The following is a 144,179-nucleotide window of genomic DNA, read 5'->3' as shown; positions in this document are numbered from 1 at the left end:
TTAGGGAGATAAAACATCTAATGCTTGATGTACTTGGTCTAGTACTGAGACTATGGCTGAGAAATCCACTACAACCTGGAGGACAGAGAATTTTATCAAGTGCAAGCGAAATTGGAGCTGTTGCCTAAAGCAACCAATCATATTGCAGCTCATCTTTCATAAGCCTTATGAAAAATGAGAGAAGACATCTAATTGGCTGTGTATGGTAACTGGCGTTTTCGCTTTAGTAAATATGTTATTATTGCGAAGCAGTAAAAACAACAACCCAGCAGATGTAGCATAAGCTCCACACACTGCTCTGACGGGGTCCGGTTTACCGCAATGAACCCTGTGTCTAGATATCATGGTCGTTAGTACATGTCTATACATGGCCTCTAAACGGCCGTTTTCATGCACCGATTACCTGCCCCATATAGATGAAGCCAAACTTCCTGGCTATCCTCTCCGCCTCCTCGGGGCCTCCAGGTACTTGCACTGCCCAGCTGTTCGTATATACCCGCAGCGCCACCACGCAAGGCAGCCAGAAAAACAGGGCCAGAGCGGCGCCCCCTCCGGTACTCCGCATGTTTTACACCGCAACTTGCTCCCCGAGACTTGTCAACTATGACAAGCCCGCGCGCCTTGTGCTGTGAGGTCAGAGGTCAGGACGCCCACAAAGGATTCTGGGTATTCCTACTTGGCCTCAGATGAACCAACCAATGGAAGTGACGAGCGAAGCAACTGGTATATAGAAGAAGAAAGACCTGGACGTGAGAAAACGTTCCACTGTATATAATATTATACTAGAGTCAGGTTTCCACAATGCTGCCTAAATTATAAGTGACAGTTTTATAATCCTACAATGACACAACTTTTTCCTTACTTTTCATTGGAAAAATGAGTGGATGATAAAGGGGAACATCTCATTTGTTGTGCAGTTGACCACAATATATTTTCCCCTGATATCAGACTTTAGGATCTCAACAAACACTGTGACTTTAACATGACCGATCCTGTGTTTCCTTAGGTGACATGGCTTTCATAGAAATGTCTGACTGCAACTTTTTCCCCCCTCCCCATTAAAGTAAACGTGCACGCTCGGCTGATCCACATTTGTGTGTGCAGTGGCGTAGCTATAAGGGTATGTTCACACGCCCTATTTACGGACGTAATTCAGGCGTTTTACGCCTCGAATTACGGCCGAAAATATGGCTCCAAACCGTCTGCAAACATCTGCCCATTGAATTCAATGGGTCTTACGGTGTACGGTGCAGACGGGCTTTTTTTTTACGCGCCGCTGTCAAAAGACGGCCACCTCAAAGAAGTGCATGTCACTTCTTGGGACGTAATTGGAGCAGTTTTTCATTGACTCCATTGAAAAACAGCTCCAATTACGTCCGTAATGGACGCTGCGAAAAACATGTGCACTTGTCAAAACGGCTGAAATTCAGGAGCTGTTTTCGCCTGAAAACAGCTTCGTAATTTCAGACGTATTTTACGTTTGCGTGTGAACATACCCTAAAGGTCGCAATTGCGACGGAGATCTGAAGCCTGAGGGGCCCGCGGCCCCCCACACCACGTCTATTAAAAGTTACTATAGTAGCTGGGTCCTATGTAATAATATACACAGGCACCTGTTACTACAGTAACAGCATACTTACCCTCCTCGTTCCCGAGTGCAGCGTAGGTCCTGACCTTAGGATAGATGGTGCCCCGTGCGAAATGATCTTTCGGCGCCCCACCCCATCAAAAAAAAATGCCCCATAAAAAAATGATAATGGCCCTTTAGTGCATTTGGTGACAGTCAACATCTATCTATGCATGGCTTAACAAGATATCCCCTTCCTACAAGGGGATCCAACTTTTTAAAGGCTATGTACACCTTTGAAATCTTATATGTATATACATATATATATATATATATATATATATATATATATATATATATATATATATATATATATATATATATAAAATGTCTATCAGTGTGATTGGTGCAACTTTCAAAATACTTTTTATTAAAAATAATTTTTACTTTTTGAGATACAGCTGCTTTGTTTTCTGTATACAGATCAACTCTATCTGTCACTGAAACCTGTACCCGTCAGGTCAGCTGACACGCAGGACAGAGCTGTTAGAGATCACAACTAAGTTCATAACTTAGATGTGATCGATTAGAGGTTGATCCGACCTGCTTTCACTGTTCCCGTCAGTCTGGCTGACCTGACAGATACAAGTTTCAGCACTAGATACAGCTGCTCTGTATACAGGATACAAAGCAGCTGTATCTAAGCATATCTTAGAAAAATAAGTTTAATCAACACCTGCGCCATATGCAAATTACTCTCAGTGTCTGCTGGGTGTTTCTACTGCAGGCAATTGTCCCGTGATCTTGGTGCCAACCCCTTCCATCTAGGCTTGATTGACATCTCTTTGCAGGGTACAGTGGATGACATTGTCAGAGATGTCAATGAAGCCTAGATGGATGGGGTTGGCACCAAGATCACGGGACAATTGCCTGCATACGGCACAGGAGTTGTTAACATTCATTTTTACTGCAGCTACACATGAATATGTTCTGAAATGTTTCTTTAGCCCTCAATAGTAGTTATAACAGTTTAGGTTCGTCCAAACTGATGACGGGTTTCCTTTAAAATCCTACAGATCACCTATGATCATTGGAAGCACCAGCCGACCAAATATTTAAAATGTAGTATTACATGGCATCCATTCAATTTAATGTATATGTAATACATTGCCAGGAAGGGGAGCTGCTCATATGCACAGACAGATTGTCAGATACAGAAATACGTGTGCGTGCCCTTTAAGGATCTACATTATAATTAATTGTATAATAAGAGAAGTCCAATAACAACCTACGACCATTAGCTACTCTTCATAGCTGGCCATACATATATATCTATCTATATAGTGCACAGTATACAGGTCACATGGCCGGCAGGCACCTGTACGCTGCGGACACGCCCCCTTCATAGATTGGCTGCCGGTCACGTGATACCCGTAGCTCGCGGCCAGGCATGAGTTAGAGGCGATCTGTGAGCTGCGGTCTGTACGGTGGAGTCGCCATGCCGTCTCTCCAGGAGCGTTTCGCAAACTACCTGAATGGGGATAACATAGTGTCCAGGCTGCTGGGGAAGGCAGAGGAGAAAACCGGTATCAAAAAGTATTATCTAGCCACCGGTAAGCACTCCTGCGGTTCTTAAGGGGGGAGCAGGGCACCATTAGTAGGGACGCACCTGTCATGTCTGCGTGCCTTAGGATTCTTTTAGGGTACATACAGAAACTTACACATCAATATGGGGGTCTCAAATATATTAACTCGTAAACATTTAGTCAATATACATATGTAGATTTATATTGTGTGTGTATATATATATTATTGTGGGTGCTTATGGCATGTAGAAGTGTGTGCGGTGACATGTAGTGCAGGACTCCTGTGCAGAGTACAAGTCCTCAGGCGATGATTATTACAGATAAGGGGGGAGGGGTGGCTACTTGTCTGGTGACACTGAGCATGTGAACCTGTGCCTGGTACGGGATTACTAGGTCTTAAACACACAGCGCTGTCTTAATTGTTATACCGCCATAGAAAACACCAGCTTTCTTCAAGTTTGGTTATCTTTATGGGGTTAAATATTCCAGTGTGTCCTCCATAAAATGTGTAGTGTGATGTGCCGCTAACTGCACCTTCTGTGTCCTCAGGCTCCATCTGCTCCCTGGGCTTGTACCTGGTGTTTGGCTATGGGGCTTCTTTGGTCTGTAACTTAATCGGCTTCGTGTACCCTGCTTACAGATCGTAAGTATTGGGATTTACTGTATTGTTATCCAGGAGAGCTGGTGATCACCCTTCTCAGTTGTAGGCTGGCCACACACGTTATCTCCCACGCTCAACTGATCTGAGATGCGAGTTTATTTCAATGGGAAGAGTGGAATAAGCCGCTGCCAGACAACGTCTTCCGCAAAAACAAGGGATCAGATTGGTGAAATCCAACATGCCTGATCCTTCATTCTCCCCACATCTACTATTGTCAGCCAACAATCTGTATAGGGGCGGCTAGATTGTTTCCCCAGGAGATAAGCGCTGCCAGTGGCTTTTCCCTTTCTTCCTATTGAAATAAACCGATTCAGTATTACCTGTAGTTCATTTAACCTCTTCCCACCCCACGGCATATGGGTACAGCATAGGAGGGAAGTGTTTAGAGTGATTTGCTGTATAGGTGCCGCATTGCTTTAAAATGTTGTTGTGCCCTGTAGAGGGTAGTGATGGCTGCAGTCATCGACATCCTTCCTCGGCAATCGCTGTGATTGGTCAGTCAATGCTGACTGACCAATCACAATGGCAGATACCTCCCATGCTCTTACCGTCGCAATTAACTCCGTGCAGCAGTTAGAGAAGAAGCTGTTTTCTGAAGAAAACCAGATTTTCAGGTAAAAAAATAAATACTAATATTACCCCCATCATCTTTCTAATCACCCCCATAAAAACCACCCTGCGATCACTCTCAATTCCTTCACGCCATTACCCCCATCGTCTCCCTGGGATCGCCTCCGTGATGCCATTACCCCCATCGTCTCCCTGGGATCGCCTCTGTCATTTTTGTACAACAGTAGTACGCCAATCGTTTTATTTGTAAAGTTTTCGGTAAGCTCCAGAAAATGTTGTGCCCCAGATTCCTGAGTTCACTGGACAGATTTATTTTTTTCTCTTCTTCACGTGAATTTATTACTCTAATTGTAGCCCAGACAAATTTGTCTCCCCAATGTTTATCGCCTGCTCCATACTACCTCTTGGCAGCTGTGATGTACAGTTCTGTCATATGTTGCCAAGGGGTTAAGCAACCTCCCAACCATGCTTAGAAGTGGGGATATTATCTTTATTCGGGCCAGTCTTATTGTTTCTCCCAAATCTACGGTCTCTCCTCCTTCCATGGGAACTATATATTCATGTGTGTAGCCAATTCAAAGGGATATTCCCATCATAAACATTTATGGCATACCCACAGAATATGGCATAAATGTTTTGATAGGTGCGGGTCCCACCTCGTCACAAGACCCCCTTTCTACCAATAGCTGAGGTTCACATTTGGGACCTGCAACTGTTAGGCTTTTATGATGGGAATTCCCATTTTTAGGGCTTTCTTTTTTTGTTTTCCAAAAAGCTTTGTAGTTTTATCGCTAGAATTTATAAACATCCCAGTTTTTTTTATCTTTCCCAGGATTAAAGCAATTGAAAGCGCAGATAAAAAAGATGACACAATATGGCTGACATACTGGGTGGTCTATGGCGTGTTTAGTGTAGTGGAGTTCTTCTCGGATCTCTTTCTCTTCTGGTTTCCTTTTTACTATCTGGGAAAGGTAAGAAGAGAACTGCATAATATGTTGATTAGGGATTTTCAACTTTCAGATGAGCACATTGCACTAGTATTTTTAAATCCATATTTTGGATGTAACACCCAGACCAACCGTAGATTTACTGAACTGAAAGGTAAGCAGTTCATACGGAGAATTTCTGCAGCAGGTTCAGGGAAACTGCAGGCAAATCCGCACTATAATGCATATTTTGGTGTGGGTTTTCCACTGCTGATCGGCTGAAATAATAAAGAAAAATCTGTATACTCTTCTTTCCAATATTCTGCTGCTCCCATGCGAACGCCAGCCTGGTGTCATGATGGTCTCTGTATCCTGGCCACCAGCTATGGCATGTCAAGACATATGAGGACTGGCTGCCCAAGTCAAGTATCTACACGCCACTCCATTGCTGGAGGCCAGGATACAGAGACGGCAGAGGACGAGGCTAGGGTTACCTAGAGTGGCAGCAGATTGGGAAGGTAAATATAGCTTTGATATATATATATTTTATTTTTACTTTTCTTTCCATTGTCTGCAGGTTTCTTTAGTGGATTTGTGGTTAATCCGCAACAATTGGGTTTTGTTGCAGCTTTTGACTCTCCCCGTAACCCCCCCCCCCCCCTTCATTAAACTCAAATCCCACATCAGATTTTTTTAAATTTGCACCACAGGTCCGTTATCGCATTGAAAATTTTTGCAACCTGTGGATGAGATTTGTTGTAATCGCATTCACTTTGCTGGTACTTTAATCCACAGCGGATTTTCCACCTATAAATCCGGACGGGAAATCTGCAGCAATTCAGTCACATGTGAATAAGCCCTTAAACACAAGTACAATATGTCCGTCTGAATGAGGTCTTACGCAGGTTATGGTCGAGTTGTGTTTTGTTTTTGGTTTTTTTCTATGTCAACATTATCAGGTTGACAGAGACTGCCCATGAGCCCTTAACATTTTGTGATCAAGGGGAATTTCCATCACAGCCTAGTGATATGCCATCACTTTCTATCAGGATTGGTGGGGGTCCTGGACACCCACAGATCAGAAAGTCCTAGCGATGTGCCATCACATACAGTGTGAATTTAACCTTTGTCCCCTGTATATGTGGTGCTAGAGATAATTTGGCACGTCTATGGCCAGCTGATATTTGACAGATCTGATCCATCCATAATTGTTTGGATTTTTTTTGTGGTGTGTGTGTATGTTTACAATGATCTTCAATAGGAAGACCTATGCAACTTGCATATTTTTTTGATACAGGTGGCTGACCATCTGTCAGGAATGCTGCTTTTCCTTTTTTCCTAAGTGGAACCAGTCGTGCTTAAATTCACTTGCTGTAAGCCATTATTCTTCTAGTTGTAGTAGTTACAGCTCTGTTGAGGTTTGGGCTGATCTATTTCTTTAATGTTTTAACGGATCCCATGAATTCTGTGTAGAATTTCATGGAAGACTGTTTGTTTTTGAAGGGTGGAAAAAAAAAAAATGGAATGCTCACTACTGTGGCTATTTGAAGATAACTATTTATGATAAAAACCCAATTGAAATCCATGGGGCCGGTTGTGTTTCTGTAAAAATAACAATTGTATAGAGATAAGCACTATAATGAGCTGAAAGGGGGGGGGGGTGAGAAAATGGTTCCATTTGTAGCAGATTATCTTGTATTTATGTTGTAATGTTTCAGAACAATTTCTACAAAACCATGTAACCTTAGGCGGGATTCACACGGCAGGGTGCCGCCCGAGTGTCGGCCGGTAAAATCGGCCGGTTTGCATAAAGTTTTGCATCTGTGCCCGGCAGATCTGGACAGTGACATCAGCGGCAACTCCTGAAGGGGAATCCCCATGTGTTTGGGGATTCCGTTTCAGGAGTTTCCCCTGAGGTCACTGCCCAGATATGGACCGAGACATCAAGCGCTCTGCCCAGGAGCGGAATCCCCGAAAACACGGGGATTCCGCTCCTTCAAGGAGCTAAAGTGGGGCTAGCACATAGCAGAGCGGGGAGATACCTCCCTGCTCTGCTATAGTGGCGTCGCTACAGTAGTAGTAGCTAGCGGCGCCATGGAAGGTGTCGCCGGGCCATGGCGCTTTTAAAACAAGCAGGGGAAGGGAGCCAGCGCAGCGCTCCCTTTCACCTGCTGTACATCCCGGCCCTGCCACACAGTCTCCAGCGTAGCCATTCGTCCGAATGGCAGCAACTCCTCCTCCTCATATGCACTCTGCGCTGTGAGGAGGAGGAGATAGAGCGCAAGCGACGGAAAACCCGGCCATCACTCGGGACACATTCCGGTGATGGCCGTGTATTACCCGGCCCCATAGACTTCTATGGGAGCCGGGCGGCCGGGTACCCGGCCGAAAATAGAGCATGTCCTATTTTTTGACGGCCGGTTTTCCCTGCCGTCAAAAAATCGGTCGTGTGAATAGCCCCATTAGGGGTCTATTATTCCTAATGCAGCCGGGTGCCGGCCGATTTATGAACGGCCGGCACCCGGCCGGGAAACCCTGTCGTGTGAATCCCGCCTTAGACTGTTTTTGTGTTGCTGCTGCGCTGCGATTCCAGACACACTCCATAGACAAGATCAGCAATCTATTACGTATCCCAGCTTATTGTTTTATACCAAATTCTTTTCTTCCAGTGTGCTTTTCTGCTGTGGTGTATGGCTCCTTTTACATGGAATGGCTCCCAGATAATCTACAGCCGCTTCGTCCGACCATTTTTCCTAAAGCATCATCAAACTGTAGATAGTGTAGTAAGTGACCTTGGCGGTCAGGCTCTGAACACAGCAGAAAATGTCACTAGACAAGGTATGTTTGATCAATGGGGCTAGAAATGTTCTCCCATGTTCTGGGTCTCTTGTTTATAAAAAAAAACAAAAAAAAAAAAACCTTTCTTTCTCTAACGCCACAGTCCTGCAGACTCTAACCAGCGGCAGATCTCTTCTGGCTCCGGAGGGAGGGCAGCAGGCCCTTCCCAGCACCTCTGTATGTACCGAACACCAGGCAGAGAGCTCAGTTTGATACTACTTCTTTTTATAATCGCTTATGTGCCACCAATTTAATGGGGCATTCATGAGATTGTAAAAGTCCATCTCTGCCCACAGCTTTGCCCAGGTGCCCAGCAAGGCCATACTGCAGCTTGAAAATGAAGATTAAAAAGCTAGCACTCCAAATCCCAACCAATTCTTGGCACAACATATACAGCTACCGTACAGAGCTGTCTTTTCTATTAACTAGACTACAGCCATTTAAACTTAGATCTAATTTTGCTAAGAGAAAATGTCGCTCCAACACTTGCACCCACGCCAATTCCAGAAATGTCTTTACTGTCTGCAGGAGGCCACGCAGCCTAGGACTACAAGAGAAGACCGGTTGAGGTGTCCTCTTGTAGTCTGTATAAGCAGCGGTGTGGTCTCCATTAGATAGTGGAAGGCATGGATCAGTCGGAATCATACAAATGCTCTTCTTTCTCCCTACTGCTATCATCACGCTTACAGCAGTGATGTCATGATAAATTGTCACTTTTATTTCTAAATTTAGTTACGGCTGAATAATGACATTGAAAAATGCCCGTTCCAAGCTGCGCTCTCTCATGTAGTTTATAGACGTTCCTAGTACTGTGCACACACCATGCGTTTACTGTCATCACTGGTTGGTAAGCTTTCCTCCAGCAGACCAAAGTACTAAAATGTGTTGAAGTCCTTTTGTTTATTAGGGTTATCGGTCATCATTCCTTGGCAGCATGTGGCAGCACTGAGAACCATGGCCTAGTGATCTAGCCATATTGATATGGAGGAACTTTGATCGCATTATTGGGCTGCACCCTCGTTTCTAAAATGATATTGCTCAATTTTAGTGTTTTGCATTCTGGACACGGAGTAGGTTATTGATCTAACAGAAGTATAACTTTTGCAATAACTGGTTATTAGTTATGTTGTATTAAAGGGTGGCTAAACATTCAACAAGCTTCTGACATGTCCTAGTGACGAGTCCGAAGTTTTGATCGGTGAGGGTCCGAGCACTGAGACCCCCACAGATCGCTAAAACTAAGCGGTAGAGGCTCTCGGGTGAGTGCTGAGCCGCTTGGATTTGGATCTGCTTTTATCAGGAAGCCGGTGTATGGACTCAATAGAAAGTCCACAGGCTGATACATCGGCTTTCCGAAAAAAGTCTATCAGAGACTAAGTGGCTCAGCGCTCACCCGAATGCTTCGTTCTAGTGATCGGTGGGGATCTCAGTGCTTGGACCCTTACCGGTCAAAACTTCTGACTAGTCACTATGACGTGTTGGAAGTTTGAAGGTTTAGTTACACTTTAAAGGGGTTGTCCCATTAGCCAGAGCGGAGAACTGCTAGCAAAGAGCGACTCCACCTCAGGATAAAATGTGGTGCCGCCTTCAGCTTTCCTTGACAATACCTGCTGATCACAGAGGGTTTCAGAGGCCAGATCCTGATTTAGAGAAGTTGTCCAGATGCGAGAACCTCTTTATACTACGGACTTCCACCAAAATAAAGGCTCTACCCAACAGTACAGTGGTCTGCTATGTCTTTGACATCATAGAATTTTGTAGAATATATTTAAAGTCTATCCTCTTTCATTCCTCAAGAGCCCTTGCAGCTTATGCCCTTTGCCCTTGGCATATAACTTGGAAGGACACGTACATATACAACAGGTGTCGTTTATATAGTATCATACCACAGGTATTCAACTTCGGGAAAGATGATAACCAAGCCACCATGTGGAAAACTTCTTGAAGGACAGGTTTTATCATCTAGGCAAATTGTAGGTGTAATGGGAGTATTTTTTGCATCCAAATTATCTAAAGTGTATACGTTTTATTTACTCTTATTGAAAGTATTTTTTATTAATACTCACACATGGGCATTGTGCATGAGCTGCTTTGTATCTGTTAAAGGTGCCAATAGACAAGCTAATAATTTGGTTGATATGATCATCTAGTTGTCTGTGGCTAGCTCAACATGTAGATCGCGCTCTTTCTGTCTCCAGGGCCACCTTACAGAAATGGTTACTATATATTGAGCAATACTTTCCATACTAGGCACTCCGGCTGTAGCTTATTCACATTCTACTCTACGTGGGATGTTAGATGGGCTTTCCTGTATTGTGACCTAGTTCCTTCAGCCGCTGTTTGTGTGGTTTTTTTCCTACTGGCTTTGGGCTCCTTGTAGGAATCAGAACACAAGTGATCAGTCTGTCTCCCTGATTGTGATTGTTTTTTTTTTTTTTTTTTTAATGTAGCACTCGAAGGAGCAGTGATTCATTCCCTGCACGCTGATAAAAGCAAGTAATGGATTTTGCCTAGGATGCCGCATTTGGAAGAGAAGATATCCCATGAAAAGGCTACGTCACTGCTCGCCCTGTTTCTCTCACCTTCTATTTCACTCCAGGGTTTATGCACAGTACTCACACTCCCGCAATAGGACTCCATGTGTATTTTATTCTGTTCCGCACAACAGTGTCACTGCACCATACTGTGCACAGATTGAGAGTTTGGTAACTTGTTTTTTATTAGAAAGCGGCAAAGTTTTGTTTTTTTATTTATTCCTGGTTATTTCTCAGGTTTAATTTATGTGTTTGTATGTTATGGACCAGACAATGGAAATATGAAGTGCTCCTACACCAATAAAACGACTGGAAATACAAAAATAAAATCTGAATTACTGGCTGTAAAATGGTCGTCAGTACAACATTTAGGGTATGTGCACACACTAACTGCATTTACGTCTGAAATTACGGAGCTGTTTTCAGCAGATAACAGCTGCGTCATTTCAGACGTAATTGCTCGTCCTCGCATTTTGCGAGGCGTCTTTGGCGGCCGTAATTGTGAGCTGTTCTTCATTGGAATCAATGAAAAACGGCTCAAATTATGTCCAAAGAAGTGTCCTGCACTTCTTTGACGAGGCTGATATTTTACGCAACGTCGTTTGACATCTGTCAAACGACGACGCGTAAATGACAGGTTGTCTGCACAGTACGTCGGCAAACCCATTCAAATGAATGGGCAGATGTTTGCCGACGTATTGGAGCCGTATTTTCAGACGTAAATCGAGGCTTAAAACGCCTAGTTTACGTCTGAAAATAGGTCGTGTGAACCCAGCCTTAGGGTTCTTTCAACAAATATGTGATGTGTGAATCCAGCCTTGGAGAGCACTGGTGCCCACTGGACATACAACCTTCATGAGGGTACCAAAAACGGTCTCCTAACCAATCTTAAAACTTTCTAATGCCAGGATCACACATGCAGTTTTAGGCTTATTTTTTTTTTAGCCAAACACAGGAGTAGGCACAAAAGAAAAGTGTGTTTTCTTTATACCTTTCCTTCCTTTTGGATCCACTTCTGGCTTTGGCTCAAAAAACGTGGGCAAAAACTGCATCAAAAGTACATATGTAATCTTGGCCTTAAATTTTTATTTTATTTTATTTTTTCTTCCTTTTACAGCAGAATTCAAAACATGACAAGCTGTCATTTTATATTTTTAGGGGTTTTGCACTTAAGGGCCTGAAAACACTCACACAGTCACACACACTCTTTGGCTCTGTTTTTTTTTTTTTTTGCCAAACCCAGAAGTGGACACGAAAGATAGGAGATGCATCTCCTACCATTTGGATCCACTTCTGGCTTTGGCTCTAAAAAAAAAAACGGAATCAAAACTGTGTGATCCTGGCCTAAACAAAGCAAAAAACAACAACTGGGTTTGTAAGGAGTTCAGCTCATTCGTGAGGAAGCTGCTTGGATTCAACGTATAGATTCTTGGGCAGGCAGGCTGCTTCATAACCAGAGGTTGTCTTAGCAGGAACTTGATCTCGTGGTCTACTCCAGGCCAAGCAGCTGCTTCCCTGATGACCGGAACACTTTGATTGTTTTAACAAATTATTAAAATCTTGTAACTACAATTCCCTGCTTTCACGGCGTTATTGCCTGTCCTGTTCCAGGACAAATAATTTAATGTTTTTTTTGGGGGCTCCATAAATGTGTTACCTATTGCATTGGCAGGGAAATATCCAAATGTATGTGGGGAACTGAAGGAATGCCTTATCTATCGTATTCCTTGTTCATTTCTACAGTGCTACAACTTTTGCTAAATAGAAACCTGGTTTGAGTACTATTAACCACCACTTCATTGTAAAACATTATGTAAACCATGTTTCTAAAGATGCTCGTATATAATCTGACTGCATTATATGGAAAACCGCTTACAATATTCTGTGCTCTGTATGCAAATTAGGTGAGGAGTTATCTGGGAGTAGCCACAATGCTGGAGTGTCCAGTAGTCCTGTCTACGCCCTAAATACGCCCTTCAAGGCTTAATTGACGTCTGCCATACCGTGCTATGTTATTTCAAGCCCTAGAAAAAACCAGAGGAGATCCAGTGATTTAAATGTCCATAGGAAAAACTAGGTTTCCACTTTATTGAAGTACAAGCTGAGAGCTTGAACAAAACACCAGGAGGAAAAGACAAGGTGGTGATATGCGGCAATAGATAGCCTACGCGTTTCAGGCACTGGCTGTGCCCTTAATCATGGCTAAGTCGAGTGAGCCATGATTAAGGGCACAGCCAGTGCCTGAAACGCGTAGGCTATCTATTGCCGCATATCACCACCTTGTCTTTTCCTCCTGGTGTTTTGTTCAAGCTCTCAGCTTGTACTTCAATAAAGTGGAAACCTAGTTTTTCCTATGGACATTTAAATCGCTGGATCTCCTCCTGGTTTTTTCTACAATTGCTGCCGTGTGCCGTCGCGGCTGATCCGGGCGACTACAAACACAGGAGTGTCAGATTGGTGAGCTGGAGGTTTCCTCCCTTTTCCTCTCCCTTTTTTCCTCCTCTCCCCTTTTTTCCTCCTCTCCCCCCCCCCCCCCCCCCTTTTCCTCCTCTCCCCCTCCTCCCCCCCCCTTTTCCTCCTCTCCCCCTCCTCCCCCCCCCCCTTTTCCTCCTCTCCCCCTCTCCCCCCCTCCTCCTCTCCCCCTCTCCCCCCCTCCTCCTCCCCTCCCCCCCCTTTTCCTCCTCTCCCCCCCTGGCTATTTTGGTCTCTTTATTAATCTCAAAAAAGGAAATGTATAAAGCATGTCTCATATAAATTGCCACAACAATGGCCTTTGTTTTTCAGTATACAAATTTGTTTACCTTTATCAGAATTGGGGTAAATTTCTGTAATGGTCTCCTTCATCTGCATGGGGTTTGCAGAAATCCATGCAAATGCTTCAGAAACAACCCCATGTATGGAATGTATTTTCCATTGCAGAAATTTCTGCAACAAATCTGTGGTGTGTGAACACAGCCTTGCTAATCAGAACTTTTCTCCTAGGCTGAATTTGCACATGATTATCTCTATTAGTCAACCGTTTCTTCAAGCTTATTGGGTGCCTCTTCAAGGTGCCATTTCTCTAGCTGTATCCCCAATGAAAACCTTCATTATTCTCTATCGAGGATAAAAAATAAATAAAAGGCTGCTTTGCACAAAGCCACAGCTTATAGCCCATAAGAAAAGACAGAATGGGGGGAATTTATTAAGACTGGCATTTTATATGCCAGTCTTAATATGAAGAGCACTGGAATGAAATGAGCCTAGTTTATTAAGAGGCGCACCTCCGGGGGCATCTCTGTCCATCAGTGTCAAGGCAAGGTAAAACTATATTTAATTATATTAAATTTGTTGGCCGGTGGAAGGCCACGCCCACTTTTAAGTAAAGTCCTCTGAGCGGCGCAAATGCTGCAAAAAATTCAAACTTTTGCCACAAATTGGGACTTTTGCGACTTTTCTACACCAGAAAACTGGTGTAGAACGATTATTAAAATCTCCCCAATGTTCTTTTGCACCCAAGGTCCAAAGTCAAAATGTGTTGTTTCAGCCTCCGATACACTGGTGTTCAACTACGTTTCTTAAACCTGCATTACGTCGTCTCCATGTAGCTTCCTCAACAACCAGATGGGGTTTGGTCTTCCAGTACAGCACGTATTGGGGCAGATTTACTAATGTATTTGCACCTAGAATGTGTCGAGGAAAAATGACACAATTTGACGCGTTTAATTTGAAACCAAATGTTTTCACATCTAAAGAAAAAAACCATTTCAAGGAGTGGGGTTTAAACGAAAAGGGGGAGATGCACCAAATTTATCATATGGCATGCACCACTGTGATCAATTTGGTACACCACCTGACTGCCTGATCTAAGTTTTCACTGTCAAAGAGTATGAGCACAGTGGACGGACTAGCTGTGGATCTCACTCACCCGCTGCAGAACAAATTAGCTGAAAAAACATGTATAAATTGACCTGCAGTGCCGATTTTTAATCGTTGCAATTTTGTTGTATTTTTTTACCCCTTGAGTTCAATGGGGATGTAAACACCGCAGCAAATAGACAATGTTGCGATTTTTGCGGTGTTAAAAAGCTTCTTGTTAAATTTAATAAAGTCCATATTTACTTCCCTGTTGTCATAGCAATGGCTCCGTGTTTCCCATTCAGCCTGTCCCCTGCGTTTCATCCCATGTGACTGCTGCAGCCAATCAGCTGCACGGAAACCAGAGGGATGCTTTTTTTTTTATGCTCTATTTTTCGCAGTGGCGATTAACCGGACGAAAATCTGCACCACAATTTGGTGCAGTCTTTCGGATGGAATTCCTTGCGGGATCTAGGTCGGAAATGCTGTGTACTTTTATGCAGCATATCCCACCTGTGTGAGCGTACCATTAAACTCATACAGCTTAGTAAATTTGCCCCGTTGTGCTTTTTCTTCCCGTGAGCGTAGTTGTTACCAGATAAATAGTTACTCATAGTACTCGGCAAACTCATATCAATGATTTTATGCAAGATAGAATCATAGGGCAACTCAAGGCTGTTCAAGCTGAGAGGGCAGTGTCCCAGGAGCTGCACATCAAACAGGGTGGAAATGTCAATCAACAGATCAGCAAAGGAAGTTCAAGGGTTACAACATCACAATAAGCGTCCTTTGTCCGTAACTGCCAGATATCTCGACATACAGCAGGAGACCTTGGAGCAGCCACAGGGATGGCTGTTTCCAGGGCATACCATCAATAGAAGATTACTTGAGAAGCGGTTATATGACTGGAGACCTGCAACACACAAAGCTCAGTGAATTACTATTTCTGCACAAAAAAAGTTTTCATGGGAAAAAAAAGTTTTTCTTTTTCTATACTGTGAGGCTTTTTATGTTTTAGTATAATTTCCCTTTACTTTTTTTGTCCCACTGGATATTAAGCCATTGATTATTTGATTAACTTCATATTATAAAACATCTGTATTACAATCAGGGGCGTAACTAGGAAAGACTGGGCCCCGTGGCAAACTCTTGACTGGGCCCCCCCCCCAGCTGCCACAAGCAGCCCCCCTTATAGTGCCCCCCTATAGACAGTACTATACAGCCCCACCTATAGACAGTGTCACACCCCACTTGTAAATAGCGCCCCTCACCTCCCCCTTGTAGGTAGTGCCATACAGCCCCCCTGTAGATATCGTCATAAAGCCCCCACCTGCATATAGCGCTATACAGCTCCCACTGTATATAGTGCTACACAGCCCCACTCCCTTGTATATAGTGCCACACAGCCCCCCCCCCCTTAATAGATAGTGCCGCTCAGCCTCTCCTTAGTAGATAGTGCCACACAGCCCCTGTAGATACAGCCACAGCCCTCCCCCTTGTAAATAGTGCCATAGAGCCCCCCTAGTAGTGCCACACAGCCCCCCTAGTAGATAGTGCCACACAGCTCCCCCTTGTGTATAGTGCCACACAGCCCCCCAAGTAGTACAAGGCAATGGCGCATCCGAGAAAGTTGTATCAGCCAGGGGGATGTCAATCGAACATGGAAAGGTGGGTTTGGAGACAGGACTGTGTGACTCTTCAGGATAGCGGCACCGCCACATGACACTTTAATGAGTAATTAGCATATAGTGTTTGCCGTTTTAAAAGTTGATTTTAAAGATTTTGCTGCATCTGAAAAAAACTTAAATTTGGAGATATTGTCAGGTCATGTATTACCGCATGGTGGCGGTTCAAGGGGTTAAAACTACCAGACCGGTTCCCATGAAATATACAATGAATTGAGAACAATTCCATCTGCCCTGCAATTTTGTTATTATAAATATATCCTATATAATTACAGATCCAGAACCAAGTTCAGCACATAAATACAGCACTAGAACCAAGCTCATCTACATATATACAGCACCAGAACAAAGCTCAGTGCATCTATACGGCACTAGAACAAAGCACAATCATATATACAGCACCAGAACAAAACATACACAGGGCCGCCATCAGGAATTTCAGGGCCCCCTACAGCTAAATTTTCTGGGCCCCCTACCGTGGCACCGCCTGTTAACGGTACTCCGTCCAGCAATATATCATGGTACCCAGGGCCGCCATCAGGGGGTTATTAGGGGTACTGACGTGAGAGGCCCGGCCAAACCTAATTGAAAGGGGGGCCCGGCAAACTGCCGCGACTTGCCTTTGGTAGAAAATGGGGCCCGTTTTTTTCACCAAAAGAATGTCGTGAGCTGCGGGCCCCCCTTTCAATTAGGTTTGGCCGGGCCTCTCACTTCAGTACCCCTAATACCCCCCCTGATGGTGGCCCTGGGTAGCATGGGGGCCGTCAAACACCGCCGCCCGTGCGACCGATCGCGCACACCCGCAAACTCCCGCGCATGCGCACCTGCGACCGCCTGGAGCCGCGCACCGAATTTTGAGGCAGATTTTGACCTGCCCACACTATCTTACCGCGTTTTTTGCCCGCGGCGATTGAGGACAGCAGACAAAAAATGCAGGGAAAAATGCATTTTCTGCCTCCCATTGATTTCGATGGGAGGTCAGAGGCGGAACCGCGGCAAGAAAGGACGTGCTGCTTTTTCTTTTTTCCGCGACTGGCTCCCATTGATTTCAGATTAAATCAATGGGAGGCGGTTTTGGAAGTTTTTTGGTGCTGATTCCTACGCAGTTTCCGAGTCAATATCAAGGCCCAAAAACTCTGTGAACTGGGCCTTATTGTTAGGGCTTATTCAGACGAACGTGTAATACATCCGTGCAACGTGCGTGATTTTCACGCGCCTCGCACAGACTTATGTTACTCTATGGGGCCGTGCAGACTGTCAGTGATTTTCACGCAGCGTGTGTCCGTGTGTCCGCTGCGTAAAACTCACGACATGTCCGATATTTGTGCATTGTTCGAGCATCACGCACCCATTGAAGTCAATGGGTGCGTGAAAATCACGCCCAGCACTTCCGCAGCCGTATAAACTATGAATGAAAACAGAAAAGCCCCACGTGCTACAAACATACAAACAGAGTGTCATAATGATGGCGGCTGCGCGAAAATCACGCAGCCACGCATCATACGCTGCTGACACAGAGCTGTTATGGACCTTTTGCATGGGCAAAACGCCACGTTTTTGCGCGCGCAAAAAGCACACGCTTGTGTAAATCTGGCCTTAGGGTAGGAACACACTAGGCATGAACACTGCGGATTTTATGCAACACATTTTATTGCGGAAAATCCGCAGCGTATTACAGTCGCAGCAGAGTGGATGAGATTTGAACAAATCTCATTCACACGCTGCAAAAAAAATGGACCTGCAGTGTGGCTTTTTAAGCCGCAGCATGTCAATTTATTCTGTGGAATCGCCGCTCCTTTGTTGCGGAAATGCTGCGGTTCTGCCGCAAAAATCACAAATGAGAAAAAAAAAAAGGCACTTTTTAAAATTTATAAAAAAGTTTAGACTTGCCCCGGCCGTAGTCCTGGTGACGCGATCCTCTATTCTTAGTGCAGCCCAGCCTCCTGTCATGACGTTTCATCCCATGTGACCGCTGCAGCAGTCACATGGTCTACAGCGTCATCCCAGGAGGCGGGGCTACGTTCAGAAGAGAGAGATGCGTCACCAGGACTACGGCCGGGGCAAGTCTAAACTTTTATTTCCCTGCAGCTCCGTGTGTCAGCAGCGTATGATGCGCGGCTGCGTGATTTTCGCGCAGCCGCCATCATTATGACACTCTGTTTGTATGTTTGTAGCACGTGGTGCTTTTCTGTTTTCATTCATAGTTTATACGGCTGCGGAAGTGCTGGGCGTGACTTTCACGCACCCATTGACTTCAATGGGTGCGTGATGCTCGAACAATGCACAAATATCGGACATGTCGTGAGTTTTACGCAGCGGACACACGCTGCATGAAACTCACGGACAGTCTGCACGGCCCCGTAGAGTAACATAGGTCCGTGCGAGGTACGTGAAAATCACACGCGTTGCACGGATGTATTACACGTTCGTCTGAATAAGCCCTAACAATAAGGCCCAGTTCACAGAGTTTTTGGGCCTTGATATTGACTCGGACACTGCGTCAGAATCAGCACCAAAAAACTTCCAAAACCGCCTCCCATTGCAGGGGCCCGTTTTTTTCTACCAAAGGCAAGTCACGGCAGTTGCCGGGCCCCCCTTTCAATTAGGTTTGGCCGGGCCCCTCACACCAGTACCCCTAATACCCCCCTGATGGCGGCCCTGCACATACATATATACAGCACTAGAGCCAAGAGCTCAGGACATATATACAATACCAGAAGCAAGATCAGTACATAAATACAGCACCAGAACAAAGCTCAGTACATAAATACAGCACCAGAACAAAGCTCAGTACATATATACATCCCCAGAATCTAGCTCAGTACATATATACATCCCCAGAACCAAGCTCAGTACATATACGCAGTAGCAGAACAAAGCTCAGTACTTAAATACAGCATCAGAACCAAGATCAGTACATATATACAGCCCCAGAACCAAGCTCAGTACATATATACAACACCAGAATAAATACAGCTCAATTTAGTGCAACCCCTGCCATATAGGTTTGTACAGTGTAAAACTACAGCTCCCAGCATGGCCTGAACAATAGTAAGGATATGATGGGAGAGGCTGTTTCACCAAAAATAAATCATACCACCCATCAACTCGCTGCAGATCATACAGTAGTTACAGTACTGATTAGAGGCAGAATAAACGTTTACATTAAGTGACTCACCGGGGACGTCTCAGAATCTAGTTATTTTCTTCTCCCTCTGGTCCAGACCTCTATGATGGATTTCTCCCGGCCACGAACCAAAATTCTCAATACCTCTAAATATAATAAAGCGCCATACACTGCACCACTAACTATAATAGTGCCATACACTGTGTCCCTGATTATAATAGTACCATACACTGTGTCCCACACACACACACCGTGCCCCCTGTTGATAGTGCCCCCATAGCCCCCCTGTAGATAGTGACCCCCATAGAGCTTCTGTAGATAGTGACCTACAAATTTCTCCCCCTATAGATAGTGCTCCACATATAGCCCACCTCTGTAGATAGTACCTCATATCTAGCTCCCCCTGTATAGTGTCCCACATATAGCCCACCCCTGTAGACAGTGCCCTATATATAGCCCCCCTGTAGCTAGTGCCCCACAGGTAACCCACCCCTGTATATAGTGTCCCACATATAGCCCTTCCCTATAGATAGTGCCCTGCAAATAGCTCCCCCTATAGATAGTGCTCTACATATAGCCCACCCCTGTATATAGTGTCCCACATATAGCTCCCCCTGTATATAGTGCCCCACATATAGACCCCCCTGTACATAGTGACCACATCCACACAGGTCTGCTGGAGCTGAACGACGTAAGCGCCGTTGAAAGGCGCTGATTGGCGGGGCAAGTCATTTTGCCCCGCCAATCGGCATCATTGTAAGGCGCGTGCCTCGCTATTCAGCGCTAATGCATGTATTTGTACCTGCGTGCTAGACGCAGGTACAATTACTGCTAGTGACGCCCCCGGGCATGAGAGAGCCTGTGTCGCCCGGCCCATACATGTTAGAGGCTCGGCGACGCGGGCCCCGTAGTAGTGTCACTAACGCTGTAGCAGCAATAATGGCTGCTAGCGGCGCCACCGGGCATATGGGGGTAGGGCGTGTCGGCGGGCGGCATGGGACCCTTCAAGCCGCGTAGCCACTGATTCCAATGCATCATATAGCCTGTCAGTATATAACTGAATGCAAACTATCAGTGCTTGCTTAGAGCTAATCCTAATAGGCATTGACTAATGGCAGACCTGGAGGTCTTTGTTGGGCCCGCAGCTGCCCCAGTAACCATCAGCACCTCCCAATCATACAGCGGAGGTGCCATGGTTGATATTGGCAGCTGACAATTACAGGTGGCACCAACTGGTGATGGTGCGGTCCAACTTCTGTCCCCATGTCATTATCACAACGTAAAATCGGTTCACAAGAATGACCCACTAATCACTATGATTGTCGGCTGGGAAGGGATTGTATGAGATTTCTTACATTGCTTTGCTCCATAAGTGGCAATACTACAGCAAATAAAATAGCTTAAAAAAAATGTTTTATTAGAAATTACACCCTTTAGTATTATAATGCTCCACCTGTATGTGGCCACGTTAGCATTGCAGCCCCGGCTCAACCCATACATGGCTAGTTTTAGCCTATCAATTTGAACACAATGCGCATGCGCGGTATTATGACCACAATGCGCTACGCTGACGTCTCTAGCCCTGCTTGAGCGCTGGGAGGAACACTGGTATTAAATGTTGTCTGAAAACTGTCTTCGATTATGTGCTCTCCAGTAACAAGAAGCACTGTCTTAGCAGCGCCCTCAGTGGACTAACGCGTTAGGACATGTCTTTGCCAAAATGACTCCTAGACGGAAGACAAGTATAGTTGTATAACAGATAGTGCTCTAGTGACTGGAAATTGTACATGGAGACTAGCGCTTCTCTGTGACGTCCGAAAATGAAGAGCGTTTCGGAGTGAGAGGAGGTGGGAATATAATAAATGTGTGTGTGTGTATTACTCCAAAATTCAATGCAATACAATAGGATATACGTGGCCCAGCTAGACTGAAGCCACATGCGTTTATACGACGTTTCTCAATTGTGGTCCGTAAAGGGAATAACTACAATGAGACGTGTACTCCGTGCATCATAACCAGAGACGTATTCCTATATCTCTTCCAGTGGCAAGGCAACAGAACTAAATTGAGACCATAATCCTGAGATCAAAATGGCAATTCAATGACTATTCTGATAATATACTTCTTTACAGTGGAAGACCAGCTAGAAGTGATGTTCTGGTGTCACAGATACATGTCACAAGTTCTGGAAAGTATAACCCCACTTTTTCCTGCTACAAGAAATTTCTGGCACAACAGTCGCAGACTCTTGACTGTATGTATGATTTCCAGCTGATCACTTTTGGGTGGATTTCCCCTTTAACCCCTTAACGACCGGGCCATTTTGCACGTTAATGACCAAGGATTATTTTTTGTTTTTTCACGGTCGCATTCCAAGAATCGTAACTTTTTTTTTATTCAGTCGGCATCGCCGTATAAGGGCTTGTTTTTTGCGGGACGAGTTGTATTTTGTAATTGTACCATTTTTAGATGCTTATAATATATTGATTAACTTTATTTTAGGAGAGAATTGAAAATAAGCAGCTATTCCAGCATTAATTTTCACGTTATAAATTTACGCCGTTTACTATGCGGCGTAAATAACATGTTAACTTTATTCTATGGGTCGGCACGATTACGGGGATACCAAATATGTAAAGGTTTTATATGTTTTCCTACGTTTGCACAATAAAAACCCTTTTAGAAAAAAATTACTTGTTTTTGCATCGCCGCGTTCCAAGAGACGTAACGTTTTTATTTTTCCGTCTATGTGGCCGTATGGGGGCTTGATTTTTGCGGGCCAATGTGTAGTTTTTATTAGTACTATTTTGGGGTACATAGGACTCATAGATTAACTTTTATTTTATTTTTTATGGGGGGAATGGGAGAAAAGAGAGAATTTTGCCGTTGTTTTTTGCGGTTTTTTTTTTTTTGACGCCGTTCATCCGGCAGTTTAATTAATATGTTCATTTTATTGGTCAAGTTGTTATGATCGCGGGGATACCATATATGTGCATGTGTTATTTGTTTTGACACTTTTACTGAATAAAACCAGTTTTATTTGATTTTGACTGTAATTTTATTTTTTTTTTTTCACAAACTTTATTTAACTGATTGACATTTTTTTTTTAGTCCCACCAGGGGACTTCACTATGCGATCTACCGATCGCATATATAATGCTTTGGTATACTTATTATACCAAAGCATTATTGCCTGTCAGTGTAAATCTGACAGGCAATCTCTTAGGTCATTCCTCCGGCATGGCCTCACAGGCATTTGCTGAAGACAGACCTGGGGGTCTTTGTTAGACCCCCGGCTGTCATGGAAACCCGACGGCGACCCACGATTTGTTTGCGGGGGCACCGATCGGGTGACCGAGGGAGCTCCCTCCCTCTGTCAAACACATTAGATGCCGCTATCACTATTGACAGCGGCATTTAATGGGTTAAACTGCTGGAATCGGAGCGCGCTTCGATTCCGTCAGTTGCAGCAGGAGCCAGGCTGTGTATAACAGCCGTTCTCCTGCCGCTGATCGCGTGGGTAAACTGTCAGGACCCGCGCCATCACAGGACGGATATATCCGTCCTCCTGCGCGAACTAGCAGCTGCTGAGGACGGATATATCAGTCCTTCGGCGTTAAGGAGTTAAGATCACTGTGAATGTTTCTTGTACTAAAAGGGGTTGTCCACTTGGGGATACTCCTGGCCTGCCAGCAGGTTCCACAACGTCTAGCGGATCACAGTGGATCCTGCTGCTAGGATCAGCAGTTACCATTGGTGGAACTGCTTGGCAGATATTAATTTCCCCTACTATCGAGTAGCTTAACCCAGTGTCTGAATTTTAGAAAAAAAAAGAAAGTTCTGATATTACAGATTTTTTTATTTGGCTGTACAAGTATGGCACTGTTTTTGGAAGAACGCAGCCATGTTTTTCTAGTTCTGTACAACCCCTTTGGCCTCCATTGGACGTCGGTGTACCTTGCTTAGACTACACTATTCCATACAACAGGAAAAATGGTATACCACGCGGTATATGTTTTTTTCACGACATATACGTTAAGCGGATACCATAATAGTCTATGGGAGATGAATTCCTAACAGTGGCTTCTGTCATTCATAGGATATTATGGCAGTCATTTAAGGTATACGTCATGATGATGTATGCGTTAAATGTATCCCATAATAAACCATGATGATGTGAATGGGGTCTTAGAGGCACTTTAACATTGTTATCTATTATCCAGTGAAATCTCTCCAGAAAACCACCTCTTTGAGAAGACCACGCCTCATCTAAAATAGACTTTTCAATTCTCTTATACCCTATGTATTTTGGCCTCTTCTTTTAAGAGGACCACCCCTCCCCTCTAGAAGACCATTTTTCCCTGCAATTTTATGGAGTATCGTCTCAAAAAGTTTTCTGTATATTCTGTATAGTAATAGCACTTTTGCCTAAGCTCTTGAGTCCATGAGCATTATACAGGTCCATACGTTGTATTTTTAAACCTAAAACACGAATAAATCCCCACAGAGAACAAGTATTTTCCATTTGAAAAAAAAATTCCCTTGTTCATTCTACGGAAATTCTTGAAAACCCAAAAAAACAAAACATACGGAAGAGAAAATTGATCTGCATTGGGCTTGCATAAGCGCAGCCTATCCATAATTTGCTCCTCTCATTGTAAAATATTGTATGACTTCCGCCATCCTAGTGAAAAGATTACTAATAAAATGTGAATTTCTTTCTTTCAGAAAAGATTTTGTCTATGAACCAATTTCAGGATGACCTCAAGAGCAAAGAAGCGCATAGTCCTTCCCTCTCGTCCTGAGCCTCCCAGTGTAGATGAGATTCTAGAAGATGTTCGTAGTGCGGCGGCTTGTGATCCTGTGTTTTTCTGCGACCTTAGTGACGGTATGGTGTATCCATAGTACACTGAATACTTATACTTACCCTCCTTCCCTCACTTACATTTCTTTACTGTTCGGTCAGATTCCCCGATACCTTCTCAGGAGCCCACCAGCGACGGCCACAGGCAGTACATGCAGACCTGTTCCTACGTGCAATTGAACAACAAGCTGAAAGAAGCCCAGGTTGAGCTGAAGGAAAAATATGAGTCTCTGACCTCTTCGGGAATAAAGCTTGGAAAAGTTATAGAAGAGTTGAGAGAGGCAGCCATGTAACAAACACTTATTCTCTGCTGATATAACTATTGAATATGTAAGTTTGGTTAGTGGGAATATTTATGTTATTATTTCAATACATTGGTAAGAGAATCTGAAGTATGCCAATGATTTGCATAGAATATCTTCAAGAAATGTGTACTGCATGGATATTATGTCACTTCATTAGTTATGTGTGCATCACCATACACCTATGACTTCTCCATGTGGTACAGCGTACAGGATTCCGACCTGGCCACGGACATTGTTGGTACTCTGGAAATGAATGGTTACCGTGGCTATGTTGAGCACCGGGATAAGGTGGCTGGAGCACTTGCTATTTCTTCGGCTACAATGATAATTGAATCTAGTTTGATTTCTTTCCTTGTTCTCTCCACTCATTTTCTGCAGGAGTCTTGGTACAAATCATTGTCTGAATGGTGCCTGACGAATGCTATAGACAAAAAAGCTGCCAGGGTAGTGCCAATATATGTAGATTTGAAAAATAGCCAGAAGCCAGATATTTTATCGTGTTTAACCAGCCTGAAATATAAAAGCAAGTATTTTCAAGGTCAACTTCTACGTACCATGAATGCCACTGTCCGTCGTTGACTGTAATCATACAGTGCTACCCTTTTATGTTTTCTATTTTAAGTAACACACCCCATGACAGCAGTATTTTTGCCAGTCGGCGTACATTGCCGATTCAATAAACGGCTAAAATGGGACATCTTGGTGTGAAGCTTCCCCTGTTACGGGGCCTTCAGAAGTGGATGGATTACAGGTCCTTGAGCGGCTTTACTCAGATGTAGTTGCTGGGGTTGGCCCACCTTGCTTGACATCCCCTTTTCTAAATGTGGACCCACTGATCAGCTTATCCTGGTTACAATCAACCATATTGGAGATGCAGATTTTTAGGCAGTTGTTGTGCTTTTTATATTTTAAAAACAGGTTGGTTTAATTTTATATTTTATGTGTGTGTGGCCGATCAAAGTCTTATTGTCAAATGAGATCATCCCTCCTGGAACAGCATCAATGTATTTTAACATGATGTGCCTTATGTTACCAGCTGGGATTCTGGGTCATGCAGTGCAGCATGAGGTAGTGACAGGGCTGGTGAAGGAGGAGGCCTGGGGGGAACATATTCCACGAGCTTTGTGTCTTACACATATATGCCAAAGCTCGAGGATCAGGTCACTATGCTTTCATTCTTTCCGGGAAACCTTTTTTTCATTTGTTCAAAAAAGAATCTGCCGGGATATTTCTCCATGTTTCTTGTAAACGCCTCTAATGTTCAGTATTAAAATATTAGGTGCGTTTTTTTGCTCCTCCCAAACCCCTTCACTAATATTGTGTTCTGGAGTGATCGGTCCTTTGTCCTGAGACCTGCGACTTCTCCGCAGCAGTGGGATCGGAGTTATCTTGCTGTAGATGGTTTCATTTTCCAGCGGATATTTCATGATATTTAGACATTTTTATTTATCAGCATACATGATCCTTTCATTCAAAACTCCAGCTGTAATACATCTTCCAGTGTTTACTGGCTATACATTGTTTCATACCTGTAAATCAAAGCAGACGAGGTGCGACACATAGCTTTTTGGGTGGTTATTTCCATTGGCATATTTGCCGTTCTTAGTGGGTAGGATCATAGGTGTATGATATTTAGTACCCAGGTCCAATTGGTGGACAATTGTTTTTTGACTGCACCTGCCAGTTTTGTCCCTGATAAGCAAGTATAATTTATATTGGTGAAATGAGAGGTACTTGGTGTGCGTTGATGTTGAATTTTCGGTGATTGCCATTAATGGCAGTGACACATTTAGATCTACCCACACTAGAAGAGTCTCCCATTGCCAAAGAACATCCCATGTACATTCAAGCAAACAGCAGGAGCAAGAAGTAATTCATTAGGAAATCTAAAATTCCCTAAAATTAGACGGGAAAAGAAACTGCTTTCCTATATTACTTTTTTTTTACAATGCACTCTGTCTTCTCTAAAAACTGCAGCAACCCTGCCAGTTATAAGAGCTAATGCCGTACATAGTCTCTATGACTACAAACTGTAGAGCTGTAGGCGGCCTGTGTGTCGCTGTAAATGTGCCTCCTTAGTTACATAGTACGGTTGAAAAAAGACATATGTCCATCAAGTTTAACCAAGGGATGGGAGAAAGAAAGAAAACGTTGTTTTACCCATATTGATCCAGAAGAAGGTTTTAAAACAAATAAATAAAACCTACTGTAAGGCATGAACTAATTTGCCATAAAAAGCAAAAATTTCCCTCCTGATCACGAGCGCCGATCAGACTGGATCAACATACAAACAAGAATTCTCCACATTGACATAGGAGCTGATATTTTTTGTTCTAGGAAATTATCTAAGCCTTTTTTACAGCCATCTACTGTCCCTGCTGTGACCAGCTCCTGCGGTAGACTATTCCATAGATTCACAGTAAAGAGGGCATGTCGTCTCTGCAGATGGAACAGGTTTTCACCATATTTTTTTGTACGGACCATTTATTTATTTACCATTTACTATGAGACAGTGACATGGAAAGTCATTGAGGGAAAATGTTTCCCCTAGAACCATGGCACGTGTCTTAAAGACAACCTTTTACCTCCCCATATATGTGCAGCATGTAATGGGGAGGGCTAAACAAACCCTGGGGCACTTTAAAAAAAAATTCTACCTCCCTCCGTTATTTAGATAACCCCCTGAACAGTCAACGGGGCGTGTACTGGCAAGGGGGCGTGTTACTATGGCTGTGACACTGTCCAATCAGATATGGACAGTGTTACAGCAAGAGCGAGGAGAGAGAGTGTGCGTGCGCGCACACGCTCTCACTCTTCAGCTTTCAAGATTAGTCTGCTGCTGAACTGGCAAGGGGGGTGTCACTGCTACGGACAGTGTAAGAGCTGTGGAGAGGAGAGCGCGCTCTCAGCTCTTGCGAGAGATCAGTCTTGTATTGTCTGCCGAACTGGCGAGGGGGCGTGTCTCTGCTACGGACAATGTAAGCGCTCCCCAGCTCTTACACTGTCCGTAGCAGTGACGCCCCCTTGCCAGTTCGGCAGACAAAGTACAAGACTGATCTCTCACTAGAGCTGAAGAGATGAGAGCGTGCATGCGCGCTCTCCACAACTCTTACACTGTCCGTAGCTGTGACATGCCCCCTTGCCAGTTCGGGTGAAAAGACTGCAATCGCACACTCTCCTCGCTCTTGCTGTGGCACTGTCCATATCTGATTGGACAGTGTCACAGCCATAGTAACGCCCCCTTGCCAGTACACGCCCCGTTGACAGTTCAGGGGGTTATTCAAATATCGGGCGCCAAATATAACGGCACTGATATCTAAATAACAGAGGGAGGTAGGAAAAAAATGTAAAGTGCCCCAGGGTTTGTTCAGCCCGCCCCATTACATGCTGCACTCAGCTGCACACGTATGGGGAGGTGAAAGGTTCTCTTTAAAGAGGCTCTGTCACCAGATTATCAAATCCCTGTCTCCTATCGAATGTAAACGGCGCTGCAATGTAGAGAACAGTAACATTTTGTTTTATTTTTTAAAACCATCATTTTTGGCCAAGTTATGAGCCATTTTATATTTATGCAAATGAGCCTTTCTAATGGACAACTGGGAGTGTGTTTTCTCTTATTTCCAACTGGGCGTGTATTGTGTTTGTTTGTAACATCTGGGCGTGTATTGTGTTTGTAACATCTGGGCGTGCTTACTTGTTTTACTAGCTGGGCGTTGTGAATAGAAGTGTTTGTCAGCATCATATGTCAGCATCATACACTTCTATTCACAACGCCCAGCTAGTAAAACAAGTAAACACGCCCAGATGTTAAAAACACAATACACGCACAGTTGGAAATAAGAGAAAACACTCCCAGTTGTCCATTAGAAAGGCTCATTTGCATATATATAAAATAGCTCATAACTTGGCCAAAAATGATAGTTTTTCAAAAAAACAAAACGTTACTGTTATCTACATTGCAGCGCCGATCACATGCAATAGGAGATAGGGATTTGATAATCTGGTGACAGAGCCTCTTTAAGCTGGGTTCACACGGTGCATGTTTTAAAGTTTTTTTTGTTTGGTAGATAATCTCCCTTGCTTCTCAATGGGAGTTCATGAACCAAAACAAAAAATGCACAGTGTGAACTCAGTCTTAGACCTTATTTACACGAGTGTGGCGCATCTCGGACGTGAAAAAAGGGCGTTTTTCACGTCTAAGGTGCATCCGTGCTCTGCGCTGCAGGACGCGATGTCTCGCATCCCCATAGATGAGTCTATGGAAGGATGCGTGATGCGTGAAAAAATAGGACATGTTCTATTTTCTCACGGACCCTTCACGTGGTCTGTTGAAACAATGGCTGTGTGAACGGCCACATTGAATTACAAAGGTCCGTGGGACGGCCGTTGTTTCAAGGGCCGTCACACGGACGTTTACTACGCTCGTGTAAATAAGGCCTTAGACTTTGATTTGTATTGAAAAGCTCATAATTTCCAAAATTGGCTTTTTAGAAAAGCTGGAAAAGGGCCTGGAGTTGGATTAGGGAAGAGTGGGGTGAGTGTCTTACTCCCTAGTCTATCTCGGTTATTTTTTTGCGTTTTTTAAGGCATTTTTAGTTATGGTTTTGTGGTGCTGTTTTTAGTATGGCATGAAGTCTATAATAATATATACAATCCACTACCCACAACTACGTTTTGGTTTGTAGCGTTTGAGGCAATTTTGTGGTTTGGCATTTTTTTCAGATGTTTTTCCCTTGGGCTGCACTATAGGACTTTAAAAATGCACAAAATGACACCACATAAAAAAATCGCCTTAAGAACGCATGCTACATTTTAATAACGCTAGCGGTTTTAGAAGCGGTTTTTTTTAATGCAGTTTAAAACGCCAGAAATTCTGTGTGGAGGAGTCCTAAAGCAAGGTGCGTTTGCAGTGTTTTGAGGTTTGTGTGTGTCTGATCGCTGCTGGCTTGTCTACTAGAACCTGTGAGTAACAAGTGACACTGCGGTGTCTCTAGTGCCATTTTGGCCAGGGTATAGTTAGGACTGTCTAGTTAGTTACTGTTTAAACTGCTCAGCCGAGAAGGATTTATTTTTGTTTTGCCTAAACTGTAAAGACTGTTTCTTTTTTGCATGCTGGATTAAACACAGGCAAGCCCTGTCTTTGGACTATCCGTTGTGTCACAGTCTCTATCTCTTATGAGCCTGTTTGTGCCTAAAGGGGGTTTTACACAGGACGATTACCGGACAGACGAGCGTTCACTAACCCCTTCCCTCTTTGGCCACTTTTGACCTTCCTGACAGAGCCTCATTTTTCAAATCTGACACTTTATATGGTAATAACTCCGGAATGCTTTTACCTATCCAAGTGATTCTGAGATTGTTTTCTCGTGACACATTGGACTTTGTTGCTGGCAAAATTTGCTCGATACATTCAGTATTTAATTGTGAAAAACACCAACATTTATCGAAAAATTGTAAAAATTTGCATTTTTGTAAATTTAAATGTATCTTCTTGTAAGGCAGGCAGTTATACCACACAAAATAGTCACTAATTAACATCCCCCATATGTCTACTTTAGATTGGCATCGTTTTTTCAAGAAAATTTCAAAGGGCTATTTTTGCAGGGGCCAGTTCAGTTGTGAAGTGGTTTTTAGGGCCTTATATATTAGAAACCCCAAAAAAGTCACCCCATTTTAAAAACTTCACCCCTCAAAGTATTCAAAACAGAATTTAGAAAGTTTCTTAACCCTTTAGATGTTTCACAGGAATTAAACCAAAGTAGAGGTGAAATTTACAAATTTCATTTTTTGTTGTTGCAGAAATCCATTTTTTTTGTAACACAATGTTTTACCAAAGAAACGCAACTAAATATTTATTGCCCAAGCTCTACAGTTTTAGGAAATATCCCACATGTGGCCGTAGCGTTCTACTGGCCTCAGAAGCAAAGGAGCACCTAGAGGATTTTGGGGCCTCCTTTTTATTAGAATATATTTTAGGCACCATGTCCGGTTTGAAGAGCTTTTGGGGTGCCAAAACTGGAAATCCCCCAAAAGTGACCCCATTTTGGGAAACTACACCCCTTAAGGAAATTATCTAGGGGTATAGTGAGCATTTTAACCCTACAGGTTTATTGCAGAAATTATTGGAAGTAGGCCGTGAAAATAGAAATCTACATTCTTTCAAAGAAAATGTAGGTTTAGCTAATTTTTTCTCATTTCCACAAGGACTAAAGGAGAAAAAGCAACATTTGTAAAGCAATTTCTGCCGAGTAAAACAATACCCCACGTGTGGTCATTAAACAGCTGTTTGGACACACGGCAGGACTTAGAAGGGAAAGAGCGCTATTTGGCTTTTGGAGCTCAAATTTAGCAGGAATGGTTTGCGGAGGCCATGTCGCGTCTGCAAAGCCCCTGAGGGGAGAAAACCGTGAAAACACCCAAAAAGTGACTCCATTTAGGAAACTACACCCCTTGAGGAATTCATCTGGGGATGTAGTGAGCATTTTGACCCCACAGGTGTTTCATAGACTTTATTAGAATTGAGCAGTGAAAATAAAAACCTTTTTCTTCAATAAGACGTAGCTTTAGCTCTAAATTTTTCATTTTCTCAACAAATTAACGAAAAAGAGAACCCCAACATTTGTAAAGCAGCTTCTCTGAAGTACGGAAATACCCCATACGTGGTCATAAACTGCTGTTTGGGCACACGGCAAGTATTAGAAGAGAAGGAGCGCTATTTGGCTTTTGGAATACAGATTTTGCTGGACTGGTTTCTTGACACCATGTCGCTTTTGCAAAGCCCCTAAGGTACCAGTACAGTGGAAACTACCCAAAGGGACTCCATTTGGGATACTGTACCCATTGAGGAATTAATCTAGGGGTGTAGTGAGCATTTTGACACCACAGGTGTTTCATAGGTTTTATTTGAATTGGGCAGTGAAAATAAAAATATATTTTTTTTCCAATAAGACGAAGCTTTAGCGCAAAATTTTTCATTTTCTCAAAAAATAAAGGCGAAAAAGAACCCCAACATTTGTAAAGCAATTTCTCCCGAGTACGGCAATACCCCATGTGTTGTCATAAACTAATTTTTGGGTACAAGGCAGGTCTCAGAACGGAAGGCGCGCCATTTGGCTTTCGGAGTACAGATTTTGCTGGATTGGTTTCTGGTCGCTATGTAGCATTTGCAAAACCCCTGTGGGACCAAAACAGTGGAAATCCCCCAAAAGTTACCCCATTTTGGAAGGTATTCACTTAGGGGTGTAGTGAGCATATTAACCCCGCAGGTGTTTTGCAGAAATTAGTGTGCACTCTATATTGCAGAGTGAAAATGAGATTTTTCAATAGATATGTGGTGCCCAGCTTGTGCCACCATAACAAGACAGCTCTCTAATTATTATGCTGTGTTTCCCGGTTTTAGAATCACCCTACATGGAGCACTAATCCTTTGCCTGGACATTCGATAGGGCTCAGGAGTGAAAGAGTACCATGCGAAATTGAGGCCTAATTTGGTGACATATAAAGTATTGGTTCACAATTGCAGAGGCTCTGATGTGAAGTAATAAAAGAAACGCCTGAGAAGTGACCCCATTTTAGAAACTATACCCCTCAAGGCATTTATTAAGGGGTGTAGTGAGCATTTTCACCCCACAGGTCTTTTCCATAAATTAATGCGCTGCGGATGGTGCAAAGTAAAAATACAATTTTTTCCCCAGATATGCCAATTCAGTGGCAAATATGTCGTGCCCGGATTGTGCCACTGGAGAGACCCACCCCAAAAATTGTTAAAAAGGTTCTCCCGGGTATGGCGGTGCCATATATGTGGAAGTAAACTGTTGTTTGGGCACACTGTAGGGCTCAGATGGGTGGGAGTGCCATTTGGTTTTTGAAGCGTAGATTTTGCTTGGTAATAGTTTTGTTTGACTATTACTGGTGTTTCTGTTTATAATGTGGGGACATATGTAAGCTGTGCGGAGTACATCAGGGACATAGGTAGTATAATAATGGGGTAAACAATAAAATAATCCGTAGATGTGTGTTACGCTATGAAGCAATTTTTTCTGCACAGGCCGGCGTCGCACTGATAAATGGTGTCTTTACTTATCCCCCTTTTGGTCCACACTCGGCACCTTTGCAGTTTGGGGAATTTTGCTGGGAAGTGTTGTCCTGGTATAATGCGGGCACCCTCGCTTCTAGCAGATATGTTTGGGCCCTCTCCTTCCAAGTTCCCTAATTTTAGGGCCCCCTATAAATCGCCTCTTGAAACAGAGGAAATGTTCCCCTCTGATCTGCACAACCGCATTTTTTTTTTTCCTGACTTATTGGAGCCTTAACTCATTTTATTTTTTCATAGACGTAGTGGTATGAGAGCTGTTTTTTGCGGGACAAGCTGTTATTATTGGTACCATTTTGGGGTATATGCGACTTTTTGATCACCTGTTATCCTATTTTTTGAGTGGTAAGGTGACCAAAAAACAGCAATTCTAGCATAGTTTTTTAGTGTTTTTTTTAATACAGCGTTCACGATGCGTTATAAATTACATGTTAACTTTATTCTGCGGGTCAGTACGATTCCAACTTTTTTTCACAATAAAATAACTTTTGTAAAAATAATGTATTTTTTCTATCGCTATGTTGTGAGAACCATAACTTTTAAATTTTTTAGTTGACGGAGCTGTATGAAGGCTTGTTTTTTGCGAGACGAGCTATAGTTTTTATAGGCACCATTTTTGGATACATGCGACTTTTTGATCACTTTTCATTTCAATTTTTGTAGGGCAAAGTGACCAAAAACTAGAAATTCTGGCATTATTTTTTACTTTTTTTTTTTTTTACGCCGTTCACCGCGTGGAATAAATAACATAATATTTTTATAGTTACGGTCGCGGCGATACCAAATATGTATGGTTTATTTATTTTTTTCCATAATAAAGGTCTTGATAAGGGAAAAAGGGCGATTGTGTTTTATTTTATTACTTGAAACTTTTATTATATTTTTGAAAACTTTTTTTTCACTTTTTTTCCACTTTTCTTTAGTCCCACTAGGGGACTTGAAGGTCCAACTGTCAGATTTTTTTCTAATACATTGCACTACGTATGTAGTGCAATGAATTGGATCTGTCAGTCATTCACTGACAGCAAGCCAATTAGGCTTCGCCTCCGGGCGGGGCCTAATCCGCTTCCGTAATGGCAGACAGGAGGCCATTGTTAGGCCTCCTGTTGCCATAATAGCAGTCGGCAGTGGTGCAATTGCAGGGCATAGCTGCTAATCTGCTAACAACCACAAAGATGCAGAGATCGCATCCGATCGCTGCATCTGAGAGGTTAATGGCAGGGATCAGAGGTAGCTCCGGTTCCTGCCGTTAGAGGTGGATGTCAGCTGTAACATACAGCGGACACCCACTGCTGATGACGCCGGCTCAGCTTCTGGGCCGGAAGCTGAACCGGCGCCATCTTGCCGATGGTACCAGAAGCCTTTCGGGCCCCGCCGACGACGGGGCATAGGAAGATTCACCCCTCTGGGCGGGGTGTGAAAATTTTCCGTGCAAGGCACACCGGGAGGCCAGTATTAGACATCCGGTTGCCATTGCAGCCACCGACACCCCGCCGATTTCATTGCTGGGGTGTCAATGAGCTGCAAACACCTTGAATGCCGCAATCCCTTTTGAAGGCTGCATTTAAGGGGTTAATGGCGGGGATCGAAGCTAACTTCGGTACCCGCCATTACAGCAGGATGTCGGCTGTAAGATACAGCTGTCATCCGGGGATGATGGTACCGACTCAGGTTCAGAGCCGGTGCCATGCATTTGTCGTAAGTTTTGCGGGAAGCACTGGCTTTCCATGACGTATACTTACGACAAATGTCGGGAAGGGGTTAAACACAGGCAAGCCCTGTTTTTGGACTATCCGTTGTGTCACAGTCTCTATCTCTTATGAGCCTGCTGTGCCTAAAGGGGGTTTTACACAGAACGATTATCGGGCAGACGAGTTTTCATATAACGCTTGTTGCCAATAATTGCCCCGTAAATTCGATCATCTGCTGGCCGTATCGTTTTAAAAAAGTGAAATATTATCGTTGTCGGTAGCACATCTCCCTTTGTAAAGAGGGAGACGCGTTGCCGACATGATAATGTACGGGGACTAGCGATCGGAGTAACGACCGCTCGTCCCCATCCATAGCTCCGTGTGACCGGAGCAATCGAGCGCCGATCAACGATGTCTTATCGGCCGGTGTAAAAGGGCCTTTAGTCTCTTAAAGCTAGTCTCCAACAATACTTATACAAGTTGCTCATGTCCCCCGTAGACATTTTTTTTAAAACTAAAATGTATTCTATTAATCTTTCCTCATAACTTGGATTCTCCATACCCCTTATTAGCTTCGTTGCTCTTCTTTTGCAGTTTTTCTAACTCCAGGGCATCCTTTCTATGAACTGGAGCCCAGAACTGAACTGCGTATTCTAGATATGGCCGCACTAATGCTTTGTAAAGTGGTAATATTCTATCCCTGTCCTGTGAGTCCATGCCTCTTTTTGTAAAATAAAAATGTTTTTATTAAACATTTTCCAAATACATAAAATCAAAACATAGCAACAAACAATTTAAAGTTGTGCTCCTCATCAGGCACATCCCATGACAATTTGATACCATTGTGCAAGAAAATAACTAAATCCGGAGTTACATAGAGAAAAAAAAAACAGGCTGTTCTACATGTGGGATTTTGCCATGAGGGGAAGGAATGGATGGGTAAGTGGACGTGCCCATCGTCCAATGGTAGAGTGCAACACACTAAAAGAAGGAGGACTATATAGTAAATGGTACTACACATATCAATTGACTCTCCAAGTAGTTGAACCAAAGCAATCTATGAATTTTTGTTTCAAATGTGATAGGAGGTATAGAAATATAAGTTTATCCCACAATTTATGGAAGTTTCCAAATGTTCTTTCTTTACAAAGGGAAGTTTGCAGCTGCTGATACATAATATAGTAGTTTTTTTTATGGTGTTTCAGGATATTGATCGTAGAAGAGGGCTAGACGCCAAATATTCCCCAGTGAGAGGACATTGTATAGAAAGTGAACCCGAAACAAATTGTATTCGGAAACCAAAACGAGGTAATAGAGGGGCATGACCAAAATTAATATAACAGATCTGCGTGTGGCGATTTAGATTTTAGGCAAGAATGGTCAGTGGAGTTTCCCATGAGAAATTCCCTGTGAGGGGAGACGTAGGCTCTGTGGGCTATCTTGAATGTCCTCTCCTAGGACATGGCTGACGGAAGGTGTTTAGCCGCAGCCATCATGGATGTTAATATGTCACCATGTGTTACGCTGTCTAAGTGTTCCATTCAATAACATATACCTGAATTGGGAGTAGAATATTTAAGAGGTTTCCGCAAAATATTGTGATATATAATTATCAGTCGTCTCCTACTCTGATGTGACGGAGTCAGATGACATAAGAAAACATCCCAGTCTTTCTCTTTTAATTGTCTAATCACTTTATGTGTAGCTACAAGCCTGCAAGAAATAAAAGGGATTATGTCCAACATACTCGTGTCGTGTGTGAACAAGTAAGGACGACGTTCTGACAAATAAATAATTTGTTCAATACAAGTTACAATCCTTTTAGAAGCCCATGTGCGGAACATAGTATGGGGGCGACCGTCCTGAAAGTCCGGATTGTTGGCCCAAGGAAGGAGTAAAGAAAATCTAGCATTTAGACCTAAGTGTTATCTGACATTAGTCCATGTCTTCCATGCCACCATAATAGGATTAGCCCGTTGTTCGAGTGCTAAACTGAGTAGGGGGCATGTAAAAGGCATGTCAGGGAAGTGGCTAATCAATTGTTGGTATAGAGTCTGGTCAGTAAAACATGAGCTGCCAATCAACCAGTCCCCATTCACCCGTAATTCAGCTGCCATGTTGTAGAATGTATTTGGGGAAAATGTATTCCTCCGTTGTCGTGACGTTGCTGCAAGATACACAGACACTCACCCTAGGTCTCCTATGACTCAAAAAAATAACACGAAACTAGGCATTAATACATTTAGCATCCACTAGTCTCAAGTAAATAGGTAGGGATTGTAACCGGTATAGTAATTTGGGAAAGACTACCATGTTTTAACAGGTTCGCTCTTCCCAGAAAGTACAAAGTAAAATGTTTCCAGGTCAGAAGTTGAGACTCCAGATATGCCACAAAGAGATCCACATTGCGCTTATAAAGACGTAATAAATATATAATGGTAAGAAACGGGAATATACAGGCGCTGCTTGGTTGTAAATGGACACATAGATTTATTAGGTAGATAAAGTACAGATGCTACGCGTTTCAACGCCGGAGTGGAGCCTTCATCAAACAACAACAGGTTATTAGTTAGCGTAATACAAAGTGCAAATGAGCATAATATAACAAAAATGCAAGGGATGCGTTTAAGATCGATATATGAACAATTGAATAAACCAGTGTGTTAAAAAATTGTATCTAACATTATATCAATGGTTGTGGCCAACAGAAATTACGATTCATCTGATTTAGTAGAGGGGAGAGGAAGCAACAAATACTGAGATAAAAACAATAAAATAGATAGTGCAACAGAATGTCTTAAATACATACGTACAGACAGTTGGTATATGACCTGGAGTGTAAACAGAACATCGTTGCCGGAGTCAAGGCGACCACAAACATTACGGTGGCCTCGTAGGATAGAAAAGAAAGGGTGGAACGCATGATGACACGCACAAGCGAAGGATCGCGTGTAGCAGAGCCCAGATGGAAGAGGAACAGTAAGTGAAGAACGATAATGATTATATATTACGAGAAAAGAAAATATACGATAAAAAGGGACTCAATACTGAGGATAATATGCAAGATGACCTGACAACAGACAAAATATTGAAAAAATCGGTAATTGCCAAATATTGAAAAGTTAAAATATTAATAATAGGTGTGAGCCAAAATATATCATAGAGGGTAGTAGAAAGAAAAATTCACACTATAGGGGGGGGGGGGGGATAATACATTGCAGAATGTCGGAATAGAAAAATGTATCACTAATTTTTCTATTCCGACATTCTGCAATGTATTATCCCCCCCCCCCCCTTTAGTGTGAATTTTTCTTTCTACTACCCTCTATGATATATTTTGGCTCACACCTATTATTAATATTTTAACTTTTCAATATTTGGCAATTACCGATTTTTTCAATATTTTGTCTGTTGTCAGGTCATCTTGCATATTATCCTCAGTATTGAGTCCCTTTTTATCGTATATTTTCTTTTCTCGTAATATATAATCATTATCGTTCTTCACTTACTGTTCCTCTTCCATCTGGGCTCTGCTACACGCGATCCTTCGCTTGTGCGTGTCATCATGCGTTCCACCCTTTCTTTTCTATCCTACGAGGCCACCGTAATGTTTGTGGTCGCCTTGACTCCGGCAACGATGTTCTGTTTACACTCCAGGTCATATACCAACTGTCTGTACGTATGTATTTAAGACATTCTGTTGCACTATCTATTTTATTGTTTTTATCTCAGTATTTGTTGCTTCCTCTCCCCTCTACTAAATCAGATGAATCGTAATTTCTGTTGGCCACAACCATTGATATAATGTTAGATACAATTTTTTAACACACTGGTTTATTCAATTGTTCATATATCGATCTTAAACGCATCCCTTGCATTTTTGTTATATTATGCTCATTTGCACTTTGTATTACGCTAACTTTTAACCTGTTGTTTTGAACTTTGACCTGCCTCTGTTTTGGCGGTTTTTTCTCCTGCAGCTCTGTCTGAATTGGTTCAATCAGCTGTATTGTATCTCTGTATATATAAACTCATGTTTTATGTGAGTTTCACTTGCCTGATGAAGACGCCAGTCCGGCATTGAAACGCGTAGCATCTGTACTTTATCTACCTACTAAATCTATGTGTCCATTTACAACCAAGCAGCGCCTGTATATTCCCGTTTTTTACCATTATATATTTATCACTTTGGCAACCCCTCCGGGTGTTTGTGTTTGGGATTGGCAGCAGCTTCTTTTTCATTGCAAATACCTGCCAGTACTTGCAATTACAAGGTGAGCAATTTTCTTGATCAAATTCGCTCTACTACGTTACCATCTGAATTACACTATGTGGCGCCGTGTCCTTTTCATTTTGCTTTAATAAAGACGTAATGGTTGTCTTGTAATGCGAACTCCCAGAAAGGGAGTTTATTCAGAACTCCACTTAAAGGCATATCCTGAGGAGCAAGTCGGTTTCGAAGGGCCTTTGAGAATCAAAGCCTCCGATTTATGCTCTAAAACCCAACAGGGAGCCATAATATGTGATGTCTTGGAGAATATATGGGAGTGAAGTGCATATATATATATATATATATATATATGTGTGTATATATATATGTCTAAAACAATGGAACGAGGCAGTAACTCCGCTCAAATATACAACCAAAATCGAAGCCTAGAGGAGTCATAAAAGCACAACTGTACTGTATATGCTAATAAAAGTATGTTTTTATTACATAATTAAAATAAGAAACATGTTAAAATAAGTAATGGATCACCAAAAAAGAACCAGTATGCCCACAAGGTTATCCACCTAACAGTAGTAACAATAGGATATGAGCTAAAAAGATATAACAAAGTATCAGGGTGAGGGCAAGATAGAAAAATAATTAACATGAATAGGTACTATTCAATTGGCAATAGAAATGCATTATACAGAGTGTGTGAATAATCTATGAAAACACTATAGTGTCTGGAAATAAAGGTAACGGCAGTGTAATCAAAAGGTATATGGAAGAAAGACTGCAAGTGACTCGAGACTGAACAATATGAATGCAATGAAAGATAGGAGCGCTCCCATACTGGAGCCCAAAAATACAAGTGGCTCACCTACACTGAATGTCTGGAGTGTGCCTGGTCGCCTCGACGTGCGTTTCCAATTCATTTTCCTCAGGAGGCGTCTCTCTCTCTCTCTCTCGCTCTCTCACTATCTGCATAATGCATTTCTATTGGCAATTGAATAGTACCTATTCATGTTTTTTGTTTTTTTTTAGCTCATATCCTATTGTTACTACTGTTAGGTGGATAACCTTGTGTGCATACTGTTTCTTTTTTGGTGGTCCGGCACTTATTTTTACATGTTTTATATTTTAAGTGGTCTAATAAAACATACTTTTATTAGAATATACAGTTGTGGTTTTATGACTCATAGGGTCCCATTTTGGTTGTATATGGGCGGGAAGTAGCCTGATTTGATATGTATAAGCGTATATCATCGGCAAACGCTGACAACTTTACCTGACCATTACCAACTTGGATGCCCTGGAAAGGTGTTCTAGACTGTAAGTGGCGATGGAGCGGGTTTATGGAGAGATTGAACAATAGTGGAGAAAGGGGACAACCCTGACGTGTACCTCGAGAGATCGGAGTACGAGACGAGTTATGCCCATTTATAGTAAGGGAGGTGGAGGCACATGCCTAGGATTGTGATAGAAAGGTAAAAAACCTGTCACCAAAGGTCCAGTGTTGTAACACCACTGTAAGGAATGGCCATGATACTGAATTGAACGCTTTTTCTGCGTTGAGACCCAACAGCATCGTCACAGGGGAGGAGGGATCACATGCAGAGTTTGGCTGCCACCATCTGACATGCCTTTAGTGGAGTGTCGATTTCTAAGGAATCCCAACTGAGCTGGGCTAATAAGGGGCCATAGCATACTTTGGAGGCAATCAGCTAGAATTTTAGTATGTCGTTTATAATAATCTTGGTTTAAGAGGGAGATGGGTCGGTAGGAAGAAAGGTAGGATGGGTCCCTGTCCGGCTTGACCAGCAATATAGCCCTGGATTCATGAAAATCAGGGGGGGGGGGTTAATCTCTCCACTATATAAGGCCTGTAGAGTCCTCAGCAATGTGGGGAAAATATCTGGAAGTAGAAGCTTATAGCATTCTATAGAAAGGCCATCAGGGCCCAGAGTTTTATCCATGCCTCTTTTAATACACGACCGTATTCTGCTGGCCTTAGAAGCAGCTGATTGACATTGCATGCTGTTATTTAGTCTATGATCTACAAGTACACCCAGATCCTTCTCAACAAGTGACTCTCCCAGTTTAGCTCCCTCTAGGACAGATGGCGCATGCAGATTGTTGGTACCCAGATGCATATTTTCATTGAACCTCGTTTGCCAAGTGGATGTCAGTGTGTCCAAGTTTGTTTGTAATTTACAAATATCTTCCATAGACTGAACAATACTACATAGCTTGGTGTCATCTGCTAAAATAGAAATAGTACTATTAATCCCATCCTCTATATCATTAATAAATAAGTTGAATAATAGTGGTTCCAGCACTGAACCCTGGGGTACACCACTTATAACCGGGGACCATTCAGAGTAGGAATCATTGACCACAACTCTCTAGATATGGTCCTTGAGCCAATTCTCAATCCAATTACAAACTATACTATCTAAACCTATAGTCCTTAATTTACGCATTAGACGTCTATGAGGGGCAGTGTCAAATGCCTTTGCAAAGTCCAAAAACACTATATCCACAGCGGCCCCTCTGTCTAGGCTTCTGCTCACCTCTTCATAAAAACAGATCAGGTTGGTTTGACAACTTCTGTCCTTGGTAAAACCGAGCTGGCTTTCACTTCTAATACTATTTTTTGTCACATACTCCTGTATATAGTGCCTCAATAGCCCCTCAAACATTTTCCCCACGATGGATGTTAAGATTACTGGTCTATAATTACCTGGGGAAGACCTAGAGCCCTTTTTGAAATTAGGCACCACATTTGTCCTGCAACAGTCCGTTGGCACTATACCAGTCACTAGAGAATGTCTAAATATTATGAACACGGGGACAGAAATACCTGAACTGAGTTCTTTAAGGCTATGTTCACACGGAGTATTTTGGGGGAGGAATATCTGCCTCAAAATTCAGTTTGGAACTTTGAGGCAGATTTTCCTCTCCCTGCACGCCGATTTTTGCGCCGTTTTTCGCCCGCGGCCATTGAGCGCTGCGGGCATAAAACAGCGAGAAATACGCTTTCTCTGCCTCCCATTGAAGTCAATGGGAGGTCAGAGGCGGAAGCGCCCGAAGATAGGGCATGTCGCTTCTTTTTCCCGCGAGGCAGTTTTACTGCTCGCGGGAAAAAGACGCCGACGCCTCCCATTGAAATCAATGGGAGGCGTTCTCGGGCCGTTTTTGCCGAGATTTGCGACGCGGTTTCCGCGTAAAAAACTCTGCAAAATACTCCGTGTGAACATAGCCTAAGAGCTCTGGTCTCAGAGCCTTGTTCACATTTATTTTATTTAACTTAGCCCTGGCACTGTATAACCCTTCACGCACTTGGATATAACTGCATGTTTTGGTGCGGGCAGTGAAGTTCCTGGCCATTTAACCACCTAGATGCCGCGTTCAATAGCGACCGCAGCAACTAAGCCATTAGAAAGACAGGGGCGGCCCCTGTGACAGCTCAATAATAAGCCCTCACACCACTCGATTGATGTAAAATTAAAAAAAGTTATGGCTCTTGGAAAGCAGGGAGTGAAAAACGAAAAAACAAAAAATGGCTTCGTCCTAAAAGGGTTAAAGAACTTATTTAGTAGATTTGCCCTCCCTTGATCCACAGTGACCAACTCCCCATTACCATTACTTAGGGATTTATATGATCTGACCTCGTGTGTTTTTTTGCACTTATATAAAGATTTTTTTTTAGGATTTGTTACTATATATGGCCACCTTTTCTATAACTCACTGTTTTGTTTAAATATCCCCTCCTCAATCCTATCCTAAAAGCACTGATTCTAGAGGAGAATGCCTCCATAACATGGCATTTAATGGCCTGAACTGGATTAAGAAAAAAACTTTAAAACAGCAGAGCGCTGTGTGTAATGTAGTACCTATTAACCCCTTCCCTCTTTAGCCACTTTTGACCTTCCTGACAGAGCCTCATTTTTCAAATCTGACATGTGTCACTTTATGTGGTAATAACTCCGGAATGCTTTCACCTATCCAAGCGATTCTGAGATTGTTTTCTCGTGACACATTGGACTTTATGTTACTGGCAAAATTTGCTCGATATGTTCAGTATTTAATTGTGAAAAACACCAAAATTTAGCGAAAAATTGCAAAAATTAGCATTTTTCTCAATTTAAATGTATCTGCTTGTAAGACAGGCAGTTATAATACACAAAATTGTTGCTAATTAACATCCCCCATATGTCTACTTTAGATTGGCATCGTTTTTTGAACATCCTTTTATTTTTCTATGACCTCACAAGGCTTAGAACTTTAGCAGCAATTTCTCACATTTTCAAGAAAATTTCAAAAGGCTATTTTTACAGGGGCCTGTTCAGTTGTGAAGTGGTTTTGAGGGCCTTATATATTAGAAACCCCAAAAAAGTCACCCCATTTTAAAAACTTCACCCCTCAAAGTATTCAAAACAGCATTTAGAAAATGTCTTAACCCTTTAAACATTTCACAGGAATTAAAGCAAAGTAGAGGTGAAATTTACAAATTTCATATTTTTCTGCAGAAATACATTTTTAATACAATTTTTTTTATAACACAGAAGGTTTTACCAGAGAAATGCAACTCAATATTTGTTGCCCAGTTTTTGCAGTTTTAGGAAATATCCCACATGTGGCCGTAGCGTGCTACTGGACTGAAACACCGGCCTCAGAAGCAAAGGAGCACCTAGTGGATTTTGGGGCCTTATTTTTGTTAGAATATATTTTAGGCACCATGTCAGGTTTGAAGGGCTCTTGCGGTGCCAAAACAGTCAAAATCCCCCAAAAGTGACCCCATCTGGGAAACTAGACACCTCAAGGAAATTATCTAGGGGTGTAGTGAGCATTTTCACCGCACAGGTTTTTTACAGAAATTATTGGAAGTAGGCCGTGAAAATTAAAATCAACATTTCTTCAAAGAAAATGTAGGTTTAGCGATTTTTTTTCTCATTTCCACAAGGACTAAAGGAGAAAAAGCACCGCAAAATTTGTAAAGCAATTTCTCCCGAGTAAAACAATACCTCACATGTGGTAATAAACGGTTGTTTGGAGACACGGCGTGGCTGAGAAGGGAAAGAGCGCCATTTGGCTTTTGGAGTTCACATTTAGCAGGAATGGTTTGCGGAGGCCATGTCACATTTACAAAGCCCCTGAGGGGACAAAACAGTGAAAACCCCAAACAAGTGACCCCATTTTGGAAACTATACCCCTTGAGGAAATTATCTAGGGGTATAGTGAGCATTTTGACCCCACAGGTTTTTTGCAGAAATTTTTGCAAGTAGGCTGTGAAAATGAAAATCTACATTTTTTCAAATAAAATGTAGGTTTAGCTAATTTTTTTTCATTTCCACAAGGACTAAAGGAGAAAAATCACCATAAAATTTGTAAAGAAATTTCTCCCGAGTAAAACAGTACCCCACATGTGGTAATAAACGGCTGTTTGGACACACGGCGAGGCTGAGAAGGGAAAGAGCGCCATTTGGCTTTTGGAACTCAAATTTAGCAGGAATGGTTTGCGGAGGCCATGTTACATTTACAAAGCCCCTGAGGGGACAAAACAGTGGAAACCCCCCACAAGTGACCCCATTTTGGAAACAACACCCATTGAGGAAATTATCTAGGGGTATAGTGAGCGATTTGACACCACAGTTTTTTTGCAGAAATTATTGGAAGTAGGCCCTGAAAATAATAATCTACATTTTTTCAAAGAAAATGTAGGTTTAGCTAATTTTTTCTCATTTCCAGAAGGACTAAAGGAGAAAAAGCACCACAAAATTTGTAAAGCAATTTCTCCCGAGTAAAACAATACCCCACATGTGGTAATAAACGGCTGTTTGGACACACGGCAGGGCTTAGAAGGGAAAGAGCACTATTTGACTTTTTGAGATCACATTTAGCAGGAATGATTTGCGGAGGCCAGGTCACATTTGCAAAGCCCCTGAGGGGACAAAACAATGAAAACGCCCAAAAAGGGACTCCATTTAGGAAACTACACCTCTTGAAGAATGCATCTAGGGGTGTAGTGAGCATTTTGACCCCACAGATGTTTCATAGAATTTATTAGAATTAGGCAGTGAAAATAAAAACAGTCCTTTTTCTTCAATAAGACGTAGCTTTAGCGCAAATTTTTTCATTTTCTCAACAAATAAAGGAAAAAAAGAACCCAACATTTGTAAAGCTATTTCTCCCGAGTACGGCAATACCCCATATGTGGTCATAAACTGCTGTTTGGGCAAACGGCAGGGCTCAGAAGGGAAGGACCGCCATTTGGAGTGCAGATGTTGCTGGATTGGTTTCTGGGCACCTGTGGGCCCAAAACAGTGGAAACCCCCCAGAAGTGACCCCATTTTGTAAACTACACCCCTCAATGCATTTACCAAGGGGTGTAGTAAGCATTTTAACCCTGCAGGTGTTTTGTAGAAATTAGTGTGCGCTCAATGTTGCAGAGTGAAAATGGGATTTTTTTCCATAGATATGCCAATATGTGGTGCCCGGCTTGTGCCACCATAACAAGACAGCTCTCTAATTATTATGCGGTGTTTCCCGGTTTTAGAAACACCCTACATGTGGCCCTAATCTTTTGTCTGGACATATGACAGGGCTCAGAAGTGAAGAGTACCATGCGGAGTGGAGGCCTAATTTGGCGATTTACAAAGTATTGGTTCACAACTGCAGAGGCTCAGATGTGAAATAATAAAAAGAAACCCCTGATAAGTGACCCCATTATGGAACTGCACCCCTCAAGGCATTTATTAAGGGGTGTAGTGAGCATTTTCACCCCACAGGTCTTTTCCATAAATGAATGCGCTGCGGATGGTGCAAATTAAAAATTTATATTTTTCCCTAGATATGCCATTCAGTGGCAAATATGTCATGCCCAGCTTATGACGCTGGAGACACACACCCCAAGAATTGTTAAAAGGGTTCTCACGGGTATGACGGTGCCATATATGTTGAAGGAAACTGCTGTTTGGGCACGCTGTAGGGTTCAGGGCCGAGGGAGCACCATTTGGCTTTTGGAGAGCGGATTTTGCTTGGTACTATATTTGTTTGAGTATTGCTGGTGTTTTATAATGTGGGGGTACATGTAAGCGGGGCGGAGTATATAAGGGGCATAGTCAGGTGGTATAAAAAAATAAAAATAATCCATAGATGTGTGTTACGCTGTGAAGCAATCCTTTCTGCACAGGCCGGTGTCGCACTGATAAATGGTGTCATTTCTTATCCCCCTTTTGGTCCACACTCCGCGCCTTTGTAGTTTGGGGAATTTTGCTGGGAAAGTATTATCCTGGTATAATACGGGCACCGTCGCTTCCATCGGATATGATTGGGCCCTCCCTTCCTGGTTCCCTAATTTTAGGTCCTTGATAAATCGCCTCTTGAAACAGAAGAAATGTTCTCCTCGGGCACAACTGCATATTTTTTTATTTCCTGACTTATTGGAGCCATAACTAATTTTATTTTTCATAGACGTAGCGGTATGAGGGCTGGTTTGTTGCGGGACGAGCTGTAGTTATTATTGGTACCATTTTGGGGTACATGTGACTTTTTGATCACCTTTTATCCTATTTTTTGGGATGCCAGGTAAACCAAAAAACGCAATTCTGGCACAGCTTTTTTTGGTTTTTTTTTATACAGAGTTCACCACGCATTATAAACTACATGTTACCTTTATTCTGCGGGTCAGTACGATTCCGGCGATACCTAATTTATAGAACTTTTTTATGTTTTACAACTTTTTGCACAATAAAATTACTTTTGTAAAAAGAATGTATTTTTTCTGTCGCCAAGTTGTGAGAACCATAACGTTTTAATTTTTTTGTCGACGGAGTTGTATGAGGGCTTGTTTTTTGCGGGACGAGCTATAGTTTTTATAGGTACCATTTTTGGATACGTGCGACTTTTTGATCACTTTTTATTGTAATATTTGTAGGGCAAAGTGACTAAAAAACAGAAACTCTGGTAACGTTTTTTACGGGTTTTTTTTACGCTGTTCACCGCGTGCAATAAATAATATAATATTTTGATACCTCCGGTCGTTACGGTCGTGGCGATACCAAATACATATGGTTTATTATTATTTTTCAATAATAAAGGACTTGATAAGAGTAAAAGGGGGATTGTGTGTTATTTGATTACTTGAAACTTTTATTGTTTTCAAACTTTTATTTTTTGCACTTTTTTTTACACTTTTTTATACTTTTTTTACACTTTTTCTCAAGTCCCACTAGGGGACTTGAAGGTCCAACGGTCAGATTTTTTTTTTTCTAATACATTGCACTACCTATGTAGTGCAATGTATTAGATCTGTCAGTCATTCACTGACAGCAAGCCGTTTAGGCTTCGCCTCCCGGCGGGGCCTAAATCGGCTTCCGTAATGGCAGAGCAGGAGACCATTGTGTCTCCTGTTGCCATAACAGCAGTCGCCAGTCCCGATTGCCTGTCAGGGCTGGCGATCTGCTTGTAACCGCTACGATGCAGCAATCGCTTTCGATTGCTGCATCGAAGGGGTTAATGGCAGGGATCGGAGCTAGCTCCGGTTCCTGCCGTTACAGGTGGATGTCAGCTGTACAGTACAGCTGACTTCCACCGCTGATGACGCCGGATCAGCTCCTGACCCGGCGCCATCTTGCCGGCAGCTACGGAAGCCGATCAGGCTCCGCCGCCGGGCGGATCTTGACCGGCTTCGGTGCTAGGCAGACCGGGAGGCCAGTATTAGGCCTCCGGTTGCCATTGCAGCCACCGGAACCCCGGCAATTTCATTACTGGGGTTCCGATGAGCTGCAAACACCTTAAGTGCAGCGATCGCGTTTGAGCGCTGCACTTAAGGGGTTAATGGCGGGGATCGAAGCTAATTTCGGTCCCCGCCGTTACAGTCGGATGTCAGCTGTAAGATACAGCTGAGATCCGGTGATGATGGGACCGGCTCAGCTTCTGAGCCGGTGCCAAACGTTTGACGTACATGTACGGCAAGATGCGGGAAGTCAGTACTTTCCATGACGTACATGTACGTCAAATGTCGGGAAGGGGTTAAAGAGCAGAATTACTATTTCTGGCATGGTGTATGAGCAATAGGACATAAACATGGCAGGATAAAGAGACCATAGAAACACTACTGCTATGAGGAAACAAAGCTCAGCAGAGAAAGGTTGAGGGCATTTTGTTGCGTTACATGCATTTGAAAATCCACAGCATGCCCTCCAATGCTCGTATATCTTTTCTGCTGCACGTGAATTGGGTTTTGCCTTGTACCACACTGAATATCCGCAAGAAATACGCCACGTGTGAACATGACCTGTTGCACTGAACTTAGACCCATAGACAATTCTACGTATACTATGGTGATCTTCGTGCTGCGCCCGTAATAATGTCGCTAAAATTAGGCCTCAGATGACTGTAATGCCCACATCCATTCAGCAGCCGTATTACAACCACAAGACCCGGACCTCAGTCGTCGTCGTTTCAACTGCACTGATCTTAGATCACTCTAGGGTTCTATGATAATTTAAATGCAGTCTACCTGAGCCACAATCTACTTAATACACAGCAGCCAGCCGTCAATCACTGTAAGGTCGACCGTAATTGCGGATCAAAATACTGATCCATGCATTTCTATGGCGCACAGACACCTTCCCGTATATTTACCGGAAGGTGTCCGGGCCACAGAAAGGATCTGCAAAAAAAAATCAAGTTTTTTTTTATTTACGGACCGTGCTCCTATACTTTATAATGGGAGCACGGCCCGCAAATCACGGACTGTGCAAACGGCTACGGCCATGTGCAAGAGGCATAAGGAGAGAGGCCTTGGGGGAGCACTCCCCATATGAATATACCGGACCCCTATTCATCTGACAGATCCGCTTTAAACAAATCTTCTTTTGCAGTTTTCACACTGGCCACTAAGATTCACAATAGATAACTCACAATACATTAATAATACTATTAACAACAGGTTATAGACACATTAAAAGAATATACAATCATTAAATGAAAACGGATAAAAAAAATAAAATAGAATGCTTCAGTATTTAGTTTTTCATTAGTAAAAACAAATATATAGATGATTCCCTTGAATCTTTATTGAACTGTTCATAGATATGTAGAATGATTAGCACAAGTCTAACCTGGGACAACATCTGTATGGATTTGGCATGTTCTCCCTGTGTTTGTGAGGGTTTCCTCCAGATACTCTATTTTCCTCCAACATTCCAAAAATGCACTGATAGGTTAATTGACCCACCATTAAAGAGGCCCTAGTGTTAGGCCCCATGCACACGACCGTATAAAAAAACTCCGCAATTACGGACCAGCCCAGTTCTATTGCCCGGGGACACCATTCCGTATCACTACAGAAGGGTGTCTGTACTGTAGAACCGTGCCAGGAAATATGGAGAATGTCCTACTTTTCGGATTTTACGGGCCGTGCTCCCATACTTTGTATGGGAGCACAGCACGAAAATGCGGGCGTCGGCGGCCGGCCGTGCCCGCAATCGCGGGCCGTGATTACGTGCACGGCCGTATGCATGAGGACTTAGTGTGTGTGTATCTGAGATAGGAAAATCTGATTGTGAGCCCCATTTGGTACAGGGACTAGTTACATAGTTAGTCCGGTTGATAGAAGATATTTGTCCATCAATTTCAACCGAGGGATGGAAGAAGACATGGATGAAGTGAAGGTGAAAGGTAAAAAACATGTGTGTGATGACTGCAGATTATATTTGTGCTATATAAGCAATACATAATAAAATAGAGTCCTAAAGGGGTTATCCGGCTTCGACAGTCACGTGTCGTATACCTGGTAATTTGGCATGTGACCACTGAGGTCTCTGATTGGGTTCAGCAGTGATGTGCTGGCTGCTTGTAAACAAAGACCGGAAGGATCGATGAAATGCTGGATCACCAGGGGAAAGAAGAGATGAGTACTGTTACTTTTTTTTTTAATAACATTTGCAGCTGTTTTAATAAATGGGACCCCCACAATTGCAGGAATGGGGGTCTGCCTTACCCCCAGCTGCAAGACTTCAGCTAGGAGACGTTTGAATGGAGCCGGGCATGTGCAGTGCAGCTCCATTCAAAGTCTATGGGTCTGACAGAAACAGCAAAACACTGTGTCGCTTCATTCAAAGTCTATGAAGCTGACAAAAATAGCCAAGCGATGTGCTTGGCTGTTTCGCCAGCCTCATTGAGTTTGAATGGAGCAGCAACACGCATTCCCGGTCGCCACTCCATATGAAACTCTTAGCCGCCGTAATGCGACTGGCGGGAACGTGGACCCCCGTTCTGCCAATCGGTGGGGATCCCAGTGGATAAGTTAAACATGCTTTAGGCTGAAATACTCCTTTATAGAAAGACCCAGCTCTGGCTGTATGTGATGTTCTGTGCTCTGATGGAGCCAAGGACTGTATTTAAGAACCGGAGCAGGTTGACCACCACTGCTCTACAAATATCAGGAGAGATATGATACATGGTCACAGCAAATTGAATTTCATAAATTGCAATATTTATTTTTACATTTCTTACATAAACAAAAATGGCATTTTATCTATTTATAAAAGAAAGCTTAAAGGGGTTTTCCAGTCCCTAAAAATTGATGGCCTATTCCAGTCCCGGCAGTTGGACCCCGATCGATCAGCTATTGATGGCCTATCCTGAGGATAGGCCATCAATTTTTAGGGACTGGAAAACCCCTTTAAAATGTAGGTACTGGGATGCAAAGCTCCTGTTTTGTGCTACCATTACAAGTGAAGCCTTTACCACATTCCTTCTGTTTTAAATGCCCATGACAATATTCCGTTGTTTACATGAGTCGTTTTTTGTAACGTTTTTTGCCATAATCACGGCCAAAGATGGCACAAAAAATGACTTACGTAAAAATACCTGTAAGGCAATGGCCCACAGGGAACTATAGATTCTTGATAATATTGGCAGATTTCAAGGAGCTGGCTCATTCACTATAACTTCTCTCCCAGCATGATGATCATGATTTATGTTTCACGACCTTGACTAGTCAAAGATAGAACATAAATGTCTTTACAACTGTTAACACAAATTCTAAAATATTGGCACATGGAAAAACTATCTATGTGACACAAAAGAGCAAAACATTTTGAGATGTACAAAGTTCAGTACACCAGCTTCTCTGCTACTCTTCTTCAGTGTTGTTGACTGTAAATAATTTTAATTTGGCAATATAAAAAAGATTTACTGAAGCATTTACTTCTGCTGTTCTTCGGGGTTAGAGCAAATGGTTTTATTCCAGCCACGGTTTTTGGTGTCCACATTTTTCAAGCTGTTACAACATATAAAGGTTTGGTAGAAACATGCAGCCTGTATTTATATTAAGGCTTTGCTTCAGGCATTTTTCCTATTGAGTGTGATTGTAGATAGCAGGAAAAGGAACACTCAAGGCAAACTTATATTGTATCATGGCTACAGAATTTTGGCTTCTGTGTGTATTTTGTGGTTTCATAAATATATAACTGTCTGTTAAACATTGGAAAACTGAAACGTGGTGGAAGAGCAAAAGCCTTATAATAGGATGGCAGGGGGTTCTTTTATTGCCCTTTAGAACATATGCAGGTTTATCAGTATCCATAAAGTGCCAGATGACATTGCATCAAAAATCTATGATGCAATCACCTCTAGGAACTGGTGGTATATATATATATATATATATATATATATATATATATATATATAAATTTTCAAGGTGCACAGATATTTAGGGTAGGCTGCAGTAAGAAAACAAAGAATCCAGACATCCAAGTCCCGCGAATCCGATTAAAATCAAGTGATCTGTGCAGTTATTTCCCAGAGCGCTGGTACAAATGTGATCATTGCCACCAATCACTCGATGGTCACCTTACCGGCTGCTTCCTCTGTGACTGTCACAATGGGACTTGGCACGTAATTAAATGGAGTAATTCTGGCTGCCCTACTGGGAGAACTGTGCCTACTTGTAGGTAAGTTTACTACACCTAAGGCTACTTTCCCCGATTCAGGCATTGCTGTGGAAGTCATACCAGGTCTGTTTCTGCTTTCTATTGTGGGTGAGGTGCTGGAATTCTTCTTGTTTATTGTAAAGTCTTCTGTCTGGACTACTGCATCACTTGTTTTTCTACGTGGCTCAATAGGCTCCTCTGAAAGTGGTAAAGCACATGCAGGCAAAGTGCTTCTCAAAATGTGAGGGATATCCTCATCTCTTATCCGTCTCCAAGTTGCCCTGCCTGAACCAAGAGAGTCAATCCTTGGAACTCTTGTACTTTCATTTTTTGATGTGCTCTTGCCTGCCCTAGCTTCTACACGTGACCATGGAAGGTTTATGTGAGGAGAGGAAGAGTACCGTTTGAAAGGTTCAGGTGGAGGTGGCATATTTCTGACAGGTAAGCGTGATGGACTTTCAGAACTTGTTCTTCGTGGGGGTCGATTTGTTGATGTGGGAACTTTAAGTTTTTCAGACTTGTGTACTTTTAGCTCCTCACACCGTGAGGAGCAGAGAAACACAGCAGGTAAAGCTGCATTGTTTCGGGGGGCGGCTCGGTGCTGTCGTGATACAGAGAGGTCAGAATGCTGACGTCTTATACTCCCTGTAGATTCTTTTATGAAGGTAACTTGGCGCAAGATTCCAGATTTCTCAGACTCACTGTTTCGCACTTGGTTAAGACGGCTGCCCTGAGCAGTGGGTCTTTTGCTAGGACTCTGTCGAGGGCTTACACTGACAGATTCTATAGCCAAAGGGGAAGGACAGGTCACACCACGAGGACTTGGCTTCTTCATATAAGGAATTCGCACAGGTGACTTTTGTGTTTTATTTCCAGGAACCTGAGGGTTCCTTACTCCCTTTGACTTTGGAGATGGTGGACTCACATGAGATTGTGCTTTCTGTGATGGGGTGGAATTTCGTGAGTATGAAGAAGGTGCAGTATTGATTCGTGCTGGAGGTGTAGCACTTCTTTTTGGTAAAGTCATTTCAACTCCGATATCTGCAGGTTTCCCTAAGCGATGAAGACTCCTGGAACGCATAGTATTAGTGACTTTTGTGTCTTCCTGAGGTGAATTGTTCTGGTATGATTGGTTGGTTGGTGATATTTTTTCTTGTGCTGGCATGTAGATCACTGTCCTTCCGCGGTACACCATAGGGATATTAGAAGTTGATTTTTGGTTTGTATTATCTACTTTTCTTCCTCTATTACTTCTTGATCCCTCACTACTACTAGATATTTGACTTGATCCAGAGATTTTAGAGCGTAGAGATCTTTCTCGGTTTTGTTTATGCTGTCCGTATAAAGGCTGCCGTGCTGATACAGAAGGGCTAGACATAAGGGAGTCTGAAGAACGACCTTCGGAAATAGTTGTGGATTCTCTGGAGATAGAAGATGCAGCTTGATGAATCCAGCTGACTATAGAGTTAGCGCCTTCCTTGATTGCTTCCCAGTCCACGCTGTCTAGATCAGTCATATCTTCTTTTCTTTTCTCTTCAGTGGTATGCTGAGTTACCTCTTTGTTATCATTATTTCTAAGGTTGTGATTCCTTTTGCGAGCTGATAGCCGCCTTCTTCTAGGCATCATTGAACTTGTGCATTTTTCTTCATCTGATGTATGACTTTGTGAGGATTCTCGATTACCAACATGGTTACTGGATTTTCTTACTTGTAACCTTGAAGAATGTTTAATACTTTTATTAATAATTTCTTGGGCATACAGAGGCTCAATGTCACTAAGAGAGCTCATGGAAGAGCTGAGAGAATAGCAAGGCATTGGTTCATCCTCAATCAAATTACTAAATTTTGCAGTAGTTTGACCAATTTTATCAGCACGAATAGAGTCTTTGAGTTGTCGAGTTTCAGGGTGCTGGCATTTCTTTCGGGAAGATTTTGATGCTTCTGGTTTTCTCCTTGGAGAATGTTTTTTTGACTTTGCAATTTCAATGTTATCTTCATAGAAGCAATAAACTGCTTCTTCTGTAGGTGTAGTGTGACAAAATGACTGGAAAGCAAAGTTCCCATGAGTATTTTCTCCTTGTTTTATGTCAAGTCTTGTTGGATGGCTAGAAGAACTAGTACCCCTTTCAATATTCTCAACATAATTAGAAGGAAGTTTGTGAAGTGCATCAAGGCTTCTACCTACATCTGTTTTATGATGTGTTTTCAACATAAAACTTGCATTTGAAGGTCGGTTGGATTTGTTCGTTTGTGATGAACCTACACAGAACACATTTTTATTTTCCTCTGTAAATGCTACATTTTCAAGGGAAAATATTCTTCTTCCATCTGTATAATGATGACTATCTAACATAGGTCCATAGTCCCTAATTTCCATTCGGCTTTGTGGTCTGTCTCTCTGGTCTTGACCTTCTTTAAAAGAGTACTGAAGAGTTTCATCACTAAGAGAAGCAGCACTAGAGAAGTTTACAGGGGTTCCCTCTGCTGAGTCAGTGAAAGAAGAATCATCATTAATTAAGTCTTTTTTAGAATGGAAGGTTTTGTTTACTGCTAGCTGTGTATGAGCTGGAACTAACATGTATACTGGTAACTGGACTGGCTTTTTGGTCTGGGAGTTCACCATGTGTCGAGAAAGAACTGATGTTTTCATTTTATGCAACCTGGGAGGCATTGCTGAGTTGATGCATTCTTTTAAGATGTCTATATCATCATCTGAAACAAGATCCATCTCAGATTTTTTCATAAATCCTAGAAGTCGTTCTTCCCGCGTGTCTCCATGTTTCTCATGTGCTACAAAGTTCAAACTGTTTTTCTCAGGAAATGGTGGAATAAGTTTGAGCTCAACATCTTTTTGAATATAATGTTCATGCAAAGGTAATGCACTTAGACTAGATGCACATGAGAAGTTTTCAGTTGGTTTTTCCACGGTAAAGTAAATCATTGGGTCCAGATCTCTTGGAATCTGGAACCTTTCTTTAAAATCTGTTATCTCCATGAATTTTTTCACATTGTTTTCCCATTGGATGTTAAACTGACTAGCTTCCTTTTCAAGATGATTACTGGGGTCAAAGCTTGGTGTTTTGCTTCTGCTTGGTGGCATGGTCTGTCCAGGGCTGTCCGGCAATTCACTGGGACTAATTGTACCACTGATCATTTCACTACATGGGTCACTTTGAATGGAACTAGCAATAGAGGGGCTTTCAAAACTACCTAAAGAACTTACAGAACTGCAACGACTCATTACTAGTGGTGTCTCCTGAATGTAGTTTTCTGAGGAACTAGATGGAGTCATATCTTCATTCCTAGATGGTGAGATGTCATGCAGGAAATGCTTCTCTGATTTTGTCAGAGGAATAGCAATGGGCTGGGAGGTGCAGAGATTATTTCCATCTCTCTCGACTCCTTTAGACTTTTCTGGTTTACTTTTATCGCCACCAATAAAGCGATCTTCTTCAAGAATTTCCACGGAAGAGTCACTATCTAAGTCATTTTCACTTCGGCTTGGAACATCCAAAAGGTTGTCCCCAGAAGAAAGAGACGAAAGTGAACTACATCGGGAGAAACAGATTGGAGTACCTTCTACCGCATACTTTTGCAGTGATTCCTGCTCTCCAGTTGAGGAGGAGTGGACAGAGGTCTTATCTAAAGCCTTTAAAAGGGTATCCGAATTCTGTGATGGAGGCATCCATGCTTTCTTCTTCACAGTAAGAGAAGGCTGTAAAATGTTGGAAGGGAATCCTGACCCATTCTTTGCTAAATTGTCAATACCTGAAATGTGCTTGTAAGATGGAGATAGCTTTATGGTTTGCACCATTGTCTCTCCTGGAAGTTTATTACAGGAATCATGTACTGTTTGTTCATCCTTTTGTTCAATGCTATCCATATTTTTAAGTCCTGGTAGAAATAGGTTTCTTTTTCTTATATCCTGGAGTTCATTTTGATCTTCTCTGGGCTGCCCCGGTTTCACCTGACTTTCATTGGGGTAATTTCTCTCTGGTTTAATAACCAGTACATTTTTTAGATCAAGACGACTTGGCCGTTTTTGATACCTTTGTAGCTCTTCCTTACAGTCAATTAAAGCAGCTCTGCTACAAGGTCTCATATGTTCTTTTGGGCAGTATCCATCACTTGTGCTACCACTGTTTAGACTGTCATTAGAGAGGCTAGTGTAAGCTGTTTTCAAGCGCAAAAGTGCTTGAGCTCGACTTAAGTTATCTCTTTTCATCATTCCACTGTTGTCAGAAAGTCTGCAAGGAGAACAGGACTGAGCTCTGCCTTCATGTAGCTCATCTGAACCATAGGGCCAGTCAATACAGTGATCCTCGGAACTAAGGCTGAAGCTATCATCAGAGGATGTGTGCATTGTGGAAATGTCTTCCACCAGTCTTTCTATTTTTGCTGCTGTACAAGTTGCCAATTTCTCAGCAAGAATATCATCTTGAGTCTTTTTCACCTCATGTTTATTGCCACCTGATTTTTCAGACTCTAAACCCCTTCTCAATGAAGCAGTTCTTGGCATAGTCTGTCCCTGGGTGATGGAGGAGTTAAAGTACATGGAAAGTACAGATGAATTCCCTGTATCTGCACTGATCGATGTGTTTGGAATCTCATCATCATCAAAGCAGCCAGAATCCGATGCATAATCTTTCACCAGACTTTCTATGTGCCGTAAAGGTCCCTTGACTGGCTGAGATTTTAGCCCTTGTTTATCCATAGAGTCAAAAGTCTCCGCTAAGTGCTTAGCATCAAGCTCAGCTTCTAGTGCTTTCTGTTTTCTCATGTAGAGGGATGGCATGCAGGATCCCGGAGAGATAACAGATGCATCCTTGTACTTTAGTGGTCTGTGTGCCAGCAAGTTTCTTAGGGCAGCTGCACTTCCCATGGCGATCATCTTGTGCTTAGAATGGATCAAATTGCGCAGCATGCTGACACCTCCCAAATCCCAAAGTAGTTCCTGGTCTTGTGGACACCTAGCAGACAGATTCCACAAAGTTCCACACGCATTGCTAACAATGGTCAAGCTGTGGGATTTCAGATGTTGCAGAAGAGTCTGAAGACAGTTGTGATCACGCAGAATATGCCTGAATAAAACAAATAAAAAAAAGCTAATTTGAAATTGTTAACACATTAATTCATTAAACCTAAAAACTCCAATAATGTTGGCAGCGGTTGTGTCTGGCCATCAAGTCTTGCCTGTATTTTCACTGTATATTTATTAGAGTTACAAAGATCTTTGTAATATCTAAAAAAAAGTATTACAATAATAATCTTAAAGGGGTTTTCACATGAAGGACGTTTATGACATCTCAACAGGTTATGTCATAAATGTCAGATACATGCGGGTCCCACCTCTGGGACCCGCACCTATCTCTAGAACGGAGTCCCCTAAACCCCGTTCTAGCTTTTTGTGCTCACGCTGACTCCCGGCCACTTCCTGATTACATGGTCGGGAGTTACGGAAACAGCGTAACTCGCTGAGCTAAGTGGTTTCCGCCACTCCCATAGTAGTGAATGGCAGTTACGGAAGCAACGTAGCATGCGAGCTACGCTGTGTTTCCATAACTTCTATTCAGTTCTATGGGAGTTACAGAAACAGCGTAGCTCAGCGAGTTACGCTGTTTCCGTAACTCCCGACCATGTAATCAGTAAGTGACCAGGAGGCAGCGTGAGCACAAAAAGCTAGAACGGGGTTTAGGGGACCCCGTTCTAGAGATAGGTGACCTGCATATATCTGAAATTTATGACATATCCTGTGGATATGTCATAAATGTCTCTGATGGGAAAACTCCTTTAATTTTCAAGCTCTGATAAAGGAGAACTGTTTTGAGTAATGTATAAAACTCTATAAATATATATAAAACTTTGTATTATCCTCACCATTTTCAAGATCTCTGTTTGCAGTAAATGAATGGACACATATGTTTTTTTAATTTAAAGGCTGTATACAGTAGGAACATGAGCCCTGTAATATTTTAATAAATTTATTTCTTACTATGTAACTTGAGACGATGCACTAGTAGGTATGGAGGACAATGATCTATTTTGTACCACTTTGTGTGTGAACATTTTGTTAATATACTTACTGAATGTATTATGTTTTTTCAAAGATTATGAGCTGGACCTCCTGTGTTTTAGGCCCCATGCACACGAACGTGTTTTTGTGGCCGCAATTCCCCCGAAAATCCACGGGAGAATTGCGGCCCCATTAATTTCTATGGGGCCATGCACACGACCGTAGTTTTTACGGTCCGTGCATGGCCCGGGAGCCCGCACCGCAGAAAGAACGGACCTGTCTTATTACGGCCGTGTTCTGCGATCCGGGCTCATTGAAAATAATGGCCACGGCCATGTGCATGTCCCGCGATTTGCGGGCGGCTCGCGGCTGACAGTCCGCAGCCGGCCGACTTGAAAATCACGGCCGTGCTCACGGCTACGGTCGTGTGCATGAGCCCTTATGCTGCATGCTGTGTATAAACTGTTAGGCTTTGTTCACACGAGCATGTTACGTCCGTAAAGGACGGAACGTATTTCGGCCGCAAGTCCCGGACCGAACACACTGCAGGGAGCCGGGCTCCTAGCATCATAGTTATGTACGATGCTAGGAGTCCCTGCCTCTCCGTGGAACTACTGTCCCGTACTGAAAACATGATTACAGTACGGGACAGTTGTCCCGCAGCGAGGCAGGGACTCCTAGCGTCGTACATAACTATGATGCTAGGAGCCCGGCTCCCTGCAGTGTGTTCGGTCCGGGATTTGCGGCCAAAATACGTTCCGTCCTTTACGGACGTAACATGCTCGTGTGAACCCAGCCTGAGGCTATGTTTACAAATAGTTGATTTGTTGCTGAGAAATCTGTGGATTTTGATGCTGATTTTCACACTTTGTTATGGCAAGGGTCAAATCTGCCACCTTTCCGCAACAGAATAGAGCATGCCGCGTATTTGAAAATCGTCGGCACGCCCTAAAATCTGTGCTGATTTTTTTATACAATGTGTGAATGGGATTTTGAAAACCTCACTCACTTACATTGCACTGTTATCCGGCCAGTGTGAGCATGCCCTTAGGATCTTTACATGGCTCACTCCTTTTGCAAGGCGAATTGCTCTAGTGTACTTATTGATAGTAGTAGTAACTATACTGCAAGGCTCTAACAGTTCAGTTATGCCAGCATGCAACATGGACTACAGGAAATACAGCACAATATCTTTGACACAGTATAATTCATGGGATAGGTGTTGTAATGTTTATTTATGTAATTCCTACCTGATTTTATTTGGTCTACTAAATGGAAGGTGTACTGGTAATCTACACAAAATTACATTTCGTAGGGATCGTTCATGTAGATCAGTTGTGTCCGGTCAGTTCTACCTGACACAAATAATGAAAAAGTTGTGCACTTGCCCACTGTATGCGACATTTCTCTGTTTGGCTCAGGGAAATGTCTGGCAAAAAACCGATGCCATCATTTTTCATTGCGACTTTGAACTAAAATATAAGACGACACAAAGAAGACGAGAGAAATGGAAATATTAGGACAGTCCTTACCTGTAGTCATCACGTGTAGCAATTAGACTTGATACGTTCCTCAGGATACCTCCCCCGCTCTCTATGATGGACAGTGAGTTGCTCTGACACTTGTAAGTCAGGGTGCTCACCAAAAAACCAAGTGATCCCTCAACAGAGCAGACAGATGCCTTGTTCTCAGTGCTATGAGCAGACAAATTCCACAAGGCGCTCAACACACTTTTCAGGGTAGACTCCTAATAGGACAAAAATCAACTGTAAATTATTCTGCCAAATATGATACATAAGGCAATTATCTACTAAACTAGTTTCTTACCTTGTTGGCACGTAATGCACACTGCATTAAACTGACAACACTGCCTATTTCACGCAGGCTCTTTTTACTGTTGATATCTGCTCGCCATGACAAATTCCTTAAGATGCTTGATGCCACCTAGAGTAAATAAAATTTACATGCAAGATCTGTGTAGAACTCTTGAAAATGTATATTGAACAGTGCGTGGCGAGTGTACCTGCTGAAGTTCTTCACTCTCGGAGGCCAAGTAAGCCACAATTGCCTGCATGCAGCCACGTCTGGAGGACAGGGTGGCCTGGATAATAGAAATAGGTTGTGATAGCAGCTATTATCATTAACCACAGACCATTTCACATAGTAGTAATCTATACTCCGGGTATATACACTTATTATTTATCAACTAAGACAGAGGCGTAACTTTAAGCTCCTGGGCTCCAATGCAAAATCTGTAACAGTGCTCCCAAACTATGATGCATAGCTTATAGTACTGGTCTATTTATATGGGACAAAGACCATTTGTTCCCCTTTAGGTTCCAAAGCCCAGGTGCGACCGCAACTGCTGAACCCCCTAGAGTTATGACCCTGAACCAAGATTTTTTTCTTAGGTTTGAAGTTCAGGTGCTTGGAGTGAAGGTGGAGGGTAAATGCCCTTTTACACGGGCCAATGGTCGGGCATACAAGCGTTCCTACGAACGTTCATTCCCAATCACGGCCCTGTTTAAATGCTTGTTTATTGGCTGATCGTCTCATTTATGCGGCTAATAAAACGGTCACTAGTTGGCAGCACATCTCCCTGTATAAACAGGGAGAAGTGCTGCCGACATGATGGAAACGTATGGGGAAGAACGATTGTATGTTTTTCTGGTTACCATGGCTTTGTCCAGGGATATGTATAGATCTCAATTGTAATTGTGATTATTTTATTTTTATTAGGGGAATCTGCCTGCTTACTAAACTTCACAAAAGTCATAGTATATATATATATATATATATATATATATATATATTTATTATAGACTAGTGCAAAATTGTACTTACATATATACGCTAGTGACAATTATGATTGAACGTTTTATATAAAGGACATGTATGAATAACACATTATGACCAAAATGATATATCAGAGATTTGCTATTATGCCAAAGTTAATTATAAATTATTCTTCACTTCTCACCTTGTTAACAACGTCCCCAAAAGTGAGATTAGTAAGAGCCATTCCTGCATAGCGCCTCAGTGCCAAGCTTAGGGGATCATTGGTCATACGGTGCATCTGGTAGTCTACCTCTAGAAGCTCTGCAATTGCTTGCAGACCACCTAAAGAATGCAAGACAAAGAAATAATTTACAATAGGACACAACATAGGCAGTCTCACAATAAACTCTCTGTATGTATATCTCTCCAGCAACAGGAAAAATACTTTTTCTGTGGTTCCCGTTAGAACCCGTCCACAAGTTATAGACCACAACTTATGATCATTGTAAAGCAGCTAGTAGCCTATTGATGGGCTGCAGGAGCTGTGCAGATAGAGCCTACATGCAGGTACAGCAGAATCTGTGTTTGCATGGTATAAAGATGAAATTTATTTATTATTAAATACCGACCTAGCTCATTCATTGCTCTGCGATATTCCTCATCAAATGATAATTTCATGATGGCACAGCTGGCTTGGCAGATCTGGGGTTCCACAGGCACTGGAGCTGAAAGAAAGACCTTATGTGACTTCTGGGTTGTCGTGTGTGTGTGTGTGTGTGTGTGTGTGTGTGTGTGTGTATATATATATATATATATATATATATATATATATAATATATGTTGCTAGAAAGTTAGACAAAACATTGGGTTGTGGCCCCTTTACTTGTTTAGGTGGGGGACCCATTCATGTCCGCATGGTGATGTTTGTTTATATCTTTTTGTCTCATACCATGCACAGTGGTATATGATTTCATTGACTTGTTAGTCTTAATGACAGTGCACAAGAAAACTAATGTGGGCCAAGATGGTGCTATTAGGGTAGAAAGAGAGGGGCTGCAAGTTCATAATTTTTCAGTTGTGATTTTAAACAGGATTGTGACGGCCCCTTCAGTCTCCATGCCAATTGCCTCATTTGCCCCACCTTTAACCTGGCTCTGCCTCCGATTCATATTTATACTCCTTATACCTGTACCTATATACCATGATGAGCCACTACTGGAAAGCAAGTCCCTTTAACTCTAACATCATTTTCTGAAGGACACATACAGTTGTCCATAGTGGTTTGTCTTTGCACTGTAGTGTACCTAATTCAAGCAAAATAACTTTACAAAATTGTAATTATCTAAATGTCACAGGAATAACAATACCACATCATTGTGCATTATTCTCGGTCTGCAATGAGACATGATGGATTGGATCACATTTTAGAAACTATTTTTAATGCCGGAATTATGTGAGCCATCAGTCTAACACCCACCCAGAGGGCTTTTTTTAGTGCATGGATAAACATTTCTCAGTGTATAGAATAAACACTCACTAATAAGACTCGCAGGTAAGACTGGTCATGAATGGACTTCTGTGGGTGCCTTGTTATGTACACCTCCAAGTGCATGAGCCCTAAATGACGTTCCTATGATGTACTCGAGTTGCTGTTTTAAATACCTCATGCGCAGCTATTTAATATATTCAACAACGCCTATGTAATAATTCCCCAGTGTAAACTGCCTTAATTCCAAAATTGCAATTTGTCAGATTTTTCATTAGACTCAAGAGGGCCATGCTTATAGTTGGCCCTAAAGGAAAGGGTCATGCCCAGAGTATAGTTCATGCAGATGGCAGAAGATGGTGGAAGTATGTCATGTCCGTGGCTGCGGGCCGTCAGGCTCAGTCTCCTCCTGACCGCCGCAGCCATGGGTCTGCGAGTGCTGGCCCCAGTCTCCTCCTCAGGAGACGCCAGCGCTCACTTCCACTCACCTTGGCTGGGTCCCGTAGGACTTTTATGTGTAATCAGCCCATGAGTACCCTGGACTGTAAGAAGGGCCCAGCCCCTTGCTTCTATGCCTGAACGTTGTTTGTCGTATCCTAGTTTGTCTAAGCAAATAGTCTCCTAGTGTTTTCCAGTTCCCAGTGTTCCCTGTTCCTGTATCCCATGCTATCCTGGTCAAGTGCTGTGCTGTAGTCGTGCTGTGCCGTATTCCACGCCTGTCCTACTACTCCACACCTGACGTCTACCTGCTGCCTAGTCCCAGCCGAGACTGCCTTGCTACTGTCCGAGCTGCCACAGGTACCCTATACGAACTATAGACTGTGACCTGCGCCCTGTTGGCCAGCTGCCATACCGCCAAGGCAGTACGGCCCAGTGGGTCCACGAACCCTATGTGACAAAGTATACTTATACTTGTACTGTGCTCAGTCATCTCTGTTAATTCCTTGAGCTGCTAGGTCTGTTTATGTTACATTTACATGGGATGATCAGAGCCTTACCAAAAGGAAAATTTGGGTGGAATGTATTAAGGCTAGCGATTCAGATGCCAGTCTTAATCTAAAGAGCGGTGGAGTAAAATGCACCAAATTTATTAAAAGGTGTTTGCCTCTTAATAAATTACGCGCATCTCTGGCTGTCCATGCACCAAAAAGTAAAATCTACTACAGCTATGAGCTGGAGTAGATTTTGCGCTGTAATTGACACCAGTTTCTGCCGTAAATTATAATAAATTTGTTGGATTGCAGAAGGCCACTCCCTTCCACTACAACCCTCCCACTTTTGCGTAAAGTGCCGTGAACGTGGCGTAGAAAGAATACAGTTGTACAATTGCAGACAAGAATAGGGCGTGTTCTATAGTTTGCTGATCATTTCTACGGCCCGGAAACACATCCATAAATATACGGAAAGGTGTTCATGGCCAATAGAAATTAATGGGTCCACAATTTCATCCGTAATTACGAATGAAAATTACGGTGGTGTGCATGGAGCTGGAAAGGGCTGGTTTGCTGGAGTGGAAAGAGAGAAGAGGGGTTTTGGCTGCTTAATGAGCCTCATTAGGTGCCAGCTGAGAAGCCTCTTTTACAAAGGTGTGAGCTACTCATACAGAGCTCCCAATCGGGGGAATTCAGGCATAGCCAGCCTGTGGGAGTCAGGAGTTCTAGTAACAACGAATCTTTGTTGTGAGGTGCTAGGCAGAAGGCCTTTCACCCTGATAGCTAGGGTTTAGTTAGAGGCTGGAAGTCCAAGAGTTTATTTTTTCACTCTGTATTAAAACTGGTTTGCCATGTATGGACAATAAAGCTGGTTGAGGCCAGTTGCTGAAGCCATGTTCTACCACTAAGCAGGATGATGGCCCTGACGCTGCAGTGGAAATGACAACAACCTGGTCTGAAAAAAACAGAGAGGCCTGAACGGTGTCATCGGAAATTGTGCCTGGCCGGCCAATATGAGCATTTAAATGCTGAGACACGTGTGGTTTTAAACTCCAGGATGGAAGGAAGTTAAGCTGCTGAATGTGGTTACGCAACTGTTGATACAGTGTGTATAACCACTTTCACATGGCAGTATTTTGGTCAGAATTTTGCTTCAGTATTTGTAAGCTAGAACCAGGAGTGGTACCTACACCAAGAAAGAGTATAATGGAAAAATTTGTATCTTTTCCATGTTTTGGACCCTCTCCTTGTTTTGACTTACAAATACTAAAGCAAAATACTGCTGTGGGAAAGAGGCCTAAACCACAATGTTATATGTAATGATGCACAGGTTCCAGGGCTCAGTGAGAGTCTGGCATATTGTAGTGAGCCAAGTGACTGCGCATGCTCACCCTTGTCAGCACACAAAGAGTTAACTCTTTAAGACTTATGTGTTAATACTGAAGAGAAAATGGATTATGGTCCTTCCCTAGAGAAAGGTCAACAACCACATGTTATGGAGTTGGTCATAGAAGATGACACAGGTGTGATAGTAGGGAAGTGCTCTATTGTTCTGATCGGTGAATAGCGTGTACTCAGGGTGAGATTGAGATGCTGATGATGATGACCCAGGCCGGGTATGTGAAAAAGTGAAGACAAATATGAAGTATGTAGATGATTCCCATGCAGTCAATATTGAACTAAACAAACGAAGAAAACGTGATTTTGAGGTATGTTGAACAGAAAGGAACAAAGTGAGTCCCACGACCACACTGCGATTACTTCTGAGTTTTATGTTTCAGAGCTTGCTGCAGATCATCATGCTTGCAGTGGACAATATAGTAGTAATGTATATACGCAGGTCTCTGACAACTACATATGATCAAGATTAACTTCAAAGTCCAATATGGATCTGGTGGATCACACTGGGTCACATGACCGTGATTTATGTTCGTCTTTACCACTGCAGAAGGAATTGGTTGAAACCTCTGATAAAATAAAACTTGACATGGTTAAAGATATATTACCTCCAAACATGAAATATGTTTAAGTATTTAACCCCTTCCAGACATTTGCCGTATGGGTACGCCATGGAAAGCCATGACTTCCCGCAAATTGCTGTATCCATACGCCAAATGTTTTGCACCGGCTCAGAAGCTGAGCCGGTGCCATCATCGCCGGATCTCAGCGTTATATTAGAGCTGACATCTGGCTGTAATGGCGGGGACCGAAATTAGCTTCGATCCCCGCCATTAACCCCTTAAGTGCAGCGCTCAAACGCGAGTGCTGCACTTAAGATGTTTGCAGCTCATCGGAACCCAAGCAATGAAATTGCCGGGGTTCCGGTGGCTGCAATGGCAACTGGAGGCCTAATACTAGCCTCCCGGTCTGCCTAGCACGGAAGCTGGTCAAGATCCACCCCCCGGCGGAGCCTGATCGGCTTCCGTAGCCTCCGGCAAGATGGCGCCGGCTCAAGAGCTGATCCGGCGTCATCAGCGGCGGAAGTCAGCTGTATGTTACAGCTGACATCCACCTGTAACGGCAGGAACTGGAGCTAGCTCCAATCCCTGCCATTAACCCCTTCGATGCAGCAATCGAAAGCGATCGCTGCATCTTAGCGGTTACTAGCAGATCGCCAGCCCTGACAGGCAATCAGGACTGGCGACTGCTGCTATGGCAACAGGAGACACAATGACCTCCTGCTGTTTCATTACGGAAGCCGATTAGGCCCCGCCGGGAGGAGAAGCCTAATCAGCTTGCTGTCAGTGAATAACTGACAGATCTAATACATTGCACTACCTGTGCAATGTATTAGAAAAAAAAACATCAGACAGTTGGACCTTCAAGTTCCCTAGTGGGACTTAAAAAAAAGTGTAAAAAAAAAGTGAAAAAAATAAAAGTTTGAAAACAATATAAGTTTCAAGTAATAAAATAAAACACAATCGCCCTTTTTCTCTTATCAAGTCCTTTATTATTGAAAAAAATAAAATCATATGTATTTGATATCGCCGCGACCGTAACGACCTGAAGTATCAAAATCTTATATTATTTATTGCACGCGGTGAACAGCGTAAAAAAAAATGGAAAAAGCTATACCAGAGTTTGTTTTTTGGTCACTTTGCCCTACAAATATTGGAATAAAAAGTGATCAAAAAGTCGCACGTATCCAAAAATGGTACCTATAAAAACTATAGATCGTCTCGCAAAAACAAGCCCTCATATAGCTCCGTCGACAAAAAAATTAAAAAGTTATGGTTCTCACTCACTTGGCGACAGAAAAAATACATTCTTTTTACAAAAGTAATTTTATTGTGCAAAAAGTTGTAAAACATAAAAAGTTCTATAAATTAGGTATCGCCGGAATCGTACTGACCCGCAGAATAAAGTTAACATGTAATTTATAACGCATGGTGAACGCTGTATAAAAAAAACGATGCCAGAATTGGGGTTTTTTGTTTACCTGGCCTCCCAAAAAATAGGATAAAAGGTGATCAAAAAGTCGCATGTACCCCAAAATGGTACCAATAACAACTACAGCTCATCCCGCAAAAAAAAGCCCTCATACCACTAGGTCTATGAAAAAATAAAATTAGTTATGGCTCCAATAAGTCAGGAAATAAAAAATATGCAGTTGTGCCGGCCCGAGGGGAACATTTCTTCGTTTTAAGAGGCGATTTATCAAGGACCTAAAATTAGGGAACCAGGAAGGGGAGGGCCAAAACATATCCGCTGGAAGCGACGGTGCTGTATTATACCAGGACAACACTTTCCCAGCAAAATTCCCCAAACTTCAAAGGTGCGGAGTGTGGACCAAAAGGGGCCTAAGAAAGGACGCCATATATCAGTGCGACACCGGGCTGTGCAGAAAGGATTGCTTCACAGTGTAACACACATCTATGGATCATTTTATTGTTTTTTACCCCATTATTATACCACCTGACTATGCCCCTGATGTACTCTGCCCAGCTTACATGTACCCCCACATTATAAATGGAAACACCAGTAATACTCAAACAAATCCCAAGCAAAATCTGCTCTCCAATAGCCAAATGGCGCTCCCTCCCATCTGAGCCCTACAGTGTGCCCAAACAGCAGTTTCCTTCCACATATATGGCATCGTCATACACGGGAGAACCCTTTTAACAATTTTTGGGGTGTGTGTCTCCAGTAGCATAAGCTGGGCATGACATATTTGCCACTGAAATGGCATATCTAGGGAAAAATATAAATTTTTAATTTGCACCATCTTCAGCGCATTCATTTATAGAAAAGACCAGTTAATAAATGCCTTGAGGGGTGCAGTTTCCAAATGGGGTCACTTCTCATGGGTTTCTTTTTATTATTTCACATCAGAGCCTCTGCAATTGTGAACCAATACTTTGTAAATCGCCAAATTAGGCCTCAATTTTACATGGTACGCTTTCACTCCTGAGCCTGGTCGAATGTCCAGGCAAAAGATTAGGGCCACTTGTAGGGTCTTTCTAAAACTGGGAAACACCGCATAATAATTAGAGAGCTGTCTTGTTATGGTGGCAGAAGCTGGGTACCACATATTGGCATATCTATGGAAAAAATCCAATTTTCACTCTGCAACATCGAGTGCACACTAATTTCTACAAAACACCTGCAGGGTTAACATGCTTACTACACCACTAGGTAAATGCATTGAGGGGGTGTAGTTTCCAAAATAGGGTCACTTCTGGGGGGTTTCCACTGTTTTGGTCCCACAGGCGCCCAGAAACCAATCCAGCAAAATCTGCACTCAAAATGGCGCTCCTTCCCTTCTGAGCCCTGCCGTGTGCCCAAACAGCAGTTTATGACCACATATGGGGTATTGCCGTACTCGGGACAAATTGCTTTACAAATGTTGGGTTCTTTTTTTCCTTTATTTGTTGAGAAAATGAAAAATTTTGCGCTAAAGCTACGTCTTATTGAAGAAAAAGGATTGTTTTTATTTTCACTGCCCAATTCTAATAAATTCTATGAAACATCTATGGGGTCAAAATGCTTACTACACCCCTAGATGAATTCCTCAAGGGGTGTAGGGCATTGCAAATGCGACATGGCCTCCGCAAACCATTCCTGCTAAATGTGAGCTCCAAAAGCCAAATAGCGCTCTTTCCCTTCTAAGCCCTGCCGTGTTTCCAAACAGCCATTTATTACCACATGTGGGCTATTGTTTTACTCGGGAGAAATTGCTTTACAAATTTTGCAGTGCTTTTTCTCCATCAATCCTTGTGGAAATGAGAAAAAATTACCTAAACCTATATTTTCTTTGAAAAAATGTAGATTTTTATTTTTAGGACCTACTTCCAATAATTTCTGCAAAAGACCTGTGGGGTCAAAACGCTAACTATACCCATAGATAATTTCTTCAATGGGTGTAGTTTCCAAAATGGGGTCACTTGTGGGGGGTTTCCACTGTTTTGGCCCCTCAGGGGCTTTGTAAATGTGACATGGCCTCCGCAAACCATTCCTGCTAAATGTGAACTCCAAAAGCCAAATGGTGCTCCATCCCTTTTAAGCCCTGCCATGTGTCCAAACAGCCGTGTATTATCACATGTGGGGTATTGTTTTACTCGGGAGAAATTGCTTTACAAATTTTGTGGTGCTTTTTCTCCTTTAGTCCTTGTGGAAATGAGAAAAAAAATCGCTAAACCTACATTTTCTTTGAAAAAATGTAGATTTTAATTTTCACGGCCTACTTCCAATAATTTCTATAAAAAACCTGTGCGGTCAAAATGCTCACTATACCCCTAGATAATTTCCTTGAGGTGTGTAGTTTCCCAAATGGGGTCACTTTTGGGGGATTTCCACTGTTTTGGCACCGCAAAAGCCCTTCAAACCTGACATGGTGCCTAAAATATATTGTAATAAATATAAGACCCCAAAATCCACTAGGGGATCCTTTGCTTCTGAGGCCGGTTCTTCAGTCCAGTAGCACGCTACTGCCACATGTGGGATATTTCCTAAAACTGCAGAACCTAGGAAATAAATATTGAGTTGCATTTCTCTGGTTAAACTTTCTGTGTTATAAAGAAAATTGGATGAAAAATTTATTTCTGCAAAAAAATCTGAAATTTGTCAATTTCACCTCTACTTTGCTTTAATTCCTGTGAAATGTTTAAAGGGTTAAAAAAAAATCTAAATGCTGTTTTAAATACTTTGAGGGGTGACGTTTTTAAAATGGGGTGACTTTTTGGGGTTTTCTAATATATAAGGCCCTCAAAGCCACTTCACAACTCGCCCCTGTAAAAATTGCCTTTTGAAATTTTCTTGAAAATCTGAGAAATTGCTGCAAAAGTTCAAAGCCTTGTAACGTCCTAGAGAAATAAAAGGATGTTGAAAAAACATAGACATATGGGGGATGTTAGTTAGCAACAATTTTATGTGTTATAACTGCCTGTCTTACAAGCAGATACACTTATGTTGAGAAAAATGCAAATTTTTCGCTAAATTTTGGTGTTTTTCACAATTAAATACTGAACATATCGAGCAAATTTTGCCAGTAACATAAAGTCCAATGTGTCATGAGAAAACAGTCTCAGAATCGCTTGGATAGGTAAAAGCATTCCGAAGTTATTACCACATAAAGTGAAACATGTCAGATTTGAAAATGAGGCTCTGTCAGGAAGGTCAAAAGTGGCTAAAGAGGGAAGGGGTTAATATTGCAAAGAAAGTGTGTTGTGTTGCTCCCATTGATATGGGAATGATGGACATGGGTCAAACGTCTGATGTAAGACAGTGACTCCAATTACTGGTATATCATATGGTTTATGTGAGATGGTACCCCAATGCAGGAACTTTCACCCTGGTGGTAGGATCAAAGTAATCAGACCTGTGGCCCTGATCAGGGGGGAAGATAAGTAGCAGTGCAGCTAAGAAAGAGAAAAGTAGGTTTCAGTCCATCCTTTAGGGTAGTCCAGAGTTTGGGCTGTCTAATGAGCCTCATTAAGTGCCAGCTGAGAAGACTCCCTATCTACTCACACAGGGCTCCCAGCCTGGGGAAGACAGGCATTGCCAGTCTGTGGGAGTCAAGCGTTCTGGTAACAAATGTTTGTTGTGAGGTGCTGGGCAGTAGGTTTTTTTCACCCTGATAGCTGGGGAGGCTCGGTGTTTTGTTAGAGCCTGGATGTCCAAGAGTTTATTTTTGCACTCTACTGTTAAACTGCTTTGCCATGTATGAAAACAATAAAGCTGGTTGAGGCTAGTTGTTAACCTAATCCACTGTGTTGGAGTCAGAATTTTCTAGTTTGCCAACCATCTAATCCCAGATATGGCGATCCCATGAGCTAACTTGCCCCCAAGTTGTCACAATATATAGTGTACACTGTTCAGCCATAAAAGTAAAACCACTGACAGGTGAAGTGAATAACATTGATTATTTGGTTACAATGGCGCCTGTCAAGCTACAGCTGCAGTTCAAATAAATACATTGAGTTGCATGCAATCTTGTGGACCGAAGCTGTCAATCAGTAGTACTAGAAAAACTCTCAGTGTAGCCTTAGGCTGGATTCACACGAGCGCGTGCGTTTGCGCGCGCAAAAAACGCTGCATTTTGTGTGCGCAAAAGGCACTTGACAGCTCCGTGTGTCAGCCCCGTATGATGAGCGGCTGCATGCTTTTCGCGCAGCCGCCATCATTATGACACTCCGTTTGGATGTTTGTAAACAGAAAAGCACGTGGTGCTTTTCTGTTTTCATTCATCCTTTTCACAGCTGTTGCGCGAATCACGCTTGTCCCACGGAAGTGCTTCCGTGTGGCATGCGTGATGCGCGAAAAAAGGCCAAAGAACGGACATGTCGTGACTTTTTCGCTGCGGACTCACGCAGCGTAAAAATCACGCAACTGTCTGCACGGCCCCATAGACTAATATAGGTCCGTGCGACGTGCGTGAAAATCACGCGCATCGCGCATACGTAAATCCCGTTCGTCTGAATAAGCCCTTAGAATAAGGATCTGAGCAACTTTCACAAGGACTAAATAGTGATGACTAGACGACCACAAAATCTCCAAAATGGCAGGTCTTGTCGGGTGTTCCCGGTCTCAGTGGTTAGTACCTACCAAAAGTAGTCCAAGGAAGTACAACCGGTGAACTAGCGGTAGGGTCATGGGCGCCAAAGACTCATTGATTTGCGTGGGGCGCGAAGGCTAGCCTGTCTGTACAATCCCACAAAGAGCTACTGTAGCACAAATTGCAGAAAAAGTTAATCCTGGCTGCGATAGAAAGGTGTCAGAACACACAGCACAGCTTATTGTGTAGCCACGCAGTACACAATATTAGGCAGATGGTTTTAATGTTATAGTTGATCTGTGTGTGTGTGTGTGTGTGTGTTGTGTATATATACACATATAATATATATATATATATATATATATATATATATATATATATAGAAAATGTACACGTCACTTGGCTATACGTAGTATTTGACACTTAAATTATCCCTCTGTTAGCAGATATACAGATACCTGGACTACTGTCATGCACACCATCCTTTTGCTCATGACTTAGCATCCAATCCCAGCAGGTCTCTGTGTATGAACGTATTTGTTCCAGAATGTGGAGTACTCTCATCTCTTTCTTGGCTTGTCCCTCATCTGGTTGGGAAAAGATGACATTGTGGAGAGCAGCATTTGCTCGCATGCGAGCATCTTTGAAATTCTGTGATTCCAGTGCCCTTCCATCCCGTTCTGTTTCATGCAGGATCTGGAGTAGGAGTGGGAGACAGCCAGACCTACGCATCGCCTGACAGCTGTCCTGTGAGCTAGACATGGCCAACAGAGTACGTGACATGTCATCTTTATCACGTGTGGCCAACATGGACAAAAGCCAGAACACAACCTCGACCTGCAAGGAAGTGTAGATATTGCATTACTCACCATAACAGTGTGTGTATTAATATATCATTGTGAATGCAGAAGTTTACTTTTCTTCTCCATTGTCTTGGAATGTAAGGTAAGCCATCATTATTCATGTACCTTGTTTTCTGGTTGAGCAGAGTTGTCCTCAGCTTGGGAGATGCTCTCTGTCAAAATGTTCTCTGTAGGTTCATGACTTGTACTGGGCTGTGAAAGATGTTTATATTATATATTATGTTGTACTTGGATCTTTTTTCCCACACATATGTAATGATATGCATTTTGTCATTAGGTCGACTGCTGTAGTTTCCAATCTGCATGTAAGACCAAACATAAAATAGAGCTAGACCATACGGTTGCTATGAAGCCCACAGAGATGGAGTCTAGCTCCAAATTTTCACAGCTTCCTTCCTCATAGATGGTAAGAATTACAGGGCTCTACCCCTCCTTAGTCAAAGCAACATTAAAGGATTCCAAAAACATGGCTGCTTTCTTCCGGACACTGCGCCACACCTATTCATGAGTTATCTAGTATTGCAGGCAGCTCAGCTTTATTGAAGTGTTAAAGTAATTGGTGCTTAAATGCAATTCCACATACAATCTGTCGGCAAGTGTGATGCTGTTTTTGCAAGAAAGCAACCGTGTTTTTCTAATGCTGTACAACCTCTTTAAGGATATGTTCATATATGTGTTGGAGGCTCCTCAGATTCGATGTACAGACTAACACTGCATGCATGGCAATTTTTACTGTCAAAACAACGGACAGAATTTTACAGATGTGTCCCTCGTTAACTTTTCTCTTGGCTCGACATATTGCGAGATGAGTGGCGTGAGATGAGATAAGCTCCCATGTTAAATATCCTTAGAAATTGGAGTCCTTAACAAAATTCAACCAAAGGTATGGGTGGACAGATCTGTAAGTTCAATGCCATAACACTGGCAGGATGCAAAACAACAGACACCACGACGGAACGCCGACAGACCCCATCAATGCTAAGTCAATACTGGTACCCGACAGATCGGCATTGCATCGTTGATCTGAGGATCATGCAGCCCTTTTTCAACTGGGAATGTGTCCGCGTGTTGGAAAATGGTAGAGTGTGTAGCAATGGCATAAACCAGCAGAAGGAAGGTGGACTATTTAGATTTTTTCTTTAGAGCTCCTCTGCTGTATGTATATTCTTATGTGTTTGCACATATCTAACATATAAGACATAACATAATGCATCACCCTGTAGGAGTGCATTTACCTCTGTAGACTGTTCTCGGTTTTCAATTCTCCGTACTTCTTCCAGCTGCTGCTCAATCTGCTCCAGGTGTGATGCTCGAATCTGTCAGGAAGAAAAAAAAAATTATACCTATTTATAGTCTTCTTTTCTTCCTCTGTTAGTTTTCAGTCAAGTTTTGAAACTGGTGCATGCCTAACTTTGAATACATTTTTGGTAGATAATAGTGCTGAAAATGTACAAATCCATATATCTGCTGTAAGAGTTTTCATGTGTGTTATATAAACGGTCGAGTCACATTATTATGACCACCTCCTACTTTACACGTTTGCAGTCCGTAGTCCATGAAGGAAGTGACGTGTTGTGGGTTGGCTTTGTGGGTATATAAGGTGTGCGATAGGCTGTCTGAACACATATCACTCGTTGTTGCCATGGGTAAAAGGGGGGATTTATCAGTTGCAAAAAGGAATGATTATTGCCTTTCGAGCCAAGGGTGGCAGTATTTCTCAAACAGCGTAAGTTGTGAACTGTTCACGTGCTGCTTTGTTGAAAGTGTATCGTGTGTGGACAAATGGCATCATTGGGAATAACCTATGTGGAAACTGTGGAGCACCACGTACCACTGATGTAAGAGGTGAACGACAGCTATGAGGGTGCACGAGGGCCGAACGACACACTACAGTGGGGCAGCTCACAATGAAAATGAACTAGGGGGTTACTAGTGTCTAAAAGAACAGTTCAGCGAACCCTACTGCTTATGGGGCTCTGAAGCAGATGGATGGTCACTGCTCCTATGCTAACAAAGGTGCATCGGAAAAAAGGGCATGAATTTGCACAGCAGTATCGGAATTGGACCACCGATGATTGGCAAAGGGTTGCCTTCTCTGATGAGTCACGTTTTATGCTTCATCAAAAGGAGGGACGTTGGCGTGTCAGGCGAGAAACATCAGCGAACAAACACCCTACAACCATTGCTGGAAGAACACAAGCCGGTGGTGCCAGCCTTATGATCTGAGGAATTTTTTCATGGCATTCTCTGGGCCCATTCATCCATGTGGAAGGCACTCTGAACCGATTTGGGTATGAATCCATCATTGCATATCACATTATGAAAGTAACCGAAGGGTTAAGTAGTTTATCCTGTATAATTAAGGCTATGAGAATGGGATAGAGAGTTAATGATTGGTAGATTTGTGTACGTGGGCTATAAAACCCCCAGGAAAGTTTCATTCAGTTTAACTTGTTTTTTCCTAAGGTGGGAGCCTAGGGCATTTCCAACAGGCTCCTTCTTTGTCTAACATTTATGTATGTACCCTAAGTGATCTTTAAACCTAATTGGTTAAGCTACCTCTGCAATGAAGCTTTACTTGTAATCATGTGTGTCTCCTATTGACTTTTGTATGTTATCTCTCTTTGGCATCTTGTTCTATATAAATAAACCAAACGGGGTGTGGTTCTACAGAGAATGCCACATGAGATGCTGAAGCACTTGTCTGTGTCTTCTCTCCGATGCATTGATATCCTGATTTGGACTCTGAGGCTGGATTCTTAGAGTACCTTTAGCGCTCCCAAACCCAGGCTACTCTGACAACGTTCACCCATACATGCGGTTTGTCTTCCCTGGGGCAGATGGGATCTTCCAGCAAGACAATGCAACATGTCACACGGCTAGAAATGTCTGACAGTGGTTGGAAGAGCGTGACCAAGACTTCCAAGTACTTCCCTGGCTCTCTAATTCGCCAGATTTGAACCCAATTAAGCAGCTGTGGGACTACCTCGAATGTCTTGTTTGTACTATGGATCCTCCCCCGACGCTCCAGATACCTGAGACAACCTACCAGCACCTTATTGAGTCACTCCCAGCCTGTCTAGCTGCTGTCTGTGCTGCACACGGTGGTTACTCTTTATAATGGCAATGGTCGCGGACCATCTACATTATTTACCCGCCAACGGCCGCAGGCCTGTGAGCTCTTGCCGGCGTCTCCCTCCTCTGAGACGCTGGTACAAAAGACTGTCCTCGGCTGCTGCTGTGCATAGACTCGCTCCCAGCCTTAAAGGGCCAGCGTGCACACCAGAATTTAGCTCCCTATCCAATTCCTACTCACCCTCCGGTATAAAAAGGACACTGCCCTCTTCCTCCTTGCATGAGTGTTGTTATGTCTGCCCATTCTAGTCTTTGCAAATGGTCCCTTAGTTGTATTCTTTATCCAGAGTTCCTGTATCCAATAATTGTGTTTGTACCAGAGTTTAAACTAGTGTTGGAGTCGAGAGTGTCATCTGTGCCAAGTATCATCTGTGCCAAGTGTCTGATACGATACGTGTTGCTACGCCATGTGTCTGCTACGCCTAGTGTCTGTCACGCAGAGTGTTTGCCAAATCATCTATCCGGGTACTCCTGTCCTAGAGACTGTTATTGACTATTATTTGGCCAGCTGCTACTCCGCTGCGGCGGAGCAGCCTAGTGGGTCCACATACCCTCTTAGCCGTGACACTCTGGATATTAGCTGGTGGTCATAATAATGTGACTCGACTGTGTAATTTAAATACATTTAATTGTATGTATTATGTTTGGCTAATAGTGATGAAAATATAGTAAAACAACCTAATTTTGTTCAAACTGTATGCATGATTTGTTTTATGTCAGATTTATCTATTATATAAAAAAAACAGTTTTTTTTCTTTAACTGTATATTTATTGAAAAAGATTTTGTACATTAATACAAAAACAGAAGTACAAACACATCGCCAAAAAAATGACGATCAAATCAGCAATGTAAAGCGTATCAATCGACTATTGCAAACGTTAAATTGTCAAATATTAGGCAATTTTAAAACAAAATATAAAATGGTTCATCAAGTAAGCAATGAATATCCACTTCAAGTATTAATAAACAAAAAAGTATGACCACAAAAGACATTTATGACAGGACATAAAAAACACTAGGAAGAGAGGGGAAAGGGAGTCAGATCCATTACCAGTTCCCAATGTCTGACACTTAGCAAAGCAAAGGATCAGCTAATGTCATTTACAGATTATAAGTATGAGAAAATACATCCCAAGGGTCCCAGACAGCTAAGAAATCCTCTATGCTGTCAAGAACCATCGCAGTAAGATGTTCCAGACATCTAATATCTTTGATTCTTGATTCTAATATTCACCATCTATCACTTCAGGAGAAGCGATATAACCATCCTCGGACACATTGACCAAAAGGACTACCAACTGAAAATAAGGGGTAGGAGGGCAACCGCCCCAGGTCTTTTACTTTAATCTATATATGTGGTCCTTGAAAGAGGAAAAGATATTTGTTTGATTTTGATATAAATCATTGAATACAAATTGGCATGCAGTATTGGCATTTGATATCCTTACTCATTGACACATGTTTGTTATCTATTTTAAACAAGTTCAGTAAAAGTTATATTTTATTACTCCGGATCTATTTTCATTTCTTTCAATATTACGGAGAACGAATTTATCTCTATCCAGGTGGGGGATATACAATACCACGAATATACCTTCTGAAACCATGGCCTAGAGAGGCGTGCAGTCTGACTAAAAAAAAAAAATTTTTTTTTGCGACTTAAAGGGGTTTTCCCATCAGAGACATTTATGACATATCCACAGGATATGTCATAAATATCAGATAGATTGCGGGTCCCACCTATCTCTAGAACGGGGTCCCCTAAACCCCATTCTAGCTTTTTGTGCTCAGCTTGAGAAAGACCCTCTACTTGTCACGGGTCGAAACGTTGGCATTTTTTACTGGATGTTTGTCCAATAAAAGAACATATTGATTGAAATTTGAGAGACGTGTGCTGCTGTTCAACCACGCTTTTTCTGAGGATTACATTATATCAGACTGGGTTTGTCTGATCTTACAGCGTGACACCGCTCATGATATCGGGATTTGTGCTGCTTCAAATATTTAATTTTTTGGATATCCTGAAGATATGTCATAAATGTCCCTCATGGGAAAACCTCTTTCAATGCTATGTATATTATTGAAGCAAATTGTTTTTGTTTTTTTTATGAATCAATGTTTTAAGTGATTTGCAATAACTTTTTTTATTGACTTTTATTAGAAAAAAATGTTTTACTTTTCAAGATACAGCTTCTATGTATCCTGTCAGGGCCGCCATCAGGGGGGTATTAGGGGTAGTGGTGTGAGGGGCCCGGCCAAACCTAATTGAAAGGGGGGCCCGGCCACTGCTGCGACTTGTCTCTGCAAAGGGGCCAGTTTTTTTCACCAAATGAATGTCGTGAGCTGCGGGCCCCCCCTCTCATGGGGGCCGTCAAACACCGCCGACCGATGACGCGCACCCGCAAACTCGCGACCGTCCGAGCACGCACCCGGCAAAAGCGCGCAACCGCGACAGCACGGGCGCTCGCAGAAGCAACAGCACGCACGCTCGCAGCCTCGACAGCACGCGCGCACCCGCGATCGGCCGCGCGCACTTGCGATCGGTCGCGCGCGCACCCGCGGACACACATGGACCCAACATACCTGGAGCCTGGCTGGAGGTGAAGGACTGGACGTCTGGACCGAAGACCTCGCCTGGAAGACCTCGCCTGAAGGACCTCGCCTGAAGAGGACTGGAGTGGGAGCAGCAGCTCTTCTGACACAGTGAGTAAAGTGTGTCAAAGTGCTGTTTATGTATGGCCCTGTTCACACAAAGTATTTTGCAGGCAGAAAAAAAATCTGCCTCAAAATTCCTTAAAGAATTTTGAGGCAGATTTTGACCTGCCCACACTATCTTGCCGCGTTTTTTTGCTGCGTTTTTTGCCCGCTGCGATTGAGGACAGCAGGCAAAAAACGCCGCGAAAAATTCATTTTCTGCCTCCCATTGATTTCGATGGGAGGTCAGAGGCGGAACCGCGGCATGAAAGGACGTGCTGCTTTTTCTTTTTTCCGCGACTGGCTCCCATTGATTTCAGATTAAATCAATGGGAGGCGGTTTTGGAAGTTTTTTGGTGCTGATTCTGACGCAGTGTCCGAGTCAATATCAAGGGCCAAAAACTCTGTGAACTGGGCCTTATTGTTAGGGCTTATTCAGACGAACGTGTAATACATCCGTGCAACGCGCGTGATTTTCACGCGCCTCGCACGGACCTATGTTACTCTATGGGGCCGTGCAGACTGTCAGTGATTTTCACGCAGTGTGTATCCGTGTGTTCGCTGCGTAAAACTCACGACATGTCCTATATTTGTGCATTGTTCGCGCATCACGCACCCATTGAAGTCAATGGGTGCGTGAAAATCACGCCCAGCACTTCCGCAGCCGTATAAACTATGAATGAAAACAGAAAAGCACCACGTGCTACAAACAGAGTGTCATAATGATGGCGGCTGCGCGAAAATCACGCAACCGCGCATCATCATACGCTGCTGACACACGGAGCTGTTATGGACCTTTTGCATGCGCAAAATGCCACGTTTTTTGCGCGCGCAAAAAGCACACGCTCGTGTGAATCCGGCCTTAGGGTAGGAACACACTAGGCATGAACACTGCAGATTTTATGCAACACATTTTATTGTGGAAAATCCGCAGCGTATTACAGACGCAGCAGAGTGGATGAGATTTGAACAAATCTCATCCACACGCTGCAAAAAAAAATGGACCTGCAGTGTGGCTTTTGGTTTTTTAAGCAGCAGCATGTCAATGTATTCTGTGGAATCGCTGCTCCTCTGTTGCGGAAATGCTGCGGTTCTGCCGCAAAAATCACACATGAGAAAAAAAAAGAAGGTACTTTTTTAAATTGACTTACCCCGGCCGTAGTCCTGGTGACGCGATCCTCTATTCTTAGCGCAGCCCCGCCTCCTGTCATGACGTTTCATCCCATGTGACTGCTGCAGCGGTCACATGGTCTACAGCGTCATCCCAGGAGGCGGGGCTACGTGCAAAAGGTCCATAACCGCGCCGTGTGTCAGCAGCGTATGATGCGCGGCTGCGTGATTTTCGCGCAGCCGCCATCATTATGACACTCTGTTTGTATGTTTGTAGCACGTGGTGCATTTCTGTTTTCATTCATAGTTTATACGGCTGCGGAAGTGCTGGGCGTGATTTTCACGCACCCATTGACTTCAATGGGTGCGTGATGCTCGAACAATGCACAAATATAGGACATGTCGTGAGTTTTACGCAGCGGACACACGGACACACGCTGCGTGAAAATCACTGACAGTCTGAACGGCCCCATAGAGTAACATAGGTCCGTGGGAGGCGCGTGAAAATCACGCGCGTTGCACGGATGTATTACACGTTCGTCTGAATAAGCCCTAACAATAAGGCCCAGTTCACAGAGTTTTTGGCCCTTGATATTGACTCGGACACTGCGTCAGAATCAGCACCAAACAACTTCCAAAACCGCCTCCCATTGATTTAATCTGAAATCAATGGGAGCCAGTCGCGGAAAAAAGAAAAAGCAGCACGTCCTTTCTTGCCGCGGTTCTGCCTCTGACCTCCCATCGAAATCAATGGGAGGCAGAAAATGCATTTTTCCCTGCGTTTTTTGTCTGCTGTCCTCAATCGCCGTGGGCAAAAAACGCGGCAAGATAGTGTGGGCAGGTCAAAATCTGCCTCAAAATTCGGTGCGCGGTTCCAGGCGGTCGCGGGTGCGCATGCGCGGGAGTTTGCGGGTGCACGCGATCGGTCGCACGAGCGGCGGTCTTTGATGGCCCCCATGACGACCCCCATGCTACCCAGGGCCGCCATCAGGGGGGGTATTAGGGGTACTGATGTGAGAGGCCCGGCCAAACCTAATTGAAAGGGGGGCCCGCAGCTCACGACATTCTTTTGGTGAAAAAAATGGGCCCCATTGCAGGGGCCTGTTTTTTTTCTACCAAAGGCAAGTCGCGGCAGTTTGCCGGGCCCCCCTTTCAATTAGGTTTGGCCGGGCCTCTCACATCAGTACCCATAATACCCCCCCTGATGGCGGCCCTGGGTAGCATGATATAGTGCTGGACGGAGTACCGTTAACAGGCGGTGCCACGGTAGGGGGGCCCAGAAAATTTAGCTGTAGGGGGCCCTGAAATTCCTGATGGCGGCCCTGTATCCTGTATGCATAGAAGCTGTATCGTTCTATATAAACCGTGGCTGTCAGCTCAGCTTAGATGTGATCGTTATTAACTGGATCCTGTGTGTCAGAGACACGCATGACCAGCTTTCAGCTCAACCGTCAGTTCAGCTGACCTGACGGAATCGACTTTGAAGGCATTATACAGCTTCTATGTATACAGTATACATAGAAGCTGAATTTAAAAAAAGTTAAAATATTTTTTAATAAAAGTCAATTTAAAAGTTGTTGCAAATCACTTAAAACATTTATTTAAAAAAAATAAAAATACTTTAAAAGGTGTACATATCCTGCACCAATAGAAGCCTGTCGGACCATACTGTACCTTTGTTTGCCTCCAATTTCATATGGAAGCATATGGAAAAAAGTTGAGGCGTGTTTCATTGGATACCAAATTATAGAGGTATTCTCCCATCTAGAAGACTTTCTTTCATAGCATGGAGCGACAGTGACTCCGTGTATACCACACAAGCTTCATGTTGATCATTCTGCCATGCTCATGAGGTCTTCTTGTGCATGTGTTGTCAGCACTTGTTAGGCTAGATTCACATTAGCATTCTTTATTTGAATCACTTTATATTATTAGACATTAGCGTGAACATGATCTTTGCAGGAAATGTCCACAATATCTGATTTTTGTATTATGATGTGTATAGTGATATTCCTTCATAACTCAAATGCTTTCCCTCAATTCTGTTTTGACGTTCTTTATAAATTTATTAAAGAAATTCTCATGCAGAGAAATCCTGTCTTTTCTATTGGTGCCCATTTTCCTCCATTAAAAATTGGGGCATATCTATCAAAACTGTCCCAAAGGAAAAGTAAAATAGTCATCCAAAGCAACCAATTAGGTTGCATCTTATATTTAAAAAATTAGAGATGGAATCTATATTGGTTGCAAGTGCAACTGTTCTACTTTATCTTTGCACTAGTTTTCTCCCCCACTGTGTTAAAAAAATAAACAAAACACTTAAAGGGAGTCTGTCACCAGATGTCCATATTGAACATGCTATTATACAGATGTAGATTAGGCTAACCTGATTCTGACGTGTATTATGTCTTTCCACGGAGTGCCTCCTTTGCAGAGAAAAAGCTTTTATTACATTTATGCAAATTAGCATTTTGGAGCAATGAGGGTGTCACCGTTGCTCCAAATTACTCTCTCGTCATTCCCCAGTTTAAACCCCCTCCCTTCCTTGACAAGGGTCAGGCAGCTTACTAGGCAAGTTCACGCCTGGCCCTGTAATGTAGTGAACGCGCGCACGTGTCCCTACATCCTAATTGGCACATGTGCAGCAGTGCCAATTAGAACGGTGACTTAAAGGTTGTACTGCGCATGCGCCATATCCTAATCAGCACATGCGCAGTGTAATCTTTATGCTCATGTTCTAATGGGCACTACTGCACATGCGCCAATTAGGATGTAGGGACACGCACGCGTTCACTACACTATAGGCCAGGCAGTGGCGTAACTCCTGCTGTAGCAGCCATAGCAGCTGAGGGGGCCCGTGCCACCCGCCGACGGGCCCCCCCATGGCCAGAGGCTCCGCTAGCAGCCGCTATGGCTGCTATGGCGCGACGCCACTTAACACTATGGGAGAGCAGGGAGGTATCTCCCCGCTCTGCCATTAAAGGGGTTGTTCCTACAATACCCATGTATCCCCTATCCACAGGGGATTTTGGTACCAATAAAAACTAGACGTCGTCCCACAAAAAACAAGCCCTCATACAGCTGTATCTGCGTAAAAGTAAAACAATTATAGCTCTTAAAACATGGCGACCCAAAAACAAATAATTTTGAAAAAAAAAAAGTTTTTTACTGTGTAAAAGTAGTAAAACATACAAAATCAATATAAATTTGGTATCGTCACAATCATAATGACCAACTGAATGAAGTTATTATGTTATTGATACCACACCGTAAACAGCGTAAATCTAAGACGCAAAAAAGAGTGGTAAAATGTATGGGTTTTTTTCCATTACCCCCCCAAAAAAGTTAATAAAAGTTAAGAAATTATATGTATCCCAAAATGGTGGTATTATTAAAATACATCTTGTCCCGCAAAAAAAGACCTCATACATCTATGTCGACGCAAAAAAAATAAAAATGCTACAATGGAAAAACGCAAAAAATAGCTTAGTCATTAAGGTTTAAAATAGGCCGGCCATTAAGGGGTTAAACAGCAAATCCAGTCTTGTTTTGCCTGCTCTATATTTGTGTCCTTATGATAAATTATCAATCCTAATTTTAGCTGAAATTTCACAAACCCCCACTGAGGGCAGCAGAATAGTAGTATTTGGTGGGACCTAACGATCTATTGGTTTACACTGCTGCTAGTGCTAATACTGTTGTGTACTGGATGACTGGTAGTAACTACTGCAAGTTAATTCTATCAGCTTTATTTATATCTTATTTACAGTATCTATAAAGTATGCAGATATACCATGTATTATTAAAAGGGTTGTCCAGCCCCTAAAAATGTGATGGCCTATCCTCAGAATAGGCCATCAATAGCTGATGGGTCGGGGTCCGACTCCCGGTACCCCCGCTGGTCAGCTGTTTTGAAGGGGGTGCATCACTCGTGCGAGCGCTGCTTCCCCTTCTTTTCCAATTGCTCACTGTGAATCGCTGACACAGATGTAGCGGCGATTCACAGGTATCGTAGCCTTCTTCTCCCATTCACTTCAATACCTGTGAATCGCCGCTACATCTGTGTCGATGATTCACAGTAAGCAAGTGACAGACTCCCTTTAACAAATCCAGTCTTGTTTTGCCTGCTCTATATTTGTGTCCTTATGATCCATCAGCTATTAATCCTGAGGATAGGCCATCAATTTTTAGGGACTGGACAACCCCTTCAACAATATGGTGTCTCCTCGTGTCCTAAGTAAAAAACTGACCTGTAGCCAAATGTGCGACTGCTTTTTGAGAGTATATAGACACCAGGGTAGCTGCAGTGAGCCTCTAAAGTCAGAGGTGGCTCGCAGGTCTCTTTTTCCAGAGCTCTTTTCTTCTCTTCTATGTGGAAAGCACTATTTTATCTGAAATTCTGAGCAGTGGGGCAGAATAGTATGAGCATGGCTGTTATTACTATACTGACACTACTATTTTTCCTACACTACTGTATGAAAACTGTAGTATGGAATATCTGTCAGGTGTCATCACCTCTGCATGGCCTTAGTCTGGTTATTACAATTTGAAACAATTTACTGTGACACATCTTCTTTGTTTTGATATTGAGCCTCCTTAAAGGGGTTTTCCCACAAAAAAACGTTTATCACCTATCCACAGATTAGTGACAAATGTATGATGGCTAGGAACCCCACCAATGTTTAGAATGGGGGTTCTGCCCCCCTTTGTCCTTACTGTACGACTGCAGTGAGGAGGGGTTTGATTGGACCGGCAGTAACGCATTCTCCATGCTGCTCCATTCAATGTTTATGTGGTGAGTACAGTGCTTGGCTCTCCATTCAAACTCCTCCTCACTGCGATCATGTAATTAGGAGGAACAGGGACTCGGGACCCCCGTTCTAGTGATTAGTGAGGGTTCCAGCAGTTCCAGAGGTCCTACATTTATCACCTATCCTGTGGATAGGTGATAAATGTTCTTAGTAGGAAAACCCCTTTAATAGCAGCTAGCCATTTTTAAGAATACCAAAAGACAGTTAGCTGGCCATCCCTGGTATATGGCATTAGGGACATTCAGCTCCTGCACCCCTGTCCAAAACGTTCCTGCAGCTAAGGGGAGTGCTTTATATTTGGGAATTGCAATTTATTCTGTTTCTAATAAGTTCTCTTGAGCTTCACTCTAAATGTAGCGTGTATTCTAGTCCGTGTACACATTATTTATGTTCCTTTATAATTAATACTGCCAAGAGCCATATGAGAATCATCATTTATCTCTTATATCGTATTTACCTTTTATGTTATGCCCTGAGAAGGAGTAGTCGTAATATTTGATTTAATTTTTACCTGATCTGCTGCAGTTTCTTCTCTGCAAAGCCCGAAATAACCTGAGTGCAAAGGCTTCAGCTAAGTGACAGGTTATGAAAATTTAATGTCAGTTTCCATCAAGTAACTATCTAGCTATTAGCAGACGGTACACCATTTCTTTTTAATTCTTCTATCTTAAAAGGGTTATGTATTTTTTAGGATCATCTGTGCTTTCTAGCTCTATTTAGCTGTCTAACTGAGTGGAGCTTTTTAGCTGCGGGGAGGGGGGGGGGGGCGTTTTGCTCCCACATGGGCTACCTAGACAAAATGCAAATTCGATCACTGTCCACCAGTGGTGCACACTTGGTTTAGTGAGTCTTGGGATACCGCCCATTCCACCCAGTATCCATGCAAACAAGCTTATTATGGCTTTGTACAACCTCTGAGTTATACAATTAGGGTATGTTCACACGCAGTAGCAAAATACGTCTGAAATTGCGGAGCTGTTTTCGCCTGAAAACAGCTCCTGATTTTCAGACGTTTTTGTAACTACTCCCGTTTTCGGGGCGTATTTTACGGACGTTATTGGAGCTGTTTTTCAATGGAGTCAATGAAAAACGGCTCCAAAAACGTTGCAAGAAGTGACATGCACTTCTTTGACGCGGGCATATTTTTATGCGCTGTCTTTTGACAGCGATGCGTAAAATGACACCTCGTGGGAACAGAACATCGTAAAACCCATTGCAAGCAATGGGCAGATGTTTGCAGGCGTAATGGAGCCCTCTTTTCAGGCGTAATTCGAGGCGTAAAACGCCCGAATTACGTCTGAAAACAGTGCGTGTGAACATACCCTAAGACATCCATGGCACTCTGTGGGGGGGCGCATATAAACCTCCATATGACTCTGATTTAATATGTTGTATGCGCCAATGAACGGCATGTTGCGGGGGGGGGGGGTATTTGCCCCTAATAGCATTTCTCTGCTATACAGTGCCGTAAGGAGGCACCATATGTGGCACACAAGGCGCCTATGACTTTTTTCTACGCACAGGCTCTAGCCACCCAGCTTCTGGATCCAATCCCAGTAAGAGAGCTAGAGATATTTAATTTATAACAAAAGGTTGATCCAGCGTAAATGTCCTATGTGCATTATTTAAAAACAATTGTCATTATATAGAGGGGGGGACATTTGATGGTGGTGCCGTTCCGAACCACAAAGAAAACAAGCCAAATCAAGACGCTTGATGCTTTTTTGCTGCATTTATGCGAATATAACTACATAAATAAACAGTTCTAAGAAATAGCTCCTAAAGCTGTTCTATAGAAAATAAAACTTCTGGCAACGCATGTAAAGCGGTTTACATGTGCTTTTTTACATTTTGGACTAAGGAGCACATTGGGAGGAATTTTTTAAAAGGCTGTACGCCAGTATCCTTGTGTAAAAAAAAGTAGCAAATTTAGATACACGCTTCTTTTGCACAAAAATTTTAAAGATTTTTAACTTTAAATAGAAATAGGCGTGGCGTAGCAAATGGGGGCAGGGCCATCCACGGCCTGACAAATTTACTATAAGTCGCATGGACAGACTCAGATGCGACAAGTTTACTAAGATGCGTGCAGCTCTTAATAAATTGGACGCATTTCAGTCCTGCGGGCTTCAGACTAATACTGGCATAAGTAACGCCAGCCTTAGTACATCTGGACCTTTTATGTCCTATTGTACTATATAAGGCGTAAAACCTTAAACCCCCCTGCTGCACATTTATTTTCCAGATAGCTGATTAAATGCTCTGAAAATTTTGAGACAAGTCCTATAATTGTTCCAATCAATGGAATACAATTTAATCTATTGAAATCTATACATTTTTTACCTTTTGACACGACAATCATTATTAACGATCGTAATTTCTGATCGGATCATTAATAATTATCATTACGTCTATGACTAGCTTTATACACATTTCATCCTTACAGACAAGCTGCTGGGACGGATGTATCCCTTTCTGCATATGCCCCCAAAATAGGCTCTAGTTATCCTGGTAAACTGAGGTGTAGTCTAAAGAAACCAACCCATAATACATTTTACTCATACAAGAGCAACTTTCAGTCCACAAATCAATTAGCGAGCCAACATGCTACATCTTTTAAAGGCTTCATTGATGTTCCAGCCCTTCATTCTAATAGCCAGAGCTGCTTTTAACACGTACACTAATGGCACAGAAAATTTTCTATTCCATTACAGCCATGATAGCGCTTCATGATACGATGAATGTATTTTCCTTTGTGTCCACTTTCTTTTACTTTGCCTGATTTAACATTTCTATATTCCCTGGTTTGAGGTTTTGAGGTTTGCTCTGTGTGTCAGCATACACATGTTACTTCACAGGCAACTCTCTACTGCTATATAACACGTTTTACAGCGTATTAAGGCAATGGATGAGAGCTGTGACTAATATGACTGTTAGTTTATTAGTACCACCAGGGCCCCTCCAACTGGACAACCCTTTTATCAATATACCAATAATGCAACATATTTCCATAGCTTTGCATAAGTCTTGGTTACTTTAGTCATCAGTATAAATGTGTTTTTTTTTTAATTTCTTTTTGAGACAGTATTTTTACCCAGAGCATATTTATACATTGATACAATCATACTATATTAAAGAGTTTTCCCATCAGAGACATTTTTTGACATTGGACATGCCATAAATGTCTGGTCATCAAGGGTCCAACCGGTTAGATATTTTTGCCATATCCATAAATGATTATGAATGGAAAATCCTTTCAAGGTTGTTATAACATCGCAAAACTTTAAATATCTTTTTTCATGGTCCTGAATTTTGGGACCCTGACTTCTTCTTTACTTGGCAGATGTTCTGTCTATACTAGAAGAACTTAATTTCCTCCCACTGCTGTGTGAATGATGTAAAATGACAGCGTCTCTGATATATTTGGTGCTCAGAATAGTGGTTGTCACATTTTTAGTCACCCCCCTCCATACTTGTTACATCACAGCTCACATTTATTCCACGATTAGTTCGTACCTGAGCTCTTTGCACCATTTCATCTGCTGTTCCAAATCTTTCTTCCAACACGCAACTCAAGTGTTCCGACTCAAACTCCAGCTGCTGCCGGATAAGGTCGATCTGCAGGGAGAACTAGAAGAGAAGAAGTGGTGATTAGGTATCAAAAACAAAAGGTATAACATAATAGAAAAGTAGTAGAGTGTGGAGACAGTATTAACAGAGCATGGAATGAAGACGTGTATAATGTGTGCATATGAATCATGATGCCACTCTTTCTAATTGTCGGGGGAATCTCACCGTCTCAACCTGGGGAAGCTCCTCCAAGCGCTTGGACAGACTTTGAAGCTGGGAGTAATACCATAGCTTCTCTTTTTCCTCCTTGTCAATCTCTGCCAGCAACAGAGCTCTGGCAAAATAAATATTTTATATCAAATTTGATATAACAATTGCCTAGACTTGACAGTAATTAACTAGAATTAAACCAAACTGACCAGTAGTCCTGGATAAAATTGTATATAAAATCTGGTTATGCTAGTGGTCAGTTACCAAAATCTGTGTATAATACAATGGTGGTTTGTACTCATAACCTAGCCATTTCAAATTGCACCCATATGCAAGCTTAATGTAGACATAAAATATGACAACCATGTTTCTGGCTAGGATAACTTGCAAGTTCAGTATATACACAGTTTGTATACCAGCACATAAAGACTGAATTTCTCATCCATTTAGGTTACATGTAAAACATCCAAACATAACAATTCAGTTAGGGATAATCGAATGGACATTTCAAAGGCATTTCTGTTTACGTCAATGGATGAACTTCTTTCCCCATTCTTAATATTACTAGTTAACACCTCTTTATTATTTGTGTGCTCTTGATTTTAGCCTTGCACATTTAATATTAGGTGAAGAGTAGTGCCATATCCATTAAGTCTACCACAATGTTCCATCACCTAATCTTTCTTTGGGAATCAGTTGCTTCTAACACAGATTATGCCCTCACCTTTCCTTGTCCAGTTCTGTCTTCAGTATCCCACTGGCGCGACGTTCTACTCTTCCTTTCTTCTGAGAACTGTCTGTTTGTATTGATGATTTTCCAGAAACCCGACCCAAGACCACAGAGGGATCAGGAGGACCAATACCTGAAGATGCATACTGATTATATAGTCCAGGGATATCACCTTGCACAGCTGAAATGGAATAGAGCCTGGTCAGTATACATTTAAGGCAACTTCTCAGAATATGGTTGGAGAGGGAAGTACTTTTCTTACCCATTGTACCTATCATTATAATTTTGTTTTGCATATGAATTGTAATATAACTGATTTGGGGAACTCCTTCTCAGCCCATAGTTCCCTTTTCCTTTCCTACACTTTCTTTGTAATTGTTCATATACCACCACAGACCCCCCCGAAAAATCTGTCTGATGTAAAACAGTAAACACTAGACAGGGAGGAGGGGGATGAAGCTGCAGATTTCTTATTCAGTGTTTCAGGGAGGGGGATAGGGGAGATGGGGCAACATGGGGGTAAACATCTGATGGGTTCAGTAGAAAAACACAAAAACAAAGTGGGCAAATCACTAGTAATTGCACAACCTCTGGGCTCAAAGCACACTGCACAGCAGTAGAGAGAAGAAAGATGACCCCAGATATGCAGGTTAGACACAATATTGCATTGAGATTGTTTTTGTCTTTTTACGATAGGTTCTCTTTAATAAACTGGTGATTTAGCAACAGTTAGCATTGTATAATTGTTACCTAGATGATCCAGAAATGCCACAAGTTTCAATACAATTAAAAGTAAACCTTAAAGAGGCTCTGTCACCGGATTATAAATGCCCTTTCTCCTACATAATCTGATGAGCGCTGTAACGTAGAAAACAACAGTGGTTTTTATTTTGAAAAGTTATGAACAATTTTAGATTTATGCTAATTAGTTTCTTAATAGACAACTGGGCGTTTTTTACCTTTTTGCCAACTGGGCGTTGTAAAGAGAAGTGTATGACGCTGACCAATCAGCGTCATACACTTCTCTCCATTCATTTTTAACAGTACTCGCAGCACAGCGTGATCTCACGAGATCATGCTGTCACATACACCCACATTAACTTTACTGCAGTGTCTTGAGAGTGAATAGACATTGCCTCCAGGCAGGATGCGATGTCTATTCACACTCCCGACACTTCGGTAAAGTTTCTGTGAGACTTATTCACACAGCACAGCGTGATCTCGCGAGATCACGCTGTGCTGTGATTGAGTCCCACAGAAACTTTACCGAAGTGTCGGGAGTCTGAATAGACATCGCATCCTGCCTGGAGGCAATGTCTATTCACTCTCAAGACACTGCGGTAAAGTTAATGTGGGTGTATGTGACAGCATGATCTCGTGAGATCACGCTGTGCTGCGAGTACTGTTAAAAATGAATGGAGAGAAGTGTATGACGCTGATTGGTCAGCGTCATACACTTCTCTTTACAACGCCCAGTTGGTAAAAAGGTAAAAAACGCCCAGTTGTCTATTAAGAAACTAATTAGCATAAATCTAAAATTGTTCATAACTTGCTCAAAATTGTTCGTTTTTCAAAATAAAAACCACTGTTGTTATCTACATTACAGCACCGATCAGATTATGTAGGAGATAGTATACTTATAATCTGGTGACAGAGCCTCTTTAAGTCCCTTTTACACGGGCTAATGATCGGGCAAATGAGCGTTGCTTGTTCATCGGCTGATCTGCTAGTTTAAGCGGCCAATAAAATGGTAGCTAGTCGGCAGCACATCTCCCTGTGTAAATAGGGAGATGTGCTGGCTGACATAATGGAAGCATATGGGGGCGAACGATCATAGTAACGATCGCTCGTCCCCATACATAACCGATCATAGTTCCTTGGAAGAGCAGCAAACGAGCACCGATCAATGAGCTGTCTCGTAGATCGGTTCTCGTTTTTACTCCCGATATCAGGCCATGTAAAAGTACCGTTACATGCTGTATTTGTTTGTTTAACTTTATTCACCTTTCATCTGGTCCAATACATCAGGCTGCTGTGTAGTTGTTCCTACATCCTGTTCAAGTTTGTCCTGAAGATGTTTCAAAACCTCCTAAGATCAAGTTGTGATAAAATAAATAAAATAGATTTAGATTCAGATATAAGTGTGAAGCTCACTGCCTGGTGAGGCAGGTGGGGTTCCAGTCTGTTCCGGGCACAGGCAGCTCAATATGAGGGGTAAAACAAGTGTATAAGAAGAGATTTTCAAAACTTGTTCTTGTACGTCTTTTAACGTCAGCTAAACTATCAGCGCAGAGCTTCAGTGCAGCTCTAAATGACGTTAGCCAGGAACACATTAAGACAGTAAGCAGCGGCTCCAATATGCGCCTAGCTGAGGTGTACTGAAGCCGCTCAGCATCCCTGCACTGGTGGCTCAGTATGAGGAGGTAGCACTCTCTAGACTTCCAGACAGTAAGCAGGAAAGCGACTGGAAAGGTAAATAAACTGGCTGGCATATATGGGGACAAAGCGGTTGGTATTTACAGGGGCTTTATGGCTGGCGGAACAATTTAGCTGCCATTTATGGGGGCAATGAATCTTGCACGGTAGTATGTTTTAGCTTGTAAGGCCCTGGGATCACCATGGATTGACTGGTGAGGCCCAAGTACAAAAAGTTTGAGAAGCTCTGAGATATACAGATTACTATATTTATGCATTTATTTGAACAAGCCAAAAAGCGCATGGGTGACTTCAGGCCCTTAGGCTTAGTTTGTCTTGCATACATTCCATGTTTATATACTCATTATCCAGATGAATTACAGCGGCCCATCAAGTAAAAGGGCAGATATAGCAAACTATGAGATTAGACACAGATAAAGACATGAATATAATGAAGCGTGTGTCATTTTCACAATTCTCTCATTGCTTCTTCAGGACATAATCTGGGGAATTCATCAATTGCTTTGCACCAGTTTTTTGGCGTCTAAATTTTGAAAATTATGGCACAAGAGGTGACAAAGAACCTTAAATACACCTTATTGTGACACACTTTTACGAAGTTCTGTATCTTGTAAGTGCAATGTCTTTGAATTTGTGCGCGGTGTGTAAAAATACTATACTATTATGCACAGTTCTTTCTCTTTTTTGCTTGTCTCCCCATTAAAGGAAACCTGTCACCAGCATTTCACCTCTTGAACTCTACTAACCCCTCGCTGGCCACTGCTGTCAAAAGTTCATTGCCGTTATCCCCTCTCCTAAACTCCTCCTCCGACCGTAAATAACATCCTGCAAACATTTTGCGTTTTTTATGGTAATAATCCGGCAGTGTCGTTCGTTCCTCTTTTTATGCCCGCCCTCCGCCAAAAACTGGCGGGCCCTGAATGCCGAAATCTCATCTGAGATAGCGCGCATGTGCCTTTCATGTATGGTCCGACACCCTACCCTGCTTTTTCTGGGCCTCAAATCTAGTTACTGTGCATGCGCCACTATGGTGTCCCATTGTGCGCACGCATCAGAACAGGAGATCGATGCGTAAGCGTGGGATTTTGCGTGTGCTGGGGGGAGGGGAAGAGCTGTCAATCAAAAGTAAGGAGGGGGGTTAACTCGAAAAGGCTTCAGGAATGAAGATATGACTCTTTAATGCTCATTAGCATATGGCTCAGGAACACTAAAAAAAACAAATACTAAAGGTACAGAGCCGACTAAGAAGACAATTATAGGTTATATAGAAATGATTTTTCACCCACTACCACCAGGTATTGCTGGTTTAATAGGTGAAATGCTGGTGACAGGTTCCCTTTAAAGATGTACCAACAATCTGGACTTTTGTGCTTTTCCGCTTTCCCGGAAGATTCAAAAATACGAAAACATTTTCCAGCGCTTGTTCCCCTCCATCTGTTCATCATGCAACAGCACTGCTGGGTACCATTGCGCATCAGATGTCATTGTCTAGCTCTGTGATTATGTAAGTGAACTAATATATTTTTAAGCAAAAAGACATTGGTTTTGCTGCTAATGAGCAAATCTGTTTAAGACTGATAATTAACATCAGAGTACGTCTAGCCAAGCAATTATGTAAATTACCATTTGTAAATATGTCATTGCAGTAGGGCTGTTTTCCCTTCACTGGCTGTTACCAGGCAGACCCAGTATACTGATCAATCCCATGCTGTAATTAAAACGCGGACAAAAATAATAGAGATTTATTTACAGATTTTTTTGTCTTCTTGAAACGCTCACACCATTCCAATAAGATTGAAATTATTTTAATTGCACCTTCACTTGACACCTAATTAAGACAGATCATCAGTGGGGGACAGTGAGTTGGGGCCCCTACCAATGCCATCTACTGACATCATGTCAGAAGGACGTAGAGGTACATTGTAGTTCTTCCACCTCTCACCTTCATGTCAGATGTGTCATGCTCGAGGCGGCTCAATTGGCTGCTGTTATCCTGCAGCTCCCTCCTCAGGTGGGAATTCTCCTTCTTTAGGTCTTCTACCTGCCGGACAAGCTGATCATAGGAGGCAGGAGAGCCAACTAGTCCAATTCTTGCACACACCTGCACAGATGACAAAGATCATATACATTGACTGTGAAGAAGAAACATAATTAACTCTATTTTCCAAGTAATTGTCATTAAACATAGTTTATCGCTCATGTGAAACATTTTGATTTTCATTATCCAGGGACTGAGTAGCTCTGTGGACCGGTAACACTGCAGAGACTAAGACGGTCTTTAGCAATGAATGTGTTAATCACTGCAGGTCTGTAGCGGTACATCTGTGATGTCACCGTCTATGGATACAGAACTCAAATCGACCTCGTTTATGTAATTTGTGGATGAAGTCCACCAATCACAGCGCAGGGCTGCAAAGAAAATATCATGGCAACAACCAATCACAATGTCCTGATGAGAGAGGAGATGAATAGAAGCTCCTTATGTTCTGTTTCCTAGTAACACACTTCAACGAATAACATGGCTGCTTCTTGTGCAGGAATTTGAGCTTTCCATGGGCGTTTTAAGCTATGATAGATATTTTTAAAAATGGGAGAAAAATATTTTTGTCTTTACGTTGCAGGAAAGTGCACAGTTTTAAGCGATAAGTGTCTGTCGGCATATCAGCGATGACTCTGGCAGTCTGCAACATTGTATTGGTGCCAGATACATAGCAGATTCAAAGACTCAAGGTTAAAAAGAGACAATCTTTGCAAAACATATACCGCCCATTAACGCAAGTATGGGATGCGTCTTATTCCAGCAGTGAATCTAGTGGAGTGGTTTACATAAATCTAAAAAATACAGATCTGTCATAATCATAGAAAACATCTAAATTCACTACAGTGAAATAACTATATAAATGGTGTAATTATAAAATAATCATATTATAAATAATATTTCTACTAAACAATAATTCTAATAATCAATTTAATCAAACACACAATAATCCAAATTTTCCATTGACATGTCTGTAAATAATATTTCTATAATCACAGTCAGAACTTGACAATTATAGAGTAATGAGTGGCGTTACATAAGCGCTGCTTATCTCCCCCTGTAAAAGAAATCTGTCACAGATCACTTTTGTAGACATTTCTTTCTCTTGTGGTGTTCCCTCTTTCTTTAAGAAGAGGTTCCTCAGCAGCTGCAGTGTGTATTACACTGTAATCGGGGGCATAACTAGGAGAGAGTGAGCCGCATAGCAAACTTTTGTTTGGGTTCCCCCTCCCCCACAATCAACCCTCTCCCGACAATGAACATTTATCAGTCCTGTGTGCAGTGTTATAATACAGCTAGGCTGCCAAATTGTAAATCATCTACTCCCCCCCCCCCCCCAATTTTATGAGATCCCATTAATAATGATCCCACAGTTCTACTGTAGATAGTGCCACACTGCCCTCCTTGTAGATATTGCTACACACTGACCCCTGTAGATAGTGTCACACACACACACCCTTGTAGATAGCTCCACACTGCCATCTGTAGACAGTGCCCCACAGCCCCCTCTTGTAGATAGTGCCACGCAGCCCCCCTTGTAGATAGTGCCACACACAGCCCTCCTTGTAGATAGTGCCACACACAGTCCCCCTTGTAGATAGTGCCGCACACAGCCCCCCTTGTAGATAGTGCCACACCCAGCCCCCCTTGTAGATAGTGCCACACACAGGCCCCCTTGTAGATAGTGCCACACAGCCTCCCTTGTAGATAGTACCAAACACACAGCCCTCCTTTTAGATAGTGCCACATGCAGCCCCCCTTGTAGATAGTACCACACACAGCCCCCCTTGTAGATAGTGCCACACGCAGCCCCCCTTAGCAAATCATCCGTGAAAAACGCACAGCACACGGATGTCTTCCGTGTGCTGTCTGTTTTTTTCACGCACACAGAGATTTTAATGGCCGAGACTGGACTGCAAAAATGGATTAGAATAAGGCATGCTGTGAGTTTCTCACAACGGATATAAGTTTTGTGAAAAAAAATGGATGCGTGAATAGCTCCATTGAATTGCATGGGTCAGTGTGCTGTCTGTTGGTAAAACGGACAGCACGCTGATGAGAAATAGGTTGGTGTGAATAAGGTCTTACACGTAAGTATTACTGTAAGTCTAGCACGATGTAGGGATCTACAGTGCAGTGCTAACAACTTTTTTTTCTGGAGAAGAGTTACTTTCACTACTGTACAATCTGCGGAGTTGCAAAAATAATGATTTGATTGTGGAATTACCAAATTATGCTAAAAAAAATGTGTACACACGGACATGGCATTTTTGTAAGAAATGGAAATCTTGCAGTTGATTTTTACCTACTCTATTGTCATAGGTGAAACACGTGGCAAATTCATGGTGAAATCCGCATATGAATTTGTAATATTTAATGATAATATTTGTGGATTTCACAGCAGCTTTTCTGGGTTCCGAGTGGGTGTGACAAAAATTCACAGTACCAGAAACTGATTACAGCGGTCAAACTTGTCTAGTAATTTGTATTTTTAAACCTCCATCTCCACTTTCCTGTTTCTGAGCATCAGATGACCAAAATGATCAGTCATAAACGTATAGAGGGGACTATCTATGTGATAATCTATAGCTGCATCTCTTTGTACAGCTTAGGCTTTGTTCACATCTGTGTCGGGGTTCAGTTCGTGGGTTCCATCAGACCTTTCAGTCAGGGGAACCCACGAACAGAAACCATAGCTTTCTGTTTGCATTGCCATTGATTTCAATGGTAACGCTTCTGTTGCTAATGGCTTCTGTTCCGTAAGGTTTCAGTTTTTTGGCGGAATCAATATAGTAATCAACTACGCTATTGAGTCCGCCAAAAAAACGGAAACCTTACGGAAACTTTTGATAGTGACATGTCAAAAGTTTTGTTCGGTGAGGGTCTGAGCACTGAGACCCCCACAAACGCTAAAATGAAGCGACAGAAGCACTCGGGTGAGCATTCTGCTGCTTCGTTTCTAACCGGCCTTCCTCGGAAAGCCGAGCGAGCGGTGTACGAGCTTAATAGAAAGTCTACGAGCCTGGAAATACGGTCAAAAACTAAGCAGCACAGAGCTCACCGGAGCGCTTCTGCCACTTAGTTTTAGCGATCGGTGGGTTCTCAGTGATCGGACCCCCACTGATCAAAACTTTTGACATGTCACTATCAAAAGTTTCTGTAAGGTTTCCGTTCAGCTGGTGAACGAGCACATTGACTGATTTGCTTGTTTATGCGGCCCAAAAAAATGGTCGCTAGTCGGTAGCACATCTCCCTGTCTAAACAGGGACATGTGCTGCCGACATGATGAAAATGTGTTGGGATGAACAATCATAGTAACGATCGCTCGTCCCCGTAGCTCTTTGTGAAAGGAGCAAATGAGCGCTGATTGACGAGCTGTCTTGTACAGCGGTCGTTTTCAAGGGCCATATCGGGCCATGTAAAAGGAACTTTAGCTGCTGTGAAAGATTATCTGACACCATGTTTAATAAAGAAAAATTTTGAATGATTCAACAGTCATCAGAATCCTGACATACACCCATAAACACAATAAGAAAATTCTATTTGCTTCTTATAAATAAGCCATTAACCTTTTAAAGAGGACCTGTGAGCTTTCCTGACATGTTGTCTGTTTTAGTAAATACTTGTATTTCCCATGAAATAAACATTCTGGAGCATCCTTACAGTGTCAGACACGCCCTATTGACAAGGAGAATAGAAATACTCAGTTATCAAATTTTAGTCATAAACTTCCAGGAGGAATAACAGAGGAACAACACAAACCAGAGTTCAAAGAAAAATGCTCCCTAGAATGGTCAGTTCAAAGAAAAAATGATCCCTGCGATGGTCAATAGCGATTTATATATAAAAATATTAACCCCTTAAGGACGCAGCCTTGTTTTGGCCTTAAGGCTCAGAGCCCATTTTTCAAATCTGACATATTTCAATTTATGTGGTAATAACGTCGGAATGCTTAAACCTATCCAAGCGATTCTGAGATTGTTTTCTCGTGACACATTGGGCTTTATGTTAGTGGTACAATTTGGACGATATATTCAGTGTTTATTGGTGAAAAATTGCAAAATTTAGGGAAAATGTATAAAAAATATCATTTTTCAGAATTTAAATGCATCTGCTTGTAAAACAGACGGTTATACCACCCAAAATAGTTCCTAGTTCACATTTTCCATATGTCTACTTTAGATTGGCATCATTTTTTGAACATTCTTTTATTTTTCATGGACCTTACAAGGCTTAGAACATAAACAGCAATTTCTCTTTTTTTTAAGAAAATTTCAAAAGCCTTTTTTTAAGGTACCTGTTCAGTTCTGAAGTGCCTTTGAGGGGCCTATGTATTAGAAACCCCGATAAAAAAAACCATTTTAAAAACTAGACCCCTCAAAGTATTCAAAACAGCATTTAGAAAGTTTTTTAACCCTTCAGGCATTTCACAGGAATTAAAGCAAAGTTGAGGTGAAATTAGCAAATTTCATTTTTCTTGCTGAATTTCAATGTTATTCAATTTTTTTTGTGTAACATGGAAGGTTTTACCAGAGAAACACTACTAAATATGTATTGTCCAGATTCTGAAGTTTTTAGAAATGTTCCAAATGTGTCTCTAGTGCGCTCGTGGACTAAAACAAATGCCCCAGAAGCAAAGAAGCACCTAGTGCATTTTGAGGCTTCTTTTTTATTAGAATATATTTTACGCAGCATGCCAGGTTTGAAGAGGTGTTGAGGTGCCAAAACAGTAGGAATCCCCCAATAGTGACCCCATTTTGGAAATTACACCCCTCAAGGAATTCATTTATGGTTGTTGTTATCATTTTGACCACACAGTTTTTTCACAGCACCTATTTTAATTGGGCTGTGAAATAAAAAAAATGAAATTTTTTCCAATAAGATGTAATTTATGATCAAAATTTCCTTTTTTCACAGGGAACAAAATACCCCATTTTGTTGCCCAATTTGTCCTGAGTGTGGCAATACCCCATTTGTGGTGATAAACTGCCGTTTGGGCCCATGGGAGGGCTTAGAAGGAAAGGAGCGCTATGTGTTTGTTGGAGTCCAGATTTTGCTGGATTGGTTTTCAGGTGCCATGTCGCATTTGCAGAGCCCCAGAGGTATCAAAGCAATGGAAACCCACCAGAAGTGACCCCATTTTGTAAACTACACCCCTCAAGGAATTCATTTATGGGTGTTGTGACCATTTTGACCCCACAGTTTTTTCACAGAACTTATTTGAATTGGGCTGGGAATTAAAACAAAATTATTTTTCCCAATAATATGTAGTTTTGTCTAAAAATTTCTAATTTTCACAAGAAATAAAATACACCATTCTGTTGCCCAATTTGTCCTGAGTGAGGCAGTACCCCATTTGTGGTGATAAACTGCCGTTTGGGCCCATGGGAGGGCTCAGAAGGAAAGGACCACCATTTGGCCTACTGGGGATTTTTTGGTGCAAAGTCATGTATGCAGAAGCCCCTGAGGTACCAGTACAGTTGAAACCCGCAAGAAGTGCACCCTTAAGGCATTCATCTAGAGGTGTAGTGAGCATTTTGACCGGAGACATACACCCCATAAACTGTATTGTGGGTTCTCATGGGTACGTCAATACCCTACATGTGGCTGTAATCAGCTGCCTAGGCACGCAGCAGGGCTCAGAGGGGAAAGACGAGGGGGGATAAGCTGTGTGGAGTACATCAGGGTAAGTAAAACTGGGGTAGATTAAAAATCAAGGGATGTATGATACATTTTGAAGCACTCTTTCATACGGAGCCTTAGTTTTTCGGGACACGTGTCACATTGATATATTGTGTCCTTCCTTATCCCCCTCTTATAGCAGACTTTGTACCTCTTTTGACTTTTTCCTTTCTTGCCAGTTGGGGGAACTTCTCCTGGAAAGTGTTGCCCTGGTACGATGCGTGTGGCCTCGCTTACAGAAGTACTGGGTGCCCCCCCCTTCTTGGTCCCTAAAAATTAGTCTCTTGATAACCACCTCTTGAAATTCCAGGAAAGTTCCCGTCTGGCCTGTACATCGATGTAGCACGTACGCGTTGTACAATGCCATCTGTATGATGTGCCCGGCCAGCTTCTTATACCACACCGCATGGCGCTGTAGGGCTTCAGGACTTGATCTGACAAGTCCACCCCTCCCATGTACCTATTGTAGTCCAGGATGCAGTCTGGTTTGGGGGTCTCTGTACTGGTACCTCGTCCTGGTACATGGGTACTGGTGTCGCATCTCTCTTGTCTTGTACTTGACACACAATATGTTGCTGCTAGAATGTGCCCTGCTCTCACCCCTTCTGAGTGTTTGCCCTGCAGAGTCTTAGAGAGGCCTCTCAGATTTCTTCTAGCAGTGCCGCAGGACTTCTGGAAGCGAGGCAGTTGAAGAGTGGGAGGCTGGTATAAAAATTATCCAGGTAGAGGTGGTAACCCTGGTCCAGCAGTGGGTGCACCAAATTCCACACAATTTTTGCATTAACTCCCAGTAAGGGGGGGGGGGGCATTCTGGGGGCTGAGCACTGGTGTCCTTCCCTTCATATATCCTGAATTTGTAGGTATACCCTGATTCTCTCTCGCACAGCTTATACATCTTTACGCCATACCTTGACCTCTTACCCGGCAGGTACTGGCGGAATTGAACCCTCCCTTTAAAATGTACCAAGGACTCATCCATAGAAATACACTTCTCGTGGGTGTATGCTTGGGAAAACCGGGCACTGAAACGGTCTAATAGGGGTCTCCATTTATACAAACGGTCAAAACTGGGGTCATCTCGGTGTGGGCACGGCTCATTATCAGTAATCAAGAAGCGAAGTATTGCCTAATTTATTTATTTTTTTAGGTTCCAGTTCAGTTCTGAAGTTGCTTTGAGGGGCCCATATATTAGAAACTCCTATGAAACACCCCATTTTAGAAAATAGACCCCGCAAAGTATTCACAACAGCATTTAGAAAGTTTATGAACCCTTTAGGTGTTTCACGGGAATTTAGAGCAAAGTAGAGGTGAAATCTACTTTTTTTTTGTCAGAAAATCCTTTTTATACCACTTTTTTTTATAACACAAAAGGTTTTACCAGAGAAACGCAACTTAATATTTATTGCCCAGATTCTGCAGTTTTGAGAAATATCCCACATGTGGCCCTAGTGCGGTAATGGACTGAAGCACCGGCCTCAGAAGCAAAGGTGCACCTAGTGGATTTTGAGCCCTCCTTTTTATTAGGCACCATGTCCGGTTTGAAGAGGTCTTGTGGTGCCAAAACAGTGGAAACCCCCCAAAAGTGACAGCATTTTGGAAACTAGACCCCTTGAGGAATCCATTGTAGTTTTCTTGGGGTGCATGCGACTTTTTGATCAGTTTTTATTCTATTTTTAAGTGGCGTGGTGACTAAAAAACAGCAATTCTACTATTGTTTTTTTATTCTATTTTTTTTACAGCGTTCACCGTGCGCTATAAATGACATTCACTTTATTCTGCGTGGCGATACGATTACGGCGATACCAGATGTTTATAGTTTTTTTTATGTCTTATGGCGTTTGCACAATAAAATAAGTTTTGTAAAAAATAATTTTCTTTTTGTGTTACCTTATTCTAAGAGCCAGAACTTTTTTATTTTTCCATCAATAAAGCCGTGCGACAACTTATTTTTTGCGTAACGAACTGTAGTTTCCATCAATACCATTTTTAGGTACATGCGACTTTTTGATCTCTTTTTATTCCATTTTTTGCGAGGTGAAGTGACCAAAGAATTGTGATTCTGGTACGGTTTATTATTATTTTCTTTTACGGCGTTCACCGCGCGGGATAAATAACGAAATAATTTTGTAGTTCAGGCCGTTATGGACGCGGCGATACCAATTATGTATAGTTTATTTGTTTGTTTAGATATTTTTATTAATAATAAAGGACTGATAAGGGAAAAAGGGGGATTTTTACTTTTATTACTTTTAAATCTTTTATTTTCTTATTTTTACACATCTTTTTTTAACTTTTTTTTTACTTTTTTACTTTGTCCCATTAGGGGACTTGAGGGCAGGAGGCCCTGATCGCTAATCTAATATACTGCACTACATGCGTAGTGCAGTGTATGAGAGATGTCAGCTACTCACTGACAGCAAGCATAGTGGGTCCTGACTTCGTCAGGACCCACTAGGCTTCCGTCGGTGGCATAGCCGGACGCCATTGTTTGGTGTCCGGTTGCCATAGTCACCATCGCCGGCCGCTATCGTGTAGCAGGCCGGCGATGGCAGCTTAACCCCTAAAAAGCCGTGATCGCTATTGAGCACAGCTTTTCAGGGGTTAATCAGTGGGGACACAGCGATCGGTACCCGCTGTAGGAGCTGTGACAGCCTAAGACATATCTGTGAAGAATTCAATTTGAGAATTCTTTTTGATGGCTGTTGTAAAGTGCGGTCATTGCTAACTCCTTGGAAAGTAATTTGTGACAAATTATGTATGTGCACCCCTTCAATAACATCTTATCAATAACATCTTATCATCCAGACACCTTCACAGACCATCTATAAACAACAAGTTGTACTGAAGACTGAAACATACACAACAAATAAAGCACCGTAGAAAAATGTAAATTTTATGCTGGGGCATACTATTTTTTGACTTAGTATTTTCTTAAATGTAATATATTAGAAATAACTGACTATTCAAGACAAATCAATAATTTTATGCAAAGTGAGTACAAGTCTGACACGAGACCAAAGAGAAATAAATATAATTTAAAAAATACACATCTGAGAATATTAGAAAAGCTGAGACGGAAGCATAACATAGAATTGGGGGCGTAATTTCAGCAATAAAATCACATAAATCCTAAGGAGAACACAAAAACATGAGACTGCTAAAGTTAAGATTTTGAATGACCCGGGAGATAAATTCTGCAAAACAGAAAATAAAGAGTGGCACACAATGAGCCAAGCATGTCTCATCTGACAGGCGATGACTGTGACCCTGCAGATCTGCTAGTGCGTGAGGTGGATTCAGTCATGCAGGGAATCATAAAAAAGCTATCACGAGGCTTTGCTGAGTGACCATCTGGGGCACATGCAGAAATTAATGAGTTCTTTAAATTAGCTGTTTATATGGAGAATCCCGAGGGCGGTGCATCTGTATAATCAAAGAGCGGAGGGTGAGCGGTGTAATATACAATTATGGAAATGAAGCACCAATGCAAACAAAGGCTTCTGATGTTTTTTTTTTTTTATAGCGCAACAGTATTTTCTTATAGTCTTTGTTGAATAGGTACCAGTGTAGTCATATCCTTTACTCTTATTCACTGTTTTCTATTCACCAGTATTATCACAACCATTTTCTATCTGCGAAGAACATATGCTAGCTGCTGAGCGTTTCCATAAACAGTTAATGCCAGCGTTCCCTGGGCAGTTCAGATCAGCCAAGGAAAGATTTTTCTCCCCAGGCAAAACGAACAAGAAGCCCATTATGGCGACAATAAAGCCATCGCAGCAACAGCCACCACCCCTCTTTCACAGACATCCTACTATTCTCCTTAGCTGTACTCTTCCTCACAGGCCCCAGCCTGACATATAGTTATTAATACATTTACAGTACAACCCATTGCAGCCTATCCAGGGACTAGAGAAAAAAAAAATAAACCTTATAAAAATTTAATAAGATGAAGAAATGGTGAATGTTTCAGCACTCTGGACAGATCCTGAAATAATAAGGAATATTTAATACCATGAAAAGAACACTCCTGTATGTGCCTGTTATTCAATAATGCTCCATAGGACAGACCACAATGCTATATGATGGATATTTACTGATAGTCTTGCAAAGAACATCACTGGACGGCCTGCAGGCTGTGCACCACTAGTCATATGTATTTATACGGATGTGAGCTAAATAATACCAAAACATCAAACATCCATCTCATGTCTACACACGGTTAAACAAAGACATGACGTAATGCATCAAACCCCAGCGGACAAATAACCAAATTACATTCCAAAAAAGTCAAAGGGTCAAGAAGGAGTGGGCGCAATACTGTCACTATAAGGTCCTTTGATTGCAATCATCACTGACGGATAGGTCTGTGCCACATGCACCATTAACACATTCTAGACCAAATATATTGATTTTCGTTGACAGAAATTAATCTTGTGGAATCCCCACGGAAAGACAACGCCTAATGTGTTATATGGAAATCAGCAGAAATGAACAAGAAGAAATAATGTATTTACTGATGTAGAACCCAACCAGCTAATGTGTATGGGGGTGTCCAGTGTCTCCCCCGACGGCAGAATATTTGTTCTCGTAGGCGATAAGATGCTGCCGGAGAAGTCTGACAGCGGCTTGTTCCCCTCGGTCGAGCGTGCATGTGTATGGGGAAGTTGGAGAAAATAACTGTTTTCCGAGCGAGCGTTCAGCCGACATCTATCTGAAGTGTATGGGTAGCCCAAAGACAAGAAATAGCTGCTGACTGTAAGTAGTTAATGTGGCAGTTATCACACCCAATCCCCCTCTTTTTAAACACCCAATTTCCCTCATTCCATATTTTTAGTGAAGGGAGAAGGAGGGGTCGGCTCATTCAAGTGAAAGCAATAGAGGATTGCCCAAACGGTTCAATATTTCTCATTTAATTTATTCGAAAGAATAAACCGCGAATAGGATCTTTTAACAGCTTAAAGAGAACCTTTCACCTCCCCATACATGTACAGCTGAGTGCATCATGTAATGGGGAGGGCTGCACAAACCCTGGGGCACTTTACATTTTTTTTCTACCTCCCTCCGTTATTTAGATGTTGGTGCCGTTATATTTGGCGCCCGATATTTAAATAACCCCCTGAACTGTCAATGGGGTGTGTAATGGCAAGGGGGCGTGTTACTATGGCTGTGACCCTGTCCAATCAGATACGGACAGTGAAACGGCAAGAGCGAGGATAGAGGAGAGAGAGAGAGTGTGCGCGCACACGCTCTCACTCTTCAGCTGTCAAGATCAGTCTTCTGCCAAACTGGCAAGGGGGCGTGTCTCTGCTACGGACAGTGCATGCGCGCTCTCCTCTCTCCAGCTCTTACACTTTCCGTAGCAGTGACACGCCCCCCCCCTTGCCAGTTCAGCAGAAAACTGATCTTGACAGCTGAAGAGTGAGAGCGTGTGCGCGAACACTCTCTCCTCTATCCTCGCTCTTGCTGTAACACTGTCCGTATCTGATTGGACAGTGTTACAGCCATAGTAACACGCCCCATTGCCATTACACACCCCATTGGCAGTTTGGGGGGTTATTTAAATATCGGGCGCAAAATATAACGGCACCGATATCTAAATAATGGAGGAGGGTAGAAAAAAATGTAAAGTGCCCCAGGGTTTGTGCAGCCCTGCCAATTACATGTTTCACTCAGCTGCACATGTATGGGCAGGTGAAAGGTTCTCTTTAAAGAGGAACCCCCATGAAAATTTGTATTGCTTTGCCCGTTTGTAATGGGCATCTTGTACATGTTTATTATAATTATTTGCTCGCCAGGCATCTAGTTTTAAAACAGCAGGCTTCCGTTCGGCTCTCCCGTGTGGTCACGTGATCTCTAATGTGGCTGGCCGATTCACACAACGTCTTATGTGTGGACAGGAAGCCAGTTTCTCTATGTAAGTCTATGAGACTCAGAATTGTCAGATTAGAGATCACGTGACCGCACGATGGATCCGAACGGAGCCTGCGGTTTGAAACTAGATGCTCGGTGAGCAAATAATTATCATAAACATGTACAAGATGCCCATTACAAACAGGCAAAGCAATAACAATTTTTTTGGAGTGCCTCTTTAAGGCCAGGTCCACACACTGTAGTTTTTGATGCTTGTTTTTCTAGCTAATACAAGGAGTGGACAAAACTATAAGAGATGTAGAAGTCCTTCTTTATATTCTTGCTCCTTTTAGGATACAATCCTGGCTTTGGCTAAAAAAGAAATGCATTACAGACTGCCTCATGTGAACCTGGACCTCTTTGGTTTGCTACGTGATGCTGATTTGCTAAGAATCATGAAATGTCAGAAATGTCGTCACCCCCCCCCCCCCGCTGTCTAATAGGGTTGGTAAGCAGATACAGTACAGAGCCCAGAGAAATCTATTTTCAGGGGGGGGGGGGGGGGTTGGATCTATCCAGTATGTTATTCTATTTGGCACCTTGTAAATTGAAGAGAGCTATTTAAATACTAAATAGTTTATTATTTAGCTATTTAGATACTAAATATATTATTTTACATTATGCACATGACAAATAAAGCAATGTGCCAGTAAATCAATGAATAGTCCGTAATCCAGAATATGAGGATGAGTCAGCAAAAACCGTATGCAGAATTATCATACTAAACATCCATGAATAGACAGGACTGATAAATAGATCTGTATGGATTACGGTGATCATGTAAAGTGACCCAGGACATTGTCTCCTTCATACTACTCCCACTCATGTGTGGTGCTGCATTGAAGGTATGACTTTTCACATCACTGTCTGCACTCCAAGTAACAGCATCTGTTTTTTGGTAATGAAGAAAAATGTTGCAGATACAAATGCCTGCAGATAGATAATACTATGTTCCAATCTATTTGTAATTGACTGCAATTGTACCTAAAAAAAAAAAAAAAGGATGTAGGATCTGTTTGTATGTTTGCATTGGGGTCAATGATGACTTTGAAACCATAGGTGACAAGATGTAAGAGATGATTTGTGCAAGTAATAATAGGTTACATGTTACCTGGGCTAAAAGTCATTTTGTCAAAGATCCAAAAGTAAAAAAAAACGACAATTGAAATTCAAGATGAATGACCAAATGTTTTTCTTACTAAAGACTTAAAGAGAAATAGACAAATCCTATCAAATATATGACAGTGAGGCAAAAAAAAAAAATCACCATAAACACCATCAGTGGGGTCTTAAACTGTTGCACCAACATAGAAAAAATACACACCAGCCAAGTGGACATTTCTTATATAATGACACGACCTGTCATGAACCTAATCATATGATTTGTGCACAGAGGCTTTTCCTAAGACTAAGGGTATGTTCACACGGCAGCGTCCATTACGGCTGAAATTACGGAGCTGTTTTCAGGAGAAAACAGCTCCTGAATTTCAGACGTAAATTGCTCGTACTCGCGTTTTTCGCGGCGGCAATTACGGACGGAATTGGAGCGGTTTTTCAATGGTGCCAATGAAAAACGGCTCCATTTACGTCTCAAGAAGTGACATGGCACAGAACATCGTAAAACCCATTCAAATGAATGGGCAGATGTTTGCCGACGCTTAGGAGCCGTATTTTCGGACGAAATTCGAGGTTAAAACGCCCGATTTACGTCCGTAAATATGGTGTGTGAACCCAGCCTTATTAGGACATATTCACATAGGGCAGATTTGTTGCAGAAATATGTGTGGCTGTCCCGTTAATCTGAATGGGGTTTGCAGAAATCCATGCACATGCTGCAGAAACAACCCCATTCATATTTATGGAACTAAATTTTCAGTTGCAGAAATTTCAGCAAATTTCAACAGTTCTGCTGCATCTGAATAAACCATTGTCACCCAGTCTAAATGTATAAACTTTGTACTTTACCCATGAAGAAGAAGAAAGGAAGGGCATTTCTGTGAAGTATAGCTCACATGTCCAATCCTCCAAGAATTTCATGACATCATGCTGTCTTTATCACATCGCATTTGTGCTATCCGGCGAGCGTATACGTTTTTTTTAAATAAAAACATGGACCATTGAAAAAGTATACAAACATGTAGCATTTTCTGTTTACGTCTGTGTTTTTTATAGCGTGTACGTTTAGCGTATACTCATACATTGGTATACGTTTCTGTCCGTTTTTTACCTAAGAAAAAGTACACTTTTTTTTAAAGTAAACACTAATAGAAAAAAAAAAGAAAAAAACAGATAGATTTACTGTGTGTAAACGGATACAAACGTATAGCATTACGTTTGCATACCTCGTCCATTGAGATCAATGCTAAAAAAAGTTACATCGAGTATACGTTGTTTTGAAGTACAGAATAGCGTAGCAGACGCTGCTTTTCAGTACTTTCAAAAAACAGTATCCCAATGTAAACCATGACAAACACAGACCAAACGGATGCTATTTTGCTCTATGTTTGACCCATTATAGTCTATGTATACGCCGAGCTATAAGTTTCAATACTTTTTTAGTGTTTAAAAACGCATACGCCCGGCAGATAGCACAAACGCGATGTGAAAGGGGCCTTAAGCACATCACTTTTGACCCCACCAGGAATCAATAATGTCCCACAGAAATGAGAGATACTAAGGAAGTCATTATACTGTGCTGCCTACAAAACTGCTGTACAATCCACAAAATCTCATGTCACAGAATCCCCCAGTTATTGCATTAAACTTCTTTATAAACCGCACTAAACACCAAAATTAGTACAATATCCCTTACACAACATAGATAAGTTCTATGTTAGAAATTTCATAGTTAGAAAGTTACATTTACATAGTTGATGATATTGAAAAAGACACAGGTCGATCAAGTCCCACCTATAATCTTGTGTTGATCCAGAAGAAAGCAAAAAAACGCTAAGAGGCAGTTGCCAATCACATCATATTGTAATGCCCGCAGTCGCTGACCGCTGGCATTCCCTACATACCGGCAGCCGTGACCACAGGGCTCTAAGGACTTGCCGATGTCTCCTTCCCCAGAGAGGCCGCCACACACTACTGCATCTCCCCGCTGCTTCCCCTATGGTGCAAGCGCATGCGTGTTCCTGGTCTTAAAGGGCCAGCGCGCGCAGCAGTAAAATTGTCCCTGTCCAATCCCAGCTCACTCAGGACTTTAAGAAGGACTCTGTCCACTTCCACCTTGCCTGAACAATGTTGTGTCTACCTATGTTTGTCTTGCAAATGGTTCCTTAGCTCTATCATGTATCCCGTTTCCTGTATCCAGTATCTGTGTTTAGTTCCAGTGCCAAGTCGAGAGTCCGAATCGAGTTCACCATCTGTGTCCGGTGTCTGTGCCAGCCCGACGGTCTTGATGACTACACTACTCCAGTGTCCAGTGCCCATGCCAACCCGAGGGCCTAGACGACTACACTACTCCAGTGTCCGGTGCCTGTGCCAACCCGAGTGTCTATGACGAGGTTACCATCTGTGTCCGGTGCCTGTGCCAGCCTGAGGGTCTAAGACGACTACACTACAGTGTCTGTGCTAAGTCCAGTGTGCGGTGTCGGTGCTATCTTGCAACAAGTACGCTACTCCCAGAGACTATCATTGACTGTGCTATCCCCAGAGACTATCAAAGACAATGTTTGATCAGCTACAGTGGAGTGGCCCAGTGGGTCCACATACCCCACAGCCGTGACAGTTTTCTCAGGCCATGGATCCCGCTGGTCAAGCCAAGACAGCACTCCAATTAATGTAAACGGATATGCGAGATCTCCGTGCACGACTGGATAAGCTATTACAGTCCGTTAACTCCATTGTTAACCATTTGGATCTCCCTTCTGTGGCTTCTTCCTCTACTCGACCACCTGTTAACCCACCTGAAAGTTCTGAACCCGGAATTTCATTGCCTCTACCACCTCGCTACGATGGAGATGCAAAGACATGTAGAGGCTTCATCAACCAATGCAAGATTTACTTTAAATTGTATGCTCATCTTTTCCCGTCTGATGTTGCCAAGGTTGCTTTTATTGTCTCCCTCCTCTCTGTCAAAACTCTGGCATGGGAAATCCTATCTGGGAACGTGAGGGTCTGGAATAATCTGACTTACAGTTGTTCCTAGAGACTTTTTGTACTGTTTTTGAAGAACCGGGTCGGATGTGTTCTGCAGCTGCCTCTCTTCTGACTCTCCGTCAACGGTAGGAGAATACGCCATCCAGTTCCGTACTCTGGCAGCGGAACTTGCCTGGAATAACTAGGCTTTGGTGGCAACTTTCTGGCATGGACTGGCTCCTCTAATAAAGGATGAGCTGGCAGCTTGTGACCTACCATTCACCTTGGATACCTTAATTATGTTGGCTACTTGGATAGACATGAGGATCCAGGAATGCATCCATGAAGCATACTGGGAGAAAAGGTCCTATAGACTGGCACCCAGGTTCCAGAGACCCCTACTCCCTCCTCCAATGGTCTCTCCTGAGGAGCCCATGCAGGTGGACAGACTCAGATTGTCCGACAAAGAGAGACAGCGCAGATGCTCAGCAGGATTGTGTCTGTATTGTGGCCACAAGGGTCATGTTTTGTGTGAATGTCCACAGAAGCCGGAAACTGCAGCACCTAGGGTTGATTAGAGAGACAACCCTAGGTGGATCGACGCCAACTGCTGAACTCTCTCCCTAGTTATCTATTCCTGTTACTGTCTTCTCGGGTGAAGAATCGCACTCTATTCCCGCTTATTTGGATTCTGGAGTGGCTGCAAATTTTATTCAACAGGACTTAGTAGACCATCTCCACTTGACCACAGTTCCTCTGGGGAAACCTCTCGCGGTCGCTTCAGTGAATGGACAACCTCGGCCAGACACAATCCTTTCTATCACCAAACCTCTGAGGCTACAAATAGGAGTCCTCCACTCGGAACTGATAGCTTTTTATGTCCTGTCTAAAGCTATTAACGCCATCCTGTTGGGATTGTAATTTCTTCGCCAACACGCTCCTGTCCTTGACTGGAATTCCGGAGAGGTCCTCTAATGGGGACCCCGATATCTTCACCACTGCCTGCCTCAGGTTTGTCCTGTTCTTTCTCCACTGCCTCAGTCACTCTTTGGACTACCTCCACAGTATGCTAGTTATGCGGATGTTTCTCTCCTTGCCTGAAATCCAGGCCATTTTGGATTATGTCAAGGAGAACCTCGAGCGGGGATTCATCAGGAAGTCTACTCCACCAGCCGGAACCGGATTCTCCTTTGTGGAGAAAGAGAATGGATCACTCTGACCGTGTATCCATTACCGTGGTTTAAACCAAACCACGGTCAAAAACAAGTACCCCTTACTGCTTATCTCCGAGTTCTTCAATAGGATTCGTGGGGCTAAGATTTTTACAAAGCTGAGTCTGCACGGGGCTTATATCCTGATCCGTATCTGCAAGAGTGATGAATGGAAAACCGCATTCAACACCCGAGACGGTCACTATGAGTATCTCGTGATGCCCTTTGGACTGTGTAATGCTCCAGCGTTGTTTCAGGAATTTGTGGAAGACATGTTCCGCGATCTTCTGTATGTCTGTGTGGTGGTTTATCAGGACGACATCTTGATGTACTCATCTGATCTGACCACGCATCGGAAGTATGTCCTGTCGCGGTTAAGGGGGAGCAACCTATACGATAAACGTGAGAAGTGCATATTTGAAAAAAAGAACCTTGGCCTTCCTCGGCTATATAATTACTGATCGAGGACTTTAAGTGGATTCGGAGAAAGTGAAGTCCGCCTTGGAGTGGCCACATCCTCAAGGTCTCCGAGCCATACAGAGATTTCTAGGATTCGCCAATTCATCCCAAATTTCTCGTCTCTTACTGCTCCCATCTCTGCACTTACCAAGAAGGGAGTGCATGCTAATGACTGGACCCCTGAGACAGAGTCTGCATTCATCAGTCTCAAGAGCACCTTCACTTTAGCTTCCGTTCTTCACCATCCAGATGTGAATCGGCAGTTCTCATTTGAGGTTGATGCTTCTTCCATTGGTGCTGGAGCACTCCTTTTCCAAAGAAATTCCAAGAGTAAGACAGTATCCTGTGGATTTTTCTCCAAACCCTTCTCTCCGGCAGAGCGCAACTACTCCATTGGGGAATTATGAATTGCTGGCTGTCAAGTTAGCTTTAGAAGAGTGGAGGCACCTGCTCGAAGGGGCTGCTCATCCGATCATGATCTTCACTGATCACAAGAATCTCACATATTTACAGACTGTTCAACGTCTGAGCCCTCGTCAAGCCAGATGGTCACTGTTCTTTGCCAGATTTCGATTCTTGGTCCATTTCCGCCCAGCAGATAGAAATATTAAGGCCGATGCCCTGTCCCGGTCATTTGAAACTGACAACTCTGAAGAAGATCCTCAACATATTATTGATATTTCTAGGATTATTGCTGTTAACCCTCTGCAGATCAAAGACATTCCTCCTGGAAAATTTTTTGTTTAACCTGCTGACAGGAAAAGAATTCTCCTCCGGGGACATAATTCCAAGCTGGCTGGGCAGTCTGGTCTCTGTAAGACTCAGGACTTTATCTCTCATCAATACTGGTGGCCCACGCTACCTAAAGATGTTGTGGACTATGTCTCTTCCTGTACCAACTGTGCCAAAAACAAGGCTACCCATTCCAAGCCAGCTGGTCTGCTCCAACCGCTGCCTTCTCCTGATGGTCCCTGGCAACACATTGGGACCATCTAGTAAAAATGATCTTCTAATATGCCATTGATACATGTAAGATGACATTGGTGACGTGTCAGAATATCTCAGGCCGCTACTGATTTCCAGAATAAAGAGGCTCTACAGAGAGATCAACCCCCTTTGACAATACTCAGAGATTTCTATTCCTAGAAACCTGGCACAACATTCTTATTAAATTCCTCTTGATTTGAATGCACATTCTCTTACAATGTTGTGTCCGATGTTAAGTAAGAGAAATGTCTAAGCGGTGTCAAAGGGGTTTAAAGGTGTTATCCGGGGACCAAAAATTGAATTTCAATAATATATTTATCTGAAACGAAGTAACTTACTAATGTACTTTAATTTAAAATTCTGTACTAAATGGTGCAGTTCAAACCTTGTGAATTGTTCCTGGAAGTCCTGGAGCTTTTCTAATAATAATGACGCTCTGACATGGCCCCACTTGACTGAAGGCTTGCTTCATGTGCTGTTCGTGAACATGACCGCAAGGGGCCTATTGCTTGAGTCCCGAGGAGAGCATCAGCTAGCGCTTTGCTCGGGACTCCAGCACTGCTCCCAACATCCATATTTGGTCAATTCAGGGGTTTCCTATCGCTGGAGTTCCCAAGCAGATCATCAGCTGATGCTCTGCCTGGGGACTACAACACTTCTGCCCATGTCACTGTCACTGTCCACATATGGACAGTGATGTCGGCAGCAGTACTGGAGTCCCTGAGTAGAGCATCAGCTGATTCTCTGCCCGGGGACTCCAGCCCTGCTCTTGACGTCACTGTCCATATATGGTCAGTGACTTCAGGGGTTTCCTATCGCTGGCGTTCCCAAGCAGAGCATCAGCTGATGCTCTTCTCGGGGACCCCAGTACAACTGCCAATGTCATTGTCCATATATGGACAGTGACGTGGGCAAAAGTGCTGGAGTCCCCAGGGAGAGCATCAGCTGATGCTTTGCTTGGGGACTGCAGTACTGCCGCCGACGTCACTGTCCATATATCGAGAGTGACAGTGACATAGTCAAAAGTGCTGGAGTCCCCAGGCAGAGCATCAGATGATGCTCGGCTCGGGGACTCCAGTGATAGGAAACCCCTAAATTGACCAAATACGGACGTCGGGAGCAGGGCTGTAGTCCCGAGTAAAGCACTAGCTGATGCACTGCTCGGGACTCAAGCAATAGGCAATGTGACAACCCCTTGCGGTCATGTTCACAAACAGCACATGAAGCAAGCCCTCAGTCACGTGGGGCCGTGTCGAAGCGTTACAATTATTAGAAAAGCTCCAGGACTTCTGGGAACAATTCACGAGGTTTGAACTGCACCATCTTGTACAGAATTTTAAATGAAAGTACATTAGTAAGATACTTCGTTTCACATAAATATATTATTGCAATGCAATTTTTGGTCCCCGGATAACCCCTTTAAGCATTCTCTAAATATCTTAGGTCGTCCGAGATCACACACTGCACCAATGTGATATTACAACATATATCTATTACATATCAGGTGGAGTTTCCCTTTAAGGACAATATAAAAGTATATTTGTCCTGAATGTATTAAATTAAATGTAAAATATTTAGATCATTTAACTATACTGTATACAATGCTAAGGTAGCCATACATGGGCAGATATATTTTTGTCGATTAGACATCTTCTCATCATTGGACCTTTTATGCTTTAGGAGCACAGTCAGAGTCCAAATTCATTTTGCCCTTTTCTATGAGGAAAAACGAGGATCAGGTGGGGAATCAGACTTTCCAACATATTACAATAATGATATATTCTATATCTACACATATACAGGCCTTGAATGCCCAATTCTCTGTCTGATCAATGTATTGGGCTTAAAAATAAGACTGTGTATGTCCAAACTGAGACTGGTATATGCAACCCCTTCAAGTGCTAATTTACTATAGCTCACATATATGATAGATCTGCAATAAAGATTTTTTTGGGTAAAAAAATAAAAAAACTAATATACCAATAAATATAGTACACATTATAAAACACACTTTTTTTTAATAAATGCTAAATAAACTACTTGAAGGCATAACCGTAAAAGAGAAGGAAACAAAGTCCACCGAAGTTCCCCCTGGCCATATCCAACCACCTCAATAAAAAGGAAGAAAGGAACCCTGGGAATCCAGGTCTCATTTTCCATAGCTGCTGGACCAGAAGTGCTGGTGATACTGTACTTATGAATACATGCCACCAGCCCTTTCCTGAGTGATAAGTAATAACAGCTGTTCTCTATAAAAGCATAGGGATCTGGTATTGCCAAATCCAGGACACATCCTTCTGCACTGTAGCTTAGCAGTGGCCAAACATAGACTGGTTGCTGCTTACCTAACAGTTATTATTGTCATACAGCAGCCATTATTGTATCTGAAGGTCAATAAATTGTTACATTGGCATATCATTTTGTTAAGCCACAATGCAACAATATAACCATTTCCCACATTCAGTTATATAGAACTTGCAACAGTGGCCGTCCAACCAGAACACCAATTATTTATTGTAAGATATCAATTGTTTCTGCCTGGCACGTTAAAATTTACTTACTGTTGACTTTACCAAGTCGCCAATATAGTTGTTAGTTTCTTATATTACTCTGGATCTTTACCTATACTAATGTCAGATTCAACTTCAGTTGCAAATAGTTCTTTCAAACATTATTCAAAACCATAACATGTTTTAGGGCTATTGCATATGGATGTACTTGGGATCTGTGTTGTACAGAACCGTAATATGGCAACCATTGCTATTGTCCCATATTAAACCTCCCTGTGCCTCTGATTGAATGCAGAGGCAAATAGAGGTGGCATGCCATATTATGAAGCATTGCTTCCAGGGAAGAATACAATGCCCCCTGGAGGCACTATAGGGCTTACAGTTCCATAATGCAGTCCATAGGGACTCTGTGTGCCGCCGCACATCGTCTGTGAAGATGGCTGTGTGCATGAGGCCTAAAAGTGTCCATGCTTCCACATAAGGCTAAGTTCCTCACATCTTTTATGATATACTATTGCATCAAACATGACACCATTTTTTGTAGCTCTCCTATCTTATTAGCAGGATTTAGTACAGTACAGAACAGTATGAGTTCTGAAGGCAAAAGTCCAAATAGGGTTTATCAGTTTTACCAGTAGTGTGTATGGTCATTGGGAGAAAAAAAAACAATCATGAAGAGGCTAATGTCAGTTTGACAATGACACAATGCAACCACATTATTAACAGGTTGTCCAAACATGTGCCCGATAATCCTAACCACAACAAATTGCTTTCTCAAAATAATGCACATCAATGTTGTAGAACAATGAAATAGATTAATAATTGAGGAATTCCCCCAAAAAATAATTTCTTTGCAAAAATTACAAAATGTATTTTGCTGGAGTGGGTGAATTCAATATACAATTAATTTACTAATATTGAAGCTCTTTTGAAGCATGAAAAACCTTATCTATGACCCTTGACTGCCATCTGTGTTACATCCATATGGTAATAAACCAAACATGTCCACACAGCCAAAGCAAAGGGCTAAATCTTTGGTTATTTGTCATTGAGGAAAAAAACACCATCTAATTTTCTTGAAGGGGTAATTTCCCTTCCATTACATTATTGTGTGTATTATCCTTGTATTATCGTGCTGTTTATTGTCCTTGTGCTGTGACATCACTGAGTGTATAATCCTTGTATTATGGTGCTGTGTGTATTACCTGTTTGCTGTGACACCACTGTGTTTCTTGGCCATTAGCTGTGACATCATTCTGTGTATTATCCTTTTAATATGATGATGTGTTTATTATGCCTGTGATGTGACATCACTGTGGTACTTAGCCATTAGCTGTGACATTACTATGTTCATTATACCTGTTCTGTGACATCACTGTGCACATTATTACTATACTGTAGCATTGCTGTGTGAAATAACCGCTTCCTATGACGGCACAGTGTTTATCATCCATGTCACATCACTATGTCTGTTTTTCTGTTTTATTACATCACTTTATCCCTTTCTAGTTGGGGGCCACTATTACAGAATTTACACCTCTATTCACTAATAATATGGACAAAGCATTATATTCTGTTCTTTTAAATAGTCATATGCACAGGAATTTCTGCCATAAACACTTCGTAAGAATGTATGAGATATTCATTTTGAGCAAATATGGTCAATATTAATAGCAAAGTATGCTGAAATGTCTGAATGTAGATTTTAATATTGCAGACAGCATGACAAAACTGTGTCGTATCCAAGGTTATTTAAACAGCTAAACCTAGTTATAATAATCCATAGCTTTACATCGCAAAAGTGAGATATGAAAGGCAGTATATTTACTTAAATCTACAGGACGGCATATACAAATCTTTAAAAACATGAAAGTTACCTGTAATAGAAAAACCCTATTTAACTGTAACAAGAAACATATTGATAAAATGTCCCCATCAGCATCCAACAATCTATGAGACCGAAGTGATGTGAAGTGTATTCACAACAATAGGTTTATCCATAACATTTTTCTGTCTACAATAATGTAGGGAATACTGTTCATAATCTCATTGCCTCATACCTCCATTGCAGACACAACAAATCAGCTTGTCTCTCAGGGTAAATACCAAAGATAATCCACCAAATTCTTCATTCTGGGGACAAAATACAAATTTCACAAATGTCAAAACAGATTGTTCACTGATCAGATACAAACAACCATCGTCATTCCACAAATTCACTGGTGTCACCCCAAGGCCTGCAGTTGTCTCCCATCCCTCTCCTTATTATGGACTTCAGACGGTAAATTATAACCAACATATTGTAATAACTACTTCTCTATAGCCTTAAATTCTTTGGAGCTCCATTCTCCCAGATCCTATAGATATTCCCTGAAAATTCTCACTATAAATCCAAATCTACATACCAGATTTCTAGACTCCAGCAACATACATGGCTAGACGTTTGGATCCCTGCCTCTCCAATCCTCCCCACACATGCTTGTACATAGTACAGTATGGATGTTTTAGCATCTCCCACCCCCATCACAAGCACACACATTCACACAAACATGACATATCTTCCATCTCTGGTCTGTCGCACTAGTCCAGCATCGCATTCTTGTAGTCCTGCATATATGGGAGGCCCATTCCTTACCTCTCGATTTCTTTGTTTAATGGCAAGATAAATTGGTTCTATGCAATCGTCACTAAGCCCACCCACTTCTATCCAAAGCTTATCCCCATTACCACCCACTACTTTCCTCCAAACATCTATTTATACCTGAAAACACTAAACACATAGAGTCTCCGGTCAGGATCTAGTATATTTTCCACCATTACTCATCTGTCTATAGCTGAAAACAAGCTGATTCTTAATAAGGAATACATATATTCAGCAATATTATGGGAATAGCCCCGCATTCCTCCCAGTCACCTAATCTCTTCCTTCACTCTCTAGGAAGATAAAATAATTCACCTGCCTTCTACTCACCTGCTATGATGTAGAAATCCAGAGGATGCTGAGAGCCCTTGTATTCTCAGCTGCCTCCATGAATCCTTCCTCTCGATCTCCCTCCACCCGTCTCACCTCCCCCTCCCTGTATGCTCAATCCCTCCTCTCTCTGAACACATTCCTCCTCCTCTCTCCCAGTGTCATTAGTGCTCTATACTGTATATTTCATCATCACTCCCAGCATCCTTCCAGCTCTTCCCTCTTATTAGTGTATCACTTTATGTGCCTTACCATTACTGCAATACCGTAACACTCAAGTCTACGGCATCTCTCCTAGTAGGGTGAAGACACCCCATTTATCAATAAGAAGCACACTGCTATGGAGCCCCATTCAAATTAACACAAACACATAATATTTGTATATAAACATTCTATTCCGAACTCTTCTATAGTCCACTGTTTTAATAGCAATATTGTTCTTTTTTGTTTTATTTTAATTTACCTTTGCTACCCTCACAAATGAGCTGCCAATAACATTTCCAGCAGTTCCTCAAGAGAGCCTCAAGTCTTAAACAGCCCTCTGGAGTAATCCTAATACAAAAGAAAGGGTCACAACATTATTTTATTGTCTCCTAATATATACAGATTGTTAACTAATTTACAATTATGTTTTATTCTATGTCTATATTGTTATGCGTTATGTCAGGGTCATAACACTGGACTATAGTACGTTGTTACTTGTATTACAGGGTTTTCATGAATAAGGGAATGTATTTTTCTCTAAACTGCAAGTACCAATATAAAATAATTAGAATTCTAGTATTTACCTATTAATTCTGGGACACATTCGATCTACCTGCAGGTTTTATTTACTTAGGCCTCATGCACACTGCCGTAGCCGTGTGCACGGTCCGTGATTAAGGGCACGGACGGCCGCGGATGGCCACAGACTGTCACCCGCATTTGCAGGCCGTGCTCCCATTAAAAAAGTATAGCACCACGGTTCGCAATTTCGAAAAATAGGACATGTTCTATTTTTTGCGGGTCATTTCTACGGTCCGGACACTTACCCGTAAATATACGGAAAGGTATACGTGGGCCATAAAAATGAATGTATCCGTATTTTTATCCGCAATTACGGATCCGTAATTGCGGCTAAAAATTATGACAATGTGCCTTAGTTTTGGGTAATTCATTGTATACTGTGTAATAAATATTTATATATCTGATAACACTTATTGGGGTGTTTTTTTTCATACTGTGCTGGTCACATGGATATTGTTGCTATGGAAGTCTTGCAGTCGTTTTTTGCAGTATTGGTGGTACACTATATGGACAAAAGTATTGGGATGCACCTCTAAGGCCCCATGCACACGACCGTGCCCACAATCACGGCCCGCGATTGCGGGCTCGGCCGGCCGCCGACTGACAGCCGCATTTTCGGGCCGTGCTCACATACAAAGTATGGGAGCACGGCCCGCAAAATGCAAAAGAACGGACATGTTCCATAATTCCCGGAACATTTCCACGGCACGGACACCCTTCCGTAGTACTACGGAAAGGTGTCAGCGTTCAATGAAAGTGAATGGCTCCGTTTTTGCGGACCGCAATTGCGGTCCGCAAAAACTGAGGTTTTTTACGGTCGTGTGCATGGGGCCTTAATCATGGAAGTCAGGTGTTTTATTCAGTTCCATTGCCGCAGGTCTATAGAATCCAGCACCTAGCCATGCAGTCTGCCTTTACATAAATTTGTGACAGAATGGGTCGTTCTAAAGATATCACTGATGTCGAGCGTGGTACTGTGATAGGATGCCACCATTGCAGCAAGTCAGTTCGTGAGAAACGTTTAGGAACCCACAACAACTCAGCCATGAAGTGGCAGACCACGTAAAGCTACAGAGCGGGGTCTCCAAGTGCTCAGACACATAGTGCATAAAAGTCACCAATGCTCTACTGACTCAATAACTGCAGAGTTCCAAACCATCTCTGGCATTAACCCCTTCAGGACTGAGCCTGTTTTGGCCTTCAGGACGAAGCTGATTTCTCAAATCTGACGTGTTACTTTGTGTGGTAATAACTTCGGAATGCTTTTACCTATCCAAGTGATTCTAAGATTGTTTTCTTGTGACATATTGTACTTTATGTTAGTGAAGAAACTTGGTCGATAAATTCAATATTTATTTGTAAAAAAACACCAAGATTTGGAGAAAATTTGCAAAAATTAGCACTTTTCTAAATTTAAATGTATCTGCTTCTAAAACAGATAGTAATACCACACAAAATAGTTACTAGTTAACATTTCCAATATGTCTACTTTATGTTTGCATCATTTGTTGAACATTCTTTTATTTTTCTAGGACTTTACAAGGCTTAGAACTTTAGCAGCAATTTCTCACATTTTCAAGAAAAATTCAAAACGCTATTTTTTCAGGGACCAGTTCAGTTCTGAAGTGGCTTTGAGGGCCTTATATATTAGAAAGTCCCCATGAATCACCCCATTTTGAAAGCTGCACCCCTCAAAGTATTCAAAACAGCATTCAGGCCTATAGGCGTTTCACAGGATTTAAAGAAACGTAGAGGTGAAATTTACAAATTTAATTTTTTTTTGCTAAAATCAATTTGTAATAAAAAAAATTCTGTACCACAGAAGGATTTACCCGAGAAATGCAACTCAATATTTATTGCCCGGATTCTGCAGTTTTTAGAAATATCCCACATGTGGCTCTAGTGTGCTAATGGACTGAAACACAGGCCTCAGAAGTAAAGGAGCACCTAGTGGATTTTGGGGCCTCCTTTTTTTAGAATATATTTTAGGCACCATGTCAGGTTTGAAGAGGTCTTGTGGGGCCAAAACAGTAAAGACCCCCAAAAGTGACCCAATTTTGGGAACTAGAGCCCTCAAGGAATCTAGGGGTATAGTTAACATTTTGAAGCCACAGTTTTTTTGCTAAATTTATTTGAATTAGTATGTGAAGATGAAAATCTACATTTTTTTCCTGAGAAAACATAGAAATTTGTAATTTTTACAAGAAATAAAGGGGAAAAAACACCCCAACATATGTAAAGCAATTTCTCCCGATTATAGCAATACTCCATATGTGGTAATAAACTGCTGATTGGACCCAAAGCAGGGCTCAGAAGGGAAGGAGCACCATTTGGATTTCTGATTTTTCTGGAATAGTTTTCAGTGCTGTGTCGGGTTTGCAATGCACTGGAGGGACCAAAATAGTGGAAACCCCCAAAAAGTGACCCCATTTTGGAAATTACACCCCTCAAGGAATTTTCTAGGGGTAAAGTTAGCATTTTGACCCCACAGTTGTTTTGCTGAATTCATTGGAATCAGTCTGTAAAGGTAAAAATCTACTTTTTTTCTGAAAAAACTTAGCTATTTTTACAAGGAATAAAGGAGAAAAAGCACCCCAACATTTGTAAAACAATTTCTCCCGATTACGGAAATACGCCATATGTGGTAATAAACTGTTGTTTGGAGCCACAGCAGGGGTTAGAAGGGAAGGAGCGCTATTTGGCTTTTGGAGCTCAAATTTAGCTCAAATGGTTCTCGGGTGCCATGTCGCATTTGCAAAGCCCCTGAGAGGCCAAAAAAGTGGAAACCACACAAAACTGACCCCATTTGGGAAACTACACCACTTAAGGAATCTATCTAGTGGTATAGTGAGCATTTAGACCCCACAGTTTTTTTGCAGAATTTATTAGAATTAGGCCAGAAAATTAATATCAACATTATTCTCACAAAAATGTTGAATTTTTTCAATTTCACAAAGGATAAAAGAGGAAAAAGCACCCCAACATTTGTAAAGCAATTTCTCAGAGTATGGCAATACCCCACATGTGGTCATAAATGTTTTGTCATTATAAAGTAATTAACCCTTTCCGGACTGAACCATTTTTTGCTTTTTCTTTTTCGTTTTTTCCTCCCCGCTTTCCAAGAGCCATAACTTTTTTATTTATCCATCAATAGAGTGGTGTGAGGCTTATTTTTTGCGGGACGAGCTGTAGTTTTTATTGGTACCAACTTTTTGAGCACTTTTTATTAAATTTTTTGGTAGAGCCAAGGTGACCATAAAACAGCGATTTTGACGTTTTAAATTCTTTATTTTTCACGGCGTTCACCGTGCGAGTTAAATAATGGTATATTATAATAGTTTGGACTTTTACAGACACAGTAATACCAATTTTGTGTATTTTAAAAAATAGAAATTGACATTACTTTAGAGAAAAAATGTGAAAAGGTTTTTTTTTTTAACTTTGAATATTTATTTAATTTTTTTCACTAATAATAACTATTTACTTTTGTTTTTACACATTTTATTAGTCTCCCTAGGGGACTTGAACCAGCAATCAGTAGATAGCTGGTACAATACACTGCAATACTAATGTATTGCAGTATATTGTCATTTTTACAGGCTCCTGTAACAGCGTGACCGCTGTTCCTGTCCGTTAGTCCTGGGTGTCAGCATATGGCGCAGGCTCAGGGCATGAGCCCGCTCCATACATCACCCCCCACACCACGACATCATATGTCGTGGTGTGCGAAGGGGTTAATGCACAGCGGATGGTGCAGAGTGAAAATTAAAATTCTCCACTGATATGCCATTTTAGTGCACTTTATGTTATGCCCAGTTTGTGCCACAGAAGAGAAATACCTCATAAAATATTAACCGGGTTCTCCCGGGTATGGCGATGCCGTATCGCTGGACGTAAACTGCTGTTTGGGCACGCTGTAGAGCTGAGAAGGGGGGGAGCAGCATTTGGCTTTTGGAGCGCAGATTTTGCTTGGTAGTAATTCTGTTTGGCGTTTTGCTGCTATTTCAGTTTATAATGTGGGGGCATATGTAAACTGTGTGGAGTACATCAGGTCATAATAAGAGGGTATAATAATGGGGTAAATAAATAATAACCCGCAGATATGTGGCCAGTGTCGCACTGATAAATGGTGCCCAATCTTATGCGCTTTTGGAACACTGCACATTTTGAATCGCCATATTCTGAGAGCCAGAACTTCTTTATTTTTTCTTCACCGGAGCGGTGTGAGGGCTTATTTGTTGCGGGACAATCTGTAGTTTTCAGTGGTACCATTTTGGGGTACATGCGATTTTTTTTAATCACTTTTTATTACATTTTTTGGCAAGCAAGGTGACCAAAAACCATATATTCTGACAATGGGTTTTTTTTGTTTTTTTTATGGCATTCCCCCTGGGCTATAAATGATTATTTTACTTTATTATGCGGGTTGGTACGATTACAGCGATACCATATGTATATAGTTTTTTTATGTTTTGCAGCGTTTGCGCAATAAAATAACTTATTTATAAAATAAATTATTTTTTGTGTCCCCATATTCTGAGAGTCGTAACTTTTTTATTTTTCAGTCAAAAAAGCTGTGTAAGGGTTTGTTTTTTGCGGAACGGGTTTTAGTTTTTATTGATACTATTTTGGCGTACATGCGACTTTTTGATCACTTTTTATTGTATATTTTGGGAGAAGTGGAGACCAAAAAATAGTGATTTTAGCATTTTTTTTGCAGTGTTCACTGTGCGGGAAAAATAATATTATAGTTTTATAGTTGGGGTCGTTACGAACGCAGTGATACCAAATATGTGTACTTTTTTTAACGTGTTAATTTTTTTTCCTATAATAAAAACTTATAGGAAAAAAAGCATTCTTTGTTTATGTAACATAACTTTTATTTTTACACTTTTATTTAAAAACATTTTTATTATCTTTTTTTTATTGTCCCACTAGGGGACATTTAGACTTGCAGCTCTGATCGCTGCTAGAACACATTACACTACCTACATAGTGTAATGTATTCTAACTGTTATTGTGATGTGACAGTCATTCTGACAGGAAGCCTATGAGGACCAGCCTCTGGCTGGTCCTCATAGACTTTTGTACATGGCAGCCCGGAGGCCATTGTCTGGCCTCCGATTCCCGTGACAAGGATCGCCAGCCCCTACAAATTCATGTGGGGGGCTGCCGATCTGCTCTAAGCCTCTTCAATGCGGTGACCACCACATCGAAGGGTTTAATTGCCGATTTCAGCGGCGATGGGCCGCTGATCGGTAACATGGAGAGCAGGGTAGGCACCCTGCACAGTAATCCGCCGCAGCGATGTAACGCCATGTGGCGGTTAACCGCTAATGCAATGCGCGGACGTAACTGCACGCCCAGGTGTGCGAAGTTACTGCTCACGTGAATGTCCATTTCTAGCAAGTGAAACGAAATCTCGTTTACTTCCGTAATCTCGCGAGATTTCGCTTCCCCTGCCGGAGTCTCACAGAAAAGATTCAGAAGTGTCAGGATTCTGAATACACATGACGTCCAGGCTGGATGATCATGTGTATTCATTATCAGGACACTTGATTAACGTTAATCAATGGCTGCACATCGCTGCTGTGTAAATCAATGGAGATGAGTGTATGATGCTGACTGGTCACTGATTGGTCAGCGTCATACACGTAAACACGCCCAGTTAAAAACACAATACACGCCCAGTTGGACATAACGAAAAAAAAAAACGCCCAGTTGTCCATTTCAAACCTCATTTGCATATATATAAAATAGCTCATAACTTGGCCAAAAATGAACGTTTTTAAAAAAAAAAAACGTTACTGTTATCTATATTGCAGCGCCGATCCCATGCAATAGGAGATAGGGATTTGAGAATCTGGTGACAGAGCCTCTTTAAAGAGCCAGAGCGCACACACATGTGTGAGATTGAGCTGATTGCTCCCAGATCACCCTGGACTATTAGAAGGGCCCTGCCCCTTCCTTCATTGCCTGGGCGTTGTTTGTACCTTTCCGTGTCAGTCTTTGCAAATGGTCCCTTGAGTGTTCTCCAGCTCCTAATGTTCCCATTCCTGCTACCTGTATCCCGTGCTACTGTGTTCCTGTGCTGTACAGAGTTGGAGTTGTGTTGTGTCACCTGCTACACCCGCTGTGTTTCACTGCACCTGTTGTCTGCCTGCTGCCAGAGTTCCATCCGAACCTAAACCATCGCTACGTGTATTGCCACATGTACCTTTATCCGAACTAAAGCAGAATCTGCATTTAATAGCTTGAAGAGTGCCTTCACATCAGCCTCAACCCTCCATCATCCTCCTGTATCTCTACAGTTTTCGTAGGAGGACGCCTCCTCTGTTGGTGCTGGCGCACTTCTGCTCCAGAGAGGTCCCAAAGGCAAGACACTGGTATGTGGCTATTACTCCAAGCTTTTCTTTTCCGCGGAGTGCAACTACTCAATTGGGGATCAGGAGTTACTGGGCATCAAACTGGCTCTGGAGGAGGGGAGACACCTACTAGAGGGTGCAGCTAATCCCATCCTGATATTCACTGACCACAACAACCTTACCTATCTCCAGACGGCCCAACGGCTGAACCCCCGTCAAGCCAGGTGGTCGCTGTTCTTTGCCCGGTTCCAGTTTGCCTACTGTTCTGCTGGAAAGGCCATTGATCGTTGCCTCGGTAGATGGACTGCCTTTGCCTGACCCAGTTTTGTCTGTGACCAAAGCCGTTAAGACTCCAAGTGGGAGTCCTTCACTCTGAGCTTATTTCCCTGTTTGTCCTTCCCAAGGCCGTCAACCCCGTGCTGCTGGGTTTGCCTTGGCTCCGTCGATATGCCCCTGTCCTGGATTGGAACTCTGGAGAGGATCTCCAGTGGGGTTCCAAGTGTCTCGACCGCTGTCTGGTGCATGTCCATCTGCCTCAGTCTCCTCCGCATCAGTCACTGGCAGGGTTGCCTCCTTGTTATTCTCTGTTCTCGGATGTCTTCAACAAGAAGGAAGAAGAAACATTGCCTCCACATCGAGCGTATGATTGCCCTATCGACTTGGTTCCTGATTCGTCCCCTCCTCGTGGTAGAGTATACCCTCTCTCCTTGCCTGAGACCCAGTCTATGTCAGCCTACATTAAGGAGAATCTTGAGAGGGGCTTCATACGTAAATCCTCATCCCCGGCCGGAGCCGGGTTTTTCTTTGTTAAGAAGAAAGATGGATTCCTCCGACCCTGCATTGACTACCGAGGCCTCAACAAGATCACGGTGAAGAACAGGTACCCATTGCCTTTGATTTCAGGACGGTTTGGTCGCGTACGGGGAGAAATTATTTTTTCTAAACTAGACCTGCGGGGGGCTTACAATGTAATCCTGATTCGTCAGGGTGACAAGTGGAAGACTGTATTTATTACTCATGATTGACACTACGAATATCTGGTCATGCCCTTCAAGCCTGTGTAACGCCCCCGCTGTGTTTCAAGAATTTGTCAATTACATTTTTCGTGATCTCCTCTATGTCTGTGTTGTGGTGTATCTCGATGACATTTTGATTTTTTCCCCCAGATCTTGTGACTCATCAGGGTCATGTCCGCCAGGTGTTGCTTCGATTAAGGTAGAATCATCTTTATCCCAAGCTGGAGAAGTGCGTGTTCAAAAAGAAAGTCTCTACCCTTCCTGGGCCACATCATCTCCGTTCAGGGTCTCAAGATGGACCCTGAGAAGGTAAAGGCTATCCTGGAATGGCCACGTCCCCAAGGCTTAAGGGCCATACAACGCTTCCTGGGATTCGCCAACTTCTACCGGCTGTTCATTCCCAACTTCTCTTCATTGACAGCTGCTATCTCCACCCTCACTAAAAAGGGTATGAATGCCAAAGTGTGGACTCCAAAAGCAGAAGTCGCATTTAAAACCTTAAAAAAGGCTTCACATCAGCCTCTATTCTTCATCACCCTGATGTATCCCTACAGTTTTCATTAGAGGTGGACACTTCCTCTGTCGGTGCCGGTGCACTTTTGTTCCAGAGAGGTTCAAAAGGCAAGACTGTGGTATGTGGCTACTACTCCAAGCTGTTTTCTCCCGCAGAGCGCAACTACTCGATTGGGGATCGGGAGTTACTGGCCATCAAGCTGGCCCTGCAGGAGTGGAGACACCTACTGGAAGACGCAGCTCATCCTATCCTGGTCCACAAGAACCTGACCTATCTACAGACGGCTCAATGACTGAATCCTCATCAAGCCAGGTGGTCGTTGTTCTTTGCTCGGTTCCGGTTCGAACTCCACTACCGCCCTGCCGACAAGAATGTGAGGGCCAATGCCTTGTCCAGGTCGTTCAAGACAGAGGACACTATGGAGTCTCCACAAAATATCATTGACCCATCCTGCATCATCTCTGTCAACCCTCTGCAAGTTAGAGACATCCTCCCGGGGAGGACTTTTGTGCGTCTGGCAGACAGAAGAAGAATCCTCCGCTGGGGACACAGCTCTAAACTGGCAGGTCACGCGGGTGTCCATAAGACCCGAGACCTGATTGCCAGTCAGTTCTGGTAGCCCACGCTGCCCAAAGAATTCATGGACTGCACGGTGTGCGCAGCAAACAAAGTTGCTCACTCCAAACCGACTGGCCTTTCTGGCAGCATATTGCAATGGACTTCGTCACGGATCTCCCTCCCTCTGCTGGATGCAGTACGGTCTGGGTGGTGGTGGACCGATTCTCAAAGATGGCTCATTTTGCTCCGCTGACCGGCCTACCTTCTGCTTCTTGACTGGCCAACCTCTTCATCCAACACATCTAACGCCTTCACGGCTTGCCTTCTGCATATCGTGTCTGATCGGGGGGTTCAGTTCACCTCAAAGTTCTGGAGGGCTCTCTGTAAACTCCTCTCTATAAAGTTTGACTTTTCCTCAGCCTACCATCCCCAGTCCAATGGCCAAGTTGAGAGGATCAATCAGATCATGGAGAACTACTTACGACACTTCATCTGCAGGCAGCACGATGACTGGGTGCAGCTTCTTCCTTGGGCCGAGTTCTCCTATAACAACCACACAAGTGAGTCCACCGCCTCCACACCATTCTTTATAGTCTACGGCCAACATCCAGGTATTCCTCTCCCTGTGTCTGCTTCATCCCAGGTGCCTGCAGCTGACTCTGCATTCCGGAACTTTCTACCGATCTGGCAGCAACCCCAGTCCTCTATTCTGCTGGCGTCTCGATCGCATGAAGCGAAAGGTAGATACGAGGAGAAGAGAGCCATCTCAGTTTCTTCCAGGTACCAAGGTCTGGCTGTCCTCGAGAAATATCTGGGTGCTGTCATGCAAATTCGCTCCCAGGTACCTCGGACCCTTTGAGATCCTGCAGCGGATCAACCTAGTCTCTTATAAGCTTTGGCTGCCCGCTACCCTCCGGATCCCTAACTCCTTTCACGCGTCTCTTCTGAAACCTGTGGTCCTGAACCGCTACTCTAAGACTCTTAGCCCTGCAGTTGCCCCCAGCGGTTCTGCCGAGATATTTGAGGTTAAGGAGATCCTGGACACCAAAGTAGTAAGAGGAAGAACCTTTTATTTAGTAGATTGGAGGGGGTTTGGTCCAGAGGAGAGGTCCTGGAAACCAGAGGAGAATGTCAATGCTCCTACCCTCATTAAGAAGTTTCTCTCTCATTCTGGCCCCAAAAGAGGGGGCGTAAGAGGGGGGATACTGTAACGTTCGCGGTCGCAAACCACAAACTCTTTCCTATCCTGTTGACGCCTTTCTCTACAGAGATGCCAGCACATGTGGCCGTCCTGCCCCACAGTGACCACTAGGGTGTGCGCGCGAGCTCAGTCCAGCCTTAAACAGCCAGAGCGCACAAATGTGTGAGATTGAGCAGATTGCTCCCAGATCACCCTGTACTATAAGAAGGGCCCTGCTCCTTCCTTCATTTCCTGCTACCTGTATCCCGTGCTACCGTGTTTCTGTGCTGTACAGAGTTAGTCGTGTGGTTTTGCCTGCTACACCTGCTGTGTTTCACTGCACCTGTTGATTGCCTGCTGCCAGAGTTCCATCCGAGCCTAAACCATCGCTACGTGTATCGCCACAGGTACCTTTATCCGAACTATAGACATTGACTTTGTACCCTGTTTGGCCAGCTGCTATACCGCTACGGCGGTACGGCCCAGTGGGTCCACATACCCACAGATCGTGACATCTGCATAATCTTTTATCTAGGTACTCTTGTCCTAAAGACTATCATTGACTGTTGTTTGGCCAGCTGCTACTCTACTACGGCAGAGTGGCCTAATTGGTTCACTTCCCCATAGCCATGACACGTGTAATGCGTAGGTGTCCCAATTCTTTTGTTCATATAGTATATTTCGTATATCATTGTTATAACATACACTATATGGACAAGTGTTTTGGGAAACCTACACATTACACCTGCAGGAGCTTTTATGACATCCCATTCTAAATCCATAGGCATTAATATGAAGTTGGGCCCCCCTTTGCAGCTATCACATTTTCCACTCTTTCAGAAAGCCTTCGACAAGATCTTAGAGTGTCTCTGTGGACATTTTTGCCCATTCGCAATCTCCGTTCTAGTTCATCCCGAAGCTGTTTGATGGGTCAGCGCTCTGAGCAGGCCAGTCAAGTTCTTCAACACCAAACTCACCCAACCGTGCCTTTATGGACCTTGCTTTGTGCAAGGCTTTAGTGGAAACTTTCTGGCAGGGTCTTGCATCTCATATTAAGGATAAACTGGCAGCTCGAGAGCTTCCCGCTACCTTGGATGCCCTAATACTTCTAGCAACCCAGATCGATATGAGCGCATTCTTTAAGTTCGTCGGGTGAAAAAGTCCTGTCGACTGGTGGCAAAATTTCAAAGGCCTCTACTGCCCTGTTCTGCTGCACCTTAAGAGGAGCCTGTGCAGATAGACAGATTCCGACTGTCCGACCAAGAACGGCAACGCAGACGATCGACTGGGTTATGTCTGTACTGTGACCACAAGGGACAGTTCATGCGCCAATGCCCGCAAAAGCCGAGAAACTCCAGCTCCTTGGCTTGATTGGAGAGACAATTCTAGGTGAATCTCCCTCGACCACTAAATTCTCTCCAAGACTTTCTATTCCTGTGTCTATCGTCACTGGTGAAAGATCACACTCTGTTCCTGCTTACTTGCATTCTGGAGCAGCTGCAAACTTCATCCAGTAGGATTTAGTAGACTGGCTCCACTTGGCCACTCTACCTCTGGAGAAACTTCCGGCAGTCATTTCTGTGGATGGACAACCTCTGCTGGATCCTATCCTGTTTATCACCAAACCTCTGAGTTTACAGATAGGAGGCCTTCAATCTGAATCTATAATTTTCTATGTCCTATAAACCCCCTCCTGCTGAGATTGCTATGGCTTCGCCAGCACGCTCCATTCCTTGATTGGAATTCCAGAGAGATCTTCCAATGGGGACTCCGATGTCTCCACTTCTGTCTACCTCAGGTTCGACCTGTTATTTCTCTTCTGCCTCTGTCTCTCTCTGGATTGCCTCCACAATATGCTAGTTACGCAGATGTTTTCAGCAAAAAGGAGGCAGAGGTCCTTCCTCCTCATCGCCCCTATGAATGTCCTATAGAGCGGCTTCCTGCTGAAGCCTCTCCCCCCTCGTGGACGAGTTTTTCCTCTCTCCTTGCCAGAAACCCAGGCCATGTCGGACTATGTCAAGGAGAACTTAGAGAGAGGGTTCATGAGGAAGTCCACATCACCAGCCGGAGCTGGATTCTTCTTTGTGGAGAAAAAGGATAAATCACTTCGACCATGCATAGACTACTGTGGGTTAAAGCAAATCACAGTCAAAGACAAGTACCCCTTTCCGCTTATCTCCGAACTCTTTGACAGGACTCGAGGAGCCAAGGTTTTCACTAAGCTGGATCTATGCGGGGCCTATAACCTGATCCATATCCGAAAGGGTGATGAATGGAAAACCGCATTCAACACTCGAGACAGACAATACGAATATCTCGTAATGGGCTTTGAACTGTGTAACGCTCCAGCAGTGTTCCAAGAATTTGTAAACAATATCTTACGTGATCTTGTGTATGTTTGCGAGGTGGTGTATCTGGATGACATCCTGATTTACTCACCTGATCTGACGACACATCGGAAGCCTGTACGCCAAATTTTGTTGCGGTCAAGGAGGAATAGCCTATACGCAAAACTCGAGAAGTGCGTATTTGAAAGAAAGTTCTTGGCCTTCCTGGGTTATATTATTTCTGATCGTGGTCTTCAAATGGATCCGGAAAAGGTGAAGTCCATCTTGGAGTGGCCACGCCCTCTAGGCCTCGGAGCTAGACAGAGATTTCTTGGGTTGGCCAATTTTTATCGACCGTTTATCCAAAATTTCTTGTCCCTTACTGCTCCCATCTCAGCTCTTACCAAGAAGGGAGTAAACGCTAAAGACTGGACCCCTGAGGCAGAGTCAGCATTCTCCAACCTCAAGAGCTACTTTACTTCTGCCTCTGTTCTTCATCATCCTGATGTGACTGGACAGTTTGCCTTAGAGGTTGATGCCTCTTCCATCGGTGCAGGAGCACTCTTGTTTCAGATGAATTCTAAGGGGAAAGCAGTATCGTGTGGTTTCTTCTCCAAACCCTTCTCTCCTGCTGAGCGCAACTACTCCTTTGGGGACCGAGAGTTGCTCGCTGTCAAGTTGGCCTTGGAAGAGTGGAGACACCTGCTGGAAGGGGCTGCTTATTCCATCATTATCTTTACAGATCACAAAAATCTCACATATTTGCAGTCTGCACAGCGACTAAATCCTTGTCAAGCCAGGTGGTCGCTGTTCTTCGCCAGATTTCAATTTCCTCACTTCCGTCCTACGGACAAAAACATTGAAGCTGATGCCCTGTCCCAGTCATTCGAAACAGACGACTCTGAAGAAAGTCCTCAACATTTTTGCTGTAAGCCCTCAACAGGTCAAGGACATTCCTCCTGGGAAAATCTTTGTTCGTCCAGTTGATAGGAGACTAATTCTCCACTGGGGACATAATTCCAAACTGGCCGGGCACTCTGGTATCCACAATACTCTGGACTTTATTGTTCGTCATTACTGGTGGCCCACACTGCCGAGGGATGTTTTTCGACTAGGTTTCCTCCTGTAATAACTGTGCCTTAAACAAATCTGCCCATTCCAAACCTGCTGGTCTGCTCCAACCTCTGCCTGATGCCCCCTGGCAGCACATCGCTGTGGACTTTATTACAGACCTACCCCCTTCTGATGGATGTACTACTGTCTGGGTAGTGGTGGACCGTTTCTCCAAAATGGCACATTTCGTTCCTTTAACTCGTCCTCCCTCAGCTCCTCGTCTGGCAAATCTGTTCATCCATCACATTTTTCATCTGCACGGATTACCCCTCCATATTGTGCCTGACCGGGGTGTACAGTTTACGTCCAAATTCTGGAGAGCCCTATGTAAACTGCTAGATGCAAAGCTGGATTTGTCATCTGCCTATCATCCACAGTCTAATGGTCAAGTGGAAAGGACCAATCAAATATTAGAAAATTATCTTCGTCATTTTGTTTCGCTTCAACATGATAACTCGGTACGGCTTCTGCCTTGGGCAGAATTCTCCTTTAATAATCATACAAGTGAGTCTACTGCTTCTTCTCCATTCCTCATCGTGTACAGTCAGCATCCACGAGTTCCACTTCCTGTGCCGGCTATGACTCAAGTAACTGCAGCCAATTCTTCCTTTGGGTCTTTCCTTCACATCTGGCAGTAAACTAAGTCTGCGATTCTTCTGGCAGTTTAACGCATGAAAAAGTATGCCGATAGCAAAAGAAGAGTTCCTCCTCAGTTTTCTCCCGGAGTCAAGGTCTGGCTGTCTTCTAAAAAGATTTGTCTTAAGATCCTGTCTCCCAAGTTCCTCGGCCCCTTTGAGGTCTTGAAACAAATAAACCCTATGTCTTATAAGCTTTGGCTGCCTCCTACTCTCAGGATTCCCAACTCATTCCATGTTTCCCTCCTTAAACATGTGGTCCTGAACCGCTACAGTAAATCTGGTTCTACAGTTACTCCCAGTGGTTCTTCTGACGTCTTTGAGGTGAAGGAGATCCTGGACTAGTAGCAAAGACATTTTATCTTTTGGACTGGAAGGGGTTTGGTCCTGAGGAGAGGTCTTGGGAGCCAGAAGAGATCGTTGATGCCCCAACTCTCATCAAGAAGTTCCTCTTACGCTCTGGACCTAAGAAAAAGGGGCGTAAGGGGGTGGTACTGTTGTGCTCACCAGTGTAATAGTCCCTAACCAATCCCTATGCACCCTGTACTTTAAAAAGGACTCTGCCCTCCTCCTCCTTGCCTGAGCATTGTTGTGTCTGCCCATGTTTGTTATTGCAAATGGTCCCTAGCTGTATCCTGTGTTCCCGTATCCTGTATTCGTTAATTGTGTTTGTTAAAATGCGAAGTATAGTGTCGGAGTCAAGTTTATCATCTGTGCCAAGTGTCATCACACGAGTGTCTGCCAAATCTTCTATCCAGGTACACTTGTCTTAAAGACTATCATTGACTGTTGTTTGGCCAGCTGCTACTCCGCTACGGTGGAGCAGCCTAGTGGGTCCACATACCCCATAGCCATGAAAGGTGTAATGTGTAGATGTCCCAATACTTTTGTTCATATAGTATATTTCATATCTCATTGTTATTACATACACTATATTGACAAAAGTTTTAGCACACCTACACATTACTCATGCAGGAGCTTTCATGACATCCCATTCTAAAACAAAAGGCATTATTTTGGAGTTGGGCCCCCCTTTGCAGCTATCACAGCTGCCACTCTTCTAGAAAGCCTTTCTACAAAATCTTAGAGTGTGTCTGTGGAAATTTTTGCCCATTCATCCAGAAGAACATTTGTGAGGTCAGACACTGATGCTGGACGAGAGGGCCTGGCTTGCAATCTCCGTTCTAGTTCATCCCTAAGCTGTTTGATGGGTGTAAGGTCAGGGCTCTGCGCGGGCCATGCTTTTATGGACCTTGTATTGTGCACTTGGCACAGTCATGCTGGAACAGAAAAGAGCCTTCCCCAAACTGTTTAACCAAAGTTGGAAGCATATAATTGTCCAAAATGTCAGTTGGCCCAATGCAGTCAGACAGGTAACGTTCTCCTGGCATTCTCCAAACCAGACTCGTCCATTAGATTATAGATAAAAAAGCATGATTCGTCACTCCACAGAACACGTTTCCACTGCTCCAGAGTCCAGTGGCGGCGTGCTTTACAACACTCCATCTGCCTCTTATGGACAGACCGCTTAGGGTCCATGGAAGAACTTAAGAACTTTAGGGCTGTCTGACCATATTTCTTCTTTCTAGGGCATACATTGGTATGCCCTAACAACAGCCTGTGTGCTATTAGTACACACGCTAATGTACTGGCATAAAGATATATGTATAAATGCTTGTTCACCCGATCATTGGCCCGTGTTAAAGAGCCTTTACTCTTGAAGGAAAACCTTTCTGTATATGTAACAGGGCTCATGCACTTGGCCGTAACAGGTGCATGATCTCTCTATTGTACCTTGTTATGCCTCCATTTTCAGATGGAGGTGTACGCAGGTTTTTTTTCTATCGGATCTAAGTATATATTAACATATCTGATTCTGTTTGAAAATAACTTGTTTAACTATATTCACCAAGATAAAGTGTTCCACACCCACCAAGGTTGTTCAATTTATAGTGTCACATACTCATGTATTGTCTTCACCATGTTCCATAGAAGGTATTAAAATAACATTATTGTCACGACACGGGGTGTGGATCCACTGGACCATACCGCGTAGCGGGATAGCAGCTGGCCAACTAGGTACAAAATAATGTCTATAGTCCAGAACGGGTACCTGAGGCAATGTAAACAGTAGCGGAGACACAACTTGACTTTCACTGTAGATGGCACAGTAGATGCAGCGGAAGACACGACTTGACTCTCACTGTAGATACGATAGCACGGGATACAGGGTACAGGCAGCAGGAGCGGGTAACACTGGGAGACCATTTGCAAAACAAACTGTAGGTATACAACAACGCTCAGGCAAGGAACAAGTGGGCAGAGCACTTTTTATAGTCCAGCAGCATTCTGGGCTAATACTGATGATAGACAGCTGGATGCGTACTGGCCCTTTAAGGCCGAGCATGTGTGGGTGCGCCCGCCCTGCGGGAACCATTTACAGAACCCGGAAATGAGTGCCGGCATCTCCCTGGAGGGAGATGCTGCTAGGAACACAGACGTTCATGTCCGGAGCCGTCAGATGGTAAGTCTGAACGACGGTCCGCAGCCATGGACGTTACAATTATATTGAGAGATTGGATTTCATGGACAATTTTAAGAACGCTTGTCTTTATTTCTAAGTACAATGCAGTCCTTTTGCAATTGTCTCAATATTTCAAGAGAGATGACTTGTATCAGTGTTTTTTTTAGCTAACATTATGTTTGGCCTTTTCATCTATAATCTATCTTCCTGTTTAGCTAACTACTTTGGGTGGTAGAGCTTTTTTCAAAAGTATTAGGGTATGATCACACAGGGCGCATATATCTGCCCTGGTCCTTGCAGGAAATTCCAGCTGAAAAACCGCACACAATAGTAATGCAGTTTTTCGGCCCATATGTCCACTGCGGAAAACAGTACATATAAAAAAATAAAGTCTATACTTACCCATAGCCATGTCGATGCGCCCCTCTGACGTCCTGCTGCTCGGCCTCCTGGGATGATGTTTCATCCCATGTGACCGCTGCAGCCTGTGATTGGTGCGTGAATCATGGACAGCATGCGGATGATGTTCAAATCTTATCCACTTTGCTGCTACTGTAATTTTATTTATCGACAAGGGAGAAAAGAAAACCTGGACCCCGCATCCACTTGCTATACTTGATCTTTTGCGGCTGAGCAAAATTAAAAAAATGTAGGAACATGAGGCCTCGGTAGTCAATGCAGGGTCGGAGGGATCCATCTTTCTTCTTAACAAAGAAAAACCCAGCTCCGGCCGGGGATGAGGATTTACGTATGAAGCCCCTCTCAAGATTCCCCTTAATGTAGGCTGACATAGACTGGGTCTCAGGCAAGGGGAGAGGGTATACTCTACCACGAGGAGGGGACGAATCAGGAACCAAGTCGATAGGGCAATCATACGCTCAATGTGGAGGCAATGTTTCTGCTTCCTTCTTGTTGAAGACATCCGAGAACAGAGAATAACAAGGAGGCAACCCTGCCAGTGACTGATGCAGAGGAGACTGAGGCGGATGGACATGCACCAGACAGCAGTCGAGACACTTGGGACCCCACTGGAGAACCTCTCCAGAGTTCCAATCCAGGACAGGGGCGTGTCGACAGAGCCAAGGCAAACCCAGCAGCACAGGGTTGACGGCCTTGGGAAGGACAAACAGGGAAATAAGCTCAGAGTGAAGGACTCCCACTTGGAGTCTTAACGGCTTTGGTCACAGACAAAACTGGGTCAGGCAAAGGCAGTCCATTTACCGAGGCAACGATCAACGGCCTTTCCAGCAGAACAGTAGGCAACTGAAGAAGATCCACAAGGTCTTGGCAGATGAAATTTTCTGCAGAGCCAGAGTCCAGGTGGGCAGAGACCGGATGGGGCCTCTCACCAGCGACGATGGTCACAGGAATGCCTGCGCTGTTTCTCTTGAATGGACAGTTTAAGCCGATCCACCTGCATCGGAAACCTCGGGCGGAGCACAAGAAGAAGGCAAGAGGGGTTGCTGGAAGTTGGGCGCCAGTCTAGGAAGCCGTCTCTCCTGTCTCTCATGAGGTTCTTAGTAAACATTTTGATCAAACTGTATAAGCCCACTTGCCACTAAACGGCGACCCCTTTAAAGTGGGTCCCTACTCTATCAAGAGCAGTATCGCTTGGCAACCAGCTCCGCTGCAACACAGCACCTGCAGAGGGAGCAACCTAGGAGACCAGCAGCATCCATACTGCCTGTCTAAGCCACCTTGACTCTGGGCCACGTTCCCCCACCGATACAGCAAGCACCACAGCAACAAAGATCACCACATAACACCACAAAAATGTGAACAGATGGAAAAAGCTCAGCTTTCCTTGTAGTCCCAGGGGCCAAATTGAGAACGAATTGGTAGAAACCCTTATGCAGTCTCCTGCTATTTAAAAACACCTGGGCCAAATGGGTGGAATGATGATACCACAAATAAAGACAGACTATATATATTGTATATCCACAAGGGAGAAAAGAAACCTGGATCGCACATCCACTTGCTATACGTTATCTATTGTGGCCCGCCATGAAGTGGCAAGTGGGCTTATACGATTTGATCAAAATGTTTACTAAGAACCACATGTTCGTACATTTTTTTAATTTTGCTCAGACGCAATAGATCAAGTATAGCAAGTGGATGTGCGGTCCAGGTTTCTGCTCTCCCTTATGGATGCTACTGTAATTACGCTGCAGATTTTCCACAATGAAAATCCGCAGTATTTATGCTACTTGTGGACTTACCCTTATAGTATAGAGCGACATACTCAACTACTTTTAGCAAAGGTTTACTTACCGGGGTCTGTCGTCAGGTGAAGGTCCGAGCTGAACACCAGTAGGAAAGACATTTTGCAAACTTTGTCGAACTATTTACATCTAGATTTAATGTTTATTAGTGGAAAAACTGATATCTCTTCTCTTTCACCAGGCCTTTGAAATTAGATACAAAGGAGGTGACTGCCATTCGAACAGACTGATGCAAATGCTCATCTGTGATCCGAGTGCGGTATCTGTTCTTCACCAGATTTATAGTGGAGAATGCAGATTCACAAGTATATGTAGAACCAAACATAGTAAGAACATGGATTGCTATTTTACTCATGTGAGACACTAAATTAGTAACCCTAAGGGTATGTTCACACGTCTTAACAAATTACGTCTGAAATTACAGAGCTGTTTTCAGGCGAAAACAGCTCCTGAATTTCAGACGGTTTTGCAGGTACTCGCATTTTTCACGGCGTCCATTACGGACGTAATTGGAGCTGTTTTTCAATGGAGTCAATGAAAAACGGCTCCAAAAACGTCCAAAGAAGTGACATGCACTTCTTTGATGCGGGCGTCTTTTTACGTGCCGTCTTTTGACAGCGACGCGTAAAATTACACCTCGTCTGAACAGAACATCGTAAAACCCATTGCAAGTAATGGGCAGATGTTTGCAGGTGTAATGGAGCTGTCTTTTCAGGTGTAATTCGAGGTGTAAAACGTCTGAAAATAGGCCGTGTGAACATACCCTTAGGGTAAGGCCACAGGGTGCGTCGTTGACGCGGTTTTGTTGCGGTTTTGTTGTGTTTGAAAACCGCATGCAGACAATTGCATGCGTTTTTTTGCCTCTGTAATGCTGCGGTTCTGTTGCATTTTTAAAGGAAATAATTGATGGACATAGTTTTCACCCGTGTTGAAGTTTGTTAGGCGCTTTCTGTATATAGTTCATTACAATGTGTTGCAGAACTGTTAGCAAAAAACACAAGCGGTTCAGCAACAACTTTGGCAGCTCGGTCATTAACTGCATGCGGTCGGACATTATGAAGATGCAGTCAACCGCACAAAAAACACATTGTAATATAATAGCAGCAGTCTGTCCATAACAAAAATTTACCCATTGTATTCTATTGAAAAATGACTTACTGAAGCTTAAAAATGCAACATAAACGCACCGTGATTGCACCGTGTGGCCTTACCCTTACGTGTAATGACATGTAATGTCATTATTAATTTAGTATTACCTTTGAAATTTCCACTGTCTTCACAGTGGACCACTGACAGAGAGACACAGACACAATGGGAATGCGCTACTGACACTGTGGTTGGCGGTCCTTCTCTGCAGTAACGCGATCCCACCCATCTCTCCGTCGTCCCTTCCCCTTCGCATTCTGCTTCCCTCACTTCCAATATTGGTGGCAGTGGTCTACGTCCCTCCTCTGCTCCAGCGGCACCTAAGTATGCTTTGGAGGTAAAAGCTCACTTATGTGCTGTTAAAAGCTCACCAGTTTAGCCCTAACAATGGCATAAAGGGGTTATAAGGGCATCAAGAGGGGGGAAAAAAACACAAACATGTTTTAACACTTTTATGTGAACATTCAACTACTTTACCGGCAGAAAATTGCATTTTAGTGTTACCGATTCCCGATGTAACACTAGCCACAGGCAGACTTGATTGTTGTTCCTCCTCTTGACATAGATCGCCGCCCATCCGAGAGCATAGTGAAGAAGGGGGCTGGCTTACTTCTGCAGGGATGTCAGAGCGCCAGCCCCCTAATTGTCATGTGAGATAATGACAGGCCAACACTGCTGGAGCTAGCGGTCACATGGGATGATGGCAAGCTGACACCACTGTAGGGGGAGACCGCTCTCAGTCACGCGGCATGTGTAGGCGCGTCATTATTGCAACCAGAACTACAGGACTTCCAGTGATCTGGGAGGGTATGACAAAACAGGGAAATGGCGCAATAATTAAAATATATGTATTTTCCCGGATAACCCTTTTAATACAAAGTGCTGCTTACCAGACCAGATAGCAGAGGTTCAGATAACTGGCGTCGGTGGACCGGGTTCAGACCGCGGTCCCCCAGCTGAGGACCCCTGGTATAGAGTATGGATTCTGAAACTTTCTCAGTCCAGGGAACCACAAAAAGCTTAAACCCCCATCTTACCTATCGATAGCCGTAATATTGGATCTAATTCCCCTGCAGAGCTGGACTATTCCATGGGATAATTGTGCTTGTATTCCAGAGGCAAGGTCTTTGAAGTTAGTTTTGATGGAAAGCAAATATAATATCTTTGCTTGGTCATTGTGAGGGTGCATTTGAACACAGTAAGTTGTACAGTGCCCTCTGCTGGCTGCCATTCAGTACAGCACACAATTATGTGCATCTAAGCTACTTTTTTGTCAACCAAGCAAACAAGATACAAAGATAGTCTAGCTTGATTTTCTCTATATTTTAAAGAGGGTTGCACAGAGCATAATATTATGTGTTATCTGCACGGCACTGTATTACAGAGTTATAGAAAAAAAATAGTTCCATATAATGGGATCTGATGTCACGTACCACAATTTTTTTTCTGTCCTTATGAGTTATTTAGAAAAAACCTCTGTATGAAATCTGAATCATATAGAGCTACAGAAGGTACATTATTTAACTTGCATGGTGAATACTAGCAAAATTGAATAAATTAAAACGCCAAAATCGCTGTTTTTTGGTCACCTTAGCGGTGAAAAAAATGTAAAAAAAAGAGATCAAAAAGTTGTACGTACCAAAGAAATTATACCAATAAAAACTACAGCCCTCCCACTGCTCAAGAGAGGAGAATTTTTTTTTATGGCTCTCAGAATGTAGTGAAACAAAACAATTTTAGCTCCGATCCTGGCAGTTACAGTAGGGTCTCAGCTGTAATATACAGATGGCAACTGGCGGTGATGGTGCGGGCTCCGCTTCTGAGCCCACGCTATCACCGCAACGTAACAGTACTGCAGTTTGTGGGAAGCCCTTACCGACAGCTCCGTATATATACGGTGGGTGTCGGGAAGGGGTTAATATATATTTTTTTTTTACACTACTAAAATCTTTATTAAACTTTTTTTTTACACATTTTATTATTTCCCCTAGGGGATTATTGTATTGCAGTATATTGTGATTATTACAGGGTCCTGTTAAGCAGGGCTTAACAGGAGATAAAGAAAGGCAGTCCTGGGGGCCTTTATTAGGCCCCTGGGCTGCTATGACAACCATCGGCACCCCCTGATTGCGTCACAGGGTTCAATGAGCTGTCGGAGGGGGGAACGTCCTCTCTTTCTAAAGTCTTAGATGCTGCAATCATGATTGAGCGCAGCATCTAAGGGGTTAAACGTACAGGAAAATGGCAATCGCTGTTACTGTCCGTTAGTCCCGGGTATCAGCTGTAATAAACAGCTGACACCCGCTGCGTACTGAGCCGACTCAGCGGATGAGCCTGCTCCAAACATCACCCCCGCACCGCGACGTGGTGCCGGTAGGGGTTAAAAAAAAGGAGCTGTCAGAAAAATGTAATTTCAGTCCTTAAAGCAAGCAGAAAGAGAAATGCAAATGCTATTTATCTAAAAATATGGAAAAATTCTGTTCTTGGTGTAATAAGAAGCCACCAGAACAATTGAAACCAGATTTAGGACAAATTCAGGATTTTTTACACCAGGGTTCAGATTTGGGCCTTAGTCCTAACACACTAAGGGCATGGCCAGCCGTGGCGTATTTCTGCCGACACTGTCCGCATCAATGCCGCACATAATCTGCGTTGCAGATTCTTTTGCGGCTTTGCCTAAAATGTGCAGGAAATTGATGCGGATTAGCCGTTGCGTATTCAGGTGAAGAGTACTTCCCTTCTCTCTATCAGTGCAGGATAAAGAGAAGGGGCAGCCCTTTCCCTAGTAAAAGTAAAAGAAACTCATACTTACCCAGCCGTTGTCTTGGTGACACGTCCCTCTTTCGACATCCAGCCCGACCTCCCTGGATGACGCGGCACTCCATGTGACCGCTGCAGCCTGTGATTGGCTGCAGCCATCACTTGGACTGAAACGTCATCCCGGGAGGCCGGACTGGAGGAAGAAGCAGGGAGTTCTCGCTAAGTATGAACTTCTATTTTTTTTACACGTTGATCTATATTGTGATCGGTAGTCACTGTCTAGGGTGCTGAAACAGTTACTGCCGATCGTTTAACTCTTTCAGCACCCTGGACAGTGACTATCTCCTGACGTCTCCTAGCAACGCTCCCGTAATTACGGGTGCATACACGTAGTCACCCGTAATTACGGGAGCCCCATAGACTTCTATGGGCTTGCCCGTGCCGTAATTACTGCCCGTGATTACGGGCGTTTATACGTTCGTGTGCATGGGGCCTCAGTCTGGCTATAGACCTAGAAATACATAGGTCCAGCCAGAATGAAGTAATATCCTGTTCGAAAAAAACAATACTCAATGCAACACACATAACATTTCATTGCAGAATTTTGAATCTCCATTGAAGTCAATGGAGAAATTCCGCAATGAGTCCGCAACAAGTCCGCTACACGTCCGCAACAGCCAGTGTATGCTGCGGACACCAAATTCTGCACCGCAGCCTATGGTCCGCAGCAGAGTTTTCCGCCACGTCAGCACGAACCCTTAGGGCATGGCCAGACATGGCGGAATTGCTCTGGAATTCCGCTGCGGACAGTCCGCTGCGGTAATCCGCAGCGGACATATTCTCCATTGGTTTCCACACCTTTTCAGTTAGGTTTGTGCTGACGTGGCGGAAAACTCCGCTGTGGACCATAGGCTATAGATCAACGTGTAAAATATAGAAGTTCATACTTACCGAGAGCTCCCTGCTTCTTCCTCCAGTCCGGCCTCCCGGGATGACGTTTCAGTCCAAGTGACGGCTGCAGCCAATCACAGGCTGCAGCGGTCACATGGACTGACACGTCATCCAGGGAGGTCGGGCTTGATGTCGAAAGAGGGACGTGTCACCAAGACAACGGCCGGGTAAGTATGAATTTCTTTTACTACGGAAAGAGCTGCCTCTTCTCTTTATCCTGCACTGATAGAGAGAAGGGATGTACTCTTCACCTGAATACGCAACGGCTAATCCGCATCAATTTCCTGCTCATTTTAGGCAAAGCTGCAACAGAATCTGCAACGCAGATTATGTGCGGCATTGATGCGGACAGCGTCGGCAGAAACACGCCACGTCTCGCCATGCCCTTAAGGACCAAGTGGCAGCTTTAAGTTCGTTTTTCGATCAGTCCTTTGCAGATCATAGATGAATTAGAAGATTTTTTAAAGGATTGTATAGATTAAAACCCTCAGTCCCTTCTCAGGCTTGACAGTGGGATTTGAACATAGTTTTGAAAGGTCTAGCAAAGACACCATTTGAACCCATTGCGATTACTTCTGATAGACGCCTAGGAGAAATATTCAGGCTCTATCAGTAAAGGAACCATACCTTAAAATTCTAGATGATAGGCTGGTACTAAGGTTAGATCTCACCTTTTTACCTAAGGTGGTTCGGGATTTTCATAAATATCAGGAACTTTTCCTTCCATCCTTTTGTGAAAACCCTAAAAATTTTAAAGCGCGGGAATTTCATACTTTAGATGTTAGAAGAAATACTTGGAGGTTTCAAAAGACTTTAGGTTAGACACAAATCTTCTGAACCAATTTGCTGGTAAAAACAAGGGGGGGGGGGGGAGCTTTAAAAAGCACAATAGCTGGGTGGATAAAATCGACCATTTTATTATGTTATAGTGCAGCCAACCTTCAAGCTCCTGAAATAATCAGAGCACATTCCACTCGTGCAGTCGCCTCTTCCTGGGCGGAAAGGGAGGCTCTTCACTGGACCAAATTTACAAAACTGCTACATGGCCGTGTTAATACCTTTGTTAAATATTATAGATTGAACCTTCAATCTGTTTGTGATCTTGCATTTGGTCTCAAGGTCCTGCAGCCAGTCATCCCTCCCTGAATTATTTTTATATGGTAATTGTCCAGGTGTGGCCATCATGGGGGACTACATGGAAAAATTAGAATTATTCTCACCGTTAATTCGGTTTCCATGAGTCCACCATGACGGTCCTTATATACCCCCCTTTTTTTATTTGATTATGTGGTTTTCCCTAAAAGGGTATAAGGTAAATACCAGTTAATCCTATATAGTGATTTGGAAACCACTGGTGGGTGGAGGTGGGGAGGGGCATTCTAAGCTCTCTCTATTTCCTGTCCCTATAGAAGTCTCTATTTCCGGTCCCTGCAGGTGTGGCTGTCATAGTGGACTCATGACAACTGAATTAACGGTGAGAATAATTCTCATTTTATTTAACACACCTATATTTTCCACAGCACTGTACAGTAATTTACATGGTAGAATTACAGTCCTGGCCAAAAGTTTTGCGACTGACACAAATTTTGTTTTTTTACAAAGTTTGCTACTTCAGTTTTTATAGTGGCAATATGCATTAATTCTAGATTGTTACGAAGAGTGATCAGATGAATTGCAATTGATTGTAGTCAGTCCTTGCCATGAAAATTAACTTAATCACAAAAACCCAATTTCCACTGCATATTAGCCCTGCCACAAAATGACAGGCTAACATAATTTCAGTGATCTTCTGGTTAGCTCAGGAGAAAGTGTAAGGCAGCTGATATCACTCTGTCATGCGGATTTAATTATAAGAGCAGACAGGTTGTTTTAAAAGGGGGATGGTGAATCATTCTCTTCTTCTGTTAACCATGGTTACCTCCAAGGAAACATGTGCAGTCATCATTGCTTTGCATCAAAAGGACTTTACAGACAAGGACATTGCTGCTTGTAGGATTGCCCCAAAATCCACCATTTATTCGACCATCAAGAACTTCAAGAAGAGAGTCCCGCAAGTGCCAGGATTGTCTCCTAAAAAAGATTCAGCTACAGGATCAGTTAAACACCAGTGGAGTTTTGGAGGCTGACCTGGTGTCAAGAAGGGCAGCAAAGAAGCTACTTCTCTCCAAGAAAAACATCAAGGACAGACTGACATTCTTCAGGAAGTAGAGGTATTGGACTGTAGAGGACTGGGGTAAAGTTACCTCTGACGAAGCCCCCTTCTGACTGTTTAGGACATCTGGATAAATGATTGTCTGGAGAAAAAAACATGAGTCCTGTGTCATTCCAACAGTAAATCATCCTGAGACCATTCATATGTGGGGTTGCTTTTCAACCAAGGGAGTGGGCTCACTCACAATTTTGCCTAAGAACATATCCATGAATAAAGAATGGTATCCAAACATCCTCCAAAAGCAACTTCTCCCAACGATCCAGGAGCAGTTTGGTGAGAAACAATGCTTTTTCTAATAACTAAGTGGCTCGGTGAACAAAAGATTGAAATTTTGGGTCCATGACCAGGGAACTCACCAGATCTCAATCCCATTGAGAACCTGTGGTCAATCCTCAAAAATGAGGGCACTATGGAATTGTTTACAGAGGGCACTGTGGCATTACCTAGAGAGGGCACTGTAGCATTATCTAAAAAGGGGCTGCCCAATCTTCATATTCTTGTGTCTGCCAAATGTTGCCAACTGAGCAGCCAGACTGCATTACAGCGACACTTAAACTGGAAAACTGGATTGTTAAAATTAGCATGTGGAGTAAACATGCAAATTTCTGATAAGTTTAAACCTAGCGGTATTATTATAGTAATGTAGTATTATTATAGTAATGTAGTAATGTTATAGTAATATATTATTATTATAGTAATGTAGTATTGTTATAGTAATGTAGTATTATAGTAATGTAGTATTATTATAGTAATGTAGTATTGTTATAGTAATGTAGTATTATAGTAATGTAGTATTATTATAGTAATGTAGTATTGTTATAGTAATGTAGTATTATAGTAATGTAGTATTATTATAGTAATGTAGTATTGTTATAGTAATGTAGTATTATAGTAATGTAGTATTATTATAGTAATGTAGTATTGCTATAGTAGTGTAGTATTGCTATAGCAGTGGAGTATTTCTATAGTAATGTAGTATTGTTATTATAATAATGTAGTATTGTTATAGTAATGTATTACTATAGTAATGTAGTACCGTTATATTAATAATATCATTATAGTAATGTAGTATTGTTATAGTAATGTAGTATTATTATAGTAATGTAGTATTATTATTATAGTAATGTAGTATTATAGTAATGTAGTATTATTATAGTAATGTAGTATTTTTATAGTAATGTAGTATTGTTATAGTAATGTAGTATTATTATAGTACTGTAGTATTGTTATAGTAATGTACTATTATTATAGTAATGTAGTATTATTATAGTACTGTAGTATTGTTATAGTAATGTACTATTATTATAGTAATGTAGTATTATTATAGTAATGTACTGTAGTATTATTATAGTAATGTAGTAGTGTTATAGTAATGTAGTATTATAGTAATGTTATAGTAATATAGTATGGTTATAGTAATGTAGTATTATAGTAATGTAGTATTGTTATAGTAGTTCAAATACCAAATTGATTAACAATAATTTTGTATTGTATCAAATTTGATTGTAATGCGGCCCGTCAACTTCACATTTTATCTATCTACCCGGCCGAGCTTGAGACCACAAATCTAGATCATTGTGTGTAGGCAACAGAGTACGAATTGTTGTGAAAACACGTGTGAAATAATACAAAACACATACATGCTTCAGATACCCTGTTCCTTGCTGTTTAGCAACAGTACCAGGTTGTTTTGTACAAACAGCTTTATCCCACACAAGAATGTATTAGGTTATATTCACAGGACAGTGAAAAAAATGTCCATTAAAAACGGATCAACTGTCAGTTTTTCATGGTCGTTTTGCATCAGCGTGTCT

General features: G+C 42.7%; 4 protein-coding genes across 8 annotated transcripts in view; 2 read left to right on the top strand and 2 right to left on the bottom strand.

Moving 5' to 3' along the window:
* Positions 1 to 647, bottom strand: part of PCSK4 (proprotein convertase subtilisin/kexin type 4) — a 129,094-nt gene extending 128,447 nt beyond the window's left edge. The window contains exon 1 of the mRNA XM_075854901.1: positions 404 to 647. Within this exon, the coding sequence (XP_075711016.1) occupies positions 404 to 565 (162 nt within the window). The 5' untranslated portion in view covers positions 566 to 647. The remainder of the gene's footprint in view (positions 1 to 403) is intronic.
* A 2,341-nt stretch (positions 648 to 2,988) lies between these two features.
* On the top strand, positions 2,989 to 11,033 carry REEP6 (receptor accessory protein 6). 2 transcript variants are annotated; one of them, XM_075825418.1, is made up of 6 exons: positions 2,989 to 3,180; positions 3,703 to 3,796; positions 5,217 to 5,355; positions 7,980 to 8,148; positions 8,252 to 8,325; positions 10,599 to 11,033. In XM_075825418.1, the coding sequence occupies exons 1-6, from the start codon at positions 3,066 to 3,068 to the stop codon at positions 10,614 to 10,616; spliced, it is 609 nt and encodes a 202-aa protein (XP_075681533.1). In that variant the 5' UTR covers positions 2,989 to 3,065; the 3' UTR covers positions 10,617 to 11,033. The 2 variants fall into 2 exon arrangements, with proteins under 2 accessions (XP_075681533.1, XP_075681534.1); XM_075825419.1 differs by lacking the exon at positions 8,252 to 8,325 and having other exon boundaries at positions 2,990 to 3,180; positions 10,599 to 11,029.
* A 10,049-nt stretch (positions 11,034 to 21,082) lies between these two features.
* On the top strand, positions 21,083 to 24,587 carry C1H19orf25 (chromosome 1 C19orf25 homolog). 3 transcript variants are annotated; one of them, XM_075825416.1, is made up of 4 exons: positions 21,088 to 21,178; positions 21,464 to 21,585; positions 24,060 to 24,219; positions 24,298 to 24,587. In XM_075825416.1, exons 3-4 carry the CDS (start codon positions 24,090 to 24,092, stop codon positions 24,486 to 24,488), a joined length of 321 nt encoding a protein of 106 aa, XP_075681531.1. In that variant the 5' UTR covers positions 21,088 to 21,178; positions 21,464 to 21,585; positions 24,060 to 24,089; the 3' UTR covers positions 24,489 to 24,587. The 3 variants fall into 3 exon arrangements, with proteins under 3 accessions (XP_075681530.1, XP_075681531.1, XP_075681532.1); XM_075825415.1 differs by lacking the exon at positions 21,464 to 21,585 and having other exon boundaries at positions 21,083 to 21,178; XM_075825417.1 differs by lacking the exon at positions 21,464 to 21,585 and having other exon boundaries at positions 21,122 to 21,195.
* A 25,255-nt stretch (positions 24,588 to 49,842) lies between these two features.
* APC2 (APC regulator of Wnt signaling pathway 2) lies at positions 49,843 to 116,150 on the bottom strand. 2 transcript variants are annotated; one of them, XM_075825412.1, is made up of 16 exons: positions 116,057 to 116,150; positions 115,146 to 115,218; positions 92,145 to 92,303; positions 89,771 to 89,855; positions 87,761 to 87,947; positions 87,052 to 87,160; positions 86,773 to 86,886; positions 72,741 to 72,821; positions 71,611 to 71,697; positions 71,101 to 71,479; positions 60,861 to 60,956; positions 60,434 to 60,573; positions 59,477 to 59,554; positions 59,281 to 59,397; positions 58,986 to 59,200; positions 49,843 to 56,521 (listed from the first exon to the last, which is right to left on the bottom strand). In XM_075825412.1, the coding sequence occupies exons 2-16, from the start codon at positions 115,149 to 115,151 to the stop codon at positions 51,346 to 51,348; spliced, it is 7,029 nt and encodes a 2,342-aa protein (XP_075681527.1). In that variant the 5' UTR covers positions 115,152 to 115,218; positions 116,057 to 116,150; the 3' UTR covers positions 49,843 to 51,345. The 2 variants fall into 2 exon arrangements, with proteins under 2 accessions (XP_075681527.1, XP_075681529.1); XM_075825414.1 differs by lacking the exon at positions 116,057 to 116,150 and adding an exon at positions 115,491 to 115,589.
* Positions 116,151 to 144,179: the final 28,029 nt, after the last annotated feature.

Source organism: Rhinoderma darwinii, chromosome 1 (assembly GCF_050947455.1).
Source record: "Rhinoderma darwinii isolate aRhiDar2 chromosome 1, aRhiDar2.hap1, whole genome shotgun sequence".
Classification (NCBI taxonomy): Eukaryota; Metazoa; Chordata; class Amphibia; order Anura; family Rhinodermatidae; genus Rhinoderma; species Rhinoderma darwinii.
Note: the sequence above shows the minus strand (reverse complement) of the source record. Positions and strands in the feature narration are given on the sequence as shown.

What these genes read in the sequence shown, in the direction of transcription:
- C1H19orf25 (XM_075825415.1), top strand. Translation starts at nt 24,090, where the DNA reads ATGACCTCAAGAGCAAAGAAGCGCATAGTCCTTCCCTCTCGTCCTGAG. An exon ending in TTTCTGCGACCTTAGTGACG is followed by an intron (nt 24,220 to 24,297) that starts GTATGGTGTATC and finishes CTGTTCGGTCAG; the next exon opens with ATTCCCCGATACCTTCTCAG.
- REEP6 (XM_075825418.1), top strand. Translation starts at nt 3,066, where the DNA reads ATGCCGTCTCTCCAGGAGCGTTTCGCAAACTACCTGAATGGGGATAAC. An exon ending in GTGTACCCTGCTTACAGATC is followed by an intron (nt 3,797 to 5,216) that starts GTAAGTATTGGG and finishes TATCTTTCCCAG; the next exon opens with GATTAAAGCAATTGAAAGCG. An exon ending in CTTTTTACTATCTGGGAAAG is followed by an intron (nt 5,356 to 7,979) that starts GTAAGAAGAGAA and finishes CTTTTCTTCCAG; the next exon opens with TGTGCTTTTCTGCTGTGGTG.
- APC2 (XM_075825412.1), bottom strand. An exon ending in AGCTTCCCCAGGTTGAGACG is followed by an intron (nt 86,887 to 87,051) that starts GTGAGATTCCCC and finishes CTTCTCTTCTAG; the next exon opens with TTCTCCCTGCAGATCGACCT. An exon ending in GTGCATTACGTGCCAACAAG is followed by an intron (nt 59,201 to 59,280) that starts GTAAGAAACTAG and finishes TTGTCCTATTAG; the next exon opens with GAGTCTACCCTGAAAAGTGT.